At 35.5% G+C, this 117,280-nt stretch overlaps 4 protein-coding genes across 4 annotated transcripts in view; 2 read left to right on the top strand and 2 right to left on the bottom strand.

The window, feature by feature from the left end:
• Window positions 1–2,401: 2,401 nt before the first annotated feature.
• Window positions 2,402–30,614, bottom strand: LOC140169833 (uncharacterized). Its single transcript, XM_072193137.1, has 23 exons — window positions 30,498–30,614; window positions 29,168–29,309; window positions 27,162–27,575; window positions 26,215–26,433; window positions 25,248–25,332; window positions 24,686–24,843; window positions 23,456–23,500; window positions 22,082–22,186; window positions 21,747–21,899; window positions 20,890–21,006; window positions 19,148–19,264; window positions 18,368–18,517; window positions 17,865–17,978; window positions 17,046–17,162; window positions 16,588–16,696; window positions 16,002–16,112; window positions 15,550–15,621; window positions 14,813–14,884; window positions 13,472–13,543; window positions 13,023–13,094; window positions 10,315–11,510; window positions 9,014–9,270; window positions 2,402–4,865 (listed from the first exon to the last, which is right to left on the bottom strand). The coding sequence occupies exons 1-23, from the start codon at window positions 30,588–30,590 to the stop codon at window positions 4,704–4,706; spliced, it is 4,152 nt and encodes a 1,383-aa protein (XP_072049238.1). The 5' UTR covers window positions 30,591–30,614; the 3' UTR covers window positions 2,402–4,703.
• Window positions 30,615–30,640: 26 nt separating this feature from the next.
• LOC140169835 (uncharacterized) lies at window positions 30,641–69,034 on the bottom strand. Its single transcript, XM_072193138.1, has 10 exons — window positions 68,864–69,034; window positions 40,193–40,306; window positions 37,766–37,921; window positions 36,349–36,434; window positions 35,775–35,916; window positions 34,917–34,955; window positions 34,693–34,725; window positions 33,416–33,732; window positions 32,429–32,639; window positions 30,641–30,828 (listed from the first exon to the last, which is right to left on the bottom strand). Exons 1-10 carry the CDS (start codon window positions 68,919–68,921, stop codon window positions 30,641–30,643), a joined length of 1,344 nt encoding a protein of 447 aa, XP_072049239.1. The 5' UTR covers window positions 68,922–69,034.
• An 11,203-nt stretch (window positions 69,035–80,237) lies between these two features.
• On the top strand, window positions 80,238–97,139 carry LOC140169284 (NXPE family member 3-like). Its single transcript, XM_072192540.1, has 4 exons — window positions 80,238–80,396; window positions 88,292–89,007; window positions 95,837–95,886; window positions 96,364–97,139. Exons 1-4 carry the CDS (start codon window positions 80,238–80,240, stop codon window positions 97,137–97,139), a joined length of 1,701 nt encoding a protein of 566 aa, XP_072048641.1.
• A 12,403-nt stretch (window positions 97,140–109,542) lies between these two features.
• LOC140169283 (NXPE family member 3-like) overlaps window positions 109,543–117,280 on the top strand; it is a 10,846-nt gene continuing 3,108 nt past the window's right edge. Inside the window, exons 1-3 of the mRNA XM_072192539.1 lie at window positions 109,543–109,548; window positions 110,151–110,926; window positions 116,170–116,219. Of these exons, the coding sequence (XP_072048640.1) occupies window positions 109,543–109,548; window positions 110,151–110,926; window positions 116,170–116,219 (832 nt within the window). The remainder of the gene's footprint in view (window positions 109,549–110,150; window positions 110,927–116,169; window positions 116,220–117,280) is intronic.

The following is a 117,280-nucleotide window of genomic DNA, read 5'->3' as shown; positions in this document are numbered from 1 at the left end:
TCAGAATGCTGTTATATAACCAGTAGTGTCCAGGGGGTTAATTAAATTATCCAGAGAAGGGTTGTGGTGTGCGTAGTATAAATTAACGCTGACTAACTCCTCACCTGTCACTGCGTGAAACGTGGCAGTTAACGCAGCGTTGCGCTAGGCTTTACTCAACATGATTTTAACGGCTTTGCTCGGGCGAGGGTTATACGAAAATTCGTGTTTTGCACTTTGCTGACTAAATCTTCACTCAACTTACTACTCAACACGATTTACTCCCATCACTGAGTAAAATAATGTTAAGAGTGTACACTATGGTGCAAAAATGGTCCGATAAGTATGTTTACTTTCTTTACAGTGGCGCTAGATGTCAGTATCTGCCAGCAAGCAGATTCAGCAAACCAGCAAGATGGAGAAAATTGAGGCACGCAGCGTGATTAAGTTCATTTTAAGGGTTACAGTGCCCAGAAAATCTACGATGAAATAAAAATTCCTTTTCCAAAAAGCAACAGTGCCATATGACAATCACCATCGTAGACAGCTTTCATTTTATAATAGATTTTTTGGGCACTGTAACCCTTCAAAAACAGGTCTTCACTCACGCTGCTTGCCTCGATTTTCTCCATCTTGTAGTTTATGTGCGGTAACTGGGGCAGCAGATGACTGGCATCTAGCGGCACCTGTAAAGTAAAGTAAACATACTTATGAGACCATTTTTGCACTATAGTGTACATAAGGACCAGTGATTGCACTGACAACATTTCATTGATATAGCTCTTTCACTTCTGGGTGATTTCAAAAACATACCCCCTTGTATGCGGTTCTCATGAATATTGGGCAAAGAGGCCAATGGTTGTATAGATTGCTTGCACGAAAGGTCATTAGTTCAAATCATCACGCTCCAGAATTAAGACATGCTAATGCATGGAATACAAAGGAATTACTTTGTTCAATACCAGTTAAACAGGTGATTGGTATTGTACTCAATGCATTTTCATCTAAGTTCTGGACCGTGTCTGGAGAATGATTTGAACTAATGACCTTCCGTGCAAGCACCCTATTGGCTGTGGACGGCGAGATGTAAATTGGGTGATGATGTTATAGCTCATTATAGTTTGTCACTCGGTCTATGGTAACTTATTGTAATGCTATATTATCTTAATATCAACACAATCGGATGTGAAGTGGCCATAAACTTTGGATATCACAACCACTGTTTCAATTGGTGTTTTCATTCTGACACTTATATGTTAAGTTGAGATTTTGACTTTTTAAGAAATAGATTGTTTTATCGGAAAACCTGGACGGGAATCGCCTCCTCGAGAGCCTCTGATCACGCGATAACAAAACTAATAACTATAATTAACAAGTTGACACTTGTGAGCTAGCGGACACCCGATTTCGCGGCAGAAGCAGTCCGTGGATTATCATTAAAAGTCTAGAAGGAAGGGGTCATTGGATGTCGGTTCCTTTTAAAACAATATATTAAAGAGATTGCGATGTTCCAAACGCAGCACATGGAACGTACGTTTTTACGTACGTTAATACGGTGTTAAATATTGCTAGTCTCTGTTCCAAACTGGATTGTGTTCATTCGTCCCGAAGGAGAACAAGTCAGCTTCAATAAAGACTATAATATTTAATCTAATCTAATCTAGGTCGATAGAGGGCACAGTGATTGTAAAAATTAACAGTAAGCTGAGTCTCTGCCTAATTCAATCAGGCCGCTTTTGATTTTGACTAAAATTTTGACTTAACATGCTGATTAAACTTAATTGTTTTTTTGTGCTCCCCAAATATTATAGTTGCCCAAAAACATATATTTTCGTAGATTAAAGATCAGTACATCCATACATGATCATGACTTTACTTTCAAAATGAGACTTTTTCGTCCTGAAAATTGGGCGCGTTGCATGGACTTAGACATGAGGTAAAATCAACATATTTCAACGTAGCATCTGCGTTTTATTCTACGTTGGAATCCAAAATGTGAAATCGCAATGTCATTTTTTGTACGCAAAGTGTCACATACATTTCAATGGGCAATCTCTGCGTATGAATATTGCGTTTAAGTTTTGTCCATTTTGAACACATCGCTGTAACTTTATTATAATGATTTGTTAAAAACAAAAAGGATCATAATAATAATTAGACTTTCCTTCGTATGTTAATTATCTTTGACTGTCTTTAACATATTGTGAAATGGACAAATTTTGTGCATTTTTAACGATGTATCTACGTTCAAAAATAGCTAAATACGTGACCTCGCGTCGATACAAGAGAGTGGTTTTGAATAGATCAACGTACGTCCGATGTCTACGTTTGGAAATCGCATGGTCTCTATTTTAAAAACACACGAACTCAATTAATATGGGTTCAATATACGCACACACAATATTTGAAAGCGTTATTAAAATTAATTTCATCAGCAAGCTTTATTTTACACGAGACAAATATACATACAATAACACAATAGTTAAAAACAATAAAAATAAACGCTCGTAGTTTATAACCTGGACACAAGGATACTCGACCAGCGAGTCATAAAGGGAAATATTGAGTACATGGAGCTCAAAGGCATCGAGACGAAGAGGAGAGAGCACGTAAGACTTGAATGCAGTCAAGATGGAACAAATCCGTGCCGCAAGCGTAAGTTTTTCTGCAACCATAACGGGACGCAAAATTTTATAACCCATAGGAACACATAGGAAAGGTTTAGGGTTAGGGTTAGGGTAAGTGTTAGGGTAAGGGTTAGGGTTAGGGTAAGTGTTAGGGTTAGGGTTAGGGTTATGATTTAATAAACTTTTATGGTTGCAGAAAAAATTACGCGTGCCGCAACCACAAAGGCAATCGATGCCCATGGACCCCAGACACTCGATTAAAATACAATGTGAAGCCGTGGAAAAGGAAAAAAACACACGTATAAATGAAAAAACTCTCTACATCCTAAAAAGTTTTCTTAATTTGTTCAGTAACAACTAATTTGGCAATGTTATTTATATTCAATTTCACAGAAATCGGACTCGGAGAGCTTTTAAGACCATAAGACCTGGTGCCCAAAATCGGACTCGGTGAGCTTAAAGACCATAAGACCTGGTGCCCAAAATTAAATAAAATTTGATAATATGTGTCGCCTATCCAAATATAGAATTCGGTTGCTAGGAAAACTGGGTACAGTGATATTAAAACGCATTTTCTTGTATATCTGAAAAACATGATCATATTTTCCAATAAATAATAACATTAACAACTTAATGTGTCTAACTTAGTTGAAAGCACAATATATCGCATTTTGGATAGTACATTAGAAGGGCTTTATTGAAGTGGGTAAAATCCCGGGTAATACACAGCACACATATTTCAATTTCAAATTAAACAATGTGTCCCTGGAGTAGGACTACTTACTATTACGTCACAGAGCATTTTCGCGCGCTAAATCTAAATTCGATTCTATTAAAAATGTAATGCTTTCCGCTCAGTAACCTAACCATATACCGTATCTAATCTACCTTAGAAAATATATACAAGAAATCATCAGTCACTGAGATTCGAACCAACAATCTAGTGATTACATACATACATATTATGCGTTATACAAATATCAGAATCAGGTCACATTATCCATTATTTCAGATGGTCGACTTCACGGTTGTTTGATATGATAATTTATTTATGTTTCTATCAAAACCATGAGCGTATTTTCGGGGGCTTTGGGGACCCGAGCCCCACGGGGTAAAAGCAGGTGGCGGTAAAAAAAGACCGGGCGGCGGAAGAAGGCCGACAAAAACGAATTATTAGAGAAACAGATGGGGGGGGGGAAACACGAAAAAGGTGTAAGAAATCGGCATTTTTTGGTAATATAGAGTATACCTCTAGTGGCTTCAGTGTACCAACTCAGAGCCCACAGGCTGCTTTATTTCATGAGAAACAGCTTGCTTCGTATTTTCACATATGAGCCCCTGGGGCTCGCGACCTTCGACTTTTGCGGCCAAAAGGGGCAAAAGGCACATCTACTTTTCATGGCCCATACGTGTACCACATACACATATGTATTTTGATTTCCCCTCGGTCAATCCTAGCGAAAGATATGAGGGTTAAAAATGGTATAGAGACTTTTGGGACACCCTGTATGAGTCATGGGGCTCTTGTAGTTTTTAGCTGGCCTTGTCACTATGAAGTGTCTGAAGGAGAAGGAAAAGGAGAAGACTACAGAACATAAGGACAATACCGTAGAATTCCGTCTAGAAGCATATATGCCTCTAAACGAGGGTTTTTTAACGAAAGATATGAAAGGCCAATATCCTTCTCAAAAACATTGCAATAGATTGGTCTTACAAATATACATGTTTGTACAGCCGCCTTTATCAGTAATATAGTTGTTCAAACTCCAAATAACGTTTTTGTTGAGAGTGTCTGCCTCTTGTCTCTTGTGTCAAAAAAACTCGTTTAGAGGCATATATATGCTTGTAGACGGAATGTTACGGTATCTACGCCCTGTTGCACAGGTATAGATAAACATCAGCACACACGATAAGCACTCTAGTGACGCATCATTTGGAACGTAGCAAGTGAGTGGACAAGCGAATGCGAAAATGAAGTGAGTTAGGTATAGGGCTGATAGAGTTGTTGAAAGGGTCCCGTACTATTCCTTGTCCATTAGCCCCCGAAAATCTTGCTACTTCGCCTCACCGCATCATTCAAAGAGAGATTGGATACAACTACATATAGGTATCAAAGGTAGTATCAGTTCCCGGCTGTTTCTCTGACGTCCCAAGTAGTGTTTGTAGTTCTTCTATTTTGGATTGATAGTATGAATCGTTGGAATTGGTCGAGATACGTAGATCAGGCACCACTAAGTATACTCGCGATCCTTTGGATCCCTGTTTGAAAACATTAAACAAATCATCAACACATTAGTTCTTAACAAGTGCATGGTACTAGAAATATTTGGAACATTTCAAGACAAGTCAAATTCGTTTTGATTTTCTCATACTGGCGAAACCTGGATAACTATAAACCATCCATTATGATTATGAAATTTTAAATGGGCTATAGATCCCTTTCCTTACATGCCATACTAGCAATTAGCAATTGAATATATGAATACAAAAGCCATCATGCACTTTTCCAAGATTAACTTCCTCCGCATTCCGCAAAGTGTCGCAAAATACATCATCACCCCCGGGGTGCAGAGTTCTGTTCGTTACATTGTAGGATATGATCATTTCGGCTGATACCTTCATCAGTGAATAAGAATCTTCTTCGAGATGCAGTTCGCAAATTAGTAATGGCGGACAATTCTCTTGTTTAGGGATGTTTCATCTATTGCACTTACCCATTTCTCTATTGGATTTTATAGGGTCTTACAGTTGCAGTCAATTTTCTCAACATAGAAAATACTAATTTGTCCGTTCTTTTGTAGAAAATCGAGGTTTTGGAATTGGAACACAAAAATGTTCTTAAAATCTTTATTCAAAACGTTTGAATAACATTTAAATGTCTGGTTGTATGAAGATCATAATACGTTTTGAAAACGTTATTGTAAAATATATTGGGCAAACAGTTTTGCAAAATATTTTGTCAACATCTAAATAACATTCTAGAATGTTTTGCATCACGTTTTCTAAAATGTTCTACGAATGTTATTAAAACGTTTTTATACCCTGTAAATAACCTGACATTTGAACCTTTCTGTAAAAGGTTTTGTGTTTTCTGGGAAGTGTCCCTTCATGTCTAACGGCGCGAGATGGATCAACCAAATCATGTCAAAAACAACCAATTAAGCGATTTATCACGAGTGACATCATTCCGATCGACTGAATGACTGATGCCTTTCGGAGTCAATTTTTTTTAGGTATACAGGGTAAGAAAAAGAAAGGTTTCTGTTATTTAAACCAAACTTTTTATACATTTTAAGGTGCAACACTAGCGACGGAACTGTCGGCATTCGATTAAGGACAAATCAAAAAATTGGTAAACACTGATCTCTTACACAGATATTCTACATCGCTCTAGAACCATATCATTTCATAATTAGATACATTATAATATCGGTGGACTCTGCCTCATCATGGCATCGGTATGCCCAATAAACGAATTAATCACAAAGCCCGCTTGTCAACCATCAGTTGCAGACGATCTCTGAGGCTACTAAAGTACTACCTGGAATAGCGCATGATGAGAAAATAGGGGAAAATGTCTACATAGGGACGGTTTATAATTATCGTATATTCGGCAGTATGCGACATACCGACGACATGAAATATACTGTAATTGTCCGTCTTATAAAAAAAAAAGAATATACAATGTAGTGTCGATTGGGTAGTGCCGTAAAAGGTATGGTATTAGAGGAATAAATTATTCTGGTTTATATTTGGTACAGATTAGATCTTCTGTAATGATAATTACTATTAAAGGGCATATATATTGCTCGGACAATATCATGTCATTGGCAAGCTAAAATTTTGAGGACAATGAAAATCACTCCTTTTTTGAATACATAAGTCGTTTATAATTGATATTCCGCAAGCGGTGAGTTCCTTCGAACGAGACAGATTTGACATAGAAAATAGTGTGATGTCATGAAATAAAGTGTGCAAGCTTTGAGAGAATGGACTGTCAACACTCTCAATGCACAGAACTACAATGTTTTGTTATCAGAAAAAAACTCTGAATCAAGTATTACAAATTTAATGGTTTTTACACATATGAATAAAATCAGGCCGCTGCTTTATTATATATTAGTAAATTGTGATATTACAATTCATATGTATATCAACTTGATTAGAAATATTTAAACTAAAAAATTATAATTTTAGAGCAATGTTACCGTGCGAGCTTAGAATTTGAGCGTGATGTATATCCATATTGTATTTATTATGCAAATAAACAACTTTCACGATTTCTCGTGGTACAAGGCCGCGCATTATCAGTGGACTTCGGGTATATATATAAATGCGCATTTATAAATGCGCACGTGACATCTACAAGTCGCCATACCGTGTTCAACGATGTAAGGTACCCGGATGTGCACAAATTCCACACGCAAAAGTATAGGCGAAAATGACAGGTTACAAGGAAAATTGGTTTTGCAAAATAGTGGCATTGATTGCAAAGGGCAAAATAATTTGACCCGAAAGATAAACTCTTTATTTGGATTTTCCATTACGGACAAAAAAAAATTATGACGGAAAAGCTAGATATAGCTGATTTAAAAAGTTATATTTCATTATTTCCGTGCTAAATGGGCGTGGCAATTGGCCATATTGATGACGAAATGTGATTCTTACTGGCATTAAGGTCAGAATTGGGTAGCTGCCGATGATGTTATTTGATAATGTTTGCACGTAGGGAACTTAGGGGCTGTCATTTTCTTCGGAAGGAAGGGGTCATGGATTTATTTATTTGGGAGTCAAGATAAGTATCCCCCCCGTAGCGCCGCCAATGAACATAACTCTGACCCTAATTTTAACTCTAATTATAACGTAAATTGAGGAAACTATAACTTTAGCCCTTTTCGGTATAATGACCCTCTAATAGTCTAGATGTCCCCGCCCGACCTCCTCAATTCTAACTTACTCATTCGCTCGCAAATGGACAAAAAACAAATTCAAAATGTGTTTTTAAGCACCTTTTTGTGTCCCCCATGCTAAATCGGTAATCTGTACACCATTTGTCACCCTTTTACGTACAATTTAGAGTATAAACACGTAGATGACTGTACATGATCTAATCCATCCCGGCTGGAAGATGTTTAGGAAGACTCGTATACTATACATCACGCTCATACGTTATATAACAATATGACGTACAATCACGTATGTGATGCATGGTTTGAGGTTTATTCACCTAGTAAGTTAGATCTCGTCATACACATTATTGTCATGGTATATTGTAATTGTATACGTCAATTTTGTTCAGTTTGATTCAACCGGCTTATAAAGTTTTACTTTACACGGAAGGGGAAAGCTAGCAAAAAAACAATTAATTTATGAGTGTAAAAGGGGGAGGGTGTTTTTTGGGGAAGGGGGGGGGGACAAATAATATTTATAAAATTATAAGTAAGGCGAGAAAGAGAAACCCTGTTCTACGGGCGAACGGACCTTTCAAGTAGGGTCGGTCGGTCGGTTGGTATTTTTTAATTTTTTTTTTAAATAATCCAAAAAATCACAAAAATCTGTAAATAAATTTCAATTTGAGAAAATACAAAAAAAGATTGTCCTGAAATTTCCGAAATTTGGGGTCGACATTCATTGTACAGGAAAAATTTGTTTCTCAATTTGTTCAAAATAGAACAGGGTTTTCGTTTTACGTCGCATAAATAAATAAATAAATAAATAAATAAATAAATAAATAAATAAATAAATAAATATAAATAAATAAATAAACATTAGTTATGTTTGTACATGGGGGGGTGCTGTGCAATAATCATGATCCTTTGATATCCATGATTTATCCTTGCAAATTTATAGCATCGAACCTCCAGCCAATGTTCCTTGCCAGTGCTAGCCACGAAACAAGGTCACAACTGTAGCCACTCCTTCAATGGTCGCCATTTCAGTGATTGACAGTGATGTAATGCAAATATGGCGCTGGCCATCTGGTCACGTGCGCATTTATAAAAGCGCATTTATATATACAACCGAAATATACTGATTATACACATGACTATCAAAAGAGCTCATATCGAGGGCTCATGTGTATAACTGCTCGTGAACATTTACTCTTCATTTACTGTGACGTCATGCAGTCTACTGCATTGAAATCAATTTCGCTTCGAACGGAGGAAGGACCGTACGAGGCAGCATTTTACCAACACAACATCTCTTTTTTTCAGCAGGAATAAGAATAAAAATATTGCAACGAGTGTCAACTTGTAATGTAATCATTATTCTCAATTTTGCTGTAGTCATAAATGTAAATAATTTGTCAATGCAAAGGAGTCATCATAACCTTCAATTGGCTTTGTTTTGTTTTGTTTGTACGATTGGTTTTTTCTATTTTGTTTTGTTTGTTTCCTTTAACCTACCCTTCTAACTACAATTCTGTCATCTGTAATGTCTCCCGTGAACACAAGCTTATGATCAGAAAGAAACCTGACGGCTTTCTCCAAGTCTTTCTCAATTGTTTCCAAATCCACCAAGATCAATTGCGACCGTATATCAGTAAGTGTTCTGAAACCGTCGATCGTAGTACAATTTGGATAAAAACACATGATGTTATTATTCAGAAGATCTTGAAGGAGTAAACATGTGTCGTCTTTCAAGTCATCCTTGATATCTGAAGCTGCAGCAAATGTGAAAAGTAATGAATGTTATTGTGGATGTTATTGTGGAATACCCACTATTTCCATTGATTCAATGTAAGAATATGCAAGAGAAAGTAGCTAATACCACTTTAGCTCCGGGTTAATGTTTAACTCAATGTTTTTAATGCCTTACAAACCTACTTGTTTTGTCGTGTGCTTCTGCATGCAAAAACAAACTGATACTGAACTGAGGCTGGCATTTTGAAGAGCATGCCGAGTCGTGGTAGTGTTAAAATGATTTATGATAGGGTAGAGAAAATACTTTTCTCTGAGTTCAAATGCAATACACGCTAATACCTGGCATCCGAGCAAATAACGGCTTTAGCAATTTTCCCTCCGTATGTAGAGGTTGTAACTATTACCATACCGGGTAAGTGTTAAAATGTAGCCCCATTTCCTTCATTTGATCGAAAATCAGTTTTCTATAAACAGAGGTAATTGGAATTTCTGTTGTGCTCGAAAAGTGCCAATCTACTTATCACGTTATTTCACCATCTACCTGGACTGTTGAAATTCTAGTCACCCTAAAAGTATCGATTTAATTTACAGTCTCCAGTAAATAAAATAAGTCAAAGAATTAAGGTACCACTTGTGTTCACTCCTGTATAGCCTAAGTAAAGACAAATGTGTCAAAATTAAAACAAGCAGCCAATACCTGTACTCTTTAGCTCAAAAACCTAATGAAGAAACGAAATCAAAGGTTGCACTTTGAGTTGCAATGAATGCGTGCAGTGAAAGCACGGCGCTAGTTCTCTTGTTCGCGGACGCTTTGTATACAAATCAATAGGGCAGGCAATGGAGCAAACTGCAACTTTTAAATTGGCATCTTCCTTGGGTTTTTGGATCGCCGTGTCTTTATTTCTTGAACAATTTCAACAAATTTTCGAGCTAAAAGATGCACATATTGGCTGCTGGTTCTAATTATGACATATCTGTCTTTGTGTAGGATATACAGGGGGTGGACGTAACTGGTACCTTAATTATTTGGTTAACTGTATATATGATACATCGTACGAAATTACCTTTGTCATTTTCACTCGGGGTATCACTGACATCCGAATCTTTTTCAAAGCCCATGTTGTTCTTGGACATTGATGTGGAATTTAGGGTGGCTGTCTTAGATGTGGCATTTAGAGTGGCTGTCTTTGATGTGGCATTTAGAGTGGCTGTCTTAGATGTGGTATTTAAAGTTGCTGTCTTAGATGAAAACAACGTCTGGCTTAATTTTCTTTTCACAGTGCTTTGTTTGGTAAATATGGTATACAGATAAGGATTGAGGGAGGAATTTAATGGCAAGACAAAAACCGCTATCCAAGCGTAGACACTTCCTGGTATCTCAGCAGACCCCGTAAGCGAAATAAAACCCAAGATTATGATTGGCATCCAGCAGAGCATATCTGAAAACACCAATACAGACATTCTAATCGCCAACTGATACTCTTGGGATCGATTCTTGTTGGAATTTCCTGCTCGCATGGACGTTAATTTCATCGTAAAAAATATAAAGACATAGCTAAGTAAAATGACGGTAAAGGCCACAAAGTTTATGCCAAGAAAAACTGCCACTGAATACTTCCATCCGAGAGGTCGTGACGCAGTCAGAGGCAGCGCAAGACATACACTAGATCTACCATAAAATGAATCTTGAGAGCCTGTGAAAATCAGAGGGACAACACTAATGACTAGTGATAAGATCCAAATTATAGTTGCAGCGTATTTGGCTGAATTGGGATTGATCTTGAATTTAGTATGAGGAAACACTACCGCTGTGAGCCTATCAATACTTATGGACGTCATAAAGAACACAGATGCTTCACTTGATAAAACGGACAGAATACCAGCTATCGCACAGACAACGCTCTTCTGCCATTCTTCAGCATGATACGCGTACCTATTCCGATAAAATAAATCTGCTGATGCAATTATCAGCATATAAATTCCCATAATGCCGTCGGCCACCGCCAAATTGCCAACCATGAAATTCTGAACTCGAGCCAGATCCCTTAATAGAGACTGATCATTGCTTTGACGCACGCGTTCATAGACGACAAACGCGTTACCTAACAAAGCACTTAATCCTAAAATCCACATAAACACACGTAACCATAAATTTCGCATTAGATCTTCACACGATGAAAATTGGTCAGGTTCCGGTAGACACTCGGTGATGGATTCTAGGCCATCTGTCAGGCAGCAATATAAGTATTTGTCAGAATGGCTGAAAAGCGAAAGTGAAACACAGCTATTCTTTAGTATAAACATTGGTGTGTGCGTCTGGATTCGCCAGGTAAAAAATATTGTAAGGATCACTCGGGATTTTGAGTTTTAAAACCTACATTTTGGTCAATATTGTGCTTGAATAGGTCGTTTTCAACAGATTTACCACATTCGCCTTGCTATAAACATTGAATTGCGTTATCTGTTGACGTAATGAAAAAATCAGTGTTTTCAGGGGGAACTGTTAGCTTTCGTTCGATATAAATAATTATCTGATTGGATGAAGGGAACATTCAGGGTTTTGACCAAAACCAATAAGAGATGCCGTATTTTCCACTAGTTACCAGCTAGAAGCTCACACAGCTCTTATGATGCTATGCACTAATGTAAATACAGACTGTATAGAGACAAGGCACTACTTGATTGGAAGCTTGGATGAAATTTGTGCTCAGGTGTATCGAGGTGGAACCTGTGCATAGATGCGTTTATAAGAATCGTTTTGTAGCAAACCTTTGCATATGTAACAAATGGGACTCGTTACTGCGTATTTGAAAAGGTAGGATCCATGTATGTGCCGCGGTATTTTACATTGTATATAGAAAAAGTAGCATTATTTCCGGAAAATCATTTGAAATTGCATTTTGGGCATAATGACCTTTGCACAACATTTGACCTAGAATTATTCAAGCAAATGGCTCTAGTTACCATACCATTTTATAATGTAATTTGCCGAAGCACCAGGATTTTTAAGAGGTTACAAACAGAAAATAACCTCTAAATGACATTTGACCCCAATTGTACACATTTTAGGCACTGTCAATGCATATGTGCTAGTGACATCACAATTTCAGAAATGGTTCTAGTGACCAATTTTGCGGAAGCAGTAGCATTGTGAAGAAAGCAGCCTGTAATTGACCTTTGAACTCAATTGTAGCCGATGCTTTGTAATGTTGAAGGATTAATATTTTTATCCATATTTTTAGCCACTGACCAGAAGGGAATGACCTTTGACCGCAAGTTGGTCATAGTGATATTTGTGCCCCGACCCAAAAGTTCTTGACCAAATATGACCAGATAGTTCGATACGCTGACAGCAGAAGAAAGAAGAACAACTTCAGAGGTCTGTTTCCCGTAAAACAGTGTTTTTGGTCGCCTCGCCTGCATTTACAGGATGATTAGGCCAGACTCCACCGTGAAATGTTGCTGTGGGGGAATCGCAACACCTCCACAGCGTGTCTTTTACCTTCCCAGGCATTAAGAATGCCGGTACCCATTTATACACCTGGGTGGAGAAGATAATCGAGATAAAGTGCCTTACTCAACACGATGGTGTCGCCGGGGCTCGAACCTGCAACCTTCCGATTATGAGTCGGGGCCCGTTCCGCTTGGCTACCATGCTCGCCTTGGCTAACATTATATACCATGCTATAAAAATGACGACGATACCGATGACGACGATGATGATGTATTTTAGTGCAAAATGCTCATTATTTTGTTTTTAATATAGACTCACAAAATGGAAAGTGCAACTAGAGGTGAGAATGTGTCTTCAGTCGCGCCTTGTAAGTTGGTATCTTGCATATTTCTGCCAAAGAAAAAAAGTGAAACAATATAAGGAAAGAGAAAAAAAAATCCATTGAATACAACTGAAATTTATAAAGTGCCTAAAACCAAATAAATTGTACTAAGGCGATGAAAAACACTTAAACCAAATAAAATTAGAGTCCATAGGCAACATTAAACAAATGGCATTTCAAGAGTCTTTTGAAAATGAGAAGAGAGTTTGCATTTCTGATATGTTTCGGCAGCCGTTTCCATTGATGAGGTGCGTAGCAAAAAAAAAGCACGGTCTGCAAATGTTCTATGGTGAGTTCTACACTTACAGTCATAGTACAGTAATACACTAACAGTCATAGATTGTCTTATTATTGTTCAAAATAAAGTACAGTCTTTTATACTTACAAATAATTCAAATTGATGAGGTTCAAAAATGCGCCTGGTTCGATATATGTTAATGGATTGGCAGACAGATCACTGAAAAAAGAAAGATGTAAAGGTTAAGTTACGTTAGGATGATGCATACTGCAGTTACGGTCCGTTTTCCTATACACAATACACAGTGCTCTTACCATTGACGCGTGACCTCTACAAATAGCGTACGTTAGAAGTATGGGGATTTGCCTAGTTAACGTCGCTGTGTGAAAAATAACCGGCCAATATTAAAAGTATTCTTCTAAAATTCTAGAAAATATAGTTTTGTAACATGTCCTAAATTTTTAGCTAATTTAGATGTTTGGAAATATTCGTACTTTGGTATTTTAGGAAGGATATGTAAACGACAGATCACCAAAAAATATGAAGAAATTATTTCCAAACCGTGTTAAGTCAACAATCATTATGTTGCTCATTTTCAAAAATGCTGGTTAACAAAAAGCAGACCATTGTCTCATTTCGTGAACAAAGGTCCACATACCATTGTTTCCTTGCGCTTCCTTTATAATCGGTTACCCAACTGAAGCTATAATACCTGCTCATTGCGATACCGCACATATAAAACAGACACATGTGCACAACCAGAGAAGATCTGATTTAATCAGTTGAGCTGTTTTCAATGAGTGTTATCTTGGTTTAATAGCTTTTAATGGGGTTTAAGTCCTGCAAAGGTCGTGGTGAATTCTACTGTAGACATGACTGCATCATGGTTTAACCCTAACGCTCCTGAATACTACAAAATACTACTTGATATATGCGCTGTTCGTGCATGCACCCCACGTGGTTTGATGACGCAATCGCCCTAAGTGATATATAGGCACGGTTTCGCTGGCCAGCGAAGCCCGAGACCCGTGGCAAAGTGTCGCCGACCGAGTGCTTGGCATGCGAGGGGTCTCGGGTTCGAATCCCACCCAGAGCAAACAACTTCTTTCCTTCTTTTCTCTCTTTATTCTTTCCTTCTTTCCTTCCGTCGCCAAAAAGCCCCTAGGCGGTTAGGGTTAGGTTACCACTATCGAAACTCAGTATAGGCTTCCTTAACCCCAACGCTCCTGAATACTACAAAATACTACTTGATATATGCGCTGTTCGTGCATGCACCCCACGTGGTGTGATGACGCAATCGCCCTAAGTGATATATAGGCACGGTTTCGCTGGCCAGCGAAGCCCAAGACCATGCAGTATTTACGTACGAATGCACGTTCAAATGAACGGGAATAAAGAGCAAGGCATATGGAACATCGCAACTTCTTTACTATCACAATTAAATACCAAGGAATAATCAAATTTTAAGACACATGTGATTATACTTACAGATATCGCAGGCGATACAAGTATATAAATGTGCCGTTGGGAATTGAAGCAATCAAGTTATGGGCCAAAGATCTGTAGATGCAAAATACAAATCTATCATATTATTGAAGAAAACCTAAAGTAGTGTATAAAAATGAAGCTTGGTGTTAAATTTGAGTCGATACGTTTTTAAAGGTCGCTTAAGGCATCTGGAATGAGCGTTTTGAGCGTTTCGACAGTATTTTTTGTGGGACATGAGAGCACATCAGACATATCGAATTGCATTCTGAATACGAAGAATGTCTTTATGATATCAAATAATTTTAATTTTTTGAAATTCACGATATAATACAAATTTTATGAGAAATTATAAACATTTGATATTTTTCACATTTTTGATTTATAACAGTCCTCGAAGTAAATTTTATAAATTTAATGACATGTTCTTAAAGTGTATGTAGCTGGGAGGAAAAGCCGACGATCAAGTATAAATCATCAGATTTATAAAGTTTACTTCGAGTACTGTTAAATATCAAAAATATCAATTTTTAATCATTTGCCATAAAATGTGTATAACATTGCGAATTTCAAAAAATCAAAATTATTTGATATCAGAAGGACATTCTTCGTATTCAGAATGTAATGTCCCACAATAAATACTGTCCAAACGTTCATACCCCAGCCCTTAAGTTGGACCAGCATTTTTAAAAATAATACACGAAGTTAAGTATGCTAATTTCGAATACCATTATTCTTACAATATTCGCAGGTTAGCATTCCCATCGAAAGTGTGTTTGTCAATATGGGCGATGGAGGTTTGAGAAATATTGCTGTAAAGAAAAAACACGATAATGACTATTACATATGTCATTAATATACGTATAAAATATTTATAGATTTTACGTCATGTTTAAAAAAATTTTAAGCAATTGAATTATATTTAGTCTTAATAACCGGATTTGATAAATGTACACGAAAGTGAAATGAATGCACATACGTAGCTCATTACGTTCACACAGGTTTACCACACATGTTGTTAAATCAACGATAACATTTGGAGACTTGTCAATAGGAGACCCAATACCCACAACTATCATTCCACCCACGCACCCCTCCCCGGGACCCGTCACACACACCCCACACACAAACACGTCCATTTTAAAAATGAGTGCGGGTAAATGTCGGTAACAAAAATACTGCAGTCATTTACAGCGTGATGAGAAACTTCATTGATGACAACTCCAGGAAAACACGTGAGCCGATGGTTTGTTCTTGATCGCCATTATCTGTGTCCATGTCTGATGATACACCGACCAATGTTCTGCAAGTATAAAATTCAATAATGTAACTAAGACTCAATAGACAAGTAGGAATTGTTAGTCACGAGTTATTCACATTCCTCTTTTTAATATCAACACAGTTGTGGAGATAAGCTATCAGTTGCCGATGAAATGAAATGCAATTACAGGTTTGAGGTGCCAAAATTGCAATTCTATTTGAAAGTGTAGTTTAAGAGGCTTGGGCCACGCGAATTTTAAAATTCAAGATTGAAATCTTGGTATTACAGATTTGGAAATACAAAAAATGTCCCACTAACTGTGACCGGAATGGAAAGAAATACCACCCAAAAGTGGGAATCCAGGGACAAAGTCTTCGAAGTTCTTTTCCCCTACAGAATTTTAGGTGTCAGTCGTAACGTGTGAGAAATCAGATAAAGTGTCATATGGCTCTTTGTACGATGTGCATGGTTTATCATCAACTCAAATAATAAACTTTAAAATCCCTTTTATACATACATTTGTCTCATCGAATTTGGGATTAGTTTAGCAGCATCCTGATTCCATGTCGTACCAATACAGGCTAAGGACAATCCAGAACAGCTACACCCGGGAGGACAAGACACCTCTGGAAAATTGAAATATAACATTGATTTATGGATTTGATCTGACAATACGATCCCTTCGTTCCCAGCCAAGATGGACACCAGTGACTTGATACCAGGTTTTGGATGATATTCTCACAGATATTTTGTGTGTGGTTTAGTTTGATTTGATAGACATCTTTATAATTTTCTTTTTATTTCGATGAAGCATTTTATCGTTTTATTATTGTCAATGTATGAGCTATTATTTTGTGGTTCTTTGATGGTTTTAATAAAGTTTGTGTTGCTTTTTTCATTTCGTTTGTTATTTTCCAAAGCTGCCAAGAATAACATATATATATTGGTCAATTGGCTTTTTTTGATAATATTTACCACAGAATAGTTCATCATCACCATCCGGGCATTGTTTGATGTCATCACATAGCTGTGATTGCTCCAAGCAGGTTCTATATCCTTGGCATCTGTAGTAGCCAGGACATAGGAAATCATCTGCGTAATGAGTAAAAAATTATCTGTGTAATGAGTAAACGTTCTTTTCCTCGTAATAAATTAATACAAGTTGGAAATGAATTTGAAAGTTAACTATTTCAATGATTCATCACAGTGACGTTTTCTGATTAAAATGTAAATATTATGCACTGGTTAATATTAACAAATTAATATGTTCGCTGTGTTAAAGCACTTTTTGAACAAAATTAGCTACAGGGTAATAAAAAATTCTTCAGGTTGCCATTGTTTAATCCGTGACGACAGAGTGTCAGTACACTTTTTGAGTTTAAACGATGACGTGTTGTCTTTGTGTAAGTGTCTCTCTATCTCTGTATACACAGACCCCAGCAAACACAAAATTTTTTTAAAACATTTATTCAAAACGTTTTAATAACATTTAATTATCGGGTTATATAAAGATCATGATTAAGTTTTTGAAACGTTATTGTAAAATATTTTGTTCAAAGATTTTTGCAAAATATTTTGTCAATAATTAAATAACATTCTGTTAGGATGTTTTGCATCACGTTTTCAAAAATGCTTTATGGATGTTATTAAAACGTTTTTATACCCTTTAACCCGACATTTAAATTTTTTCTGTAAAATGTTGTCTAGTACCACGGTTTACAATATATAATAACAACTAAATTGCACACTGACACCATTCACTCGCGAAAGATAGAGACATTATATTGTAAATACCACAAGCAGCTTCGTCCTCTCCATTGGGACAGTCGATTACGTCATCACAACGGTTTTCTATTGCTATACAGTAGGAACCAGGACATCGTAATGTTCCATTTGGACAAGAAACATCTACAAAATAAGGAACAAATCAAAATGATATTAATATTATCGTTTAGTTTTGATAAAGTTCTTATGGTTATAAGGCACCACATTCAATTTGGTCGTATAGAACTATCGGTGCCCGGTTAGGTACCGATGACTCTTAACATCGATCCCTGGAGATGTAATAAATAATTGTATCAAGGATAATAATTAAGAGTTGCGTAGTGCTATTGTTTTTCATTTAAATAAAAACAAATGCACTGAACAAATATTCAGGGTACGATCAAAAGTGCCATTGGTACCTCCTCGGACCTCGGGTACCGATAGCGCTATAGGACCAACGAAAATGTTGTGCCTAAGAGAAAATGGGAAATGATGATAATGCTTCACTCATCAAACGATATCTGAGTACATACCGCAAGCTTGTAAATGTGTGGCATCTCGACATCCTAGAGGGAATCCATACTTGTCTTTACCATAAAGACAACGTTGTGTTTCTTCTAAACAAGCGCCATTGTTGCACTGCAGGAATCCAACTCCACAAGTAAAATTATACTGGTAAATGTCTGGATAACACAACGACATCAAAATATTAACATCTAGGGATATTATTAACTCAACTTTTGGTTTTTAAGAAGAATTTAAAGTTCCTACGAATTTCATTGTCACCAGAAATGGTAATATCATGTTGATATGTTCACAGCATTTATCCAATTTATCTGATTTATATGGCATATATGTTATCATGATCAATCATCTCCAATCATCATCATCATAATTATCATTATCATCATCACTATCTTCTGACCATCCTCCTCCTCCTCCTCCTCCTCCTCCTCCTCCTCATCATCATCATCGTCATCGTCATCGTCATCGTCATCGTCATCATCATCATCATCATCATCATCATCATCATCATCACCATCAACATCAACATCAACATCATCATCATCATAATCATCATCATCATCATCATCATTTCATTCATTTGTAAAAATCAGGCAATTCCAAAACCCTATATTGGCTCTCAACTAAAGAGTATTGGCTTTCAGCTGCTAACGTACAAAGGATTCGTGGTATCAAACATCATTATGACTTCACACCACTCCATATCATCAATACCATTTCCGTCATATTAAATATATTTTGTGTTATTTTGTGTTCCACAGCTTTAATTCTGAGTACTTCATACTCACCACATTCCAAGCCTTCATCTTCCCAGTTCTTCCCGGCACAGTCACGTTGACCGTCACACTGAGCATGCGCTGGCAACCATCTACCATCGTAACATTGAAATCCCACAGATGAATCAGCTAGAAAATGTAAATCATACTTGTATCAGACAGTTGAATGAAACACTTTACTGCAGTTTATATTTTATTACACAATACTAACCATGCTAACGGAAATCTAAACTCGATTCATAGTTCCTAGGCCTAACTACACCTACGAAGCAGTCGGACGCAATTATTTCCAATGAGCTATACCTGTGCCATAATCGAGACAACCTCCGAGATAAGATTCGCTATAATGTGCTCTGGGTAGAGCATGCGTTGCCGAACTCTTTTATTGTGGCACTGGTTTGGTTCAGGCATATATCGAGGGTTGAGAACCAGAAAGCCTCAACTCACAATCACCTGCAGCCACAAAACGAGCATAAGTCGCAAAGGCACTATAGAAGATACAGTCCATTAATCACGATGAAATTCAATAGAAAAAGACATTGTGGAGACCAAAGCAAGAGGTCAACTTGATGCTCCTTTTGTGACAGCTGGTCATAGTGAGTTACGGCTTTCTGGTTCTGAACCCTCGATATAGTAAGTGATTCTTGGACGGTACTACGTGCTGTGTCAGTCTGTACAGCTCAATATTGGGTACTCTATCTACCACGGATGATGCGTAGACAGTTTGGAAGCAGTCCCGGACTCAGGGATTTGGTGATAACCCAAGTTTCACTTCAATATAGAAGCTTCCTTAAACAGGTTCTTTCACAGATTTTAACATTCAGCTCACTGGAAACATTTTCCAGTTTCCAGAAGGCTACTGATAGTGAGTTGCGCTCTCTTTTATCACTTTTTGAAGATGATCGAGTGGATATCAAATCTGGGTTTTTTTCTGGACGAAGTCTATTTCGTCTGCAAATGCTAGGTCGCTGAGAAATTATACGACGACATTAGTCTTTAATTAGTCATAGTCTTTAATAGATTAGCATAGCTCAAAATCCATGACAACTATGAAGATGAATGGTGTCAACTTATCTTTTTGCATGCAGAATTCCAGTAGTTGTGTCGAAGGAATCTGTCACCTGTTCATCCACAAAGGCAACACTCTGATACTCATAATTACGAGCTATGGTGGTTTCAACGATAGTTTCTGGATGCCACAATGACGGTAACAGTGGACATCGGTTTATGGTTAACAGAATCAAAAGCTTTCTTGGTGTCAACAAACGTAGTAAAATGGTAGCTGTTTTGAGGTCGCGCCTTCCATAACTCGTTTCAGAATTTGGATTTTGTCAACGCAAGTACATCTTTCGTCTGCTTGAGTCTGAGGAATGGATCTACCACTGGTCTGACTCTAATAAGCATTTTACTCTGTTGTACACTTTAGCAATAGACATAAGTTTAATGCCACAATATTTGGTAATGAGGGCCAAATTTCCTTTCTTCGGGATTGATATTATCAAGTTCCCACTGGTTGATACTGCTTTCTCACTCAATACTTCGTTGCAGAAAGTGCCTATGATTTCGTTTATGTTCTTACCATAATAAATGCATCAGAAGACGCACAGATTTCAGGGCAGCAGCTTTTCTACACTTTATATTTTTAATCGCTGCTCCTCCAATAGCATCCAGGTTAGTATAGTAGCCATTGACCCAAAGGAAAAAATGTATAAATGAATGAATGGATGATTGTTATCTATTTCAATTTAACTCACCACACATCTGTTCGTCTGATCCCGATATACAATCGACGGTCAAATCACATCTAGATGAGGCACTAATACACTGACCATTAGAACATTGAAACTCATCCGCAGTGCATGTTGGGTATTCTAAAAAAAAGAAAAAAAAAGAATGTGAATGGAATTTCAATCAAAGTTTCAACCAGTGCATGCCGGAAAGATTGGATGTCTTTCCTAGACAATTAAGCTAGACTCTGATCCACTGAAGAGAAGCGCAGAGAAATGGTTAACTGACCGAGGCAGTTTGGAGGCAACAAATCGTGAATTTGCAATGATGTTGTCTTGTAACCAACCATGTTTATTGGCTAAAAATAAGGAGGAATAAACCTACTCAAATGCTATGCATGTGCGTTTGAAGGTGTGGTTACGGTTGGATAATGTATCGAAATTTTTTTTTTTAAACACACCAGAACACGATTACTACCAGGAAATAAAACAAAATAACACTTATGAAAGAAACTAGAGTACAATAGAAATACTATCTCTGACTGAATCACGGGACTGAATTAACTTGCTTTTGTTCGTACATGTAAAGGTCCGTTCATACTACCACCGCATTTGCGATGCATTGCTTTTCGACGCAGTGCGTTGCCACACTGCATCGTACTGCAAACTACTGCATTGCGATGGCGCAATAAAGTTAAATACATTTCAACTTGGAAATGCGACGAGTTGCGTTGAGTTGCGGCAAAAAGTAATTGATATATGGGTATCGCAAAGCAATGTATCGCAAATGCGGTGGTAGTATGAACGGACCTTAAGGGCGTTGGTGTGTGTGTATATCTGTTGCCTGCCTCTTTGCATTTTTGTATGTGCTCTGAAATATTTACCACATTCTTCTTCATCGGATCCATCAGCACAATGTTTTTTGAAATCACACAAGAACGAGACAGAGATACATTCTCCACTCCTAGCACACTGATATTCCCATTGTTGACATTGACCTTGTAAGATTGTCGACAGGTATGTCATCGTTGCGTCGGCTAATGAATTAGGAAAATGAACACAAAATGAGAACATTTGTTCATACAAGAGATTCGAGCGATATGCTACAAGTTAACATAATTAAACAAAGTTAACCAACACTGTATTATACAAAATCATCAAACCCGAGATTAATGATGAATTTCACAAATCAAGAATAGTTGTCAAGCAAAGTTCTTACCTTCGCACTCTTCATCTGGCAAACACGCTGACCGCTTGTCACAGGCGAGTGCTGGATGTACACATTCACCGTTAATACACGTTATTAAATTTTCTGGACATGATCCTGTAAATAATTTATGGAGGAATTGGACTATGACTTCATTTTACAAGCTTTAAATCGAGCTTCTTTTAGTAGATAAACTGCAGATGAACACAAAATTTTGGACAACGCCCTTTGTTCAATCAAGAACAATGTGTTACATGAGTTCATACAAGAAGCGAAGATATTTCAGAAATTATTGTTTTCTGTTTTCTGAAACTTGTCCAATATAATACATTAAGTGCAAGATGTATCTTTAAACAAACAGATACAAATACTTTTCTTTTTAATATTAAAGGGCATATCTATTGCAAAACAAGTTTAACTCAATTCGAAGAGAATAATTATTTCATTACAAGTTTTTTTATTCGTATTTCTCCTGAAAAAGGAGAAATGGTGTTGATAAAATGCGGGCTCGTACGGGTCCTTCCCCCGTTCGAAGCGAAATTGATTTTCAAGGCAGCGGACTGAATGACGTAAGTAAATGAAGAGGACACTATAGGGGGAGTGGGGTAATCCCGAACACCTTATTACTACACATTAAAACAACGTAAGATAGAATAAACCATACCAATATCAAGAGTGGGTAATACTTTAATTATAAGCACGTTCTCATTAACTAAACCTTAATTAATTAGTTAGAAGATATGATGAAAAAACAAAAAATTCCGTCGTTCGGGATTGCCCCGAGATCTGGGGGTAATCCCGAACGTACTGGAAAGCTCATTGAAGAATCAATTTGGAGTGTTAAAAAGAATTGAATTTTTGATAATAACTTTTAATTTATTTCTAGATTCCTCGGAGAAAGATTAGTTCATATCCAGCTCATGATACATATAGCTATGTAGATCAATGCAGATTTTATCCATGCCTGATTTTATCCATATTTTTAAAAACCATTAAATTTGTAATACTTGATTCAGAGGTTTTTTTTTTTTTTTTTCAACAGTATACGTTCTGTGCATTGAGAGTGTTTACAGTCCATTCTCTCAAAGCGGGCACATTTCATTTCATGACGTCACACTATTTTCTAGGTCAAATTTGTCTCGATCGATGGAACTCACCGCTTATAATTGGTTTTTGTGGAATATTAATTTTTAAACGTCTAATTTTCTCAAAAAAGGAGTCATTTTCATTGTCCTCATAATATTAGCTTGCCAATGATATGATGTTGTCCGAGCAATATATATGCCCTTCAATACCCCAATACTGCTTTAAGTTATGGGAAACAAGTCCACTGATTGCTAATATAAATTTTAGTAGCACCAAAATTATCATAATAATAAAGCATACCTTCGGTTGAAATATCTCCAAATGCACTGATGTTCGAAATCTCGTCTGCAGAAGAAAATAAATTGATATATGCATTCAATTGACGTTGATATGCTTTACGAATATTACAACTTTGACGGACTAGCCTTACTCAAAATAGTATGCTATCAAATATTGATATTTTGTTATTTTCTGCTTTTTTTTTCTTTTCTATTATCGGTCACCATAGTCTTCAATAGGCTGACATACTATAATATAATGTATTTTAAACCCCAACACATGTATACATTTATTACATTGTTTTAAACTTCATTTTGTTGCCTACAGTTTCAATAGTTGTGTCTGTAGGCAGTGGCGTAAGGCTTCGTTCGACAAAGGGTGGCGGTGGAGAACAGTGTAATAAAGCAAAATGTCTTTTGCTCCCTGAATTACAAATGCGGGCTTTGAGCGCAGAAATGATCATATATAATTTGATGATTATTGCATGAACCCCCGCTCTTTAAAAAATGGTGACCACCCCCTCATCTTCGTCTAACCAGCAAACACAAAACGTTTTCGACATCATTCGCAAAAGGTCATAAAAGGTTGTTGAAAACGTTTAAATTTCGGGTTAAATAAAGGTAATATTAAGAGTATAAAACGTTTTAATAGCCTTAAAAACATTTTTTGATAATCTACTGCTCAGCAAACAAAAATGTTTTACAGAAAACGTTTAAATGTCGGGTTATATAAAGGGTACGTTTTAATAACATTCGTTTTAATAACATTCCAAAAACATTCTTGAAAACTTGATACAAACATTCTAAACAGAATGTTATTTTGGGGTTGAAAAAATATTTTGCGAAAAACATTTACCCAAAATATTTTCAATAACGTTTTAAAAACGTTTTCATGACCTTTATATAACCCGACATTTAAATGTTATTAAAAGGTTTTGAAAAAACATTTTAAGAACATTTCTATGTTTGCTGGGTTCAAATATTTTAACATAATGTTATTTAAGTATTGACACAATATTTGGCAAAAATGTTTGCAAAAATAGTTTACAATAACATTTTTGAAAACATTTAAAAATATTGTTGTAGTGTGTTTTCATACAAAACGTTTTAAAACGTTATCATGACCTTTATATAACCCGACATTTTAATGTTATTAAAACGTTTTTACCTAAACCAAAATATAACTTATTTAAAATGTCTTTAAAACGTTTTTGTGTTTGCTGGGTACCTAGGCATATTTCTGTAAATGTACCTTTCTGCTGCTTCATGCAAATATACTGCGCCGCTTCATTGCTAGACACACACGGTATATCATGCCAATGATTTGTGGAATGAAAATTCTTCATAACAATTCGTACACATAACTCTAGCATGCCTCCATCTGGCTGACGCTCGGTCCATCTTTCATTACTTTTAAACAAACATAATAGACCAGAGGGGAGTGAGCACATCAAATTGTTTTATATGTGACCGTACAGCACGAATGAGCCGTAAATGTCCTCAATTGTATTCTGAGTTACAGTGTAAAATGGGCATGAAGGTCATATTCATAGGTATTTCAATTTGGTGCTACGTGTATCTCATTAAATGAGGTACACGTAGCACCAAATTGAGGTACCTATGAATACGACCTTCATGCCCATTTTACACTGTAACTCAGAATACAATTGAGGACATTTACGGCTCATTCGTGCTGTACGGTCACATATCATGCGATATGGTTCACAAACATACATATGGGTACATACATAAAGGAAGAGACATTGTATATGTTTTCGAGAAAACAAAAAAGCTAACAAACAGCTAGGGCTTACTCGATGGGCGCTTGCCAATCGGTGTAGCTCATTGGTCTTCCGTCTATCCATCTGTGAATCCATTCCTCCTGATTCAACTTTAAACCTATTGAAACAATAATTCATCAAAAATGTATCTGAGAATCTTTATTAACATTTTCTTCATATACTAGCGTTTCTCTCAACATCAATCGTATGGCGTCTTAACGTCAACATCGCATACCAGAATCTCATTCACGTTAACACGATGCTGATTTATTTTGAGTGATGTAAGAGATGAAATCAAAACTCGACTGGTGGGTACCGGTTGTTGAACTGTGTTCCATTGTTTAAAACAATAGAAACTGGATCCAACCGGACGAAACCGCCCGGAACCGGCGGTCGACCGGCGGTCGAGTTTTGATTCCATTCCATCAATTGTACACGATGGCAATCTGTAGTCGTCAGACTCGTTACCATACAGAGTCATAACATAATCATACAGTCTACCCAATAAACAATTGAATACATGAATACAAAAGCCACCTAAGTCCATGCGAGGTTATTTTGAGAGAAAAACCCGTGTATCATTTTAATTCCTTCAGTTAGATTTACCTGGTCAATATGGTAAGTTTTACGTGCAAATGAGTGGATTAACCTGTATTAGGTATGACGATTAGCATTTCAGGGACTTCGTGGGGTTCATTTTAAATTTTGTTCAAAAGTCATTCTCTAGCAATGAATGTGTTACAAGTGGACTTTTATACATACTGGATTTCAATCAATGTGTTACAAGACTCAAATCATGGAATTGGGTGATTCTTTCATACATGCTATTTTTCACATGCCCAATAGACACAGAGGATGAATTTGAGTTGTTCTTTCATGCATATGACAGGCCTATGTATAGCAACAATTTCCCATGCTTAACTCAATTTGGCCAAAGTATGGACTTAGGTGGCTTTTGTATTCATATATTCAATTATTAAAAATATTATATCAAACTAACCTATAAATATATTCAACGGTGGACTGACATGATCTTGAAGACTTCTTATAATCAGTGAGTGAATAAAGTCCATGTCTTGTTCATCTCTGATGCTCACCAGATGCGCGTCTTGTTCTTGACACAGTCCCTCTGCATCAAACCAACTCAGAGTGTTCACATTGTCGACCACTATGTAGCAGCTACCCTTGAAGTAATACCAACCTTCCTGGCAAAGTATATCTGTAAGTAAAAAGGTAGCTTACGTATAAAGCTGAATTTATACTCGATCGCCAAGCGATTGCGATGAAACGCTTTTGGAAAGCGATGGGCAATCGCCGATTTTTGCGATGCATCGCTTTACACTTATCACGGCGGTAGCGATTGCAGACGACAATTAAAATATTCTAAATGCCAAAAAAACACATTTTTAAGTATTGCTTTGAATTAATTAATCATTAAAAGTTGATAATAGAGAATGGTAAATTAATTAGCAAAACAATAGATCCAGTTGGTTGTATATGATTGGTTGACGCATTCACGTGTCAAGCGATATCGCTGGGAAGTTGAGATTTCTTCAACTTGCAAAAGCGTCGTTTTAGCCTCAGCGATTTGAATCGATTGATCGACTCGGCGCTCTGGAAATGAAAGTAAACACTGAGCATGCGTGAGAGTCGCTTTTCTGCAAAAGCGATCGAGTATAAATTCAGCTTAACGGTTTGCGCAATGTCAATGGAACTGGCTTGAGTTTTGTATTGGTTGTCAAGTTCAGATAGTTGGGCCCTGTGCATGACGTCACTTACCCGCAGGCCCTATATTTGACCAATCGGATAATAATCGTGAATACACACTGGCAAACAATTATTTAAACAACTCGTGAATCTTAGAATATTGAGCGACAGAGCGTACGTGATTACTTTAAAGTTTAAGGTAGAAACTTATAACCGTTTTCGCTACAGAAAACGCCTTACCGCCATGATTGGTGAAATTGATACGGCTGTGTTGAGCGTAATTAGCAATAAAACCGCTGCCAGCATCCTCTGCTCCCGACTGTAAAACAACCAATATGTGGTTGTAGTCACTCAGTATTGTATCAGGAGGTCTTCGATCATTACAAAAACGATCTATTTCGTATTTATCAGTTTCCGTATCACCATTGTAAACAATCACAGATGTGGAATCACATTCTCCCAGAGACGGAATATCGAAGACTCTGAATGACAGACTTATGTAAGAACCTTGTTCGGTGATGATGTTCCATGTACATGAGCTTCGCTGAGGATATTTTCTTGGATGGCCAAGAGAGGCTATAAAACCTTTTTCATATGTACATTTTCGTGGAAAACTGCAGGACGCCAAATGATCTATTTCGCATCTCTTTACAACTAGAAATGAAAACACAGATGAATATCATCTAATATAACTATTCGTCGTACAAATGATGATGTACATAACAGGATTAACTACCATAGCAATAGGTCAAAACAATTTTAATATATCGCCATGCACTGTAAACAAGTTGCACTCATCACCTTTCTACAATCATAGATTGCATACAATACCGCTCTTTTCAAACATCGTACAGGTGCGATTGATCAGCATGATATGAATATTCTATAGAATTACGATCCAGGTCTTTATCCCCGTTCTTTGACATCTATGGTTCAATGCAGAGGTACCGCGTAAACTTACAAGTGCAGTGCGATATATTATGGATTGAGAGAGGTCATTAATCCATAACCGTATTACAGAATCAGTACGAAACGAATGCCGGTACAAAACAGAAAGATTTTTTTCCCGTTTTACAATAATTATTGTTAAGACCGGGAGTAAAGACAATCAAGGATTTTGAACATATCAAGGAAAGTCAAAATATTAATATCGCATTTCTTTGGTAAGAAATCGTGACAAAAAGCAACTGTAAGAGTGACAATTTCACTTCATATATGTGACCGTACAGCACGAATGAGCCGTAAATGTCCTCAATTGTATTCTGAGTTACAGTGTAAAATGGGTATGAAGGTCGTATTCATAGGTACCTCAAATTGGTGCTACGTGTACCTCATTTAATGAGATACACGTAGCACCAAATTGAAATACCTATGAATATGACCTTCATGCCCATTTTACACTGTAACTCAGAATACAATTGAGGACATTTACGGCTCATTCGTGCTGTACGGTCACATATGGGCGGTACATAATTCGACCTTTGCAGTACTTAAACCTGGTTATACGCCGTAGAAGTGCCGTAGAAGTGACGTAGTCAATCGGACATATGGTTTTCAAAATATATCAATTTATATTTTCTTTGTATCTTATTGTTTTTATCAATAATCAATAAAGTTAATGAGCTAAAATGACTGGAGAAGCTCATTAACATATAATTTTTGCCAATATTTAGCTAAAAATTCATGCATAAATGTTCAGGGTACTTTTATTTTGCATAATTTTGCCCTGAAACTTGGTCAAAGTGTTTTTAATATGTTCTAATGTATTAAATAGTGAAGCCGCCCCTAATTTGCATATTTGCATAATTAATTAGCATTTATGCAAATTAGCTCATTAATTATGCAAATATGCAAATTAGAGGGTGGCTTCACTATATAACACATTAGAACATATTAGAAACACTTTGACCAAGTTTCAGGCAAAAGTAAAAATAAAAGTACCCTGAACATTTATGCATTGATTTTAGCAAAATATTGGCAAAATTACATATTAATGAGCCTTTCCAATCCTTTTAGCTCATTAACTATTATTATTATTGCCAAAAACAATAGGATTCAAAGAAAATATAAATTGATGTATTATGGAAACCGTGTGTCCGATTTGCTCCAAACAAAAGGCATATTGATCAGTGTACTTTACCCTACGCAATGAATCTGTTTAAAACATGCTCAAAGCATTTTCTAATTTCTAGAAAATGCATTAAATACCACCTGAACATCACAACCTCTCTATTGTCTTTACTTACGCGCTGAACAACCAATAATCTCTACTCGTAAACATGGTTTGGTGAAATATTTCTTTGGATATATCCTGATAGCTGTTGCTTCAATCTCCGGTGAAAAGTCATTGCGTACTAGGGTCTCTTTGTCTCTATTTCCGGTGAGTACCTGTAACATTGTTTTACATAAAGTTATTTTCAGCGATCAAATGTATAACGTAACTTTTTAAAACCAAAAGTAACCTTCGGTGATAAAAAAAAAAAGACACTTAACTCCAAAATATGTTAAAGTTATGTAAGAACAATGTTTTAACCGCAAGACAAATTCTCTTAAAGCCTTAATGTACGATCTTTTTTTCAGAATATATCTTTATTTTTTTCAAAATCGATTTTTTGGCATATTTGTAATACTTACACATGATATATGTCGGAACGATCGCAAATCTTAATCTCCTACGAAGCCAGTTTGGTTACGCTCCCTCCACACATGTACGTGGAGGGAGCATAACCAAACTGGTTGCGTAGGAGACTAACTCTGAATCTGAATCTAACTCCTATTCCGATAAGTGCGACATATTTCGAGTGATAGAGGTGAAGTTTATGATGTTGTTTCTTTGCAAATTTCCAATGTTTTTCGCGTCCAAATGTATTGGGAACTTTCATAATGATTGCATATTATCATTTTGGAAGAAAAAAAGAAAAATCTAAAAAATTAAAAAGATCGTACATTAAGGCTTTAATGTCATATTATAAATATTACTTCATTATTTTAACTTGCCAAGATTTAAACTGTAGTTCACCAAACTATTTAACATCACATCGACTGGTGACAAAGTGTTCATTCTTAAATTCAACCAAAATTGATTAGTATATAGATATTTACTGCCATGAGAGGCATGGTTAAATTGATAGGACCGCGATGATCTCAAAACAATGCTTATGACCCATGGAGCCTGCAACGAGGATTATATCATGGTTTGAAATCATCAAGGGCCAATAATTTCATCAGAGCCCCGAATATAAAACAGTCTATCAAGCCTTATCAGTTGTATACATAGATTTCTGGTAAAGATTCTTGTTATCTGACAGCACTGGGCATTACATGAAGCAGCTTGGATTAAGAGGTGTACACGCAGATCGGTCATACCTATCGAATAGCCCTGGGCATCGGGCATCGCGCGAGCTTACTATTTCCGTCGTCCAGGGCAAGGGGCATAGTCAAAATATGCCAGTACAGTAGTACTGTTTAGATTTCTTAATCTGGACAATCTGCAATAGATCCAGGCAGCGATATTAAAGTCCTTTTATATAAGAATATCTCAAATCATTATTACTTTTGCTTCAACAGATATTGTACCTTGCAGTCATCCTTTGACAATCCACCATACCACATATCCATGTCCTGCGTAACTCCGGCGTAACGTAGACAGAATTCTTCAACCCAAGACATCTGATTACCACATCCTTGTGTGACAATAGTCCGAATAATATACAAATCAGCTAATGTTGCTTGCAGCCATGGATTAGCGTCATCGGGGCCCGGGATCCATCCCGATCCTGGGCTTCAAGATCCGGAATGAGTCTCAATTGAGTAGAGTATGCTGTGTGCAATGTATCAAAGTCACTTGACGAACGCATCTCGATGTTTGTAATGCCACCACTAGCCACACCAAGAGAATAATCACAATCTGGGGATTCCGATAATAAAGTATCATCACATAGCGTTACCAGCAAGCAATTTAAAAGCTTTACTTATACAGTCTGCAAAACAAATAAGGTACCAGTTATTGTTACCCATGTATATCCTAAACAAAGACAGATATGTCATAATTCTCGCTATTCGCAATAAGGGCACCGCCAGCGGTTTGCGATGTAATCGTGATGTATCATGGGAAAAGGTCGACATCAAGTCCGCGCAATACGAATATTACCATGCTATTACATAGGAACACGTGACAATATTTTTTAGTTTGTCAAAATAAAGGTGTTACACGCCCGGGGTTACACGCGAATCGATACTCAATAATACTTAATAATGTGATTTGAAATGTGCACAATTAATTTTTTCTCTATCGATTTGCGTGTAATACCGTTATATTGACAAACTAAAAAATATTGTCACGTGTTCCTATGTAATAGCATGGTAATATTCGTATTGCGCGGAGTTGGATGTCGATCTTTTCCCATGATACATCACGATTTTCCCATGATACATCACGATTACATCGCAAACCGCCCTTATTGCGAATAGCGAGAATTAGAGCAAGATACCAATAGCTGCATCTTTCAGGTCGGTTTAACGACCCCATTCGTTAAAGCCGGTCAAGGAATAAAGCCACAATAATCCAAAACCTAAGGAAGATGCAAATTCAAAAGTTGCAGTTTTGCTTCATTACATGCCCTATTGATTTGTACACAAAGCGTCCTCGAACAAGAGAGCACCGTGCTTCCATTGATAAGCACATTAAAACTAGCGACGTGCTTTTAATTTATAAGAACATGAAAGTGCAACCTTTGATTTCGTTACTTAATTCTTAACCAACGTCAGGTCTTAAATCAGAGCTAAAGGGTATAGGTATTTACTGCTTGTTTTATTTTTGACATATTTATCTTTGTTTAGGATACAGAGGTAAACATAACTGGTACCTTAATGCTCTGCCTGCTAGCCATGCGCGTCAACGGAAAAAGTTCAAGCTTTGAAATATTTTCTCAAAATATCAAGAGCTATCTTAAGAACTACTGAACCAATACTAGGCTTGTTTGTACTCATTTTAATGCATTTTCATGCTGATTCCAAATATGGTCATGAAAATTTACATTTCTGAAATTTTGAATTTTTAAAAAAATTTTGAAACAAGTCGTCTGCAGTCGACACCCGCGTGAAGAGAGTTAATTATTTGGCTTACTGTAGGTTAATAAGTGAGCACCACTTATTGAGAGAGTACTTGGGCTCAATAATGCACGCGCAAGTGCATTACTGTGTCCAATCTCTCGAGCAACAAGGAATCTGCATTTATTAATTAACCTGTTTCATGCACGACAAAGAACGTCTACTATTTTTTATCGCAATATATTACCAATATATATTGCCACCTTCAAGAAAAATGAAACAATCTGAAAAATGCGAATGTACAGCGCGTAGTACTGCGCGCAAGTGCAATAATATTGTACAATATTGTGTACTTTTCTAACGGCTTTACCGATTGGCTACGAGTCGTCTTTTTTAATTGGACCGTAGGCCTAGATGGAAATTATTGACAATTTCATCAGAAAATCTTGCTTTCTTACCATTATCAATACATCCAATAACTTCAATTTGACATCCAGTATTCAGTCTATTGTTAAGGTCAGGAGAGACAACCGGATAGAAACGCAAGTGATTAGCTTTGAATTGTTGACGAAATACCAGCAGACGACGGCATGGATGCTTATTCAGGAATACGGTGACTTCATCTTGGTGAGGCTGAAGGAAGGTGTCATAGCAAGAAAGATTTCCGCACTACGAAAATCAAAGACAAATATCAAAGTATTACATACTACAAGTAGGGCGCATACGTCACCTTTCTTTGATTATATTCAACCATCGCAAAGAAGACCGTAAGTCCACTTGGCCCCTCAACATGTATACACTAAAGTTGCGTATAGTTTCGTATAGTTTGGTAATGTTTTATACATGTTCAGGTGCCAAGACAAATCTTTCACAACCTTTCATGATGTTTTCACCCTGGAACATGTATTAAACATTATAAAACCCTAAGAAACTATACGTAACTTTAGTGTATACATGTTGAGGGGCCAAGTGGACTTACGGTCTTCTTGCGCTCATGTCTTCAATTTACCCTAGGGATGCCAATAAGTGGAAGCCTACCACAAAATCTCTCTAATTAAAGGGGCATATCATGATCCACAGCCTCATCCACAAAAAAAAAAAAAAAAAAGTTGAGATTTTTACACCACTGGATACCTCTGGCTACATAATGTTTATGTACCAAATATTTCTTGCAGATTAATTCGTTTAGCAAAAATATCGCCAAATTTGAATTTCGTTCTGGTGCACCAGAACGAAATTACAACACATTGTCTATGGAGCAGTGTAATACACATAATCATGCATAACTCGCAAACGCAAAATCGGAATCAACTGAAATTTTGGAAATAAGCTTTTTCGTGGATATCTACTGAAAAATGTCATAAAAAGAGGATGCTAGGATCACGAAATCCTCCTTTAAAATCTGACGACCTATAACAAACAAGAACAACGACATTGAAACATACCCTGCCATTATGATCAAAATACGTGTAGGGTTTCCACTCCATCAAATCGTCGCTGTACTTCAAAAAGAATTTATCAACAGACACCCATCCTATATCAAGCCGGACAATTCCTTGCACCACCAACGCAGAGAATATCATTCGCTCATCGAATGATATCTGTAACCAGGGAGCATCGTCTCCAGGGTGCGGCATCCAGTAGCTGTCATTAAGAATCCGAGCAAACTGTGGCAATGTGGTGTTGTCGAAGTAAGAAGAACTTGATATCTGGTCATCGGCAATAATCTGGCTTTGCATGCCCATTGGAATGGCACATCCAACTATATAATATAATATAATATAATATAATATAATATAATATAATATAATATAATATAATATAATATAATACAATATCATATAATATAATATAATATAATATAATATAATATAATATAATATAATATAATATAATAAACATCTCAAAAAAAGTAACTAACCCCCCTTAAATAATGACCATTAATCAAAAACAGGCGATTGTATTACAAATCTTGTCAAATGCGTTGGAAGCAGAATTTATTTCTGCAAATTTTGACACCTTATTTGTAGCAATTGACTAAATGTTGACGTCACAGCGTACATTTAAATCAATGTAACCCAAGATTTGAAAGTTGCAGTAAATTCTATTGATTTGTATTCAGTATAATGGAAAGAAATCTGTATAATGATATCTGAGTGTGTTTGTATTGTATGTAAGTGCAACTTTCAAATCAGGACCTCACTACATTAAATTGTCCGGTGTTTTATTGTTTTCTGAGCTATCGTATCAAACGCATTTTACAGATTTGTAAAACAATAGTCCCTTTTAAATAATGGCCATTATTTAAGGGTGTTAGTTATTTTTGGTAATATAATATAATATAATATAATATAATATAATATAATATAATATAATATAATATAATATAATATAATATAATATAATATAAATATAATTATATAATATATGGCGAGTACAGTTTTTACTATTGTTATTTTGAGATTATCTACACGGGCACATGCATCTAAATTCAGTTGTGCACTGCAAATAAACACACAGACAATATGCCTTCTGAAGTGGCATTGCAGAAAACAGGGATACCGTGCTTTCACTTTATTGTGCAGATCTTTACCAATAAATATATATAAACAGATGCTACCCTTTCGTCTATATATACATGTGCACAGAATTTCGTGAATGTAGTTCTCTTTATTCTAGGTCGAATTGACTGTTTTTAAATATTCTACCTAACCATGCTAACCTTGAATAGAAGTTTGTACTCGATCTGTTTCACCTGGAATTAGTAGAAAATACAAACAGTTTCAATTCGTTACTAATATAGGTTAGTACCATAAACATTGGGCAACAACTATTCTTTTGTTATTTTATAATATTTTGGTTCATCTAGCCAAAGTAAAATCTTTTACATGTATTACAACTCGTATATAACATTTTTACAAGTAATGGAAATTGAAGTATATTTACCCTTCAGAAGTGTATCATATCCATCTATTCCTTCAGATCCTGTAATAAAAATGTGAAAGATTCGTTAGAACTGAAATATTAATGGAAATAGAATGGGAGCACCGGGTAAATTCACAGTCCCAAAATCAATTCATAACTTGATATTTAAATCAGACGACCTTGAACATTTTTATCAGCTAAAACAGGGTCAATCAACCACGAAGTTCTTGTGAGATTTAGGGGCTATTTAGGGGTTCATTCATATATTTTCATGACTTTCCCGAGGGGCAGCTTTTCCGTTCATATAATACCAGAACATTTTGTGATTCTCCTTTGCTCAAAATTATGACAAAAAATAAGAAGTTAAATGATTAAAACACGGGAATTTCCTTCGTCCGGACCACCGGGCATTAACGTTGTTTATGCCCGGCTCTCGACCAATCACGCGCGCTGTAATATAGCGTGTATGTATGAACTGTTTTTATACCCGAGGGCTGCTTATTAAAAATATATGAATGAACACCGTTCATACATACCAGAATATTTTTTGATTATTATTTCATCAAAAAAGTAACAAAAAAATAAGAAGTAACGTTATTTACAAAGATAAAAATATTCCTTCATTTTACTTGTCCCGCGATCGCACATCCGGGCCACTGGGCATCAATTCAACGTTGTTTATGCCCAGCTCTCAACCAATCACGCGCGAGGATATAGCAACTATGTAAAACAGTGCTTCCATAGCTTTGCGCCGATTTGCAGTATCTACACGTTGAAAATAATGACAACTATGCAACGCAAAATTCGCCCCAAAAGAGCAAATGCGGTAACCATTTAAACGGCACACTTCAACATAGAAGGACAGTAAGTTGTCCTTACCTGTAGCCGGTTTCTTACAAATAAAACTGAATATATGTTCACATGGTTCATCGTTCCAAGTCCCTTCCGCAAACCTCTGTCCACATTCTTCTTTAGGAGGAGAATTGTTAGGCTCATTTGTGTACCAATTCGTAAAATTTACCTATTACCAAAAAGAAATATAAAGGTATTAGTACCCTTGCGTATAAAAATGCAGAATTCCGAGATCGCGATTATCCCCTTGTCAAACCTGTCACGATGGAAGTTTAAAACAAAAATAATTAGAAGTAAACAAACCAAGTCCCTGGCTATATTTTGTTGAACTAAAATGATACAAAAATCTACGGAAGGATATACATTGATTGAGAAGAACTCTATGAAGGAAAACAATTCTTTTACTATATTGTGCCCAATTTGAATAGAAACCACTTGAATATCGTTTTACTTGCGAGGGCGACTGGATGATACCAACCGGCCATGTGAACCAGAGTGACGACTGACCTCATTACTGTGTATATTCCCGTACATTTTTAGAACCGTACGGAACCGACGGGCAACCACCGAACGAGTTTTGATTTGATCCCTATAAGCTTACCGGTGATCCATCTTGCCATACAAAATTGTCAGGTTCTAACAAATCGTCTATTCCTATCCATGTATCTTTATCCTTGGGTGATAAATCTAGAGAGGAAAGTGACATTGAAATGTCAAATTATTGTATTCATCTACTATTGAAAAGTCAGCCTTTATCAGTAAATTCGTTTGTAAATGTACGGATTTAAATTGAAAGAGACTTAACGCGCACTAAGGATATTCTTAAATGTAACTCGATTTTACTTAGCAGCAGTCAATTCAACTGCATCAGCAGCAGGCCTTGCCGTCTAGATTTTAAAGGCGAGTGGTCAATCACTCATAGCATGATGCTAGACGAGTGGTCAAAGCACTCTATAGTAGTAGAATGTGGTGGTCAAATCAGTCTCTAGGTCTGAAAGATCATTCATACCGATACGGTATATAAACATCTCAAAAAAAAGTAACTAACCCCCTTAAATAATGACCATTATTCCAAAACGTGTAAAATCTGTAACATGCGTTGGAAGCAGAATTTATTTCTGCACATTTTGACACCTGATTTGTGGCAATTGACTAAATATTGACGTCACAGCGTACATTTAAATCAATGTAACCCAAGATTTGAAAGTTACAGTATATTGTATTGATTTTGTATTCAGTGTAATGGAAGGAAATCTGTGTAATGATATCTGAGTGTTTTTTTATTGTAAAAATGTGTATGTAATTGCAACTTTCAAATCTGGACCTCACTACATTAAATTGACCGGTGTTTTATTGTTTTCTTGGCTATCGTATCAAATGAGGTGTCAGAATGTGCAGAAATAAATTTTGCTTCCAACGCATTTTACAGATTTGTAATACAATAGCCCATTTTTGAATAATGGCCATTATTTAAGGGGGGTTAGTTACTTTTTTTGAGATGTTTACTTACGGACTGTTGCATACCTCTATATCGTTTTCAGGAATTAAGGCTAATTTATTACAATATATCAAATGAATACATTGAAAGTGCTGAAACTTGAATGTAAATTGGGTGATCATGGTGATTCGCAACGAACGATATTTAGTGTCTATGGCGAGTGGAAAATCGCTCACTAGAAATTGAGTTTGGGCTCGCCTCAAACGGTAAGGCCTACGGAATTTTGAAAATGAGAACACCATAAAGGGACTGATTCATTATTCAATAAATTATAAGATCGCCCACCCCCAGATACGATACACAATCCACATAATTATTATATCCAACAGCCGCCAGCCGTTCAATCGTAAAAACACCACCATATATATACACACGTATAAATACACAAGCTATTTTCTAAGTGTAAATGAACAAATTTCAATCTAAAAGAGTGCCGACAATGAACTTGCCAATAAAGTGAAAAAGGGGAAAGGGAAATTCACACCTTCCGTAAAATGTAATCATTTTCCCCCAAACTTACACTCAATAAATCCAAGTTCATCAGCATCGAGAATACTAGTGATAGTAGCGTCAAGACTATTACAAACGTCGGTAGCATCAGCATAATTCAATTCCATATCAATCTCTACGTAATACAGATTTCCTCTCCATAGATACCACTTCTGAGGGCATCCGCCTGAAATTAGTACAAAGGACTATAATGTGCATTGAATTCATACTTATAAACTATTTCGATCAAATCTGATCCAAGCGCCTTACAAATCGAAACATTATTAACAAAATTACATCGTCACAAATGTAATTGCTGACCAATCTTAAAATCTCACACCACCAAATCAAGAGTCCTATAGAGATATGTATGTGCTAAATTTTAAGCGACAGCTATGATGGTTGAATGGTTGCCTGATCCCTCTGGCTGGGAAAAATATAGGTTGACCGTCATTATCTTTTACGACTGGCCCTCGAAGTCTACGATGTCCGGGAATAGCCTAATTTACATGCAAAATCATGCCAGTGTTTCTGTAAAGAAAAAGCTGCATGCTTAAAATTATTAAAAATTATTTCCAGCTCTCCTGTTTGTGGTACACTTGAAGTATTTAACATTACTAATCAAAATTTTGCCGAAATTATGCAAATTTCTGCTCATTTTAATGCTTAATTTAGCTGTCCATGGGTTTTTCTGATAATTGAAATGAAGGGCGCACAACTATGTAATTCTTTTTGGTGGTGTAAAATCTTAAGATATATTCATACCTGTATAATAAAATTAGTAAAGAGAGAGACAGAGAAAGATTGAAACAGAGTAAGAGTAAGAAAGAGAGTGACTGGGAAGAGAGCGGAGGAAGAGAGCGGAAGAAGAGAGCTAGAGACTAGAGAGAGAGAGGGGAGACGAACTCCCGGATGAAGTATCCTCCACACAGCGTCATCATCCCTTTGTGTCAAAAATTGCCGTGATAGTACGATGAATCCTCTCGTTTTTCAACAGCTACGCATGGCGATTTTGTTCGAGATAGGCCGAGCGACTCAGGCTAAGCATACCATTTACAGACGATATGAGATTCCACAGAGCCTGCCACACAGTTTCTTTTCTATGTTTTCAGTATGATATAGTATATGATCAGTATCCCATATGGTATTTCTATTGCAAGAAAATTTGATTTGTTGTCAGGTAAATCCAAGGTTTTATTTTTAATACACTAACTGGAAATTAAATACACTAATTAGCGGGGACCGGTATTTTGCTGTGGATATGTTTTACTGCAGTAAAGATTTTGAAATCAAAAGTTAAAATTGTGATATATTCAACTGTTTGAGAAACGAATTATATAAAGGAACCCGTGTAAGATCCAGGTGCTGTATCTATAATACAATGTACATTATCGACTTCATCTGCGTCAATAATAGAATATCGATTTCAATCGAATTGAATACATGTCTCCATTTTGAGTTTGTACTACACCACTGAGCGATCAAGCGATCGATTTCTAGCCAATCAGATAGGCCTCCTTTTCTTGCGTTCGGTGAAATACCAATTGCCCGTCGCTCACCAACGGAATATTAAGTTTATATTTATAACACTGGGTGTCGACACTGTGCTCCATCTCATATAACCGGATGGTGGACGTCATGGGCGATAGTCCTGGGTATGTCAAATGTCAGGTGCCTTGTCCAGAGCATAGGCGGTGGAAACGGGGCCGGGCGGGGTGGAGGAATACGCCCTCCTAAAATTTTTCATTGGTGGATGTTATCCTTAATATTTTACAATTTTCGTACGCACTTGGCAAGCAAATACCAAAATTCAGATTTATTTTGGGCTAGAATGGTCTGAAATTGAAAATGTTTAGCGTGTTTGTCTTGCGAGTCAACAGGAGCAAAATAAATTTATATTAATTCTCCCTAATACTTCTTCTGCCTCTGTTCCATTGAAAATTTTGCCTTCACCGTGTTCCTATAACTGGTAAGTAATTTAGGGATTCAATCATGTTTCACCGAGCGAAGTAAACCACGCAGACGCGCCGGACGCGAGTTGTTAATCGGTGATGAACAACGGTGAAACATGATTGAATCCCTTTCAACAACAAAAGAAGCTAAAGATCGAACCGGTGATCGTATAATTCACGACTATTTTACGAGGAATGTCAGTTAATCATTGCCACTCAGCCTTACAAAAACGTCGATGATTTCTCTGTTGATATCAGCAATAAAACTACAGAATAAAACGGCAATGTTTAGCCGCTACCTGTAAAATACTGAATTCAAATTGTAAGCTTGCATACGCACAAAGGTTCCAGGCATGACGAATTTTACGCGCTCTCGCGTAACGCGTAGTCTCGCTCGCGTTCGCGTATACGCTACAGTAAAAGTGGGGGTTCATCACGGATTAACAACGGTTGGCTCTTGTACAAAGGTATAGGAAGAGTTGTTGAATTAGATATCGACAACGTACCGCAGAACAGTTCGTCATTGCCATAAAGACAGTCATTTTCACCATCACATACACTATCGAAGCCGACGCAATCAATGCCAGTGCAGTTGAAGGTTGCCGAGTTGCCACACGAATCTGAAAAAAGAAAGAAACAAATACACAGTATTGCAAAAATAAGTTTTGGTGCAGGTTGGTGAGACAGTGGCTAGGTTCGAGTCTACGTTATTCATCTCATTGTAATTATAACAAAGTTTGCTGTATTTTATTCCGTTTTCCACAAAAGAGTTATAAATCCGAGTGTACAATATGTGAGGTGTCAATCACAAAAAGAATTACAAAATGCATTAACGCTAAGAGAACTATCTGCCGATTGGCCAAAAAGAATTTATAATTATCAATTGGACCAATCAGCAACATTGTTAGAATAATTTCACCACACACAAACATTAGGGTGAATTATTTGCAAAACTCCATTCTCATTGGTGATTAAAGTGAAGATATCATGTAATTGACCAATCAAAGGAAATGTTAGATCGGCAGGTAGTGCTCAGGGGGTTAAACCTACAATCTCAGAAATATTTGCTCCAATACTTTAAAATCCTAATTGGAAATGGTCCACCTTCTACCTCCGTACAATATTTTCATGGCCAATAAGGTCATCTACACCATATCTTATCCCAGCATTGTTTGTTGGGGAAAGAGTATCCGTAAATGAAATTTTTGATTGAAAAAACATTATTATAATTTTTAGTTTCCAATGACTCGTGCGCACTAAACTAAGAAAAACATGGAAATCAGAGTAGCTATTTTTTTCAGGGGTTGTAGGCGTAATAATTATATTGTTTTTCACAACTGATGTGTTTTACGCATTCAAGCACTTCAATGGCTTAATACTCTGAACAGCTCATAATAGGCGGGACTCATAACATCATGGATTGATATAGAATGGCGTACACCCAGCTGGGCGCAGCAACTACGTGAACTGCGTTTTGTGTATTGCATGACTGACGCGGGCGTAAGTTGGGACTTTATTAACTCTCGCAGTAAACAAAACCCAAATAACTCTCGCCTATTACAAGATGATCATAGTATAGCAAATCTGAAATCTAAAATATGAGATAGAAAATGGGACGGTTAAGCGGGATGGTTAAATATTTCTTTATTGGAATGTTTTATTTTAATAATGTCCGATGGTGACAGCTAATCTGATTTTCTACATCGTCCATTGTAATAAATAAGGCCAAGATAATTTCCTAACGCGTTCTTAACCACAACCAGAAACTGTCGGCACAATCTATATTAATATCATATAAGTAAATTCCAGGGAGCATGCACCTTCCATCTTCCCATCCCCCGATCATATCGTAAACTAATTTAACGTCATTTTACTTGATTACATTAGTTAGAATATTGCAACAAGCATTTCGCGCGCATTTTGTTCTCGGAAGTGTATTATGGGAGCGTGAGCCTCATGGAATGTACGCCAATTAGACTGACAGCTGGCAGGAACGGATTGTACCCGGCTCCTATTAAACCAAACCATTTTTATGTTCCTTAGATGATCCCAAACACATACCTAAGCGCCGAAGGCAGGGGCGTATCCAAAAGTTTCTCAAGGGAGTGTTTTAGACTTGAAAAGGATTCTACAAGTTTGGACCTCGGTGCGTTAATAACGCTCATCGCTATTGTGTGATACAGGGGGGTGGTCTTTGTCTTAGGAGAATGCGTAAGTGTAAAGTTGGAAATTTGTTGAAAATGAAGGCCCAATTGAAGTCATTTGGTGCACCAGTTTCACAAAATAGCATTATGGAAAGGTTTCTATACAAAAACGATTCTCTTATAAACCATATATGCACAGCTTCCACCTCGATACACCTGAGCACACATTGTCGTCAAAAAAGCTTCCAAGCAAGCAGTAAATTCTCTCCACACAGTCTTTGATTACACTACACGATTGAGTGCATAGCATCGGAAGAGCTGTGGAGCTTCTAGCTGGAAAATGGGCCTCTGTGATTGGTTTTTGTTGAAAACTCAAGTGTTCCCTTTATCCAATCAGAATTTTTGTTTATATCAAACGGAAGCTAACACTTCCCCCTAAAAACACTTTTCGTCATTAGGTCAATTCAATGTTATAGCAAGACGAATGTGGTAAATATGTTCACAACTACCTATCCAAGCACATTTTTGACCAAAATGTTGGTTTTAAAAGTAAAAACCTCAAAATCTTCAAATTTTATGTCATTAAATCAAAAAGCACACTTATATTGTCCATATACTAGCGTCATTAGAATGAGCAATGGCCAATTCTCTTTAAATTGCAAATCGTGTGCAAAAAGTTACTATATTTGTCATACGGTTGTAAATTCAGTAAACTATGACTAAAAACTGAATATTATTACAGGTCTGTAAGCTATTACCTTGTTTCAAATTAAAAGTTTTTAGGATTGATTTTTGATATGGTCGCGTGGTGTGCTATTGTGCTACTTACCTTAATACCGATACCTTGGTCTGTCCTCCATGTAACCAAGCAAAAAAATTGTACAAAGCAGTTTTCTTTTTGATTTCAGTTTCGTACTACCTGATTGGTAGTAGCATGGGTCTACTATTGATTTTATTCAAGGTTTTTTTTGTATAAAATTATGCAGAGTATAGCTTAAGTATAGCTACGGCTCTCTGCGCTCACGTTGGTAGCTAAGGGTGCCCATGGGATTAAAAAACTTTCATGAAAACCTTTGCTAAAAAATAAAATACAGATTTTGTACATTTAAAAGTGTATCACGCGAATAATTTAAGACTAGGGGTCTGTTACCGTCAAGCAAAATTTTAAATATGTGGACAAACTCAAAAAAATAGAAATCCTTGATTCTTTTAGCATGGAAAGGGTTTAGGGGGGACATTTTAAAAGTGACATTTAAAAAGTTGCATTTGGCCTGTTGGCATGGTAACGGACAAAACAAATATTAGTCGAAAATGACCAAAATTTACAATTTTCATTTTTGAAAAAGGGCAAAGTTTGGTCGAATGCCACAAATATATAAGATGTGATATAATTTTTTAATTTTTTTCTTCAGATAGGGGCATGCTTTGGTAGTCCTTGCAAATGAAGAAAGAGCTTGTCACTCTTTTAAAAGATCCTTTAATTTTAAGTAGAAAAAACACATTTTTGGGCAAAAATTGGAAATGTCATTTTACCCCAACATTGAAGGGGTGTAACTGTAAAGAAGAAGTTGATATTTTGTAATTGTATGGTGGCATAGCTAGAGTGAACCCTTGCTGACAGATATGGTCGCATGTCATAAGTTGGGTATGCAAAAAGGGTGGAGGGATTACACTTTTCTGAAAATTGCGATACAAAATTGATTGGCTTTCCGTAACCCCATATCCTACAGCAGTGGTTGATACCTCATTTTAAGCCTAAATTTATACTCTTTCAGTCTACTGAAGCATATAATTATACATCATTCAGTGAAAAAATCACATCAGTTGAAATGAAAAATGCCAGGGGTGGAGGAGCAGGCGGATGTGGAGCAGGCGGATGCGGGAGTGTGTGCATAGGGCCCATGTGAAAATTCACCTGTCAGCATGTCAAAACTACTGGTTACTTTTTCAAATCTAGTGAGAGAATGATGTATTGACAGCTTTGAATGTTGAATTTATACAACTAAAACAATTACCGACTACTTAAGGTGGCACTACACCCCATGATATATTTTAAGACTAATTTTGCATTTTACTCAAAAAATAACTACACACTGGTAAAAAAAAAGTTATGTATATTATAGGGGCCAGGAATCCAATTACCTCACTGAAATTTCAGTGATTCAAGACAAGTGATTCATCTAAATATGTTAAGAAATGAGGTACATTCTATCGGTACCTCTTTTCTTATCATAAATAACGTACTGCTTGTATTGAGTCACTGAAATTCCAGTGCAGTAACTGGATTCCTTGCCCCTATAATATACATAACTTTTGTTACCAGTGTGTTGTTATTTTTTAAGAAAAATGCACAAATAGACACAAATTTATCAAGGGGTGTAGTACCACCATAAAGGGTATTATGTTCCATTTTTTTAATTTTTATTTTAATTTTTAATGAAATCCTAGTTGAATTTCAGTATTTTAGCAACATGATAATGTACGTTTCTCTTCTTGATATTCATTTCCTCAATAATAGAATAACCGTCTCGCTATTTACTCGTAAAAAGGTCATTGACCTTCACAATGTAATTAACATACGTACAATTATTTCAAATAGTTCATTTGAAGCATTGATGTATTGAGAATATATCCTCCAAATCTGATGACATTCTTGTATAAAATGAAAATTTTAGAGTAATTTTTATAATTGAGGTCCGATTTGAGAAAAATGCATTTGAAAATTGAGATTTACATAGACACCTGTGTATTAATTAATTAGTAATTAAGCATTATCTCAAAAATTAAGTATGTGTTAAGGTTAAAATTGTGTTAATTATTAGAGGTTGTCAATATATACAACATATCAAATAATAATTTTTTTGTCATTTTTGACCATGTAATGGAAACTGTACCCAACTTATGACATGCGACCATATATGGTCAATTCCAGCCAAAGCGGGCCAAAATTCTCTCTGGGGGCCATTTTGAAAATGTTTTCCTTTTCAATTCTAGACTTATCAAATGAGACGATAATATCTAGTGAATCATCAGGTGTAAGTGCCATCGGATTGAAAAATAACTTTTCTTGCTAGACCAAATAAAGTGTTAAATGCGCATATGCATGTTACCCACGAATTCAAGCATTTTTCACCTGTTGTACGCCATAAAATTTCACTTTCTTTAATATCTTTCAATATTTTATGTGTGACTCATATACACTAGAAATCGGTGAAGACTTTGAACGTAAAATAGATTTTTATTACATATATCTACAAAGAAATATTTTGGTTATTACAAATTTTAAGAAAGAACCAGGTGTACAGTTAAGATTGTGTCAATTCTTCGAACTCTTTCCAAAATGGCTGTCATTTAACATTACTGTATTATTTCGAAAGATTAGAATAAATACTTCATATAAATATAAAGTTAGATTTTGTATCTCGTCGCAGGATGAGGATCTCGGATGGATTCGTGGGTAACAGCGTCTGGAAAATAGCAATTCCTATTATTTTTTATAATAAAAATAAAAAATACTTTTCCGTATGTCAATAATTCAGGCTGCAATGGCACTAAAATGAATTTTAATCAAACTACAAACTACATGGAATATTTAGAATGGATCATTATGGCATTTTGGGTATAAAAATTTTGAGAATAATGAAGTTGCCAAATTCAACTAGACAGAGCAAACAGTTTTATATTATTATTTTAGTAAAATCATTCCATATTTTCATGTAGCAATATTCTATTAACTCGTGTTTGACAGTTCCTATGAACTAAAACACTATCAATACATTGTTAACTATAATTTAAGTAAGGATTCGTGGGTAACCAAAATGTTCGTGGGTAACACATATTTGAAGATATGTATTGGTAAGAGCAAAATAGAAAATATTACAGAAGGTTGGAAACCATCACGCGGTTATTCCTCCATTGTGTTTCAATGATTCCCGTTTCTCTAACCAATTGCATTTACCCAAAAAATGGTAATTTAGAATAATCAATCAAAACTTCATGATACAGCTTCAGTATACCTTCAAGAGGACGCTATTAAACAGGACTGTTTTAGAACCTATTTCGCATGTTTTCAAAATGTTAAGATGCATAAGAAACATAATTTACGAGTAAATCCTTGGATTCGTGGGTAACGCCGAATTCGTGGGTAAAGCTATAAGTACTATAGTACCGTTTGGGGTTTGCGTTTCTTAGGTGCATAAACTGTAAGTACTGTAAAAATTATAACATACCCATGGCTTGAATATGTGCTGATTTAAACTTAAAATAAACAATCTCCTCGTTTTTCAAGGTTAGCATCTATTCGGGATTCGTGGGTAACAAAAGTTTAAACCGTCGTAGATTCTTTTTTAAAGCGGTGAACGTATTTTTACGATTTACAATTTTAAGCGCTTGTCAAACTAAATTCAGTGTCCAAAGTCATTAAATGTTAATTTAAGTTATTGCAATTATATTTGCTGGACTCGTGGGTAACAGTTGATACGTGGGTAACGTCAAATTTGATTTTATGGAATTTTATGGGTAAAACGTATTTGCATAAAATAATCACTTGGACCTCAGAATTATAGAACGAAACTTCGTTTCATGATATAGTCATTTATGGCATATTCACTTAACATTTTCAGAACGATCATTTTATTTTTGATACGCGGGTAACAAAATTATTAGCCAAATTGACTTAATGGCCTCTAGAGTCCACAAACTTTGGTGGAATTCAATCGTTTTACGTATGATGAAAGATCATGCAGACGTCTTTCTACCGGTAATAATTTCATTTTGATTGAAGGATCTTCAATGACATATATGGTGCTTTATCTTTGAATTCGTGGGTAACGCCAATTCATTTAAGCCATCATAACTTGTTCCCTGGTATGACTTGCCAGTAAAGGCCTATATGCGCAAAGAGAGCACATTGGACGTGACATGATATGCTCCATCAATAACGTGATTTCCTTTATTAATGACATTTTAAAGTGGAAAGTTAACATAGAGAGAATTTTGTCCCGCTTTCGCTGGAATTGACCATATAGTTTCAAAAAATTGGGGTCTCAACTTCCAAAGAAGTTCTGGCTTTTTAAAAGTTTTTGAAAAAATGTGTATTTTTAAGGGGATTTTTATGGCAAAAAAGACAAGTTTCGCTTAAAAGGATTGTGTTTAAATAACCGTAATGAAATAATTATTGAATATATTTCTATTGATGAAAAGATTAAGTAACTTCTTAAATTTGAGTCTCAGTTTTAAATGGTAGATGTCAGTACCTGCCTATGTAACCGCATAACCAGCAAAATGGAGAAAATTGAGGCATGTAGCATGATTAAGTTTCATTTTAAGGGTTACAGTGCCCAAAAAATCTGTGATGAAATAAAAATTCATTTTCCAAAAAGCAACAGTGACAATATCACAATCACCACCGAAGATAACTTTCATTTCATCATCGATTTTCTAGGCACTGCAACCCTTCAAATGCAGGATCTTAATAACGCTGCTTGCCTCAATTTTCTCAATCTTGCAATTTATGCGCAGTAACTGGGGCAGCAGGTTACTAGCATCTAGCGTCGCCTGTAAAAAAAAATAAACATACTTATGAGACCATTTTTGCACCATAGTGTTGATACCCCCTCGTATAAAGGGTATAAAAACGCCAATAACGTTCTAAAAACACTTTTGAAAAATAGATGCACGATATTTTAATATGTTATTATAGAGTTGACAAAGCATTTTGTGTACCTTTATAATGCAAGTAATAGTAATACAGCAATACTAAACAATTCTGGTTTATTTTTTCAAGATGGATCGCCATATTCAAATGGCCGCTGCCTTAGCTGAAAACAACAAACACATGTAAATACAGGACACTTCTTTCACCTATTATTGGTACAAAATCAACCAGGAATATTATAGTGCTTTAGCTGCAGAACAATTTTGGATATGAGGTAATCCATTATTTTTTTCAAGATGGTATAGCCACTTTCATAGTGGCTGCCGCCTTAGCTGGAAAACACCAACAACACTTAAAGCCATATTATAACATTTGCTGAGGAGGACGCCCTCACTGATTTTTTTTAATTCACTGTTTTACACGATTATATTGTACTTTATTAAACCAATATACCCTGCAAAATTCAAGACTCTAGGTGCTGTAGTTTTGTCAAAATCCGAGATTTTGAATAAAGCGCCGGAACCGGCGTCTTATTATTACGATGGAATTATTAGTCGAACGCATACACGATGTTCATAACACACAGTACACACGGCGTGCAGGACGGTGATCTACACAACAAAGGGTCGTACCATAACATGACCGAAGGAGTGGTACGTATTGGCGACATACGCGCTGGTAGTAAATTCCAATTTACTTTGCTTTGCCGAAGTTGTTCAGCTCAAAAATAAAAGGGGATATATCTGACAGTAAAAACTAACATTTTATGTCAAAGAATTGCTAATCTATTTTGTATGATAATGTTATAATATTGCTTTAAATAGTTTTGTGTGTCTTAAAAAAACTGCATATTTATGTTCTAAAGACACAAAACAAGAAACAGTTCTCTCAATAATTTTGGAATAATCAAAAATATGGGTCAAAAAGGATCGAAATTTGACTTTTTCCACAATTTTGACCAAAATTGGGGATATTTTACGGCCCTTTTTCAAGAAATTGAGAAAATTGTTTCTAATTTTATTTTGTGTCTTTTAAGACACAAAATAAAATATTTTTGGTATATGAGTAATTTCATTTAGAAACTTAAAAGTTTCTAAATGAAATTACTCATATACCAAAAATATTTTGTGTGGGATTTTCCCGTTTCATGCTGATAAAGGTCAGAAAGTTCATTACACCCATACCCATAAAAAACAAACAATGGCGTAATGTCAATCTTTTCATTGTAACACAAACTTGTTGAAGGTCATATCCGTATCTTCACGTGTAACAACAAAAGGAACACTTATAGTTGGCAGAATGAATTATTGAAAATTACTTTGCCTATAACAATCAATTTCGGAGGAATTGGGGATACATTTCTCGCTTTTATACGTTCACAAAGTTTATGACCGAAGACGACAATGGCTAATTGTCATCCCATTCAATCTGGACAAAAGTGCTTCTGATACTTTCCCTTTTAACTGAAACTACGTAAGTGTCTGTAAGTGACCAAATAACCAACACTGTATTTTATATAAATCCTTTTGATTTCACCCAAAATGACAAAATAGTTACATATCAGGTATATGTAACTTTGGCCCGCTTGATAATATGCAGTTTTGCAACGATTGCCATATCGTTGACGGTAAATACCAAATTAAGAACCAATACAATAGCTCAGAAATATTATGATGTGATGCTGTAATAATCAAATAATTAAATACCAAAACCCATCGTGAAAACAAAGCAGCCAAAACTCAATAGTTTGATAATAAAAGCATAGAAGTGGGACATGAAACAAACTCAGAAATATCGAGAATCTTTACATATTACAAGACCTGCATTGTCCAAGAACAACCAAAACAACAAGGAAACATATGGACCACAATCATGTAAGTCAATGCTAAATCACACTTCACAAATCACACTTCACTGGCAAGGATATGACCTAGTTTGAAAATAATAGCATAAGAATAGATGTGGGACACGAAACAAAGTCAGAAATACCGAGAATTTTTACATATTTGGTCCAAGACTTGCATTGTCCAAGAACAACCAAAACAACAAGGAAACGTATGGACCACATGTAAGTCAAGGCTAAATCACACTTCATAAATCACACTTCACTTGCAAGGATATGACCTAGTTTGAAAATAAAAGCATAAGAATAGATGTGGGACGCGAAACAAAGTCAGAAATACCGAGAATCTTTGCATATTTGGTCCAAGACCTGCATGGTCCAAGAACAACCAAAACAACAAGGAAACGTATGGACCACATGTAAGGCAAGGCTAAATCACACTTCACAAATCACACTTCACTTGCAAGGATATGACCTAGTTTGAAAATAAAAGCATAAGAATAGATGTGGGACACGAAACAAAGTCAGAAATACGAAGAATCTTTGCATATTTGGTCAAAGACCAGCATTGTTCAAGAACAACCAAAACAACAAGGAAACGTATGGACCACATGTAAGTCAAGGCTAAATCACACTTCATAAATCAAACTTCACTTGCAAGGATATGACCTAGTTTGAAAATAAAAGCATAAGAATAGATGTGGGACACGAAACAAAGTCAGAAATACCGAGAATTTTTACATACTTGGTCCAAGACTTGCATTGTCCAAGAACAACCAAAACAACAAGGAAACGTATGGACCACATGTAAGTCAAGGCTAAATCACACTTCATAAATCACACTTCACTTGCAAGGATATGACCTAGTTTGAAAATAAAAGCATAAGAATAGATGTGGGACACGAAACAAAGTCAGAAATACGGAGAATCTTTGCATATTTGGTCAAAGACCAGCATTGTTCAAGAACAACCAAAACAACAAGGAAACATATGGACCACAATCATGTAAGTCAAGCATACATCACACTTTACAAATCACACTTCACTGGCAAGGATATGACCTGTAATTTGTGAAGGACAGCGTTTACAAAGTCTGCCCGAAAACTTTCCATTGCCGGCGTGCAATGGAAAGTTGCCTCTTTCCATTGCTAAAATAGCCACTGGAAAAGTTGCCAAAAGTTGTGCAATGGAAAGTTGCCAATTTCTAAAAATAGCCACTGGTTATGGATATAAAAAGGTCACAGTGATTTCACCAACCATAATTATTATTATTATTCTGTACCTCCAGACAAATATATATTACATAAACATAAAACATTCCAGTGGCAAATTATTAGTTAGTCCTTTTTCTTTTGGTGGTGAATTGTTTTTTTTTTTATTCTGACACATAACCCTTTGTCTTATTTAATAATATTATAACAAATTATGCAAAAATGATTTGATCTCAGAAGAAGAACATGAAAGGAACCACAGTGATGATGCTCCTCAGTGATGTGAGGTAGAAAAACTTTGTGAACTTAAAAAAGCGAGAAATTTATCATGTGTTACACCCACCTTTAACATAATATCACCCTATATATTTTCAACCAACTAACCAACTGGATTCCTAAGAACATAAGCTTTCAGAAAATGTAGTTTTGTTTGTGTGAGACAATATAGTTTCAAACTTGAAACTGACCTTTAGAGAAAAAAGCTGAAAAACAGTGTGAAATTGGGGAAAATAGCTCAAATTGGTCTGAAAATAAAATAAAACTGGTAAATTTGAGCAACAACAAAAAAGAAAGCTGAAATTCGCTAAAAAGCTGAAACGATTCAGGTCTGAATTTCAAGTGAAAAGGATATCAAATGGTCCAATTTGGTACTTGTAAGCATACGCGTATGTGCCCAACCATATACCACAAATGAATACATATTTTCGAAGAATCAATCAATCAATCAATCAATCAATCAATCAATTAAAATCTTTATTTTCATTCAAAAATACAACAATACAACAACAACAATGAGATGCTCTGAAGGCCCTGTCAGAAGGCCAAAAGGTCTGAAACAAATACCCCCCTTAACAGAAGATTTCAGAGCTTTAGAATATGTCAAGTGTGCCAACTAATATTAACAAAGCGTGAAGTAGGCCTATAGGAAATACAAATATCCCACCTACTGATTACCTCTTAGAATTAATAGAATCAAAAACACGTACTGTTCAAGAATGACAAATTGACAATATCTAATGTTGGGGTGAAATTTCTATTTTTTTCTAGTTCATCACAAAGAAAACTTTATTGCAGTGTTAGGTAATCTACTGAAAGTCATATATGATTGCTTCCTTCTATTTGTATGGAAAAATACAGACAGAATACTAGTATATATTGTTGCATTGTAAAGTCTGCACAAAAAGTAACGCAGCTGTTATAAATACGCCTATAGCTTCAGAACTAGTAATTGTTTCCACAATATTTTAACATAAAAAGAAGGATGATTCATTTGTGCGCATTTTGATACCCCATTTGTAAAATGTCGTTCAATATTAACAACACAGTAGACTACTGCTTTTAAAGAAAAACACCCGAATTTAAAAGTTGCAGTTTACAGCGACCAATGGTTCTTACGCAAGCATTGTGGAACGTAAAATCCTCCATTATCTTCAACTTTTAAATTCGGGCATTTTTCTTTAAAAGCACTGCTGTGTTGTTAATATTGAACGAAATTGGACAAATGGGGAATCAAAATGTGCGAAAATAAATCATCCGTATTTTTACTTGAAATATTATGAACACAATTATTAGTTATGACCCTATATGTGTATTTATAACAGCTGCGTTACTTTTTGTGCAGTCTGTATTTCAAACACGTATGAAAGTGTGCCATTTATTAATGGAATTAAATCAATCCAGTTGAAAGCACTTAAGAGACAGATAGCTATATTTTTGTCTCAGTTATTTTCACCATTGCATTAGCTATTGTTACTTCTAGTCAAAATGGGCTATCCATCATCATCATCATCATCATCAATAACTGTCTTCAAGACTGTATGGAAGACATGACCTTAATCTTAATTTCAAATAGGGTTGCCATATCCACATCCCCTGTGTGGGAGATAAAGATCATATCTTCTATAGGGGGTATGGATTTCAATTGGAATTGCCCAATCTTAAAGACAGTTGTTGATAATGATGATGGATATACAACAAAGATGCAACCAAGCTCTAAACGCATTTATCATGTGTAAGTTGAAGTTATATTTGGTAGTTTTTAAGGTTTTGCATTGTTTTCTCTGTAAAGCGCCTTGAGGCTTTTCTGCATACGGCGCTATATTAAATCTTTGTTTATTATTATTATTATTATTTGCACCAGACTAACAGTAGCCAAATTGGTATTTAATTAGGTAGCCAACTGGTCGTACATGTATAAAGTACCCTATAAACTGGACATCTTTTCAGACAAAAGGCAAAAAAAAATAATCTTCTTACACTTGCAAATTTTCTTTTAATAATATGACTTTCGTAAAATATGAAAAGAAATAATTTTTCTTACGTATAAAAAATGTCATCTTTTTAAGGGATGTGAAGAGAGCGAACCGTGGTTTGGATTCCAGAGGGAGGGTGTCTGTAAGAGGCACAGTCATCAGAAAATGACTAACTGAGATCGCGCGCAAAATAAACTTACTGCAGTTATTTTCCTAGTCTTAAAAAATAGACATAGATGGGGAATCGAACCCGGTACCTGTTGGTCTGAAGCACGGGATAGTACCACTAAGAGCCTGTTTATAGTGAGCCAGATTATCCGGTATTTAGGGTATAAGTACATCTTATACGGTATTGGTCGTCACTATAAACAGACCAATAGCGCTATTTGCCGCACATATTATACGGAACTGATATCCTTCGATATCGATGGATATTGCAGTATATTTATTCCGTATACGGCCACTATAAACAGACAGGGATTAACGATACCGTTATTCAAGGAAGTGGAGCAGGGTAATATAACTCTCCGAGCTCAAATTTGTCACTACAATAACACATCACCTAAAAATATAGTACGGTACTGTAGCAATAATGTTTTAAAAAATGGCCGGTATCATTTCGACGGCAAACTATTTGAAACTGGCTCCATATTTGTGTCTCCCACATTGCATTGCGGTGACCTCGAACACGCTGAGTTCAATCACCTCGGATTCAGAATAGCGCTATTGATTGCCACTATAAACAGCCGAGATAACGGATAAGTCACATTCTATCCTAATCCCATATGCGTATAAGGATACCGTATAAATACCGTACACCACTATAAACACGCTCTAAGCCAACTACATATCTGCACTAAAACCTTTGATATTAATCCTTGATAATGCTTAACGGAATAAATCAATACCAATGTATTCAAATAGAAGTCCTACAACTAAAGTAGCAATCGATCAATTATCACTCAATCATCACGTCATTCAAATAATCAATCGAACAATAAAATAAAATAAATAAATAAATAAATAAATAAATAAATAAATAAATAAATAAATAAATAAATAAATAAATAAATAATAAATAAATAAATAAATAAATAAATAAATAAATAAATAAATAAATAATAAATAAATAAATAAATAAATAAATAAATAAATAAATAAATAAATAAATAAATAAATAAATAAATAAATAAATAAATAAATAAATGTGTCAGTGATTCAATCACTGTACAATCAACGTACAAAGAAGTATATTATATTAGGCGTAGACGTAATCATTAATGCGGGAAGTATAAAACGTGTTCACCACAAGTGCACTTATTTGAGATATTAATACAGTACCGAAGACTACGGCTTTTCCGAAAGCAGCCTTGAACCCCGAATTCAGAGATAAAGTTTTGGTTGTAACATGGAATTCAAACTAATTATATAATGAAAAGATCCACCGAGAGGAATACGATACTTATTCAGATTCTGTTATTTGCAAAATCCGACGATCAGACAGAAATTATAAAAGGAGCAGGGCCAGATATCAGCGTTAATTCCACGGTAAGCTTAAAACGAATTGAAAATGCCAAAATGCAGTCACAAAATTTATAATAGTACTAAATCACCCAAACGAATTATAACGTAGGTTTGCAGAAAAGAGATGTATTAACAATAACAAACTATGTGCCAAAAGATTTGTCTTTGGCATGTCGCTTTCTTGAAATATCACCAAAATATCCAATTTCGGAAAAAAAATTTAAAAACAAACATGAACTTTCCAAAATAAATGCACATTTGCACTAAGTGGCCCGGTCATTACCTGGCGATGTGATTTGGGATTCCTCGTCGCTTGCTCTCTCCAGTTACCAGTACTTTAATTTGCCCTTACCCCAGCCCTTAAAGAGCTCTCGACTCAATTCTAAAAGCATTAGCCTCACTCTCTCAAAGTTTACTTTGCGTGTATGTGTCTCTGCTCTGATTCTCTCGTTTTGGGGCTCAGATGGAGGGAGTGCAATTAAATGCAAAAATGTCTTTTACCTCTGCACAGACTTCTGCCTACTATGTTCTTACATGGTAGCTATATAATATATTGTTTGCATTCCTAATCAAATAATAATTATATTGCGGTCCTTTTTAAAACCAAGGTAGAATGTGTGAGTTCTATTGACTACTGTATCAATGGGACACACATTGTATTTGTAGGTCACGAGGAGCTCAGTAGCGCATGATTAAATGGGTACTTTTAAACTGTTTCCGTTAATAAACGGCAAGACCGGATGCATCATCTGTCGTGACAAACCTCTCTCTTAAGTATTCTCAGTAGATGATAAAGATATAACGCATATATCAGATATATCACCAGTGGAAATTTAAAATGAGAATTCATTCAAGTGAATAGAATTTTATAACGAGACATTTATAACGAGAGTTTTTCCCAAAGCGACGATTATTGGACAAAACTATGAGAATTGAAAATTTTCTCATTTCTATGCAACTTGAAATCTCGTGGCACTGATCGGGACTTGTCATATTTTCTCGTTTAAAACAATGTGACAGGTTGTTTACACGTTAATTAGTATTTCTCATTCATTTGGATGAGAAAACATGTCCACAGGGTTGAAAGTTTCATTGAAATAAGAAAATTTTCAATTCTCATAGTTTTGTCCAATTCTTACCGCTTTTGGAATTATATATTTCCATTTGTACATATGTCAATGAAACACAACATATCATTCGCAATTTTGAAATATCGTTCGAAGCTTTTTAATCTGTTCAAAATAACTTTATCGGGACATATTTTGATTACGACTATCCAGACTGATAATCTTCGCTGTAACAAATACCAACACAACCTATTGAAATAAATAGCCAAATTCAAATATTTATATATTTGCTATACATGTATGTGATGCGATCAAGCAAAATCAGTCGGAACTCGGAAATATTGATTTTTAGACATAGCCACACAAAGGAAATATTTCCTTTTGTTTCCTATTGTTTTGGAAATTCTTTAATTGCTCATATCTTTGGAATTGGTTGTTCAATTTTAATGGGGTGTTCTGCAAAATCCAACTTTGTAAATGCTTTTTACTATCCTATAAGAAACTGAAAATTTTATATTTCCGAGTTCCGACTGATTTTGCTTGATCGCGTCACATAATATACACCCCAATTAGTATTCAGGAACTATGCAGAATCAAAGGTACAGATAATTAAACACCAGATACACCAGTCAATTTAAAACAATAGTGTCACATTAGACTGATGTGATTAAAATGAAAACGTATTGAAAGCACCACAAGGTTATTTATAATAAAAAAAAGTACTAAATATAATTGCGTATTGTGTCGTGTGCTTGATCGTCTTTATAGCCTTCTCAAGTCAGTTTTACTTTATCGGGTCCACTGTTTTTTTATGGTTTCAGCCATAATGAATATCGGCAAACTAATGGTGTTTGAAACAAATTCATCAAGTTTGGTAATTAACGAATCAAGAGAGTTTTTCTTTTGTCAGAGAGAGAGAGAGGGGGAATTTAAAAATAACCAAAAATAACCAAATGGTTTAGAATGATAAGTGTTTGTGGAATGAATTATTCCATTTAAAATCCATACCCCCCTGTGGAAGATTAGGGTAAAGTATACCACAGAGGGAGTATGAGTTTCAAATAGAATAGACAATTCACGGGTTACTTCCATTTGAAATACTCAATCCAGTTGTGGAAGCCATAATACAGGGGGAGTATGGGGTTCAAATTTAAAATGATCAACACTGATTACGTTTGAATTACATAGCCCAATGCGTGAAAATATCTATAAAATATTGGTTCCCTTTGTCATAGCAACAAACAGCTATTTTAAAACATGGTTGGTAAATTGGCAATGTTTATAGGCAAATTACTGTTATTTTTGCTACCATATCCGATATAAGTATATCACATTTAAACTTCTTGTACAATATGAAAAACACAACAACAGCATCTTAAAAAGTTTGTTGAAATGCTATTGTAAAATATTTGTTGGTAAACATGTTGCAGCAAAATCTTTTGTCAACACTTAATAACATTATTTAGAATGTTTAGCATTCAATTTTCAAAAAGTTTTTTGAATTTCATTAAAACGTTTTATACCCTCAATATAACCCGCCGTTATAAAAATGTTATAAACGCGTTTTGATTTTGTACAAAACGTTTAAATAACATGTAAATGTCAAGTTATACACATTTTAAAACTTTTTATATGAAAAAACACTATAACGATATTTTGAAAATGTTGTCTAAATGATCTTGCAAAATATTTGTTCATACACATGTTTGAAAAATATTTTGTCAACTTTAAGAACATTATTGTTAAATGCTTTGCATTAAATGTTCTTAATGTCATTAAAACTATTATACTTTTAGTATAACTCGACCTGTAAACTTTTTTAAATTTTGTAAAACGTTTTGTGTTTGCCATTTCAACTTGTCCCTGTCTTTTTCAGGAACCAAGAATGTATTTTTCTTTATATCAATAATCATTTATTTTGTGTCCCTTTGCTTAGTGTTCTTCTTACGCTTTATCAGCAGCAATATATTTGGTCTGGTAATGTATAAGAGCCTATACCTTGTCCGGGCGGTGGCTACGCGGCTTAATTAATACGTAGCAGGCACTTATTTACCAAAGTCACGGAAGTGGAAAGAACTCGCCAATATCAATCGAATACGTCATTAAAAGAAACGGTTTTGAACGTGTTAGCCAAACCATCTATGTCCATCTATAACCCAGACCTTCCCGTGTGCAAATTATTAATCTCAACAAGTACAGAATTGCGTAAAAATATGTGATACGCCATATTAATAGGAACCTTATGGACACCTTCAAATGCATTGAGATTTTAACATTAAAGAATAAAGGCCAAACTTTCAAATGATATCTTGGTTAATAAGTTTGAATGATACATTTGAAAATATGAAAAAAGTGGGTTTTTTTTCATTATTTTGTTTATTATTTTATTTCATTCTACCTATGCCTTAATACAGGTTTTCCCGATCCGATTAAAGTACCTTATAAAATTGTGTACGACCAATGGCTTTTCATGTTTTAAACACTCCAACGAAAGAATTTAGCCATACGTTGTTGTGTGAAATATATTTTGTTGATTCCAAATGATAATTCTAAATGAAAATGTTAAAGATTCGCGTAGGTCGACCTGCACTCAAACTTGCACAACATTTTACGACGCAGAGATTTCCTATCATATGAAATGTCATCATTGTTTGTTTGATGCCCGGGGTTTGATGTTTCCTCTAACGATCGTGCTATTTATACCTAAAATGATCAATAAATCTTTTCCAAATTTATTAATATGTGAATAAGCACTACTTTATGAGGTTTATATTTTATAATTTAAAGCTATTCTTTCCACCTACTTAGTGGGTGCAGTCAGTGAGGAGTTATACTATAATCACCAGAAGATAGTACCATAAGGGTAGACGAGGTATTGTTGGTCGAAGCAACCTAAAAAATCGATTTTTATTATCTAGATCAATATATTATTGAAAAATAACACCTTGATGTTTTGTAAAAAAATCATTCTACAAATTGTATACTTTGCAAACTTGCTTAATTTATTGTTGTTAATGAGTTATGTACGTTTTACAAAAGTGTTGTTGTTTCAGCCCTCTTTTACAACGTAACTCAAGAACCATAGGACAGTATAAAAGTATAATCTGTGATATTTTAATTCTTCTACACACTCGCTATGAAATGATCAATGCAGTTTTTGCCAAAGCTCACTATCATTCGTAAGATGCCATGAACTACCAAAACCATAACCCAAATGAAACACATTTTTAAAAGATAAATCAAAAAGTTGTTGAAACATTAATTAAAATAATCGTTATTGTTAGTTTCACACACCTGGTGCAATTTGAATGTTACAGAGTATTGTGTTCGGTCACAATAGCTCATTATGTAAGAAAAGATGCAGTTTTGAGAGCTGCACCTTATATCCATCAAGTCTGACAAAGTATGCAGATGAATCTAAAGTGTAGATTAAATTTTGTATGCTTTTTGAGAGTTTAATGCGTACAAATTTAGTTTCGGTTTACGGTTTTCAAACACAAATTATTGGTCTCTCGTCCGGCACTTGTTTTCTGTAATATTTCCTTAGTTCTTCTTGTGCTCAAATTAAGCTTCTCTGGTATACTTTCGATAATATCATTCGATGTTTCGATAATGTCGATATCCGATTGTCCGATTGTTTGGGTGGATTAAATACAGGTTCAGGTTTTATATATAGATTTTTTTCCACAATTGGTATACTTCGATGTATTTTTAATCTTGTATTTCTGTGTTTTTATTTGTAGTTTATTTGTAATTTCTCACATCTATAACATTTTTTTTCGATGTATTTTCAATCTTGTATTGTATTTCTGTGTTTTTATTTATAGTTTATTTGTAATTTCTCACATCTATAACATTTTCCTATCGACGCTTCGAGATGTTCGTGTATTGGGTATCATATCTCATCGTGTGTGTAATGAAGTTTCCGTCAACGTCAGGTAATGGAATGAGATCGAGATTTTATTTTGAATGTAAAAAAAAATGCTCAAAACATCACAGTAATATTATTGCAATATAGAACCTTTGAAGTTCAATTGTAAATCTCTCTAACTTACCTTTACGTTAAAGCCTTAATGTACGATCTTTTTAAATTTTTAGATTTTTCTTTTTTTCTTCTAAAATGATAATATGCAATCATTATGAAAGTTCCCAATACATTTGGACGCGAAAAACATTGGGAATTTGCAAAGAAACAACAATCATAAACTTCACCTCTATCAATCGAAACATCTCGCACTATTTGGATTAGGACAGCGAGTGCGGCCTCAGAGTTAGTCTCCGTACGCGGCCAGTTTGGTTACGCTCCCTCCACATGTTTTTATCGAAACTTTCTCAGAAGGCTTCTCAAAGTAAATAAGAAAACTGTTAATTGTATGTTATATGGAGAAACCGGTAAATATAAACTGCAAAGCATAATTGATAAAAAAATGATCAACTTCTGGAGTAGACTTGTAACTGGTAAAAGAGTAAATATTCTTTAACATTGTATTGTCTTATCAAAACTATACATGAAAAGAATGATAATACACATCAATTTGGATGGATTAACAAAATCAAACTCATTCTGAATCAAAATGGTTTTGGATACACTTGGTTGAATCAAGGTAATCATAATTCAACTTGGCTTAAAGGTGCTCTTGATCAGCGTATCAGTGATATTGATGAACAAAATTGGCTCAATGATGTAAATAGTAACAGAATCTGCCTCAATTACAGGATATTCAAAGAAAACAAATCATTTGAATATTACCTTGTTAACTTAGATTATAGTAATAGATTAGCATGTGTAAGTTTAGATGTAGTAATATTAGAATACCTGTAAATCTAAAAGATTTAACAATGAAGTTAACGACATTTGTAACCTTTGCTCAAAAGACTTAGTGGGTGATGAAATGCATTATCTCTTTACCTGTAGTTTCTTTAAAAGTGATAGAGAAAAGTATATCAGTAAACAATACTACAAAAACCCAAATACTCTGAAAATGCACAAACTTTTAAATTCTACAAACAATACTGAGCTCAAAAATTTATGCAAATTCATCAAAATTATCATTAAAAAATTTTCATGATTCAACTCACTTATCTTTCATCCTTTTGTGAATATTGTTGTATGGTTTAAAAATTGGTATTATTACTTGTGTGCTTAAATATTTTATTTTTATCTTCACCCTGTACATAAAATTTTATTTATATTTGTTCAGAAATTTATTTATTTTCTTTTATAGCAAACAACCTTAATTAGTATTAGTTTTTAACAAGTAAAATCTGTATTACATAATACATTGTAGCTCTAAGAAATTACATGTACATGTATGTATCTTTTATGACTGCACTATTTGGCGCCATTGCGCCCTCTGTTGTCTTTGTAATGTTTATGCATCTTTCATACTCCGGAAGGGGTCGACAAGGATTAATAAAAGTTCGTCATTTGACGGACACCATACCATACCATACATGTGGAGGGAGCGTATAACCAAGCTAGTTTTGTAGGAGACTACGGTTTGCGATCGTGGCCGACATAAAGTCATAATCTAAAAAATTATGACTTTATGTCGGACCAACAGAAAATCGTCCCGTTTTACTACAAATAGGACAAATTTGACAGTTTGCTCATAGATTTAAGTTAGAACATGTGTAAGTATTACAAATATGCCAAAAAATCGGTTTTGAAAAAAATAAATGTAAATTCTGAAAAAAGATCGTACATTATGACTTTAAGTAAATACAGTAAAAACTTAAAATTATTATTGGTCGAATGATGCCATAATGGTTTTAAATGCATCGTGTTGGTTACGCTCCGATCAGCGACAACCCTAGTTTTTCCACCAAAAATCCAGGTTTTTATGATGAAAAACCTGAAAACTCTCTAAAGTTTGTAATTTTATAAAGTTCAAATGTGAAGTATTATTCATTTGAATTGAAATGACTATGATAAAAATGACTATAACATGTCTAGCTCTACAATAACTCTTCAGCCTTAAAACTTAAAAGTCAAGTTAGCTCAATCGTTAAGGCGTTCGACTATGGTGCGAGAGGTTGCGGGTTCGAACCCTGGTGGTGCCTAGTACGCTCTCGTGGAAAATTTGAGTTAGCTTGAAATGCCCCTGGACAAGGAATTGTCTCGGTGTAACCTGTACGAAACTCGGGGAGCTGATCCTGGTTGCGATGGTTATTTGTGGCATTAAGGGTGCGCTTTTGAAGCAGCAAAGTCCTTGAATTGTTGTTAAATGGTTTAATGGTTTATGGAATAATGTTGGGCCGTAGTGGTCAGCGACAACCTGTAAAGTGTTTTGAGGCTTGTGGATCAACGTCTAGGCTTGTGCTTGTGCGTAGCTCACTATAAATCACTGGGCATTTTTTAAGCCATCACCGCGTATTCTGCGATCATCAAATAAAACCATTTTTCATCAATTGCCATTACCTACTAATGCATTTTGTTGTAAGCTATCTCTAGGCAATTAATTCAATGGCATCTGTTTAACTTATTAATTCACTTTAACTCTCGCAGTTTAATTAAAATTTGGATTCCATTATAACAGACATCATAAATTCCATCCATAATCGTTTTCATTGAAACTTGACTTAATACGAATACCGCCCTCCCTTACGCACCTTCAATTATTTCTGTTTCAGTTTCATTTAATAAGTAGGCCTATTCAAAATATATACAAAAGCAAGAGAAAGAAAGTACGTGCTTAATCTGAAGGTTGGTAAACCCTACAGAGCAAAGCTAGAAATAAATGACCACCCAAAATTATTAAAATGGTTTCATTTATATATACAGCCTGTCTCCAAAAAAATTGTGCATGTGAAAAACGCCCTCTTTGGCAATTAGAAAATACCGTTCTGACATGATACTTACATTAACGTCAATGGCGCAGTCGTAACTCTCAAATACCGTTTGTTCTGTTCAATTTGCTTGTTTTAACCTCGAGATATGTTTAATTAACAACGAAAGGGCAAAATCCCAATTGTGCCACTTTTACTAGGGAAGAGGGCTGTACAATGTAAATCAATAATAGTCTCGTGTATTAGACGCATCAACAGCAGCGCGCGTGTATTATTTTGTATTATTTCTCTCCCAACGAGTAAAGCGGGCTTCAGACTCCGAGTATTGTACGTACAATATTGTATGTACAATATGTACGTTATTTAATCTATTGCCATTCTATTTCCAGTAATGTTTAAGTTCTAACGAATGTTTGATGACGAAAAATCGATAATATGTTACATACAATATCTAGCAGAAATATATTATCGATTTTACGTCATCAAACATTCGTTAGAACTTAAACATTACTGGAAATAGAATGGCAATAGATTAAATAACGTACATATTGTACATACAATATTGTACGTACAATAAGAAGTCTGTATACTGCTTAATACGCGTTGATTAACCTATATAAAGTGTGCAATATTTGTTTGTTATTAAAATAACATGTCTTGAGTGACAAAGAAACAGTATTTGCCATGATAAAATCATTGACATGCACATGCATTTAAATTTACAGCAGAATGTAAAATATTTATTTATCTTTAATCTGTTTTAAGTGGAAAAAGAGAATCATTATACCTGTAACGTGATAAAACAGTAAACACAGAAAAAAGAATCTTGTGTTGTTGTGTAATTTTGATGCATTCTTTAGATTTCACGAAGGAACTCATAAACGTGATGCTATTAATGATTTACATGTACAGCCCTCTTCCCTAGTAAAAGTGGCACATATGTGATTTTATCTTAAGATTAAAACAAGCAAATTGAACAGACTAAACGGTATTTGAGAGCGAAATATATGCCCTTGACGTTGATGTAAGTATCATGTCACAACGGTATTTTCTATTTGCCAAAGAGGGCGTTTTTCACTTGCACAATTTTTTCGAGACAGGCTGTATATTAAAGTAAAAGTGTGTTTCGCAGATTGAGTATTACAATAAGGTATTTTTCATTGTGAATTTTTAAGAGAAAGCCACGTACTGTGGATGAGAACTTACTAAAATGTATACAATACAGTGCAACTACAATGCTTTTGTGTAAAAAGATATGGGAATGAAGAAAACCTGCTGAAAGATCCAGGGAATAAAGTCTTTTTTGGTATTTTCATACCTTTTTAGGAGGGGGGGGTATGGTATGCCTATTGGCTGTATTTATACAAAATACTTTGTCAAAATTTTCTTCGGGAATAAAATTGCATTTATTCCGTGTGGAAATATTCTCTGGTGTAGGAAAAATCAATGGAGGGTGGGGGTGGGGGTTGTTCAGTGTACACTGCAGTCTCAGTACCAACTTTTTTCCTTAGAGACTGTATTCACAAGTGTAGGCCTGATAATAAGTAACCGCCGTGGCTCAATATTGGGTGCAAATCCACAAAAAAATATAGTGCTGTGTATCTGGACCTCTTCTTTTAGACCCATTTATAACAAAATTGACTTTAATTATGAAATAAAATCTGAAAAAAGGCTTAACAATGACAAAGGTGCGCTTTACTTTGGCCCGTTTTATCATGTGGCACATTTTAGCATTGAAATTGCTAATTCCCAATTAAGTATAATTGTAGCAGCGCATTAGCGAAATAGTCTGCGTGAGGTCACAAATGTGTCACCAAAATATGGGTGAATTCAATATAATAATATAATAATAATTTATTTCTTATGTAGCGCATCACAAAATGATATCTCACAGCGCTTTACAATAATTACATAATTATAATTATAGTACTAAAAGGCTGGTGTTGAGCGATCAACTTATGATCAAAATGTGCGAACAATATTCACCGATATATTCATATTTTATTCACATTTATCAAAAGGTGACCCGAAGGTCAAATTACATGACAAATTTAAAGAGATAAAAACAACCAACATGCCAAAATTTTCAGAATGCCATCTATATAACACACTGAATGATATAAAATTTCATTTACAGAAACTAATATTGCACTTTTAAAATAGTAATATATAATAATAAAATGAATAAAGAAAAACATTGCATAATACACTTCAGAAATGGTCGGATTGCACAGTCACTTTGGAGTATTAAAAATACAAACTAAAAAGTACTACTTGTTTAGCAAGTTCACAAAGTATAGCGTTAATAAGATTATTTTGGAAGGGGAAGTCGTGAATCGCAGCTGGGTGAATTTCAAAATACAACAAAATTAAACAAAGAAAAGCAATATCAAAACGCAGGGAGCCAAACTACAGAAGCAAAGATAATAACAATTCGAAAAGTCATGCCACTTTATAGAGTTAAATAAAGACTTCAAGGCTCCTATGAATGAGTAAAAGGAATTTTGAACAAATGCGTTTTTGAGCTGACTTTTGAAATGTGCAAGAGATGAAAATGATTTAATGTGAACGTAAGTTTGTTCCATAGAATGGTGCAACACTGCAGAAAGCCCGCTCGCCATAAATTTAGTTTTACACCTTGCTGGTTTCATGACGCAGAGAGAAGAGATCGGCCAGGATTGTTTGTGATTAAAAGATCAGCACTATAAGATGGAAGCAAGACCATTTATTCGTGCATGTCTTAAACATAAGCGTAATGCGATCTCTCTTCAAATTTATTGAATTGAAATTAATTTGTCATGATAAAAATGACTTTCTAGCTAGGCAGTTAGTAATAGGCATGTCCACTAAAAACTGAAGTACTTTTAAATTGATTCAGACCTAACGTATTGGCTGGGAATTGATGAAAGAAACATTTAGGCGTTTAAAAAAATTTAATCGGACGTTTCATTCCAGCGATATGGCCTTTCGAGTGTCACGGTTTTATATAGGGCTGCTAGAACATATTGAAAAGTTTAAGTCAAAAATGGAATACTAACAGAAAGTACAATTTTAAGGTGCTTTTTCTTAATGTATTTATTAACTAGCGTTATCTAGAACAGTATATTTGCTTATAACCACATGAAATAAGATCATCATGCAAATTTAAACGATTTTGTTGACATACAACAAAAAATATAAGACCATGGAAAATGTCTCCATAGAGGAGCTGAACAATAAGTGCCTTTTTTCAAATGAATAGCAGCAGTCTTAAACATTGTTCAATCTTTTAAGGTTAGCACATTTTATCTTCAAAAATGATTATATTTCATCATGATATAAGTTTGGTAACATTAATCATTACCAATTTTGAGAAATTTGCTCCAACTCAAAGGTTATCTTTACTACATTGAGCAATATAATGTGTGTGCATGGAAGCCATGATGTAGCATATCTAAAATGGACATGGTGGTCAGAAGTACATAATTTGAGATGGGTTTCGGCAGGATTAAACATTATTTAATTTCTTAACATCCTGTACATTTTGTCTTCAAAAATAATTAAATTTTATGAGTATGTAAGTTTGCTTGTCTGAATCAATCAAAATTCGGAGATAATTGCGTTTCAACACCTGATGCACAGAATGGTGTCACTTCAACCTGTTGTAGTTCTCATCTCATTAAAGTTTTCTTTAAAAAAAGTTGATCTTTTCATAAAGAAAGGTCTTCTCTATTTACTGACCAATCAGGAAAAAGATTGGTTAATGATTTCTGGTGGAATCAGGAATTTCTTGATACACTCTGATATAGGCCTACATTTGGATCACATCAACCTACTGTACGCCATTTAACAGGCCTGGGATTTCCTATATCGATCAGTTTTTCCATAGAAAATACATGTGTGAGTGCACTCACACAGTAAATGGAAAATCGTTCTAGTGGCAACTGTATTGACAGTGGGCATCCCTATTAGTAATCTACAACCTTTCATCCACAACAACAACACGAACTGTGGCATATACTACACTTTTAGGGATATATTTATAATAATTCATGCATAATAGATCCAGTATTATTAAGTTAGTTACTTTCTAAAATAATTTTGTTTGGTTTATATTGCATAACAAATAAACAAGGAAAGAACAGTCAGCTTCACCTGCGGCACAGCTGATGCACTGCTAACATCCGCCATCTTGGATATCTATACCCACCTTGAAGGGAGCCCCCTATCAGGCATTCGCACTTCAAAAAGGCTTCTTCGTATTATTATTGTTATTGGCTTTTTTAAGTTTAAACAGTCAATCAACACATAATTAATTGTGAACTAAATACAATATTTCTATGATACATATGGACATTCACTCGAATTATTATTATTTTATTATTATATATTATTATTATTATTATTATTATTATTATTATTATTGTTGTTGTTGTTGTTGTTGTTGTTGTTGTTGTTGTTGTTGTTGTTGTTGTTGTTGTTGTTGTTGTTGTTATTATTATTATTATTATTAGTCTTATTATTATTATTATTATTATTATTATTATTATTATTATTATTATTATTATTATTATTATTATTATTATTATTAATATTAATATTATAGGTTTTCTCAGTTAATTTAACACATTTTTTGAATTCGTCCATAAAATTTGGAAGTGTCTGTTTGTAAACTTAAATTTCGTCTTTGGTCAAATATATTCAGATTTTGATCAAAAATATTCATACAATGTTTTAAACGTGGTTGTATGGACCTCTTTGTCTCGATGCCATATTATATATTGTGATAACTGTTATTTGGTCAGAATAAATTTAGACATGTCTGTTCGGATCTATATCAGCTAAGTGAGAACTCAAGACTAGTGGTTCAAATCTAAACTAAAATGTACTATTATAACAAATGGAGGACGAATTGCTTTGATCAACATGTTCAAAGCATGAAAATTAATGAATAAAGACTAATTATATTTTGTGCAAGTACTGTCCACGCGACAGGTGAGACGATTTCAACGCGCTCTAAAAGGAAATAAAATGAACATTGTATGAATCTGTTCAAAATATGAATTTATTTGACCAAAGACGAAATTTAAAACACACGTCCAAATTTTATGGACATATTAAATATAACGAAAAATGTGTTAAATTAACTGAGAAAACCTATATTATTATTGTTGTTATTGTTATTATTATTATTATTATTATTATTATCATTATTATTATTATTATTATTATTATTATTATTTGACTACTTCTAATATTATTTCCTTCTGCCAACCAAATATTCTATGTATACTGGAATATATAAATAAGATATGGATGCATGACCTGAATAAACGCTAACAATGCCAACCTATGCCAATGATATTAATCATTCCATGTTAACAATAAACTGTTATTTAGCAATTCAGTTTGTTCAATGAAATTCAGATATATACCTATGAATAGGTACTAAGTACACGGTCTGTAACACAGACTAATATTAAACATGCTTCTTTTTTTTACCATGCAAGATATTATGTACATAGACATAGTAGAATGATGATGAATGTTATTCGTGGTATTAAATGTGTACGCACAGCCCGCGAAAAGCTCCAACTTTAAAATGAAACATTTAATGTTCAATTTTAAATACATCAACAACAACAGACACATATATTGAATGAAGAGGAACTTAGGAAGCTGGTTGGTCTGATTCAAGTACCCCTGGATAATTATGTTTCAAAAAATAAACCTCAACATATCAACATAGAGCCCAGCCCCATGTATATTCACTGCCAAAAACAATCATTATTTGTGACGTGTCATGTCAAAAAAGCACACACTTTTGGGCAGGTTATCAATTTTGAGGTTTTATATATCTTATTATAGAGATATTTTGCTCCACAACGCCGTTTTCCCCTATGAAATTAGACATTCCTAAGCGAAGATATTGAGTTCGTAAGTTATGGTATTTTAAAATTGGAAATTGAGATATCGGCCTTTAAAAATATTATTGCCAATGTTGAGAATAGGATTTTCCTTGAAAAATGGCTAATATTTTTAACATTGATAGCATTTCAAATTCGCAACAAACAAAAATTGTGAAAAAATTACCCCCGGGCAGATTTTTGGCCATTTCTCCATTTACGATCCTGCCCAAAAGTGCCTGCTTTTGACATGACGCGACACATTTTAAGATTCACAGAGAAAAGGTATACGAAGCCGCACTAGGATATATTAAATAAAGTAATAAGCATGATAAATGTAATTAAGCATAATATTATCTTTCACCTGGGTTCTGAAATGCTTGATCGTCTTTATTATAGTCTTGTACGTGTTTCAAATAAGTGCCGCTTGATTGGGTCCACTATTTTCATCGTTTTATGAACGATATTGAATATCAGCAAACTATGCTTCGTTTTTAGCTGGTGAAGCGTTTTTTATGTTTAGCAAATAATAATATTATTGTCCACCGGCAAATTAATGATCGCAATACATGCTTATCGGACAAATAAAAAATGAGTTACGAAGGAAGAAATAATTGATTTCCTCAGTGTAAATACCTATTTAATTTTCCATTTGTTTTCCTTTTCCTTCTTCTGCTTACACTGTATCTGCAGCAATTTATTGGTCGGGCAATGTCCGACTAGTCTGCATGGTCGCTACGCGCCAGAATTACGTAAGAGGCAATAGGATAACTTATACCAAAGTCATGAAAGTGTACAGAACTCACCGAGAGCAAATGAATACGGCATCAAAAGAAACGGTATTGAAAATGTTAGCCAAGTCATCCTTGTCCATCTATAACTCCAGACCTCCGCAAACGTTGTAAATCAATGTGCAAAATATTCAGCTCAACAAGTGTGGAATTGAGTTCTTTGCGTAAAAAAAAATATATAGGTCTTATGTATGTACTTGAGCTTCAATGGTATCGAAAGCGTGCATGGCATATACCAATGACTTAATGGATCACTGCGCTGACAGTCAGGCAGTAGTGCGCATGGCAATTACAGGGTCGTGCAATTTCAGTCACGGATATTGAAGGCAAGACGACATTCGCCTGTTATTTAATAGGGTAGACGAGGTATTGATGGTCGAAGCAACCTAAAAATCGATTTTCTTTATCTAGATCAATATATTATTAAAAATTAACACCTTGATGTTTTGCAAAAGTTCATTCTACAAATCGTATACTTTGCATACTTGCTTAATTTATTGCTGTTGATGAGTTATGTACGTTTTACAAAAGTGTTTTTGTTTCAGCCCTCTTTACAACGTAACTCAAGAACTGCAGCACCTATAAAAGTATAGCCGTGATATTTTAATTCTTCTACACGCTCGCTATGAATTGAGCAATGCAGTTTTTGCCAAAGCTCACTACCATTCGTAAGATGCTGTGAACTACCAAATCACAACAGTTTAAAATAATTCATAACCTTAAGGTGAGGTATTTTTGGTGGAAAATTTGGGCCCGAAATAATCACGCGAAAATGTTAAATTACTTTTCGTAACATGTAAATATCATAATCAGGAAAATAATAATGCCTTTGTTAGCATATACTCACGAGTTTAATATAAATTTACTTCAATGCAATTATCCCAGATAGTTCTTGGAGCTTGAGAGTCTTGAGTCGTTGAGTTTATGTGGTTTTTTGATCAAAAATATGCACTCGGTGTTTTTTGAGGCCATAATTCTTCTTAAATAAACCTTTTATTATAAACAATTTATTATATAACATGTGTAGAAAACTCCAATTTGGGGTAAAAGGTCTTTAGCGCTTACTTTAAATGCCTTCTGATGCTACTTCTCGCACAAATTAATTCGTACAGAGCTGGGACTTCCCACATGCATTGACTTCGTTGTTGCACAACATTTAAAATCCGACTGGGGGTCAAAGGTCATTTAAGGGGTCATTTGCCAAATACCTTTCAAAATGCTACACAAATTAAGTAGTAGGAACTAACAAACTTATAAAGTAACATTAGCTGACAAACTTAAACTTAAATTTGGGGTCGCATGCCTTTTAGGGAACACTTCCGGTCATTCACCAAATTTCTTTAAAATGCTCTCGCACAAATTAAGTAGTACAGAGTTGCGACTTATCTATACATTGACCTTAGCTGATGCACAAAGAAGTTTCAAAGCATCATTTTTCGGATAGCTAAAATATTTACTTTCATCTGGTATTCTTGACTTATAAGGTTGAGAGTTCCGAATAGCAGAAAATCCGTCACAAAATTGACAACTATTTCATTGAAAACTGAATAACAGACAATTATTCCTCCAAGAATACTCACTTCTTGTAAGCATCAACAATATTGTTTGTCGTGCACGTTATCATAACGATTTTTCAGTTGCTTCAATTGTATATCATTTTACCAGATTTTTCACTTGCTGCTGAGGAATGTTTTGACAAAAACATGTGACCATGACTGTGTGGGAAATATGGCCTATAAAGTCTAAAATATATTTGAGAATGTACCATACAGCTGCAGAGATCCACAGATTAACTAAAATTTGCCACGGTATGTAGACTTGAAAAAACTATGTTCATTGTCCATTTGGTATTTATTTCGGCTTTTTTTTTTTATTATTAAAGGCCCAATAGTGCAATAATAATAAAAACGGCATTTATCCACGCTTTCTGAATACTCAAATTCCTCAAAGCGCGCCACTGGTCGATATGCTGCCAAGCCCCAAAGGGCAAGTTGACCTCAATGCTGAGTGTGACAGACAACACGCCCAGACTGATCCCCTGCTCTTTACGAAAAAGCCTGCAACTTTTACATGTCCAGATATTGCTCTTCTGGTACATGGGACTACCATTTTACGCGACTCTCCTAACCACGGCACGCTATGCACCCACTGTGGTGTCTGCACGTTTAGGGCTACAATGAGTGGGATAGAGGATAAATGAGAACGCTCATGATCTTACAACCTTCCGACCGATAGCCTAGCACACCAAACTACATGACCACCCTCTACCTCTAGGCTAACACTGTAGCCTTCTACAGGGTGGACTATAAGGATGACCACCATTTCCCTTCTCCTCTGTTCATCCGTCAGTGGACTGCCGTTGACTTTGGATGTCGTAACTCATCCGCCTTCACTACCGATGTTAATTACTACATGACCACCCTCTACCTCTAGGCTAATACTGTAGCCTTCTACAGGGTGGGCTATAAGGATGACCACCATTTCCCTTCTCCTCTGTTCATCCGCCAGTGGACTGCCGTTGACTTTGGATGTCGTAACTCATCCGCCTTCACTACCGATGTTAATTGCTGGTGCTAGCTCGCTAGATCCACCGTTGGTCTTCGCCGTAACCTTATTTTCTTTTGTCCAATGAAACATAGACAGGGTTACCATATATGTGGCCGTACACTACGAATCAGCCGTAAAGTCGGCAAATTGTATTCTGAGTTAGAGTGTAAAATGTGCGTGAAGGTCGTATCCATAGGTACCTCAATTTGTTGCGACGTGTTTCTCATTTGATAGCGCGAGTCAAACACCGTTTAAATCATTCAATAATCCTAATGCTGAAGAGGATAATGATTTGAAATGACCGCCAATATACTGTTTGATATTTATTACCAGCAATGTGGAAAAAGAGACACATGTGGCACCGAAAAAAGTAACATTTTGTTGAAGGGCCAGAGTTTAACAAACCATAACCCGCTTCTGGATATGGTTTTGAAGTCAAATGATATACCATTCTAAAGCTTATGATAAAGCTTACGAAATAAAACAAAATTGACCGGGCCGACTTTACGGCTGATTTGTAGTTTACGGTCTCATATTAAAAATCACAACAGAACATCATTATCAAATATTCATCATTTTACAAATAAAATTATGTGCAAATGTAATGATATTGTTAGCTCATATATCATCATGATCATGCATATGCATACTGTCGTATGTTGTAATATTATACAAGTGGATATTAAAGTTCAAATTACAGAAATATGTGTCATGTCAAAAGGAGACACTTTTGGGCAGGATCGTAAATGGAGAAATAGCCAAAAATCTTGTTCGGGGTGATTTTTTCACAATTTGAGTTTGTTGCGAATTTGTGATGTTATTAATGTTTAAAATATTGTCTGATAGTTTCAGACTAGAATATAACTGACATCTTGTATTTTTTGAGACATTTTTAACGTAATTCCTACTGTCAACATTGTCAATAATATTTTTAAAGGCCGATATCTCAATTTCCAATTTTATAATACCATAACTTACGAACTCAATATCTTCCCTTAGAAATGTCCGATTTCATTGGAGAAAACGGCGTTGTAGGGCAAAATATATCTATATTTAAGATATTTTAAAACCTCAAAATTGATAATCTACCCAAAAGTGTCTCCTTTTGACATGACACGTCACATATGAGATACAGGGTGTCCCAATAAAAATATATTTGGTACATAAAGAAACCTTAAATCGTTAGCTTTAATAATCCAAAACAATTATTTCAATCGGCTCACAATTATTGAAGATATGTCCTTTTTAAGAAATATACCCAGTTATTCACTCTGTCCACGTTTGCCGTTTCGTGTATTTTAAGATAAGATTACAAGACAAAAATATTGATATTTAGTGAAAGCAATCGTGGTATATAGTAAAACCATTCGGGAATTCTTCCTACTCGTGTACCAAAGGAGTTTAATTTTTCCGACTGCGAAGGCTGTTGATTGTCAAAAATGTCAAGTTCCAATAATTTGCCATACAATTTGAAATGTATCTCGAATTAAAAAAACAAAATACAATTATTTGATATCAGAAGGACATTTCTCATATTCTGAATGCACCTTGGTATGTCTGATGTGCTCTCTGGTCATTAAAATACTGTTCAAAGGAGTGTGGGCCCGTTTTAACAATTTAATTAAAAATCTGGAGTGTAGATCTTCTAATGTTAATCCACTGATCTTATAGGAAATGAGTCAAGGAGGCAGGGGCGTAGCCAGCTTTCTTGGTCAGGGAGGGCAAAATAAAATTTTGGGGGCACAGACGAACAAAATTGCAGTTGCATCATACAATACATAGAGACTGTATATGTCTTCGAGCTTCCCGAAAAAGGCCTTATTGGGATGATGTGCGCGCGCAGCGCGAAAAAAAATTATTTTACATTATTTTCGCCCATTATCCGGCTGAAAATGGCTATATCGTTACAATGTGCGCGCGTAGCTTGAAAAATTTCTGTATTTTACACCATTTTGGCCCTGAATTTTGCTAAAAAAGGGGCTCCTTGCCCTTTTTCTTTTCCTTTGCCCTCCTGATTTTCTCTTTCATTTTTTGTCAAAGGGGCACTTTTTTCTTTCATTTTTTGTCAGGGGGGCACTCTGCTGGCTACGCTACTGCAAGGAGGCCAATAATGGCATTTATATTTATCCATTTCAACATCTTCTTGGTTGTTTGATGGAATGTAAAACGACGCCATTTTAAAGAAAAAGTGAACACTGATGGCGCTATTTTTCTTAAATCGTGTTTTCATCTTTACAAGGTGCAGACACTGGAATAGTGCCATTAATATTCCAGAAAAAGATTAACAAATAGCAAGGACATCCCCTGGGCCTCATGGAAGACCCCTGGGCCTCATGGAAGAACAGAGGATACCTTAAAACATCCACTGAATTAGTAACCCAGGCAAAAGAAGAAATTTAAAAAAAAACACCAAAAAACATTTTATCATGAAATGTAAGGAATAACTTATTATTTGGCTAAATTAAATTTAAAATATGTGTATATAGCGCCTTCAATTCGAACACAAATATACGGTTTATGGAATAAAAATTACCACAAAAAAGCAGGAAAAGATAATTAAGTTGGATAAAGAAACGAAAAGCTATGTTAAATATAGCTAAAAATATATGTATATATTTGTGTAATAGTTGTTGGTATTTAGCCAGGTCTAGAATTGAACATTATTATCAAGTTTTGTTAGAAAATTTAATAAATGATCACATCAAACAACTCAGAATGATGAAAGAAGAAACAAGCATTTGCTCCATAATAACATTTTTTGCAATATTTTTATACAATAAAGCAATAATTTGATATTTTACATCATGATTACAAGATGAAGACGAAGTGAATTCAAATTGTACGACTAAATATTTATTTTCCATCGCGCAATGACTTTGAGGTTACAGAAAACAATTCTAGTAAAGTCACTCTAACTGAAAATGTCAGGCGAATGCTGATATTCTTGGGAATCATCTGCGGTTATTACGGTGCCTACACGATAACATCACGCTACGAAACATCAAATTGAAAGGCAATGTGAAAGAACATAAAAGCGAAGAACACCATTAAAACGCTGAAAGGAAATTGCTTAATGAGAGATGAGAGCATTCGTCAGGAAATTTTACCATCACTGTATTAAGGGCTCTGATAGGAACGTTTGCACATTATTTTTGTGGGACATGAGAGCACATCAGATATATCGAATTACATTTTGAATACGAAAAATGTCCTTCTGATATCAAATAATTTAGATTTTTTGAAATTCGCGATACAATACAAATTCTTATAGCACATTATTAAAAATTGATATTTTTGACATTTAACAGTCCTCAAAGTAAAATCTACAAATCTAATGATATTTACTTAAAGTGTGTGTAGCTGGGAGGAATAGCCGACGATCATTTCAAAATGTTGGTCTTTCGTATTGAAGATCTAGCTTCCCCCCCCAAAAAAAACACCTAAAAATTGAGGCCCTGCAATACGAAATGTCAATTTTTTTAAATGATCATCGGCTTTTCCTCCCAACATACATTTTAAGTACATATTATTAGATTTATAAACTTTACTTCGAAGACTGTTAAATATGAAAAATTTAGAAAAAATATATAAATTTTTGCCAATTTCAAAAAATCAATTATTTGATATCAACAGGACATTCCTCTTATTCAGAATACAATATTCGATCTGATGTGGTCTCACGCCCAATCCCACAGAAATACTGTGCAAACGATGTTACCACAGCCCTTAAAGAACAACTATAATTGACTTGTCGGAAATGTTGTATTTCTTTTAATATTAGAAATTGAGTCCAGTTCAGAGAACATACTACGAAGCTACGAAATTAAATATAAATTCTACTACTGTTACACTACAGATAATAGATTTTAGAGTTTTTAAATTAAAATGTCTTCCTTAATAAAAAGCAAGCATAAAAATCAGGTTTAATTTCACCTTATATTCTCTTAAATTAAGTTCAGTTCAGAGCACATCTCACGGCTCATCTCATGTAGCTCTAAAATTATCAAAGCATCTTATTGTATTGCTCTTGTCTGATGCTTTACTGTACCCCCTTCACTCTTGTTGTTTCTAAGCCGTTGTGAACCACGGATTGGCCAATGCGGTTGTCGTTTATAGTGCCTACCCAGCAAACACAAAAACGTTTTAAAAACGTTTTAAATAAGTTATATTTTGGCTTTTGGTTTAGGTAAAAACGTTTTAATAACATTAAAATGTCGGGTTATATAAAGGTCATGATAACGTTTTAAAACGTTTTGTATGAAAACACACTACAGCAATATTTTTTAAATGTTTTCAAAAAATGTTATTGTAAACTATTTTTGCAAACATTTTTGCCAAATATTGTGTCAATACTTAAATAACATTATGTTAAAATATTTGAAACCAGGAAACACAGAAATGTTCTTAAAATGTTTTTTTCAAAACCTTTTAATAACATTTAAATGTCGGGTTATATAAAGGTTATTGAAATTTATACCCTTTATATAACCCGACATTTAACCGTTTTCTGTAAAACATTTTTGTTTGCTGAGCAGTAGATTATAAAAAATGTTTTTAAGGTTATGAAAACGTTTTATACTCTTAATATACCCTTTATATAACCCGACATTTAAACGTTTTCTGACAACCTTTTAAAACCTTTTGCGAATGATGTCGAAAACGTTTTGTGTTTGCTGGGTAGGTGCCTATATAAGCATTTATAAGCTCTTGGCCTGTTGTCACTCCTCATGGGCTACTGGTAACAACGTTTGCACGGTATTTTTTGTGGGACATGTCACTCTTCATGGACGATATAACAGAAAAAAGGAAAATAGAAAACTCCTGTCACAATGTAAACAACATGTGCTATTAATTTAAAAGTATGATCGGCAAAGTTGCCGTAATGTTCCATTTAGATATTCTGGAATTTCTTCGTATTCTGTTGGTATTAACTTAAAGTATCGTTCCATAGAAGATTTTGACGGAACTGTTCCGGCAGCTCTATTGACTAAACAATTGTAGTACAGTTTCCTGAAGCCGTGATATTCCAGCTTACTTAGAATAATATTTCATTGCCTACGGTATTAAACATAGTCCATTTGTATTTTCTTTTTCTACTTCATTGCAAACTTTGTCTATCAGTACCACTATTGACATGTTAATTGGTCAGGGCAAAACATATATAACATTTATAGATTTAATTAGCTTTGTATCTGTTGAAATAATTTTTTATATGTCTTTAAATAATTTTGAGACACATGGGAGTACAGATATAAACGGAGACCACTTTAATATTAAGTTCTTCTGAAACAAAAATACTGGTCAGTGTAGATTTATTTATTCGTTCTTATATTAAAACCCAAGGGAGTCCATTTAATGCGTAATACTAATCTCCAATGGAACAAATTAAACACGATTACAAATATAGAGTGCATTTATAAACAATTAATCTGTTAGTTGTAAGCCACGAAACTTAAGCAAGAACATGGATGAGGTATGTAGGTCAGGTAGCCTAAGTCATATCAATTTGTAAGTGCTCTTTAGCAGAGTCATAGTTCATTGAATTTACAACCGTATGACAAAACAGGCGAAAATAGTAACATTTTGCACAAGATTTGCAATTTAAAGGGAATTGGCAATTGCTCATTTTAGTGACGCTAGTATATGGACAATATAAGTGGTTTTTTTTTCATTTAATGACATAAAATTTGAAAAATATTGTAAGGAACACTTTGACTTTTAAAACCTTCATTTTGGTCAAAAACGTGCTTGGATAGGTAGTTGTCAACAGATTTTCCACATTCGCCTTGCTTTAACATTGAGTTGCGTTATCTGTTGACCTAGTGACCAAAAAGTGTTTTTAGGGGGAAGTGTTAGCTTTCATTTGATATAAAATAATTATGATTGGATGAAGGGAACAATTGAGGTTTTGACAAAAACCAATCAAAGAGGCCAATTTTCAGCTAGAAACTCCACAGCTCTTACATTGCTATGCGCTCAATCGTGTAGTGCAATCAAAGACTGTGTGGAGACAATCCACTGTTTGTTGTTCTCTGCTTGGAAGTTCTTGGACGAAAATGTGTGCTCAGGAGTATCGAGGTGGAAACTGTGCACATGATGGTTTATATGAGAATCGTTTTTGTATAGAAACCTTTCCCTGTGAGGCTTGCGATCCTTTCGATACTACAAATATTTCGACATTTGAAGACTAGAATAAACTATCCCCTTATTTATACTAACCGTAGAAGGGGTAGCCATATTAAGTATGTTTGCCTTGGTGGCTAACTGCGCTCAGCTAATCTGGTAGGACATCCGGGGTAGGGCACTCGACAGGATGGTATGGTGACGGTTTGTAGTTATCTTGTATTCGCCAATATGCCGAAATTACAATTTACTATGAAGTAATAAGTATACTGTCATTTTTCCCATCTACAGTAAGCTAAAAAATTAAGGTACCAGTTGTGTTCACCCCTGTATACCCTAAATAAAGACAAGTATGTAAAAATTAAAACAAACAGCCAATACCTGTACTCTTTAGCTCTGATTTGAGACCTTATTTGTTGAAATTGGTATATAGTTGAGAATTAAAGAAACGATGATCTAAAACCTAATGAAGAAACGAAATCAAAAGTGGCACTTTTGTGTTCTAATCAATGAAGTACGACGCTAGTTATAATGTGCTAATCAATGGAAGCACGGCGCTAGTTCTCATGTTCATGTTGTTAGCAAACGCTTTACAAATCAATATGGCTTGTAATGAAGCAAACTGCAACTTTTAAATTGGCATCTTCCTTGGGTATTTTGATCGTCGTGTTTTTATTTCTAGAACAATTTCAAAAAAGGATGTCTTAAATTCGAGCTAAAAGATGCAGCTGTTGGCTGCTGGTTCCAATTATGACATATCTGTCTTTGTTTAGAATATACAGTGGGTAAACACATAAACTGATACCTTAATTTTTTGGCTTACTGTATATTATACACGTGGACTCCAATCACTATAGTATAGACAGTATATCAAAGTAATATAAGTTGTGTTCACACAGTCGGATTTAAGTCACTTAATACCGGTAATAAGTCACTAATACCGGTTATAAGTCGCTTATTACCGGTAATAACTCACTTACATCCGACTGTGTGAACACGACTATAATAACCAAATATAATATTATCGATTGGATTATGTTCTGTAAAAGATACACATATTATTCGCTGTCGTGGTGCACGTTAGAATATGAGCGTTGCTAGGTCAACTGGCTCACGCTTTGTTTGTTACGAACCACTGGTCGAAATGATCACAACACAAAGCCTATGGCATATCGAAATTCGGAACAGGTGTATGAGCCCAGGCTTAAACCAACTAACGTGCACTACGACAGCGAATTAGGGGATCGATACACGTGTGTGTGCTATGCGCGATTTGACATGCCGGGGTAGAAAATGATGAATATCTCCCGTAATTTTTGCTTTCTAAAGCAGAAAGGCTTGCACTTGAAAAAAATTATGTGTTGAAATAAAATGATAGTCGCTAGCGAGCATATTGACAAACAACCGTGCGTTTTGAAATCAAAAACTGAAAAAAAAAATTCAGATTTTACATGTGCAGAATAGAAAAAAATGACTACTGCCCTCTTTCGTACATATCACGTTACAAGCGCAATGTGGATCACTGGTGGAGGCAGTCTAATGCAGATGACGTACCAGGCTCACTGAGATGTACAGAGGTCAGTCACCGGGCTAATGTCAATAGCCTTTAATAGTCGGATGTGCCTCGGCCCATTATGCATCTCAAAACTATTAAACAGGTCGGAACAAAATGCGTGGCTAAGAACAAGTGGATTTGATCAACCATCATAGTGATTTCTGCCTTGAAGGTATCGGCACTGTGCATAACAGCATTTAGCATTTTTATAGCATAACATTAATAGGCTACAGACACTGGAAATAACGCAAAAAGCGGGCTTTTTAAATTGTAGTGAAGACACGTGTTTATAACTTAAGAGAACTGTAGATGGTAGAATGAGGCATGGCAATAAATTTGGGTGGAAACTGGACGTGTTTGAACTTTACAAATTGAAGAGAAGTAACAGCATTCACTAAACTATCTCCAAAATGAAACAAGTTACTGAGCAATATGTTACTTAATCGGCACATAGTGGAGAGACACAATAGTGGGTCTTAAGCGTATGTTGACTCTTCCTCTACAGAAGGTAATAATGGTGATTTCTAAGTAGCAACAGGAAATGAACAATCTGAAGCAGACACTCCAAGCTTGCAGGTGAAGAGAAAACTTCTAAACAACTTTCTCCAAGCTTCTGGGAAAGAGGAAGTGAGCACTATGCGAAAAACTTGGGACTTATCTAAGGAAAGAACACAGCGGGAACATATTCGGAAAGCGAAGCCAGCTATTTCTGGTGTTTTGGAGGTTATAGCAAAGGCTCCAGAGGATGTAGATAGCCTGTGGAACGCAGTGTTTGCACGCAGTTTAGACGATCGTAACCCTATAACACCCAAAGACAGAGAACTCGTGGAAGCACTTGTCTTGCAGAATGTTATCTGAATGCACTGGTCAACAAGAAGGCAAATACTATCCATCATGGCTGACGAGGTACTTACAAAGACCTACTTCAATTCATTCCTGGTTTGCCAATGTACAGATGTAACATAGCTCGTCACCATACGCTACTCCGTGGAAGAGGCGCAATATTTCCAAATATATCTTACACCAGAATGAGAGCGGATCAATCTCAGCTAGATCATTTCCTCGACTTTATTACCAGTGCATGCACATCTAATTCAAGATTTGCCATTTAGTGAAAAGTTTCTCAAGCTTTCAATTCAATTCAATTCAATTCAATTCCCTCAAATGAGGGAAATTTCAACAGGAGATGTTCTTACTGTACCTAATGTGATCAGGAATATGATTCCCAAGCGCATTGTGAATGATTGGATGACAAATAGCTGGGGATGGAAGCAGAAAGATAGACTTAGGTCATCAAAACGTCACATGAAAGGGGAGCATAAGGTCAGTTGAAACATTTGTGGTTACATTAAGGGATGGGGGTATGAACGTTTGGACAGTATTTACTGTGGGACATTAGAGCACATCAGACATGTCGAATTGCATTCTGAATACGAAGAATGTCCTTCTGATATCAAATAATAATTTTTGATTTTTGAAATTCGCAATGTAATACACATTTTATGGCAAATGATTAAAATTGATATTTTTGATATTTAACAGTACTCGAAGTAAACTTTATAAATCTGATGATTTATACTTAAAGTGTATGTAGGTGGGATGAAAAGCCGACGATCAATTGAAAATTTTGACCTTTCGTATTGAAGATATGGATTTTTTCCCAAAACACCACAAAAAAAAAGGTATTTTTGGGAAAAAATCCATATCTTCAATATGAAAGGTCAACATTTTCAATTGATCGTCGGCTTTTCCTCCCAGCTACATACACTTTAAGAATATATCATTAGATTTATAAAAAAATTACTTCGAGGACTGTTATATATCAAAAATGTGAAAAATATTAAATTTTAATATTTTGTCATAAAATTCGATATGTCTGATGTGCTCTCATGTCCCACAAAAAATACTGTCGAAACGCTCAAAACGCTCATTCCAGATCCCTTAACGTAACATTTGACTACTCAAAATTTTGGCCAGCCCATCCATTATGACACGATATTGGATAGGCAAAAGACAAAATCCTATCTTTTATTCTCATTCTTATTCAGTTTTAATGTAATTTTTGCGAGAAAAACTGCCTTTTTCAGAAAAAAAATAAAGTTACTTTTGTGAGGACATCCCCGTTGTTTTAAATGAACGAAACCATCACGAACATCTAAGCCGCCGAATCGCGTTATAGTTCTCGCACGTGTATTACACGAACGCATTATCGCGCGATCATTGAGGAGCAACAAGCGTGCCGCCGTTGCGTGGCGGCGCGCGCCCTGACTAATATCACTATCAACTATTGTGGGATATTATACACCAGAAAACCAATCAAATTACGTGAATTCTTTACAAGACGCACCCATTGAATAAGAATCCAGAGTTCTATTTATGCATAGAGAGATATATCCTTTAACTTGGTGTAGTGGTGTGTTTGTTACTGAGCATGTGAAGACCTGAGCGCAAGAAGACCGTAAGTCCAATTATCTTCAACGTTCAAATTGTTATCATCATTCCACCTAAAAGTCACTTTCATGTATGTGTCCTGATACCCAGCAAACACAAAACGTTTTCGACATCATTCGCAAAAGGTTAAAAAAAGGTTTGTCAGAAAAGGTTTAAATGTCGGGTTATATAAAGGGTATATAAAAAGGTGTAAAACTTTTTCATAACATTAAAAAACATTTTTTGATTACATACTGCAAGTGCAAATGTTGGGTTATATAAAGGGTATATAAAAAGGTGTAAAACTTTTTCATAACATTAAAAAACATTTTTTGATTACATACTGCAAGTGCAAATGTTTTAACATAATGTTATTTTAAAGCGTTGACAAAATATTTGGCCAAAAATGTTTGCAAAATATAGTTTACAATAATATTTTGAAAACATTTTAAAAATATTGTTGCAGTGTGTTTTCATACAAAACGTTTTCAAATGTTTTCGAGACCCTTATATAACCCGACATTTAATGTTATTCAAATGTTTTTACATCAACATCCAAAATATAACTTGTTTAAATCGTTTTTAAAACATTTTCGTGTTTGCTTAGTAAAGCTAAAGAAATTCTTTGTAGTAAAATTACGATTGCTTTTGTATGATTTTGTATTGTTGTTTGATTGACAGACATACTGCACTAATTAATAAATAATAATTTATTCTATATATATGATAAACAGTGTGTTTGCGTGTTTGCTGTTGATTGAACTCGGAAGAAGGTGATTTTGGCCTTGGGTCATTTTAGTGACCATAACACTATGCATTATCTAAAACTATTATTTGCGGTCAAGGTACAATCTAATTCAGCAGTTTCATCTCTAGTACTTCCGTGGTTTCAAGAACACACTAACTGTTGATTATACTATAAATGTATATTGGTATTGGTAAAGCTCGATAAAAGTCTGAATCTGTATATCAATAATAAGATGAAATGACAGTTTCACCCAAAACCATAACGACATGGTCGTGTGTCTAAGGATGTGGGTGTGTGTAGCTTTTGTTGATTGATTTGTGATTGATTGATTGATTGATTGATTGATTGATTGATTGTAATTTTGTTCATGGTATGTCATCATGAAAGCCTCCAAATCCAGCCAATATGGACACTGTGTAATTCATGGTAAATCGTCGAATGGTGGTAAAACAAGAGCCTATGCAGTGCACATGGACTACAAAGGATTTTCTACCTAACATGTATGTGTGTCATTGGGCTTGTAATTCTGCTCTCTCATTTACCAAAGGTAAGGTCTATACTTACAGAGGCGTTGAAACACGGAATAATTACACTTGTTTGTTTAGCATTACATTAAATTGTTATAATAGGTTGTTTCATGTCCTTGATTTTACTATCTTGTTAGGAAAGGGCTATTGTGCTTTTTAGAGGTGTTCAAACACAGAGTACTAAATACTTGTCTGTTTAGGACAAACTGAAACTGTAACATCGGGTCGTTTCAAGTCCTTGATTTTACTCTCTTGTTATTATGATCTATACTTAAATTAAAAGAGGCGTCCAAACAAAGAGGAAATAACCAGTAAAGACATACGTAAACTGCAACATTCCTTGATTTGACTCTCTTATTAAGAAAGAGCTTTTATATTTATATAGAGGCATTCTAACACAGAGTAAATACTTATCTGTTTAGGACAAATTGAAAATACTTGTAGTATTGGAACCCACCATGAGTAGTACTGTTACGGGTATGGGTCCCGAGTCATGAATACGAGTACGGGTCCGGGTCCAAGACCATGGGTACGGTTACGGGCACAAGTCCCAGGCCATGGGTACGGGCACGGGTACGGGTCCCTAGCCATGAGTACGGGTACGGGCACGGGTCCAAACCCAAAATAGGGTGCGAGTACGGATACGGGTGCGGTCCGGAACCATGGGTACTGGTACGGGTTTGGGTGCGGAAATTGGGACTCGAGTACGGGTACGGGTCCAAGTGTGGGTACGGGCCATGGGTATGGGTATGGGTATGGGTATACATAAACGTTATGTGTGCCATGAGTTGCCGAGACATTTATATTTGCTTAGAAGAACACTCAATTACAGAAAATTGTAGAACTAGTTTTGTGGAATTAAACAAGTACAAGAATTGGCTTTGTGAAGTTAGAGAAGTACAAAAAGAGATGCAATATTGGTGGTCACGGTGAATCTAGCTTAAACCTGTATTCGTCAAGGAGACAACCAGGTAGAGGGCAGAACAGCACAGTAAACTCACTTCAAAAGAACCAAAGACAAACTAAACAGCCCTTTTCAGGGCTACCTTTTATTCCAGAAAGAGAAATGACTTATGTTGTCTACAAAAAGAAAGCAAGAAACAATAAAGTAAGAAAGTTAGAAACATAATAAAACATAAGGCATAAATAACCGAGAAAAACATAAGTAATTGCAAGTATAGCAAAATAAGTCCCATCCCACATCAATTTCGCCCAAATTAATGACACTTAATTAAATCCATAACCCATAAGCCCACCTGTAAAGCCCATTCCCTAAAATAAAGTTGTTATTTTATAAAGTTATCATCGAGGAATGTTTTATATTCATGCATGGTATATGCACTTTTCAATCTTTGAAGTAGCCAAACCAGAGTGAAAAACGGATACATTTCTTTAAAAGGGCATATCTTCAAAAGTTATGAGCCGATTGAAATAATTCTTTCGGTTTATTAAAGCTAACGGGTACAGGCTTCTTTATATACCAACATATACTTGATCAACTTTTCTGAAAGAGGGCGCAATGAGGGGCCTCTTTTTTGGGGGACACCCTGTATCAATGATTTCACCAAATATTATGGATGCACACATAATATCACGTACTTACATGCAGGTATAGCAAGTCATATATCAAAATAATTCTAACAATGTAAAGTTTTCAAAAATGTAACTTAACGCGTCATATGAACTTGTATATGCACATTAGCCAAGGTAAAAGGTCAACAAACCTTTTTTGGGTAATATGAAAACCCCCGCCAAAAATTGACCTTGAAAGTTTGTACCATTAATTAATTAATTTTCCGCAACTGGATAATTACATGCAAGTGATATTAATACTTTGCCTATAAAGCTCCTAGTAAATCCTAAATTTCTGCAAACATGGTACCATAAAGGAAGTCTCTATTCATTTGACTCGGATACACAAACCTAAGTACATGTAGCGGAAAGTGCCCACACCAGTCGTATTATCATGTAGTTTTTCAGCATTGTGTATATAGGGAAATGTATTCGGATGGATGGGGAATATTAAAATGATGAATAAAATATATAATTAAACTTAATTTTCACCAGGTTCGCCGTCGCAAATAATAAAGGAGACAAGTAGAAAAAGTGAAAGTTATACTTTCAAATTGAAACTGTAACATTGCTAGTCATTTTAAGTCCTTGATTTGTAACTAGCAGGCAAATGAGAATCGGGCGTCTTCCTACAGCGACTACGCCTGGTAAATAATTATATTGTACAGACAGGGGAACTAAATCAATACACGTGTATCTGCTATATGCAAGCCGATACACGTGTATTGATTTTCAGAAGATGAGATCTTTAGATACCGGGGGAAGAAAATGATGAATATCTCCCGTCATTTTTGGTTTTAAAAGAAGCCAGTTGTAAGGCTTGCACTTGTATTGAAAGAACTTGATAATCTTAAGTGAGCGTATTGAACTTCAACCGTGCGTTTTAAAATTTAAAAAAATGACAAAAATTCTGATTTTATATGTGCAGAACAAAACGACAGCTGCCCTCATTCGTAAACACTCAGTTTAAGGAACATAACCATAATCGGGGCGATGACACTGTGCTTCGTTAAGTTGTGTGCATCCTATGTAATTCCATTCATAGTACATTCTCATTATTTCAATATTGTTTAAGTTATTGTTAGACTAAAGCGCCCGTCATACTTTCCTTTTCAGGGCGTTTCAACCAATGACAAGCCTTTATTTTGTCCATTTGTCTGCAATGCGCGTGCGCCACGCCGCTCAGCGGCAAGCGGCAGGGTAGTATGAAACCAGCATAAGTGGGTGTATTCAGTGACAGGTACAAGCAACATTACTGGTAAAAAGACAAGTGAAAGAAAAGTAACATTGTAAGACTTTAATAAAAAATATGTTACTTTTTTGTTTCCTTTTGCTATGAAGTGGGGTGGAGTGTGAGAGTGAGTGACACATTTTTTATTGAAGCTAAAGAAACTTGTGTAGGTGTGTATTTGTATGTAGTTGTGTATACAAAAGAAACGGCTCTAGTATTTTCTTACGTCAATTGTCAGTTTTGTGTTTATTATATTTTGTACTTTTTCTTTCATATCCGTTAAGATTAATATATCAACTTAACACCTGCTGAGTATTTATTGATTGTGAATGGTTTTCTATATCTTTGATCATCTTGAAAATACCCATTTTCTGGCTTTTTTCTGCCTCCACAGGAGGTAGATTTGCTTTGAAATTGACACCTAAAATGCCGCACATTGCGCGGCATGTAGGCCGATTGTACAAATTTATATTCTGACAAGTACTCTAATTTCCGCCCAATATCGAGAGCCCAATATATATCCCCCACCTCTCTGCGCCATACATAAATTCGCCTATCGCCATTTCCAAATGTTCAAAAAGGTAATCACGCTTCCTCAGCAAGTGCAATAAATTAGCATTAAAATTAATCTTATTCTATAGGGATTCTAGAAAGCACGTAGCGACACTATGGTGTGGGTCTATCAAGTTCATGAATTATGCATTAGAATTTTTTCAAGCTCATATGTTGTATAATTGAAGACCGAATTAAAAAGACTAGCTTGCGTATGCCGTCCTGCAGGACAGCAACCAATCACGGCGCGCCTTTGTCATGACGTCAGACGCAAACTAGTCTTTTTAATTCGGTCTTTAATTATTAGGTTGTAACCTCAGCGCTCATCAGCAGCTTTATCGTTGAAGACAAGTCGGAAAACCGTTATGCTGTGACAATGGGAATACACATCAAACAAGGTTTAATTTCATGATTACATGAAATCTGATTATCAATGGAAAAACTTTGGCTGGAGAAGTTGAAGCTGACGTTCATGGCGACACTTTGGATGTGATAATTTGACATCATGGATTGTTTTGTGCAACATTTGAGGTATTTTTGTGCCATTTAATACGTGGTGAGTCAGCAGGCCGACTGGCATGCAGGCTAGGCTCGACTAGGCCGCAATCATCGTGCATGCGTGTCTACATCATAATAATAGGTTGAAATGATGGGATTGAAAAGACCGGCTAGCTATTTGATTTCTCTGCATACGAGATGTATGTGCTGTGCCGTGTTCAACGTACACACGGCATGTCATGATCACGATGATGTTGCATTTGAACTGCAATGTATGGTATGATACGCCTAGCCGCGCCTATGGCCGGCTTCATTGCTGTTCAAATACAGGGTGTCCCAGAATGATTTGTACCGAGAAAGATGGAATTTTTAAGGTATGACGATGGTCATATTGTTTTGCATTTTAAGTTCTACATATACTTAGCTTTCTCAGATTTTTTAGATTTTAAAAATTGGACGTTTCTAGTAGAAGTTAGAGAGGATTGCGTAAAAATGGTAAATTGCAAGTTTTGATAAAGCAACCTATTTTGAAAATCTGTAAAATTACTAACCGTTCAGCACAAAGTAATGTTATGCAGTATTATTGCTGTGTCCTGTTCTTACTTCTACTAAATAGTCGATATCTATCGATTATTTATGATGTTACGAAGCAATCATTGTATGGAATAAAGGAGTTGCTACGCCTGAGTTACCTTAAACTATTCTTTCTTTGGCGGCAGTTTTGAAGACAATTATTGAGGTATGTGAGTTTCATCATTTGAAATGCCGGCAGAGATGAATTTTTCATAAAAGTATAGTGAAGGTTCGTCCTTAGTGTCACAGCATGCATTTATTATCCACAGTATATGGGCAAACCCACAGCTACGTAACAAAGAAGATTAAAATTTACTGCGGAGGATCCTTGAGGAAGTTATATCCTCTGTAATAATGACATAAATTATGGTAAAAATCACATAAAAAGTATGTTTTTCAACCTAAATATCTGATGTCATATTGAAGTGTTTCACTTAATCCCATACCAAGACTTATTTAGCATTGTAAGCTCTACATCTATGCCAAATTTGGTGTATTTCCTATCAAAGAATGTAGGATTTCTCCAATATATTGCACAGTCCGGCTGGACGATGGTGATACAGGATCCATGCGTTATGATGCCATTACACACATGCAGTTTTCGTCCATTTTCAGTAATAGCAATGTAATGCCAAAACGAATCAAGCTATTTCCATGAAAGTAACAGAATAAGTAGGAGACATGTGTGGCATTGTATTGCACTTATTAAAATTAGATACACTGTTGACTATATATTTTTGATATTTTGTTCAAACACGGTATAAATCATTCTGGGACACCCTGTATATAATGGAAGCCGTGGCTGATTTGAGATTTTTGTTAAATATAATAATGCAATAAATATGGTATTTGTGAGTTTGTAAACTATAAACTATAATGTTATATTTTAGGTCAATACTTTGTGCTTACTTTTAAAATGTGTATCTTTTGTAAATCATATAATATATAGACAAGTATAACTAGGCGCTCTGTTAAAATTGTCATATATATCATTGTATTACAGTAAGCCATAAAATTAAGGTACCAGTTATGTTCACCCCTTGTACATCCTAAACAAAGACAGATATGTCGTAATTGGAACCAGCAGCCAAATCGTAATAGAAGCACACTCGATACAGGGATAAATAATTTCACGAAGCCTCCATGCACTGCACCTTTATTAAACCCAACTCACCCATCCAACGAAGATAACATTAGCAATAATTTTCCGACAAGTTACAGGTATTCTCGGTTTTATATCAAATCGAAAGAACCTCTTCAACTTTGCGGCACGCTTGAAGTCAGCATTGAAGCTCGCAATATTAAGAATGAACCTAAATTATCGGGCGGGGATTACTTTTGGATTTGGCTATACACTAAAGATAAACTGCAAGCTAGTGCTGCAGCAGATGAAATCATAGATCATCTAAACGGGACTTATACTGCACGATTTCAGCTGCATTGGAGTGGTAAGGTGGACATTGCAGTGAGTTTGGTTCATTCTCGTGAAGAAGTTTCTATCCTAAAACGTAACCGAGAGAAATTTCCTGCCAGATGTGCCTATCAAGGAAAATTTCAATCCCGGAATGTTACAAAAATCACACTATGTCATATTACTCAACAATTTTATTTACCACCGACACCTAGACCGGTTAATAGAGCGTTCTGTAATTTTACGGATAAAGTAACGGGCTTTCCATGGTATTGTATGAAGCCGGATGGGTTGCCGTGCGACTCGTACATCGCGCATGCTGTTACCGATGATAGAGGAACGAAATTGGCAGGATTAATGATGAGTGAGGAAGAAATGCGACTGTTTTCTGGGTAAATATTATGTCACTTACCAGCAAACACAAAACGTTTTTTAAAATATTTTAAACGGATTATATTATGGGGTTTAGTTGTGGTAAAAATGCTTTATAACATAAAAATGCCTGGTTTTAAGTCCATCACAACATCTTAGGACTTCTTCTGATGAGGATGTGTGTCACTCATCGAAAATTCAAGGTTAGTGAATTTTGGTGCTGAAAGTCAGTTTAAACTTCTTAAAATTGGTTTTATGAAGATCATGAAAATGTTTTAAAAAGGTTTGTTTGAAAACACACTGCAACAACATTCTTAACATGTGGTCAAAATTTTATTATAATATTATGTAAGAATAATTTGTAGTAAGTTTTCCAACAATGTTTTATGAAATTATTTACCTATTATGTTTTATGAAAACGTTTTATACCCTTATACTCTCTTTATATAACCCAACATTTAAACGTTTTCTGACAATCTTTTCTAACCTTTTGCGAATAATGTCGAAAACGTTTTGTGTTTGCCGAGTTATGTGTCACTTATGTTCATATGTCACTTATACCATAAAAATACTACATACTTGTTATTTTGTTTCTGTATTAATACTAGTTTTCATAAACCATCAAATATCAAAAACAAGCCCACATAATTATGTTCCACACCTTTTGATATACATTTGTGTCGATAGTTTTGAATGAAAAGGTAATATCTATAGCAATAATAATAATAATAATATGGAAATTTATAATTCGCAAGTATCCGTCAGAGCCGCTCACTGCGCAACAGGAATGTGACCACAAAGGGGAACATGATGAACAAAGCAAATACAGATAATATACAACATACCATAATAAGAAAAACATTCTACACTACAAGTCATCAGCAAAAGCGATATTAAACAGATGTGTTTTTAACAAAGATTTAAAAGAGTCCAAAGTATTACAGTTTTTAATGTGAGTTGGTAGATTGTTCCAAAGTTAAGGAGCACAAATGACAAAAGAACGGTCGCCAAAAGAGTTACTAGATCGTGGTTCCTGAAGAAGATGAAGATTGGCTGAACTAAGTCCAGTGCACCCAGGTATATAAATATGCAGAAGATCGGCGATATATGACGGTGCAAGTCCGTTTTGTGATTTGAAAAAAAAAGTGAGGATCCTAAATTCAATGCGTTGTTCAACAGGCAGCCAGTGCAAGTCAATTAGAATTGGAGTGATGTGCGAACGTTTCTTTGTGAGAGTGATGAGACGAGCGGCAGTATTTTGAACCAATTGCAGACGACGAAGTTGTGATTGTGGAAGACCGTACAAAAGAGAATTACATGTGTCCAAGCGAGATATTACAAGAGAATGAACAATGAGTTGAGTTGCTTCTGTTGTGAGATATTTGCGTATCTTGCCGATGTTACGGATTTGATGATAGTCGGCTCATTGAGAGTGGACGCAACTTGCAGTTTATGAGACATGTCAGAGTCAAAGATGACACCCAGATTTCGTGCATCACAAGATGGTGTAATTTGCGATTCTCCAATGACAATGTTACTAATGATGGATTTAGATTTCTGATGTTTTGAGCCGATGATGAGAAATTCGGTTTTGGTATCATTGAGTTTAAGAAAGTTTACTGTTTAAGAAAGTTTAAGAAACTTCAATGCAAGCAATAATTTGAGAAGATTCAGATGGTTTAAAAGCAAAATAAATCTGGGTGTCATCTGCGTAAAGATGGAATTGCAGATTGTACCTTCTGACTATGTCACCAATTGGATGAGTGTAAATTGTAAACCACTGCGGCCCCAACACCGATCCCTGCGGTAAGCCAAATTCAAGTGTGCATGGCTCCGACATGGAGTTGCCGATGACAACACGCTGAGAACGATCGCTTAGGTATGATTTAGCCCAGGATAACGCAGTGCCACTAAAGCCAATATAATCATGCAGCCTTTTCAAAAGAATTTCTGAGTCAACAGTGTCAAATGCTGCAGATAAGTCTAACAAAATAAGAGCACAGATATCCCCACTGTTCAATGCACTCAAAATATCACTCTGGACACGTAACAAAGCAGTCTCAACACTATGACGTTTCTTGTAAGCAGATTGATAGCATTCTTGAAGCTGGTTTCTTTCCTGAAAATCGGATATTCTTGCTGAGACAACTCTTTCAATGAGTTTGGAAATTCAAGGGAAGTTCGACACGGGCCGATAATTTTTCAGATCATCTTGATCGAGACCCGACTTCTTAAGGAGAGGTCTAACATGCGCCTCCTTCAAAACAGCAGGGATAGAGCCAGACTGCAGGGAAGTGTTAATCAAGTGGGTGAGAGCTGGAAGGAAGATGTCAATACCTTCTTTAACAATCCATGTCGGGATAGGGTCCAATGAACAAGACTTGCTTGGAGAGTTCATAATTATTTTCTTACTTCGTCCTCTGTTGTCAAGGTAAAATGATCCAAACAGATATTCGTTGATACATCTATGCAGGTAGAGGTAACAGTAATTTGTAGGAAACAAATCGCGAATAGTTTTGATTTTCTTTATAAAATAGTCCGAGAATCTGTTTGCAAGAGCTTCATCAGAAGACGATTTTGGAATAGGTGAGTCTTTGCTTCGAAGTTTATCAAATGTTTTGAACACCTGCTTTTGATCGTTGGCAGATTCATTTATCAGCACGGAGTAAAAGTTGATCTTGGCATTGCACATGAGACCGATGACAAACTGCCGTTGTTCAGAATACAGTTGCCTATCAATCTCCAGCTTCGAGCGACGCCATTTCTTCTCCAGCTGTCGCCTCTTGTGCTTTACCTCGCGTATCTCGTCATTATACCACGGGGAGAAAGGTCTAATTATGACAGTGCGAGTTTTAGCAGGCGCGTGCATATTGAAGATGTCAGTGAGAGATTTGTTGTATTGATCAATAAGATGAGAGATATCAGTGATCTCGGACAGGTTGGTCGAAAAAGCTGAGCTGCAGAAGTCAGAACAGAAGTCAGTGATGTTGATAGCCTTCAAGTGGCGGGTGGTGATAATCTTTTTCAGTGTAGGAGGGCGATTCATGTTCAATTTACAAGCAAGCAGAAAGTGATCAGAAAATCTTTCTTTAACATTGGTATGAGCAAGAATAGATTCACCCTCTCTTGAGATCACTAGGTCCAACATGTGGCCCAGATAATGAGTTGGTTCAGTAACGTGCTGCAACAATTCATAAGAGGAAAGAACATCAACAAACTGAATTGTTTCAGGATCGTCAGGCACATCCATGTGGATATTGAAATCACCTGTGATGATGAGGCTTGATTTATGAAGAACATACAAATCCATTAAAGTATGGAAATCATTGATGAAGTTATTAAATGAACAGCCTGTGCTTTTCTTCTGTGGCCGATAAATAATAACAAGGCGCAGAGATTGTGAGATATCTGAAATTTCACAGTGAATTGATTCAAAAGATTTGAATTGGTCAAATTTGTGAATAGCGATGTTCATGTTTGATCTAAACAGAAGACCCACTCCCCCACCACGTTTGGACACGCGGGGAATATGGGTGAATGTGTAGCCATCAGGAGTGAAATCCGCAGTAGAATCATCAGGTTTTAGCCAAGTTTCTGTAATGGCAACCAAGTCAAATTTGTGATCTAAGATGTGGTCCACTAAAACAACCGATTTGCTTCCAACCGACTGCGCATTTATAACACCGAGATTCACAGATGGCATGGAAGGGGATGGTGGATTCAGAGATACGTTGCCAGGTGGGGAAGCGTTAGTATGTTTCTTAACTTGTTTTCGCCACCCAGCTCTCACACCACGATACGTTGTACGTTTACACTGGATACCAAGCGATTGAATGTTTTTCCATGTATCAAGTGACACAGTATGATACATTGCAAACTAGAAAGTTGAGCACGACTGTAAGAAATGTACTTGTGTTTCAGAGGATCACAGTTACCAGTATTATCTGGTCCAGGGTTAGGGTTAACGTCCCCTGCAATGAGTAGTTGCAGCTGAAATGTAGCTGTACAGTTTTGGTAAAAGTGAATGTGGGAACCAAGATATTTATTATGAACAAAGTTGCCATTAGCTTTGCTCCAAAGCCAACCTATTTTCCATCCAATTGAAAGAAAAAATGAAAAAACCATGCCATATGACCTGGCGCGTCGGTCACTGGACTTTCGCGGTTGGTGTGTGGGGTAGACCAATATCTCAGGTAGACAGTGATCTTCCTACTTTACTTGTTGGTGACTTGCCTATAGTGAAGCTTGCCTCCGGCAAGCTCTGTACAAATACATGTACTGCTGGGTGATGCATGGAGTGGTATTAATTTTTTGCAGAATGGATTGGCCTATATACATTTTCTTTACTAATACTAGTCACTTGCTTGGGTTTATTTTACTTGGGGATCTCTGGATCTTCTAAGGTACTGCGAGGGCTCTGATCAAGAGCTAAGTTGCCATTTCCACTATAGTATTTCACTTGATGTATAACAGCTCCATGATGATGTTCAGTGATGCATGGGCATAGTATGACTAAAGTCAATAAAGTACTCAACTTTAGTGGATCCAACATTGTGCAATCAATAGAAATCAAGTTACAAACAAGAAGATTTGGTATTGGTCCAATATGAAGTAGAAGATTAGGAATTGATCCCAATATAAAGTAGTCAGCAGTGACTGTAGCAAAAAAAGTCCACACTGTAGTGTAGTTAAATACAGGTGACCAAGATGAAATTTTATTTTCTGTAATATATTTGATGATGATAATGCAACAGCAGTTCATGATGTCCAATGTGGTCAGTGATGTTAACACTTCTGTCTGTTAAAGATTTGCTCCAAAACTCGACCTAGAAAAGGTCTAAATGGGAGCCCATCTAAGCGGCAGCCTGTTAAGGCGCACAACCATATCAATGAGAACAAAAAAGCAACCATTTCTATGAGAACAAGTTTAACTCTCTTCACGCGGGTGTCGACTGCAGACGACAAGTTTCAAATAAAAAAATAATAAAAAATTTCAGAAATGTAAATTTTCATGACCATATGTGACCGTCCACGGCGAATGAGCCGTAAATTCCTCCCCCGGTCAATTTTGTTTTATTTCGTGTTTAAAAAATAAACATCATAAACTTAAAAATGGTATATCATTTGACTTCAAACGATATCCAGAAGCGGAGTTATGGTTAGTTAAACTTTGCTCCTTCAACAAAATTATAGCTTTTTCCGTTTCTATGTGTGTCTCTTTTCCATATTGCTGGCAATAAATATCAAACAGTCATAATTGGCGGTCATTTCAAATCATCCCCAAGTCAACGAGGTTTAAGAATTTCTCTCATTGTTAATTGTTGGTTATGCATACCTAGATACAAATAACCCACCACTTGAAAAGGATTTAGCAAAAGCAAACAAAGATCAGAGCTATTAAAAGTTCTATAGCCATCTAAGGTAGAAGCTTATTATCCACTTCAATAATAGGATTATTGATTGGTGTTGTGACTATCCAAATAAGACAGATGTCGCGCCAGCTTAAGTGACCGATGAATACGACCTTCGTACACATTTTACACCATAACTCAGAATACAATTTAGGGAATTTACGGCTCGTTTGTGCTGCCGGGTCACATATGTGGAATCAGCATGAAAAATGCATTAAAATGCGTACAAACAAGCCTAGTATTGGGTTAGAAGTTATTAAGATAAGTCTTGATAACGTTGAGAAAATATTTCAAAACTTGAACTTTTTCCGCAGAGCATTAATTTTCGGAATCTGGATCTATTTTTTAGTTTAGAGGATCATCATAACAAGAACTTTTGGTACAAACAAGTAATCAAGTTGCAGTAACTTATTGTTATTCGTTATGCTTATTGAACACTTGCCAAAAGTATTGTAACATTGTTGAAAAAAGAAAAATTATCCAAACTGCACTGTATTTTGAACATTCATCCGCTATCCTGTCGATTCACATTACTAGATAGCAATATTCTTTATGCGATGCGATGATAATGTTGATTTGTCAGTGATTTTGTCATATCGGAAAACATTGTCCAATCATCCTGTACCTTGTTAACTTATTCATACCGTGTGTTTTGTTGTGCACTCTTAAGTGAACTTGGCTGAAAGGTATTTCGGCATCGGTCTATATATAGATAGAACCTATACATTCTATTAGCTAAAAAAATATATTTGCGGAGTTAAATAACATTGTTTAATATGTACAATGACATCTAAAATTTAGGTAAAAACAGACAAAACATTCCTTTTACAAGGTAAAACCAACAAGTAGCACTTGTACTTTTTTGTGGCCATAATTTCCGAACCAACATGATTGTTACACCAACATCACTAATTTGATTTGTCTTTAATTCAAACTGCTATGTCCTGTCTTGCGTCCGTAATTTCACAAGCGAGCTCGTTAATTCAAAATTGTGTCATTATTATGTAGGTATGTTTGTATGACGGAATTAAAGATAGAGAATCGGTACTCGACCGCCATCTTGATACAGACATGGAGCAAAAATTGGGGTTATTCGGTTTCCCTCGGAATGCCCTGGAAGCATTCGTTGTCATGCAAGCGCGACATGGATGAAGGACGCAATTGAGAGGCGCACGTGATGCGCCCTGCACCCGAATACCAAGACGCTTCAGATGAGACAAAGAATTGTTTTCGTTCGTCTCCGCGCACCAGCGGCAAGGACCCGAATACCCCCCAATTTTCTCCCATATGGCTGCCGGCGCGATTGTATGTGGCATTATAGGGCGTCCCGGTTCTCCTTCTCTAATTATGTGGTTTGTATCATTACATTTTTCTCCCAACATAATTATATTACGCTTCTTTTAACTTATGAATACCTCTATTGTATCACTCCTTCTAGTCCCAACCTGATCTCATCCACAACGGAATCAGTAGAAGTGCGTACTAAAGGTAAGAGAAATGGCCATTGCTCATTGAAATTGTGCATAGATGCATTTATAACAGTATCGTTTTGTAGCCAAACCTTTTGATATGTGGGGGTTTGGGGCATGACCCCCGCCCCGGTAAAAGCAGGGGCGGCAAAAAGGAAGGAATGTCAGAAGATAGAGGATAAAAACAAAGATATCGATGATGACGTCTGTCAAGAGCTTAGGCAGGATAATAGGAAACCAAGTGACCAAAATCAAAAGCAATCTTAATACTCATTATTTGAAACGATTGTATATAATTTTCATTGGATTGATTGGTTGATTGATTGATTGATTGATTGATATATTGATTGATTGAATCGACCCAAATAATTAAATATGTACAAAAACAAACAAACAACAACAAAAAGTTTGCACACTTTTGCAAACTCCCTGGTGACATGGAATATAATTTATTAAGAATGTTGCACATAGTTCGTATTCCTCTTTTTTTGTACAGATAAAAAAACCAAATCAGAATGCACAACAGACTTACCTGACTGTTACTTGGGAATCACACCTCGCTCACCAAACCACGTGGCAGGCTTTTACTATAAAGACGAATGGAATTCATTAGTGTGCAAAAACAGGGTCTTCAAAACTACCGAAACTATGAAATGCTTACAGAACAAAACACTTCATTTCTGGGGTGACTCCACATTACGACAATGGTATGAATATTTAGTTGCGGTACTTCCCTTTAATGAAACGAAAGGTACGAATGTCAAATTTGGGCCACATGTAGCAGTCAATGAAGTGAATAATGTAACACTACATTATCGACATCATGGATATCCTATTAGGAGCTTATGGACACCTGTAGTTGATATATATTATGTACCAAATCTAATAGATGCAATACGCGACACTGGTGACGACATAGTCTTGTCATTATGGGCTCATTTTACGGCAACAAGTTTAAACTATTATCAAAACCGTTGGGAAGCAATCAAACAATCTATTTTACGTTTGAAAACAAGAAAGCCAGGAACACGAGTCATTATCAAGTCAGCAAATACGAGGGAAAAGACATCTCTTGATCATGACAGTTGGTATGCTTGGGAGTTGGATAAACTGATGAGAAAAATAATATATGGAGTTAGTGACGTCACCATAATAGATGTATGGGACATGACCGTAGGTCACCGTACTGGATATGAAATACATCCGGCACGAGAGGTTATATCGCAAGAAATAGGAATGCTATTGTCTTTCATATGTCCTGATAATGTATGATGTTTACGTTTAACTACAAGAATAATTAAATCTTAGTCCTCCTACAAAGATTTTTGATGGACGTTATGTTATTGAGAACGATGTATCGTTTCGCTATCCTAACCATGATGCACTTAACATACACAATGTTATGCCAGCAACCCCTGATCATCTATGTGTTGTTCAAGTAATGATGTGAATAGTATTAAACTGTGCGCACCCGGGTTGTACAGTGAGTTGGCCTGCACACACTCACACCGCCAAACTGGAGTGGTGTAGCTAGGGGTTTTAGCGCCCAGGGCCAAGGATACGTAATGGCGCCCTCCCCCATTCTTGAAACAATTACTCGCCGAGCGCGCAAAAATTTGCACAAATACCATTAAGTATTTTGGTTATAATGAAGTTATGTGAATTTCGGTTTTAAATTGATCTTTTAAATTCATCACTTGGAGGAGGCGCAAAATCGATGCTGAATTGGCCAACTCTCCCCCCCCCTAAGGTGGAGCCCAGGGCATGTGCCCCTCTGCATCTCTACAACCTGTCAACAGAAAACAAGCAGACCTCCCCTATCTGCTAATTTAAAGATTTGTTGGCTCAGAAAAAAGAGCTGTTCACTAAAAGACTGCCCCTTGTCAACAGAGAAGACTGCATATACTGTAATAGAAGTATACGACTTACCAGGAACCGTTTGGTCACTCATGGACCGATTGGTTCTTTTCAGAGCCACCAAACCTTTAAATTTAGCAGATAGGCGAGGCCTGCTTGTTTTCTGTGGACAAGGGCAGTCTTCAGTGAACGGCTCTTTTCAGAGCCACCAACTCTTTAAATTTAGCAGATAGGTACTTTTTGCAAGGATAGATCTTTGCTTTTTGTGAATTCTTTATAATTATTTTATCTTCCTGCAACACAGTTGTGCAACTCTGGATAACGGGGTCAGGGGTCGAAAGTTGATCGGGTTAAAGTTAAATATTACATTCAATCTGGTACATTAATAATATTTTATCAACCTTAGCGAATTTATAAGAGAAAGTATGACGACTAAAAGTAACTTGGTACTCGAGTTAATGGTGTTGACTTAATTTATTCTTTTCCTTGAGTAGGTCAAGGAAGCTTGCCTTTTGTTAAGGTTATACAATGGATTTTTCAAGGCTTGATTCCAGAGGGGCGTAAATTAATAATAAAAACATCCATGCAGAAAAAATGAACTCAAGCGTACTTGGTGTATCAATCCACATGCACAATGACCACGAACCTATGAAATCGTGGCACGTGAGTCATCCTATGTTGCATGGATAGGGAGGGGCGGGGAAAACCATGATAGTGGGGAGTCGGTTTTCTGCAATTTGCCTATGGTATTTTCTAAATATTCAATTTTTTAAATATTATCCTTAGATGATATCTGTCGTGAAATAAATCAATGATGCTATAGGCTATAATAGGCCTAGTAGGCCTACCCTGATTATGTAATATATATCGTTATGAATTCGGCAGATGAATCGAGAATTTTGAGTAAATTGAGTTTTTGCATGCTTATGATTATGTTTCAGGTTGTCTTTTATTTCCACAAAAAATTGGTAATGGTAAATCTTACTCCTCGACGTAGTTATTGAAATTTTGATTTGGACGAATCGCGCCTAAGTGCAATAAATGAATTTGTTTACTTAGCTGTACAAATCAGTTTGATCTATAGTATTGTATAGCGGGAAACCCCGAATTTTCTATATTACATGTCCTATAGTGATATATTTGATACCAACGTACAGCTGTAGATATCTTCTATCCAGTGACACCAAAATAAGTACAGACATTCCCCACATGATATTGTTGTGGTTTAATAATGTGAGTGCGCCCCCATGAAATTGGAAAATCCTGGAAAATCATACGCAAAATAAAGGCCAATATTGTTATTTCTGCTTTAAAATCCTCGAGTTTTTGCTAAATATTACAGGGATGACTATTTATAACTTTTATAGCAAGTTAAGTCTACATAGCCTTAAGACAACCAGTAATTTATACACAAAAGTCCCAAATCAAGAATGCGTGCATAGTGCACTTACGTCCACGGCGAATTCACCGTGACCTTTCCAGCCATAAACCCGCTTATTGAAGATTAAACCGATATATGCAGTACTAAACCATCATATAGTAATCTATTGTCCAATGCAAATTTATTACCACCTGATAATATTGATCCAATGAGCGACCAAATTGTCCGCTACGGACTAGTAATCCCATCGATAATGACTCTATTGACATGTACGAACGCAGCCCCACTGACCGAGTTTTGGGATATTTTTCACTGGTTTGCAGCTGTTTGCTGTCATTTACTCATCAAGGCGGAGTACCGTTATTATAAGGAATATGCCAATTATTTAAAGATTGACATGTAGAGAATAAGCCATAATTGATTGACAGAAAGTACTAAATTTGTACCTATGACGGTTTTATGACGCCAATCTTCAAAATACGATCAAAAAATGGCTGCCCGGTGAAGTAAAATGTGCATTGGAATAACACGGCGAGTTTGGATAGATGATAGGATTTCTTTTAATAAAATTGTATGTTCCCCGTTATTAAAGCTTGTACCGGGTTGAAGATTCAGATATTTGGAAAAGAATAAGTAATTGAAACAGAGAGAAAGTACTAAAATCATAGCTTTTATACTTTTTGATATATGATACTAACTAGTTCATCCCCAATAGCTACGATACAGCGCTACCAGTACGGTTCAATTGCCTATTGTGAGTGCCCCTGTGTTGTGTGCATACATCTATACTACTAAAATAATAGCCGTTGTCTGTCTGTCCGTGTGTCTGTCTGTGTGTGTGTCTGTCCGGCTATGCGTTCCGCCGCGCTTCAACGCATCGTTCCGATATTTCACACATAGATGGGTATCGGGCGTGCGCTGTTTACCGGGTAGTTTCGAAGGTCATCGGAGGTCAAGGTCAAAGGTCAACATTTCAAACTTTGTCCGATCGGGCCCAAACTTGGTGGGTGCCATCCTTGATAGGAGGGGAATATAATATTACTTGGTGGGTGCCATCCTTGATAGGAGGGGAATGTAATACGCGAAATAAAATCGAGGTCAACCGGGGTCAAAGGTCATTACGGAGGGGTCAAATTTCAAACTTTGTCCGATCGGGCTCAAACTTGGTGGGTCGAAACCTTTGTATGAGGAGAGCATGAAAAACATTATATGGAGGTCATCCGAGGTCAAAGGTCATGGATTTCAAACTTTGTCCTATCGGGCTCAAACTTCGTGGGTGGAATCCTTGATACGAGGGGAATATATGCGCAAAACAAAATTGAGGTCAGCCGAGGTCAAAGGTCATGTAGGGGCTAAATTTAAACTTTGCCCTATTGGGCTTAAACTTGATAGGTGGAATCCTTCGTATGAGGGGAGCATGAAAAAAAGGTCATCTGGGGTCAAACAGTATTGCTATCATGCCAGTGCTCTCACAGCATCAGGGCTACCGGGCAGGCGCTGTTTACCGGGTAGTTTCAAAGGTCATCGGAGGTCAAGGTCAAAGGTTATGGGGGAAAATACCACATGTGGATACAAAGCAGCAAGTGGATAAAAAGAATCAAATAGACAATCTACAACAAGTTTCAAGCTGCCCAAGCGGGTTTCATTCAGCTTTTGGCTATCTGCCCAATTTGAAATGCACTGTAATGTCTATCCAGAATGCATTGCTGCAAATGATTTGTAAATTTCAAACTTTGTCCGATCGGGCCCAAACTTGCTGGAAATGAATTCTATAAGCGCCCATACGCCAATCAGTGCCCACACCCCAATAAGTGCCCATACCCCAATAAGCGCCCATACCCCAATAAGCCCCCATGTATATACCCCAATAAGTGCTCTCACAGCATCAGGGCTCTCACAGCCGCAGGTGCACTAGTGTAGTTAACAATAACTGCATGATGGCTATGGCGTACTCGACCTCTCTCTGCGCAGTGGTAGAGACATTTTGGATACAGCATAAAGCCGAATAGCTGTTTAAAAGCGTTTTCAGGGATATATCGATTGTTTCAGACATGCAAGTATTGTAAATAATTCGTGTACATTCACTTCAATGATATACATTTCAAATGAGTGCTCACGAATGTTCTAAATTTTTAGAAGGATCAATGGAATAGTACCAATATTTTCTAAACCCGTTTACTCAGAACATCAATTTTGGGTATTCGACACTCTGCCGTGTTCATAACGATAACAATAACTACATCAACAATAACAAAACCAACAACCAAAATCTAATTTGTATAAAATATTCATAGGCCGCACCTATTAGACTATATAGTAGTAGGCCTATTCCTGAATATATAATAATAAAAACAATCAATCACTGCATTCAGGAAGAAAGAAACGAACAAGAAAGAAGACAGAAAAAGAGAAAAGTAAGAAAAAATAGAAAATAATATAATTGTACCACACAGGGACTCCAACCCGTACTAGTTGACCAGCTCAAAACTATTACATAGTCGAGAAGAGTATGAGTCACGCGCGCTAATCGATTGCGCCACGGAGGAGCTTACCAAAATTGATGGTCTCAAACTGACTATAACACAGGGTGTATCAAAATGATTGGTACCGAAGACCGAAGACTTCTCATTTTTTGCCGCATTTTTTTACGTTTTTTTGTGCCAGTTTGGGGTTAATTGTTTAAATATTTGTAATTATAGATGTTTTATCTTCTCTAAGAATTTTAGATCATAAAGATAGCACATTCTATTCAGAAGTTACATGATTCTAAAGGAAAGTGTTTTTACACTTTTCATTGTAACGCTGGATCAGTAGCGCACCATTTTCAAAGCTCTATTTTACTGCAAATACCTTGTGAGGATGATATGTTGAAAATCATGCTTTTTTTCTTCATTCATAACATTATTGACTTGAATAATTCAGGTGGGTGAAAGAAGTTTGTGTATCAACACCATCCAGGGCGGTAATTTAAATTGTATTATTGAGATTACTAAGTAGATGGTGTGGCAGAATGGCTATAGAGTGTAGACAGTGTAGGTTAGTTTAGACCTGGTAAAAGTTATTGGAATGGCTCCACAGTATTCTACACTTCAGTGTGCATTCATAGTTAAGAATCACTGGTCGACACGAATCTACGGAGAAGTGCAGAGAAGATTTAGGAGACAGTTTCTAAGAGCAAGGCGTATATCCCATGCAAACATGCTATAACTTGCAATGCTTCAAAATTTGATATGGGCAGTTAGAGAATGGACCCATCCCAGGTGTTAAGTTCTTTCAAGATAGGGCTTCACCTCACACTGCAAGAGTTGTAAGGCAGTGACTTCAGGAACTATCTTTCTAAAAGCATATGTAAAGCAATTTTATGTTATGTATACTGAGGAGTATGTATGCAATAAATGGTTCAAGCAGTGAACCTATTCATCTTGTGTTGTGTAAGTCAAACCATGATTACGTCGATCTTCGTTTAAATGACAATAGCTCCCAGATGCATCAACCTATCAACTTCAGATTAATAGATCAGTAAGTTAACATATGCCCCTTTCTATTTATAGTACAAAAACTATATTAATTAGCAATTTTATATTTTTGATATATTTTTGAAAATGTCACATAGCCCGATACCAATCATTTTGATACACCCTGTATGCAATAGTGCATACCTCTGAGTGCATACAGGAATGTTATGATAAAGAAGCCGGGTGCATATGTTACGTATAATATCTGGTAGAAATATATTATCGATTTTACGTCATCAAACATTCGTTAGAACTTAAACATTACTGGAAATATAATGGCAATAGATTAAATAACGTAGATATGTTACATACAATATTGTACGTCTAATAAAAAGTCTGCATACTGCTTTATTTGCCATAAAAGTATACAATAACATTATGTCACAATTCAATCAGTCATAAACAGTAGGAACACTATTCATTAAATAGCCACTACTAGCGCTAACGACATGATAGTTGTTTTAGTTAGTTACAACCAGCATGCCCTTTACAATATGCATTAATTCTACTTCATCACTCGAATATAAAAGTGTTAATCATGCTTGTTAAGGGCTCGTACATCCACCTTTGCACGGTATGTTTGGTGGGACCTGAGAGCTCATCAGACAAACTAAAGTACATTAAGAATACGAGGAATGTCCTTCTGATATGAAATAATTTTGATTTGAAAAAAGGAAATCGCGATATACAAATTTTGGACATTTAACGGCCCTCGAAGTCCGAAAATTAAACTCCTTTGACAGATTGGTAACACGCACGATTGCTGTCACTAAATAAAATAATTTTGCTTATAATCTTCTATTTTTTTGGTGTTTTTCAATTCAATCTTTCTATACTGTGTAGCGTAGAGGCGCAACCTTTGTCCCACCAACGTTTCGGTTAATCGAGACCTTCCTAGTAAACACAAACTGAATGTTTTTAAATTATTTATTCAAAACGTTGTCACATTTAAAATGTCTGGTTATATAAAGATCATGAATACGTTTTTAAAACTTTATTGAAAAATATTTTGTCAACAGTTAAATAACATTTAGTTTGAATGTTTTGCATTACGTTTTCAAAATATCCTGAAAATAAACGGTGTTTTTTTTTTGGGGGGGGAGGGGTCGTGAAAGGGCAAACAAATTTTGTTGGTATAACCATGAACCATAAGGTTAATTAACGTAAATATATACCACCCGGTATGTGTACATATGGTCACTGAACCAAATATAATGTTACAGTTTTCTATTTTACTTCATTTTTAAACACCATCGCCAATACAAGCAGGGACCTGATACAGGTAAGATTGCAATTACTCGGGCAATTACTCAAAACGAATCAACACACAGATTGTGTTTGGACATTGCCAGCCAGATATAGCGTTTCTGACGTATTACTAAGTATTCAATGCCATTGTCATGAACCAGGTAAGATCACTTAATATCTTATAAGCATTTCATACAAACTTGCTGTATTTTTAGCTCGTCTTTCACATGACCAATCCAGTGCGTCAGTCGCTGATACCACGCAACGTATAGGCTATAGCATTGCTAAAAGCATCATTCCATATCAGAAACATTGGTAGAATAAGAAAGTACTTAAGTCCTCATGCTACTGAACAAATTGTTCACAGTTTTGTAACCTCCCGGCTTGATATGGGCAACTCCCTCTTGTTTGGCCTTCCCATGATGCAGTCATGTCTACAGTAGAATTCATCTCGACCTTTGCAGGACTTAAACCCATTAAAAGCTATTAAACCAAGATAACACTCATTGAAACAGCTCAACTGATTAAATCGGATCTTCTCTGGTTGTGCACAAGTAGCCTACAAGTGTCTGTTTTCATGTGCGATATCGCAATAAAGCTGGTATTCATAGCTTCAGTTGGGTAACCGATTATAAAGGAAACGAAAGGAAACAATGGTATGTGTGGCTTTGTTCACGAAATCAGACAATGGCGTGCTTTTGTAAACCAGCATTCTTGAAAATGAGCAACATAATGATTGTTGACTTAACACGGTTTGGAAATAATTTCTTCATATTTTTGGTGTTATCTGTCGTTTACATGTCCTTCCTAAAACACAAAAGTACGACCCTCTCCAAACACCTAAATTAGCTAAAAATTTAGGACATGTTACAAAACTATAATTATTGTCTATAATTTTAGAAGAGTACTTTTAATATTGGCCGGTTATTTTTCACACAGCGACGTTAACTAGGCAATGTACTATTACCTATAACATTAACTAAAACACCAAAGTACGAATATTTCCAAACATCTAAATTAGCTAAAATTTAGGACATGTTAAAAAACTATATTTTCTAGAACTTTAGAAGAGTACTTTTAATATTGGCCGGTTATTTTTCACACAGCGACGTTAACTAGTCATATCCCCATACTTTTAACGTAGGGCTATTTGTAGAGGTCACGCGTTAATGGGAAAGAGCACTGTGTATTGTGTATAGGAAAACGGACAGTAACTGCAGTATGCTCAAGATCAGATTGCACGTCTACAGCGTATTCAGAACACTGCTGCGCGCTTGGTCACTTTAACTAGAAAGAGATCTCACATCACTCCAGTTTTAAGAGAGTTACATTGGCTGCCGGTTGGTTACAGAATTGTTTACAAACTGTTGCTCATTGTTTTAAATCACTAAATGATCTTGCACCAGAATATATCAAATGTCTCCTCCAACCATATAACCCTCCTCGTATGCTCCGTTCTAGTGACAAATCGCTTCTCTGCGAACCCCGTTCAAAACATTCATGGGGGGATAGGGCTTTTTCAATTGCTTCACCACGTCTCTGGAATATTCTGCCAACCCACATTAAACTAAGTACATCTTTAACACAGTTTAAAAGTTCTTTAAAAACTCACTTAATGAAAGAAGCATTTTACTGATGTGCATCACCATATTTTGTTCACCTATTGATTGTTGTTCATGTGTAGATTGAGTTGTAATGAAAATTAATTTTTATTTTGTAGTTTAAGTTAATCTTTGTATCGCGCCTTGAGCGCCATTGATTTGGTGGAGATGTGCACATTAGAAATTCACATTATTATTATTATTTATTATTATTTTATTAAAAATATAAGTCCAGTATTTTGATTTGAATATGAATATTGGATAATTATTTCTCAAACCTGATTTTTTTTGTAGTGTTTACATATGTTCCTACTTGCACCTACAGGGTGAGTCCAAAAAAGTTCAATAGAGCAAAGATATTTTAATTTCTTTCTTTTTTCTGTTCAAACAAACTTTCTATCATTACTTTAAGTCCTTCATACCTCATTCGACTCCAACTCCAGTTTTTCAATCCCAATATGTCCAACTTACTGGATATTTTGTAATTTACTCCAATTCAATTTTATTTATTTATTTATTTATTTATTTGTTTGTTTATTTATTTATTTATTTATTTATTTATTTATTTATTTATTTATTTATTTATTTATTTTTTATTGATTGATTGATTGATTGATTGATTGATTGATTGATTGATTGATTATTTACTTTTAAAGAAGTGCGGTACCATGTTGGAGCTAAAATTTCCTCAGACGTCCATTTGGATTTTATTATGTTAAAATTAATTGTGTCAGTGTTGTGACCATTCAATCAAACTTTTTTTTTGAATGTTTGAGATATTCACTGCAGAATACAAACACGTTTTCGAAATAGACAGAAAAATATATAAATATTAGGAAACATGAAAATGTAATTAGAAATATGTTTCCAAATATCTAGAGGAAACATGTAAATCAATAGCTAACACAGTCAGCAAAATTAACTTTTCTTAAAACTCGTACCAACAATTGCAAAATAAGAAGAATTTGAGCGATAACGAAAAGATATTTCCATTACTGAATTGGACAAGTGTCTGTGTTTCATATGTGCATTTGAATTGCTCCTTTTCTCATACATCAGAACAGTGTATATTACAAGTTGTATAAAATAACTTATTTTGGTTTCAAAAGATACAAATTTGAAAAAAAAAGGGAAAAAACCCACAAACACCACCACCCCACCCTCCCCACATCCACACCCCCACACACCCTACACACCAAAACGTGCCAACATCCCCACATAAACAAAATGCTATGAACAGGTACGTTTAATAATAATTAAACTTTAGCGAGCAATGTTAGTTTGAAACGCTAAAAGTTTTTAAAAATTATCACGGGCGAAGTTCAAAACTATACAAATCTAAAATCTTACGCTGAAATGCACAATTTCATGCCTAATAGTAGTGTTCTGAGTGTATATAAGAATAATAAAATCAAATTGTACAGGTCACTGGTTTCATTTGAAACTTCGTCTTAACCTCGGCCTTTAGCCATTGTATGCCGTGTGGTCATTTGACTGTGTATGTATATGGTCACTGGTAACCAAATATATGCAGTCATTACTTCATTTTTAAACAGCATTGTCCAAACAGGTAAGGTTGCCATTACTTTATCTTTATATTTTATTCTTTAAAATGAATCAACACGTAGATTGTAGATTCGGAAGTTAGCAAGAAGACATAGTGTTAAAAAAATAATACAAACATTACTAAGTATAATTCAATGTCATCGTCATGAACCAAGTTTAATTATTATTAAACGTACCTGTTCATAGCATTTTGTTTGTGTGGGGATGTTGGCACGTTTTGGTGTGTGTTTGTGGGTTTTTTTTCCTTTTTTTTTTTCAAATTTGTATCTTTTTGAAACCAAAATAAGTTATTTTATACAACTTGTAATATACACTGTTCTGATGTATGAGAAAAGGAGCAATTCAAATGCACATATGAAACACAGACACTTGTCCAATACAGCTACGTACATCACTCTAAGTACATATCATTAGATTTATAAAGTTTACTTCAAGAACTGTTACATATAAAAATGTAAAAAGTATGAAATTGTAATAATTTGTCATAAACTTTGTATCATAAATTATAAATCATAAGACTTACCCAAACAGGTAAGGTTGCCATTATTTTATCTTTATATTTTATTGATTAAAATGAATCAACACGTACATTGTATTCAGACGTTAGCAAGAAGACACAGTGTTTAATATTAAAATATAAACATTACTAAGTATAATTCAATGCCATCGTCATGAACCAAGTTAGAGTACTCAATATCTAACATGCTTGTCATGCCATGAAAGTGGTTTCTATAATTATACTTCCCTGGTCATACAGATTTGCTGCAATACAGCTACGTACATACACTCTAAGTACCCAGCAAACACAAAACGTTTTCGACATCATTCGCGAAAGGTTGTAAAAGGTTTTCAGAAAACGTTTAAATGTCGGGTTATATAAAGGGTAAATTAAGAGTATAAAACGTTTGCATAACCTAAAAAACATTTTTGATAATCTACTGCTCAGCAAACAAAAATGTTTTACAGAAAACGTTTAAATGTCGGGTTATATAAAGGGTATAAAAACGTTTTAATAACATTCCAAAAACATTCTTGAAAACTTGATACAAAACATTCTAAACAGAACGTTATTTTGGGGTTTAAAAAATGTTTGCCCAAAATATTTTCAATAACGTTTTAAAAACGTTTTCATGACCTTTATATAACCCGACATTTAAATGTTATTAAAAGGTTTTGGAAAAAAAAAGAACATTTCTGTGTTTGCTGGTTTCCAATATTTTAACATAATGTTATTTAAGTACTGACACAATATTTGGCAACAATGTTTGCAAAAATAGTTTACAATAAATTTTTTTTTTTTGAAAACATTTCAAAATATTGTTGTAGTGTGTTTTCATACAAACCGTTTTAAAACGTTATCATGACCTTTGTATAACCCGACATTTTAATGTTATTAAAACGTTTTTACCTAAACCAAAAGCCAAAATATAACTTATTTAAAACGTTTTTAAAACATTTTTGTGTTTGCTGGGTACATATCATTAGATTTATAAAATTTACTTCAAGAACTGCTACATATAAAAAATGTAAAAAGTATGAAATTGTAATAATTTGTCATAAACTTTGTATTATTAATTATAAATCAAAAGGAAATTGATATTTTTTTATTATTTTTAACAGTCCTTAAAGTAGACTTTATAAATCTAATGATATACACTTATATCGTATGTAGCTGGAAAGAAAAGCCGTCCATCATTTGAAAATGACCTTTCGTATTAAAGATAAACATTTGTTTCTCCAAAAGACCTAAAAGTTGTGCGAATGAAAGATGTGTAATCCTTCTACGAACGCAGAATTTCTTGGTATACCGCGAGGTACAACTATTTATGCGCAGCTGATATAAAACGTGTTCAGACGGGCTGAAACTTTCAGGTTTCGGACCGTCGAGGGTTGGATATTACAAGTGCGTCCTCAAGACCAGAATCTGTCCAAACACCAGAATTTCCAAGCGAATATTTCGACACCTCAAACTTTAAACCTCCGTCTGGAGATAAATATAGTTTTCCTAATGAGCATGTACGAAACCATGAACATTCCAATGAGGAAAAGGCACGCTATAACAAATTATTCCGATAATATTAACAAATTACTCCCGATGTCACAATCAAATGTGCCTCCCCGCATGTTACGCGGATGACATCAACAACTGAAGATGGACCTAGTACTAGGCTTCAAGAAAGTGGACAGTTGGTCAATGCTTGTTCCAATGAGAAATCAAGGTGACATGTATATAGGTTGTCGAATAATACTATAAATTACTGCATGTATTTAATAATGTTTTACCTCGTTGAAAAATAACAAAATTGGGTGTCGCAGCAAAAGGACTCATAAAAATTAAACGGTACTCGCGATTCAATTCATATTTTCACAGAAGGTGGCCATTTATAGAATCTATAGTATGGCATTTATAGAATCTTTCAATATTGGGAAAGTTCGACTTGGTTCTTACATAAATATCGATTCTTTGCTCTATTGCAGTTTTTTTTACTCACCCTGTATATGTAGTAATGTGGGTAAGCTAGGGGTGTGCGTGTTTGTGTTGATTAATTTGTAATTTTTTGATTGTGGTATCGATTGATTGATTAATTAATTAATTTCAGGGTTTGTCATCATGAAAACCTTCAAATCCAGCCAAAATGGACACAGTCTAATTCACAGTACCACGACGAATGGTGGTGACACAAGACCCCGTGTATTTTTAAGAATGTTCTACCTTACATGTATGTGTTTCACTGGGCTTGTAATTCTGCTCTCTCATTTTACTAAGGTAAGGTCTATACTTAGAGACGAGTTGAAAGAAAGAAAGAAAGAACGAACGAACAAAAGAAAGAAAAAAAAGAAAAAAAGATATAAAGAAAGAAAGAAAGAAAGAAAGAAAAAGAAAGAAAGAAAGAAACAAAGAAAAAAAAGAAAAAATAAAGGAAGTAAGTTATAAAACAAAAGAGAAGAGAGGAGAAGAGAAAACCTCCTAGGGTGCCTGCGTCACCATATGACTGCTCGCATAATGACGCAATCACATCACGTGGGATATCTGTTTTCATTGTTATTTTCATTGTTATTTTTATTATTTTGAATATCATCCGTAATTTTTCTTTTTATATTTTTTCATCCACAGAATGCGATGTTCAAACGCACGCATCCCTACCTTTCGCAACGTGGCTACAATTCGTCGTCCAATCTTAATAGCAGCACACTCGATACAGGGATAAATAATTTCACAAAGCCAACATACACTGCACCTTATACATTAAACCCAACTAACCCATCCAACGAAAATAACATTAGCAATAAATTTCCAACAAGTTACAGGTATTCTCGGTTTTATATCAAATCGAAAGAACCTCTTCAACTTTGCGACACCCTTGAAATCAGCATTGAAGCTCGCAATATTAACGATGAACCTAAATTATCGGGCGGGGATTACTTTTGGATTTGGCTATACACCAAAGACAGACTGCAAGCTAGTGCTGCAGCAGATGAAATCGTAGACCATCTAAACGGGACTTACACTGCACGATTTCAGCTACATTGGAGTGGTAAGGTGGACATTGCAGTAAGTCTGGTTCATTCCAGTGAAGAAGTTTCTATCCTAAAACGTAACAGAGAAGACTTTCCTGCCAGATGTAGCTACCAAGGAAAATTCCAATCCAAATATGTAACAAAAAGCACGCCATGTCATATTACACAAAATATGTATTTGCCGCCGACACCGAAACCGGTCGATAGAAAGTTCTGTAATCTTACGGATGAAGTAACGGGCATTCCATGGTATTGTGTGAAGCCGGATGGTTTGCAGTGCGATTCGTACATCGCGCATGCTGTTGGGGGAGATGCTGGATCAAATTTGAGAGATTTAATGATGAGCGAGAATGAAACACGACTGTTTTCTGGGTAAGCATTATTAGTTAACCTGTACCTATAGACGTTTATAAATCAAGATCGGAAAACCGCAGTATTTATTCAGTAAGCTAGGGGGTCAAATTGAATCAAGCGGAATCACGTGCCCTTTTGAGTAAAACTGCAACGTATTTAGCTGAAACCAACATGAGTCATCACAGAGAAATATTTTTAAAGGTATTGAATTAACACTTCCACTATTTGGCACTTCACAATGTGACAGTAAAGAAAGGAAAATGCAAATGTCGTCACATTTGATTTGGTCTTCATGTGGTCTTCGCAATATAAATATCAATCTCTTACACAAGCCATACCATGTCTTGCACGCAGATTTGTGTTCAGACGTTGCGTTAGCGTTAGCGTCGATGACCTAGAATTGTAAACAGGGTCATCCATAACAAACTTCGATCGGAAAACTTCGATTTGAAAAGGTCTATACCATGCGAAACACTTGATATTTTATTTCTGTATTAATGCTCGTTATTATAAACACATCACTTATTCGGAAGTCTTAAAATATGTGCATCACATTCCAAATGGCAAAAACAGTCACAAATAATTAAGTTCCATACCTTTGAAACACAATTTGTTTTTAGTTCAGCGGATCACTCTAACAAATAACTTTTTTGATGTTTACACAAATTAATATCTATTCAAATTGCAATAGACAATTTCAAATCAAGATCGGAAAACTTTGGAAAACCGCGCTATTTATTATTAAGTAACCTAGGGGATAAAATTGCGGACATTACAATGTCATGAATTACGGTACCCTTTTGCGCGAATATACAGCTTATTTAGCCAATGTGAACATGGGGTCATCGGTTTAAATGTTTTCCCAGTATATTGAGCAAACAGCTCAGCTACTTGGTTTTTCACAATGTGATACTAATGGAAAAAAATGATCAAATGTTCGTAACTTTTCGTCAGTTAAATCTTTTTTACAAAACGAAAAAATATGCATGACCTCTTTCACAAGGCAGTCTCTTACACAAGACATACCACCGCACGCTTGATTGGACATTGGGTATCCCTGGTAAAAGTACTTCTCTCATTCATAATTGACCGTCGAAATTTCATCGAGGTTATGATGCATATATGTTACAAATTGGAACTTCGCACTGTACATGATGCTGAAGAGGTACTTTTTTATGCGAGCGCGATCGGAATTATTTCATGCTTCGGGTTTCATCGGAATGGATCGGTTCGAAAAGGTGTATTACTTATTGGGATAGTTATACTACAGTATTCTAATCACATACTACTGTACACACTGGCCAAAACTATGGAGCATTTCGAAAGAAGAAGAATTGGACAAATTGTAATCCATAATCCCTGTCGATTTCATATATAACGTACTAGAATGCGATTTTTTGCATAAAATAATTAAGATTAGGCTTTAATTGAAGACAGAGAAAAAAAAAAAGACTACTTTGCGTCTCACGTCACTGTCAATCAAATTCCCTACTCTCCTTGATTGGTTAATAGCGTGTAAATGGAAGCTCGATTTATCTGGTGCCGAACGGAGAAAAGTAATAGCAGGAAATGGTGAAAAAATGACGTACTTTTACAAGGCAAAAATCAACTTTTCTAGATATTGTTGACATGGTGCTTTCGCAAAAGAAGGTTTCCTACCATAAAGACCGAAGTTTTGAGTTGGTTTGTATGTTTGAAGGTGCAAAATTAACAATAAGACGCCTGGTTTTATACCGTCGCATTCAGTAACTCATATCATCACGACACTAAACAAACCGTGCTCGAGTTTGATTGACAGATGACGTCAGACGCAAACTAGTCTTTTTATCTCTGTCTTCCACTATAATAAAGACACTTTTCACATTTCTGGTACCGTTTTACAATGGATTCAAAATTACCTCCAAAATCGCACTTTTCGCGTGACTGTGGAAAATGATTTTTCTGCTCCTCAGCCCGTCGAGTTTGGTGTTCCTCAAGGATCCGTGTTGGGCCTGCAATTATTTAGTATGTATACATATACCTTGGGACACATCATAAGAAAGCATGGCATCAGATACCATATATATGCTGATGACACACAGATGTACGTTTCTTTTGACCCGCGTGTACCTGGTGATGATGAACGTGCTCTTTCTAGACTGTCTAAGTGTATTGACGACGTAAAATGTTGGATGACAAACAATAAATTGCAACTAAATGAACAGAAAACTGAGTTTTTCGTCACATCGACTTCCTACAAATTAAGCAATTTACCTGAGCTTAAACTCAAGATTGGAGATGCAGAAATTGCCGCTTCACCCACTGTAAAGAACCTTGGTGTTACTTTTGACACAACTATGTCCATGTCCAAGCATGTCAGTGATATGTGTCGCTCTATTAACTTCCATCTCAGGAACATGTTTAGAATACGTCGGTACATTGATTTTGACTGTTGTAACCATCTTGCTAGGTCGCTGATCACCTCTCGTTTGGACTATGCCAATGCTTTGTTGTACGGGGTCAAAAGCAGAGACCTTAAACGTCTCCAGTCGCTTCAAAACAGAGCGGCTCGTTTGGTGTTTCGTGTTCCCCGAGACCAGAATGCGGAAGTTCTATTGTCTGATCTGCACTGGCTGCCGGTGAATGACAGGATTTTGTTTAAAAACATGCTCTATGTGTACAAGTGTCTTAACCATGAAGCTCCGTCATACCTTTCTGACTGTCTGTGCAAACGCTTACCTGGAAGGGAAGGTATGAGATCTGGACATGATTCTACACGACTGTACGAGCCGCGAACCAACTTAGTAACAGCGGGTGATCGGGCATTCCAGGCTTTTGCTCCAAGGGAATGGAATAAGCTGCCGATCACCCTCCGTGAATCAATTTCTGTGTCAAGTTTTAAAGGGAAATTAAAAACCCATCTCTTCCCACGTTTTTAGTTTGTGTATGACACCACTGCCCACGTGCTTTTAAAATTATGATGTGTATTTTATGTATAGGCTTTTTAATTGCCTATTTTAATTTGTCTTAATTTTGTTTTTAATAACTATATGCTGTTCATATTCTTGTGTTTTAAAAATGTATTAATATGTATAATGCTTGTATTACATTTAAAATAGACTTGGTGATTTATTAAAGCATTATTTACAACTGTATTATGCTTATCACTGCAAACCAGTGATAAGCATAACCTGACGAGTCGTAGGTCGGCTTCGGCTGGCCATGAAACAATATTGTAAATAATGCTTTAATAAATCACCAAGTCTATTTTAAATGTATCCCAGCTCCCTTCTTGGTTGAGCACTTTACTGTGGATGATTTACCTTACTTGGATTTATTTAATGCTTGTATTATGTATATGCGCTGTGATCGCTTGAAATGGCGCTTAATAAATGCCTTTGTAATAATAATCGAAGGACAACTTTGGTGAGCTCATGCGTATTCCACAATGGCGGAAGCAAGGGTTTTTTTTGCGTTTTTTTTCCCATTTTGTGAAGAAATGAGAAAAAAATCATTGGACAAAGTGGTATGCAAAATGACGGGGCACATCTTCTCGTTTTATTGGTGGCATCGGTATCAATGTAGCTTACATGCTTTTAAAGGTAGAAGCCAAAAGGTGGTACATCATTGATGTTTTAAATTCACTTCATATTGGAAAGCTTACTATCAACGGATTTTGTTAAAATTTTTGGATATGTGTTGCTAACGCATTAGAGAAATAATGTTGATATGTAAAATGGGAATAAGTGGTTGCTGATTTCTTTTATGACTTCATGAACTTGGTGCTCCACACCTATCAAGAAAACGAACTGGTTAAAATGCTTCTATTGTAATGTTGAGCTATATTTTGTATTTTAAACTAGCGACATTATTTCACTGAAACTTAATTAAGCCACAAGTAACAGGTTACTACAACCAAACTATACAGCAATGTTGAAATTGCACAATGCGTACGAAGCGCATAAACCGGACTCCAGCAAATCTCTCAAAATCCCCTTCGTTGCTGTATTATTGGCTATGCAAACTGATTAAACTGATTGTACCTCTTTTTGAAACACAATCATGATCAACACGTAGAGAGCTTACAATCTCTCATGACATCCTGCAAGGAGTAAACACAAGCTTACACTTTTATATGTTACAATCTAAATGCGGATAGGTGTGCGCCGTTCGGCAGCAACCTAGTTGATGCGATCTGATTGTGATGATTCACCATTGCAGCGAAATTACAGCGCTTTGAGTCCTCTAAGATCTGGAGAAAGGCGCTTTATAAATCCAAAATTTATTATTTATTATATATATTTATTACAATCTATTAACAGACCATTCTGTCATTCACTTCCTGGGGGATTTCCAAAGTTATATCATCATAATAGGGATTTCTCCCGTGATGCAATACAGAGAACTTTCTGGAATAGTAGGGACTTTCCAAGATTATTAATAACTCTGATTGAGTTTGTTTACTGTAACCATTGGAGTTTCCCTAAAACATGTTGTAATACACAAACTCTTGGTTTTCCTCCTTTCTCTTATCTGTCATGAAATAAAGTAAATTAAAATAAAATAAAGTAAATTACTCAGGGCACATCACACACTCATCAGTGTTACTACAGTATACATGTTATAGGACTAATCTATTATGACCATTGTCTATAGTTTAGTTCATTGTAAATTATATAAGATCCCCGGCAAATTTTCAACATTTCAGGATTACGTTTCTGGTAGGGAGGGAGGGAGTCGGCCGAGAAATAAAACTAGTTTCGTTTATAGGACGTCATCGATCTTTTGGCTTGTTCCCTAAAAGGAATGATGATAAATACATCATAAACGTAAGCACTTTTTGAGAAAATTCAATATAAGATATATTTGTCAATTTATATAACTTTGGCTAGGTTGTTTGTGGCCATGGTTTCTGATTCTGCACCAACAATTCCTAAAAAGACTCAATTTATTTTGTCTTTCAAAATACATGTGTACATTTGACGATTTCAATTACACAGCAATATTTTACCACATATTTATACATAGTGTCTTCATTTTTATAACATTGGTTAGGATTTTTGTAGTCATGGTTTCTGGACAACTATTTGTACACAGGCATAAACCACTTATATTTTGGCTTAAATTTATGACTGTTATGTCATATTTTGCTTCGACAATTTTGCTAGCGAGCTCGTCAAATCAAAATGGCGTCAATTATATAGGTCTGTTTGCATCATTATAGTTTTCTCCCAACATCTATTACACTGTTTTTAACTATTTCTTTTGTTCTATTCGTCCAGTCCCAAACTGATCTCAGCCACAACGAAATGGGTAGAAGTGCGTACTAAAGGTGAGGCCTGTTGAATGGAATTAACAGCATTAACGCATTCCCAAGATGCATAAGCAGACATTGCTTGCTGCAGCTAACGTTAACAACTGCAAGGGTTTAGTATACAAAATTAATATGGACTGCCATGAGGGGCACAGTTTAAGATTATAGGCCCTCGGTGATGTCAAAACCATGACTATGCCCAGCTTTGCTTCGGCATAGTCATGGTTTTGACATCATCTCGGGCCTATAATTTTATCTGTGCCCCGAATATTAAGCAGTCAATATTTGTTTTATATACCGAATAATATAGATTCTTCTCATTTGACTGACAAGGCCTACAAGCTTTTAACTGCATAGACCTTAGGCTTAAATGCAAAAGGGTGCAGAATTTGGACCGATATCTACCGATTTCATATCTAAAACAACCCTACCGTTTCTGTGCTAACATCGCACACTGCCGAGTCTCCAGGTCGTAGTAATTTGTCTAAAAAGTGACATTTGGCAGGTATAAATCACTGCACTCACTACGGCGGCCAGTGAAAGATCGTCGTCTGCAAGGAAAGGTCAAATTCATCGCGAACTGTTACAAGCTAGTCTCTTTTACAACACTGTAATCAACGCCGACCGTATAGTGGGTGCGTAATGTATACGAACGACCTGTGTATTCGGGGATGCGACTATTCAATTATTTATCGGGCACAGTTGAATCTATGCACCGGGCATAGTTGCTTATGACGTCATCTTGAGACAAAAAAAGGGGGCACAGCTATTTTAATGACTCCACTTTTAACCAATCAGATGAGAGGAATCTATATATGAGGTATATAACAATGACTATTCACATTTGTTTGTCTGCTTGAATGGTAACATAACTGTTTTTTCGCAAAGAATGACAAATGTCTAATATAAGCAAAAATAGCAAATAATTAATTCTCTCCACGCGGGTGTCGACTGCAGACGACAAGTTTCAATTTTTTTTAATTCAAAAATTTTAGAATTGTAAATTCTCATGACCATTGCAATCAGCATGAAAAATGCATTAAAATAAGTACAAACAAGCCTAGTATTGGTTGAGTGGT

Source organism: Amphiura filiformis, chromosome 14 (genome assembly GCF_039555335.1).
Source record: "Amphiura filiformis chromosome 14, Afil_fr2py, whole genome shotgun sequence".
NCBI classification, from domain to species: domain Eukaryota; kingdom Metazoa; phylum Echinodermata; class Ophiuroidea; order Amphilepidida; family Amphiuridae; genus Amphiura; species Amphiura filiformis.
This window is presented reverse-complemented; position numbering and strand designations above follow the sequence as displayed.

Bases quoted from the DNA above. Each gene is read 5' to 3' on its own strand.
- LOC140169833 (XM_072193137.1), bottom strand. From the start codon at position 30,590: ATGTCTTGGGTTGAAGAATTCTGTCTACGTTACGCCGGAGTTACGCAG. The intron at 18,518-19,147 runs GTGAGTATGAAG...TGTGTTATCCAG, and splicing joins AGATGAAGGCTTGGAATGTG to ACATTTACCAGTATAATTTT. The intron at 11,511-13,022 runs GTGAGTCTATAT...TTCGCTTTTCAG, and splicing joins CTAGTTGCACTTTCCATTTT to CCATTCTGACAAATACTTAT.
- LOC140169284 (XM_072192540.1), top strand. From the start codon at position 80,238: ATGAGGGAAATTTCAACAGGAGATGTTCTTACTGTACCTAATGTGATC. The intron at 89,008-95,836 runs GTAAATATTATG...CACTCCTTCTAG, and splicing joins GAAATGCGACTGTTTTCTGG to TCCCAACCTGATCTCATCCA. The intron at 95,887-96,363 runs GTAAGAGAAATG...TTTTTTGTACAG, and splicing joins AGTAGAAGTGCGTACTAAAG to ATAAAAAAACCAAATCAGAA.
- LOC140169835 (XM_072193138.1), bottom strand. From the start codon at position 68,921: ATGACTTGGCTAACATTTTCAATACCGTTTCTTTTGATGCCGTATTCA. The intron at 37,922-40,192 runs GTACGTTGTCGA...TACTAATTTCAG, and splicing joins CAATGACGAACTGTTCTGCG to GCGGATGCCCTCAGAAGTGG. The intron at 36,435-37,765 runs GTAAGTTTGGGG...TTTCCTCTCTAG, and splicing joins TGAACTTGGATTTATTGAGT to ATTTATCACCCAAGGATAAA.